At 46.7% G+C, this 144179-nt stretch overlaps 2 protein-coding genes across 4 annotated transcripts in view; one reads left to right on the top strand and one right to left on the bottom strand.

Annotated features, from left to right (window-relative positions):
- The first annotated feature begins 14583 nt into the window (after window positions 1-14583).
- On the top strand, window positions 14584-79972 carry LOC119962956 (BEN domain-containing protein 4). The gene is made up of 5 exons (XM_038791309.1): window positions 14584-15146; window positions 34702-35259; window positions 35997-36088; window positions 58497-58737; window positions 75046-79972. The coding sequence occupies exons 1-5, from the start codon at window positions 14672-14674 to the stop codon at window positions 75264-75266; spliced, it is 1587 nt and encodes a 528-aa protein (XP_038647237.1). The 5' UTR covers window positions 14584-14671; the 3' UTR covers window positions 75267-79972.
- Window positions 79973-100199: 20227 nt separating this feature from the next.
- The window catches only part of slc30a9 (solute carrier family 30 member 9), a 191296-nt gene continuing 147316 nt past the window's right edge, over window positions 100200-144179 (bottom strand). For all 3 annotated transcript variants that reach the window (XM_038791311.1, XM_038791312.1, XM_038791310.1), the window contains exons 15-19: window positions 135473-135580; window positions 132269-132434; window positions 124869-124998; window positions 118822-118935; window positions 100200-102464 (exon numbers count right to left, since the gene is read on the bottom strand). In XM_038791311.1, coding sequence (XP_038647239.1) covers window positions 102420-102464; window positions 118822-118935; window positions 124869-124998; window positions 132269-132434; window positions 135473-135580 — 563 coding nt within the window. In that variant the 3' untranslated portion in view covers window positions 100200-102419. The remainder of the gene's footprint in view (window positions 102465-118821; window positions 118936-124868; window positions 124999-132268; window positions 132435-135472; window positions 135581-144179) is intronic.

The raw sequence follows: 144179 nt of genomic DNA on the forward strand, positions 1-144179 counted from the left end.
CACTCGCTGAGACACAGACACTCGCTGAGACACAGATACCCACTGAGACACACATACCCACTGAGACACAGATACCCACTGAGACACAGATACCCACTGAGACACAGATACCCACTGAGACACACATACCCACTGAGACAGCAGAACAGATACCCACTGAGACACAGACACTCGTGAGGCACAGAGACACAGACACTCGCTGAGACACAGAGACTCACTGAGACACTGAGAGACAGACACTCGCTGAGACGCTGAGACACAGACACTCACTGAGACAGACACTCGCTGAGACACTGAGACACAGACACTCGCTGAGATACAGACTCGCTGAGACTCAGACACTCGCTGAGACTCAGACACTCGCTGAGACTCATAACACGCTGAGACTCAGACACTCGCTGAGACACAGACACTCGCTGAGACTCAGACACTCGCTGAGACTCAGACACTCGCTGAGACTCAGACACTCGCTGAGACTCAGACACTCGCTGAGACTCAGACACTCGCTGAGACTCAGACACTCGCTGAGACTCAGACACTCGCTGAGACTCAGACACTCGCTGAGACTCAGACACTCGCTGAGACTCAGACACACGCTGAGACTCAGACACTCGCTGAGACTCAGACACTCACTGAGACTCAGACACTCACTGAGACTCAGACACTCACTGAGATACACACACTCACTGAGACACTGAGACAGACACTCGCTGAGACACAGACACTCGCTGAGACACAGAGACACAGACACTCGCTGAGACACAGAGACTCACTGAGACACTGAGACACAGACACTCGCTGAGACACTGCGAGACAGACACTCGCTGAGACACAGACACTCGCTGAGACACAGAGACACAGACACTCGCTGAGACACTGCGAGACAGACACTCGCTGAGACACAGACACTCGCTGAGACACAGAGACACAGACACTCGCTGAGACACTGCGAGACAGACACTCGCTGAGACACAGAGACTCACTGAGACACAGAGACACAGACACTCACCGAGACACCGACACCCGCTGAGACACAGAGACACAGACACTCGCTGAGACACAGAGACACAGACACTCACCGAGACACCGACACCCGCTGAGACACAGAGACACAGGCACTCGCTGAGACAGACACTCGCAGAGACACTGAGACACAGACACTCGCTGAGATACAGACACTCGCTGAGACACAGACACTCGCTGAGACACAGAGACACAGACACTCACTGAGACAGACACTCGCTGAGACACAGAGACACAGACACTCGCTGAGATACAGACACTCGCTGAGACACAGACACTCGCTGAGACAGACACTGGCTGAGACACAGACACAGGCTGAGACACAGACACTGGCTGAGACACAGACACTGGCTGAGACACAGACACTCGCAGAGACACTGAGAGACACAGACACTCACTGAGACAGACACTCGCTGAGACACTGAGACACAGATACTCACTGAGACACAGACACTCACAGAGACACAGACACTCACAGAGACACAGACACTCACAGAGACACTAAGAGACACAGAAACTCGCTGAGACACAAGACACTCGCTGAGACACAGACACTCGCTGAGACACAGACACTCACAGAGATACAGACACTCGCTGAGACACTGAGAGACACAGACACTCGCTGAGACACAAGACACTCGCTGAGACACAGACACTCACAGAGACACAGACACTCGCAGAGACACAGACACTCGCAGAGACACAGACACTCGCAGAGACACAGACACTCACAGAGACACAGACACTCGCTGAGACACTAAGAGACACAGAAACACGCTGAGACACAGACACTCGCTGAGACACTGAGAGACACAGACACTCGCTGAGACACTAAGAGACACAGAAACTCGCTGAGACACAAGACACTCGCTGAGACACAGACACTCACAGAGACACAGACACTCACAGAGACACAGACACTCACAGAGACACAGACACTCACAGAGACACAGACACTCACAGAGACACTGAGAGACACAGACACTCGCTGAGACACTAAGAGACACAGAAACTCGCTGAGACACAAGACACTCGCTGAGACACAGACACTCGCAGAGACACAGACACTCGCAGAGACACAGACACTCGCAGAGACACAGACACTCGCAGAGACACAGACACTCACAGAGACACAGAGACACAGACACTAACCGAGACACCGACACCCGCTGAGACAGAGACACAGACACTCACCGAGACACAGACACTCACTGAGACACTGAGACACAGACACTCACAGAGACACAGACACTCACAGAGACAGAGAGACACAGACACTCACCGAGACACCGACACCCGCTGAGACACAGAGACACAGACACTCACAGAGACACAGACACTCACCGAGACACCGACACTCACTGAGACACTGAGACACAGACACTCGCTGAGATACAGACACTCGCTGAGACACAGAGACACAGACACTCGCTGAGACACAGAGACAGAGACACAGACACTCGCTGAGAGACAGAGACACAGACACTCGCTGAGACACAGAGACACAGACACTCACTGAGACACAGACACTCGCTGAGACACCAGACACTCGCTGAGAGACCAGACACTCGCTGAGACACAGACACTCGCTGAGACTCAGACACTCGCTGAGGCTCAGACACTCGCTGAGGCTCAGACACTCGCTGAGACTCAGACACTCGCTGAGACTCAGACACTCGCTGAGGCTCAGACACTCGCTGAGGCTCAGACACTCGCAGAGACACTGAGAGACACAGACACTCGCTGAGACACAGACACTCGCTGAGACACAGAGACACAGACACTCACTGAGACACAGACACTCGCTGAGACACTAAGAGACACAGAAACTCGCTGAGACACCAGACACTCGCTGAGTCACAGACACTCGCTGAGACTCAGACACTCGCTGAGACTCAGACACTCGCTGAGACTCAGACACTCGCTGAGACTCAGACACTCGCTGAGACTCAGACACTCGCTGAGACACCGACACTCGCTGAGACACAGAGACACAGACACTCGCTGAGACACAGAAACACAGTCACTCGCTGAGACACAGAGACTCACTGAGACACAGACACTCGCTGAGACACTGCGAGACAGACACTCGCTGAGACACTGCGAGACAGACACTCGCTGAGACACCGACACTCGCTGAGACACAGAGACACAGACACTCGCTGAGACACAGAGACACAGACACTCGCTGAGACACTGAGACACAGACACTCGCTGAGACACTGCGAGACAGACACTCGCTGAGACACCGACACTCGCTGAGACACAGAGACACAGACACTCGCTGAGACACAGAGACACAGACACTCGCTGAGACACAGACACTCACCGAGACACCGACACCCGCTGAGACACAGAGACACAGGCACTCGCTGAGACAGACACTCGCAGAGACACTGAGACACTGACACTCGCTGAGATACAGACACTCGCTGAGACACAGAGACACAGACACTCACTGAGACAGACACTCGCTGAGACACTGAGACACAGACACTCGCTGAGACACAGACACTGGCTGAGACACAGACACTGGCTGAGACACAGACACTGGCTGAGACACAGAGACTCACTGAGACACTGAGAGACAGACACTCGCTGAGACACCGACACTCGCTGAGACACAGAGACACAGACACTCGTAGAGACACAGACACTCGCTGAGACACAGAGACACAGACACTCGCTGAGACACTGAGACACAGACACTCACTGAGACAGACACTCGCTGAGACACTGCGAGACAGACACTCGCTGAGACACTGCGAGACAGACACTCGCTGAGACACCGACACTCGCTGAGACACAGAGACACAGACACTCGCTGAGACACAGAGACACAGACACTCGCTGAGACACTGAGACACAGACACTCGCTGAGACACTGCGAGACAGACACTCGCTGAGACACCGACACTCGCTGAGACACAGAGACACAGACACTCGCTGAGACACAGAGACACAGACACTCGCTGAGACACAGACACTCACCGAGACACCGACACCCGCTGAGACACAGAGACACAGGCACTCGCTGAGACAGACACTCGCAGAGACACTGAGACACTGACACTCGCTGAGATACAGACACTCGCTGAGACACAGAGACACAGACACTCACTGAGACAGACACTCGCTGAGACACTGAGACACAGACACTCGCTGAGACACAGACACTGGCTGAGACACAGACACTGGCTGAGACACAGAGACTCACTGAGACACTGAGAGACAGACACTCGCTGAGACACCGACACTCGCTGAGACACAGAGACACAGACACTCGTAGAGACACAGACACTCGCTGAGACACAGAGACACAGACACTCGCTGAGACACTGAGACACAGACACTCACTGAGACAGACACTCGCTGAGACACTGCGAGACAGACACTCGCTGAGACACTGCGAGACAGACACTCGCTGAGACACCGACACTCGCTGAGACACAGAGACACAGACACTCGCTGAGACACAGAGACACAGACACTCACTGAGACACAGACACTCGCTGAGACACTAAGAGACACAGAAACTCGCTGAGACACCAGACACTCGCTGAGTCACAGACACTCGCTGAGACTCAGACACTCGCTGAGACTCAGACACTCGCTGAGACTCAGACACTCGCTGAGACTCAGACACTCGCTGAGACACCGACACTCGCTGAGACACAGAGACACAGACACTCGCTGAGACACAGAAACACAGTCACTCGCTGAGACACAGAGACTCACTGAGACACAGACACTCGCTGAGACACTGCGAGACAGACACTCGCTGAGACACCGACACTCGCTGAGACACAGAGACACAGACACTCGCTGAGACACAGAGACACAGACACTCGCTGAGACACAGACACTCACCGAGACACCGACACCCGCTGAGACACAGAGACACAGGCACTCGCTGAGACAGACACTCGCAGAGACACTGAGACACTGACACTCGCTGAGATACAGACACTCGCTGAGACACAGAGACACAGACACTCACTGAGACAGACACTCGCTGAGACACTGAGACACAGACACTCGCTGAGACACAGACACTGGCTGAGACACAGACACTGGCTGAGACACAGACACTGGCTGAGACACAGAGACTCACTGAGACACAGAGACAGACACTCGCTGAGACACCAACACTCGCTGAGACACAGAGACACAGACACTCGTAGAGACACAGACACTCGCTGAGACACAGAGACACAGACACTCGCTGAGACACTGAGACACAGACACTCACTGAGACAGACACTCGCTGAGACACTGAGACACAGACACTCGCTGAGACACAGACACTGGCTGAGACACAGACACTGGCTGAGACACAGACACTGGCTGAGACACAGAGACTCACTGAGACACAGAGACAGACACTCGCTGAGACACCAACACTCGCTGAGACACAGAGACACAGACACTCGTAGAGACACAGACACTCGCTGAGACACAGAGACACAGACACTCACTGAGACAGACACTCGCTGAGACACTGAGACACAGACACTCGCTGAGACACAGACACTCGCTGAGATACAGACACTCGCTGAGATACAGATACTCGCTGAGACACAGAAACACAGACACTCACTGAGACAGAGATACTGGCTGAGACACAGACACTCGCTGAGACAGACACTCGCAGAGACACTGAGAGACACAGACACTCGCTGAGACACAGACACTCGCTGAGACACAGAGACACAGACACTCACTGAGACACAGACACTCGCTGAGACACTAAGAGACACAGAAACTCGCTGAGACACCAGACACTCGCTGAGTCACAGACACTCGCTGAGACTCAGACACTCGCTGAGACTCAGACACTCGCTGAGACTCAGACACTCGCTGAGACTCAGACACTCGCTGAGACTCAGACACTCGCTGAGATACACACACTCACTGAGACACAGAGACACAGACACTTGCTGAGACACAGAGACACAGACACTCACCGAGACACCGACACCCGCTGAGACACAGAGACACAGACACTCACCGAGACACCGACACCCGCTGAGACACAGAGACACAGGCACTCGCTGAGATACAGACACTCGCTGAGACACAGAGACACAGACACTCGCTGAGATACAGACACTCGCTGAGACACAGACACTCGCTGAGATACAGACACTGGCTGAGACACAGACACTCGCTGAGACACAGACACTCGCAGAGACACTGAGAGACACAGACACTCACAGATACAGAAACTCACAGAGACACAGACACTCGCTGAGACACAGACACTCGCTGAGACACTAAGAGACGCAGAAACGCGCTGAGACACTAAGAGACACAGAAACTCGCTGAGACACAAGACACTCGCTGAGACACAGACACTCGCAGAGACACAGACACTCGCAGAGACACAGACACTCGCAGAGACACAGACACTCGCTGAGACACAAGACACTCGCTGAGACACTGAGAGACACAGACACTTGCTGAGACACTAAGAGACACAGAAACTCGCTGAGACACAAGACACTCGCTGAGACACAGACACTCGCAGAGACACAGACACTCGCAGAGACACAGACACTCGCAGAGACACAGACACTCACTGAGATACACACACTCACTGAGACACTGAGACAGACACTCGCTGAGACACAGACACTCGCTGAGACACAGAGACACAGACACTCGCTGAGACACAGAGACTCACTGAGACACTGAGACACAGACACTCGCTGAGACACTGCGAGACAGACACTCGCTGAGACACCGACACTCGCTGAGACACAGAGACACAGACACTCGCTGAGACACATACACTCGCTGAGACACTGCGAGACAGACACTCGCTGAGACACAGAGACTCACTGAGACACAGAGACACAGACACTCACCGAGACACCGACACCCGCTGAGACACAGAGACACAGACACTCGCTGAGACACAGAGACACAGACACTCACCGAGACACCGACACCCGCTGAGACACAGAGACACAGGCACTCGCTGAGACAGACACTCGCAGAGACACTGAGACACAGACACTCGCTGAGATACAGACACTCGCTGAGACACAGACACTCGCTGAGACACAGAGACACAGACACTCACTGAGACAGACACTCGCTGAGACACTGAGACACAGACACTCGCTGAGATACAGACACTCGCTGAGACACAGACACTCGCTGAGACAGACACTGGCTGAGACACAGACACTGGCTGAGACACAGACACTGGCTGAGACACAGACACTCGCAGAGACACTGAGAGACACAGACACTCACTGAGACAGACACTCGCTGAGACACTGAGACACAGACACTCACTGAGACACAGACACTCACAGAGACACAGACACTCACAGAGACACAGACACTCACAGAGACACAGACACTCACAGAGACACTAAGAGACACAGAAACTCGCTGAGACACAAGACACTCGCTGAGACACAGACACTCGCTGAGACACAGACACTCACAGAGACACTGAGAGACACAGACACTCGCTGAGACACAAGACACTCGCTGAGACACAGACACTCACAGAGACACAGACACTCGCAGAGACACAGACACTCGCAGAGACACAGACACTCGCAGAGACACAGACACTCGCTGAGACACTAAGAGACACAGAAACTCGCTGAGACACAGACACTCGCTGAGACACTGAGAGACACAGACACTCGCTGAGACACTAAGAGACACAGAAACTCGCTGAGACACAAGACACTCGCTGAGACACAGACACTCACAGAGACACAGACACTCACAGAGACACAGACACTCACAGAGACACAGACACTCACAGAGACACTGAGAGACACAGACACTCGCTGAGACACTAAGAGACACAGAAACTCGCTGAGACACAAGACACTCGCTGAGACACAGACACTCGCTGAGACACAGACACTCGCTGAGACACAGACACTCGCAGAGACACAGACACTCACAGAGACACAGACACTAACCGAGACACCGACACCCGCTGAGACAGAGACACAGACACTCACCGAGACACAGACACTCACTGAGACACTGAGACACAGACACTCACAGAGACACAGACACTCACAGAGACACAGAGACACAGACACTCACCGAGACACCGACACCCGCTGAGACACAGAGACACAGACACTCACAGAGACACAGACACTCACCGAGACACCGACACTCACTGAGACACTGAGACACAGACACTCGCTGAGATACAGACACTCGCTGAGACACAGAGACACAGACACTCGCCGAGACACAGACACTCACTGAGACACTGAGACACAGACACTCGCTGAGATATAGACACTCGCTGAGACACAGACACTCGCTGAGACACAGAGACACAGACACTCGCTGAGACACAGAGACAGAGACACAGACACTCGCTGAGACACAGAGACACAGACACTCACTGAGACACAGACACTCGCTGAGACACCAGACACTCGCTGAGAGACCAGACACTCGCTGAGACACAGACACTCGCTGAGACTCAGACACTCGCTGAGGCTCAGACACTCGCTGAGGCTCAGACACTCGCAGAGACACTGAGAGACACAGACACTCGCTGAGACACAGACACTCGCTGAGACACAGAGACACAGACACTCACTGAGACACAGACACTCGCTGAGACACTAAGAGACACAGAAACTCGCTGAGACACCAGACACTCGCTGAGTCACAGACACTCGCTGAGACTCAGACACTCCCTGAGACTCAGACACTCGCTGAGACTCAGACACTCGCTGAGACTCAGACACTCGCTGAGACTCAGACACTCGCTGAGACTCAGACACTCGCTGAGACTCAGACACTCGCTGAGACACCGACACTCGCTGAGACACAGAGACACAGACACTCGCTGAGACACAGAAACACAGACACTCGCTGAGACACAGAGACTCACTGAGACACAGACACTCGCTGAGACACTGCGAGACAGACACTCGCTGAGACACCGACACTCGCTGAGACACAGAGACACAGACACTCGCTGAGACACAGAGACACAGACACTCGCTGAGACACAGACACTCACCGAGACACCGACACCCGCTGAGACACAGAGACACAGGCACTCGCTGAGACAGACACTCGCAGAGACACTGAGACACTGACACTCGCTGAGATACAGACACTCGCTGAGACACAGAGACACAGACACTCACTGAGACAGACACTCGCTGAGACACTGAGACACAGACACTCGCTGAGACACAGACACTGGCTGAGACACAGACACTGGCTGAGACACAGAGACTCACTGAGACACTGAGAGACAGACACTCGCTGAGACACCGACACTCGCTGAGACACAGAGACACAGACACTCGTAGAGACACAGACACTCGCTGAGACACAGAGACACAGACACTCGCTGAGACACTGAGACACAGACACTCACTGAGACAGACACTCGCTGAGACACTGAGACACAGACACTCGCTGAGACACAGACACTCGCTGAGACACAGAGACACAGACACTCACTGAGACAGACACTCGCTGAGACACTGAGACACAGACACTCGCTGAGACACAGACACTCGCTGAGACACAGACACTCGCTGAGATACAGACACTCGCTGAGATACAGATACTCGCTGAGACACAGAGACACAGACACTCACTGAGACAGAGATACTGGCTGAGACACAGACACTCGCTGAGACAGACACTCGCAGAGACACTGAGAGACACAGACACTCGCTGAGACACAGACACTCGCTGAGACACAGAGACACAGACACTCACTGAGACACAGACACTCGCTGAGACACTAAGAGACACAGAAACTCGCTGAGACACCAGACACTCGCTGAGTCTCAGACACTCGCTGAGACTCAGACACTCGCTGAGACTCAGACACTCGCTGAGACTCAGACACTCGCTGAGACTCAGACACTCGCTGAGACTCAGACACTCGCTGAGACTCAGACACTCGCTGAGATACACACACTCACTGAGACACAGAGACACAGACACTCGCTGAGACACAGAGACACAGACACTCACCGAGACACCGACACCCGCTGAGACACAGAGACACAGACACTCACCGAGACACCGACACCCGCTGAGACACAGAGACACAGGCACTCGCTGAGACAGACACTCGCAGAGACACTGAGACACAGACACTCGCTGAGATACAGACACTCGCTGAGACACAGACACTCGCTGAGACACAGAGACACAGACACTCGCTGAGATACAGACACTCGCTGAGACACAGACACTCGCTGAGATACAGACACTGGCTGAGTCACAGACACTCGCTGAGACACAGACACTCGCAGAGACACTGAGAGACACAGACACTCACAGATACAGAAACTCACAGAGACACAGACACTCGCTGAGACACAGACACTCGCTGAGACACTAAGAGACACAGAAACTCGCTGAGACACTAAGAGACACAGAAACTCGCTGAGACACAAGACACTCGCTGAGACACAGACACTCGCAGAGACACAGACACTCGCAGAGACACAGACACTCGCTGAGACACAAGACACTCGCTGAGACACTGAGAGACACAGACACTTGCTGAGACACTAAGAGACACAGAAACTCGCTGAGACACAAGACACTCGCTGAGACACAGACACTCGCAGAGACACAGACACTCGCAGAGACACAGACACTCGCAGAGACACAGACACTCACAGAGACACAGACACTCACAGAGACACAGAGACACAGACACTCACCGAGACACCGACACCCGCTGAGACACAGAGACACAGACACTCACAGAGACACAGAGACACAGACACTCACCGAGACACAGACACTCACTGAGACACTGAGACACAGACACTCGCAGAGACACAGACACTCACAGAGACACAGACACTCACAGAGACACAGAGACACAGACACTCACCGAGACACCGACACCCGCTGAGACACAGAGACACAGACACTCACAGAGACACAGAGACACAGAGACACAGACACTCACCGAGACACAGACACTCACTGAGACACTGAGACACAGACACTCGCTGAGATACAGACACTCGCTGAGACACAGACACTCGCTGAGACAGAGAGACACAGACACTCGCTGAGACACAGAGACACAGACACTTGCTGAGACACAGAGACACAGACACTCACTGAGACACAGACACTCGCTGAGACACAGACACTGGCTGAGACACAGACACTGGCTGAGACACAGACACTGGCTGAGACACAGACAGTGGCTGAGACACAGACACTCGCAGAGACACAGACACTCGCTGAGACACTGAGAGACACAGACACTCGCTGAGACACAGACACTCACAGGGACACAGACACTCACAGGGACACTGAGAGACACAGACACTCGCTGAGACACAGACACTCACAGAGACACAGACACTCGCTGAGACACTGAGAGACACAGACACTCGCTGAGACACAGAGACACAGAAACTCGCTGAGACACAAGACACTCGCTGAGACACAGACACTCGCTGAGACACAGACACTCGCTGAGACACAGACACTCGCTGAGACACAGATACTCACAGAGACACAGACACTCGCTGAGACACAGAGACACAGACACTCGCTGAGACACAAGACACTCACAGAGACACAGATACTCGCTGAGACACAGAGACACAGACACTCGCTGAGACAGACACTCGCTGAGACACAGAGACACAGACACTCGCTGAGACACAGAGACACAGACACTCGCTGAGACACAGAGACACAGATACTCGCTGAGACACAAGACACTCGCTGAGACACAGACACTCGCTGAGACACTAAGAGACACAGACACTCGCTGAGACACTAAGAGACACAGACACTCGCTGAGACACTAAGAGACACAGAAACTCGCTGAGACACAAGACACTCGCTGAGACACAGACACTCGCTGAGACACAGGCACTCACTGAGACTCAGACACTCGCTGAGACTCAGACACTCGCTGAGATACACACACTCACTGAGACACTGAGACAGACACTCGCTGAGACACTCACTGAGACACTGAGACAGACACTCGCTGAGACACAGACACTCACTGAGACACTGAGACAGGCACTCGCTGAGACACAGACACTCGCTGAGACACAGAGACACAGACACTCGCTGAGACACAGAGACACAGACATTCACTGAGACACAGACACTCGCTGAGACACAGACACTCGCTCAGACACTGAGAGACAGACACTCGCTGAGACACTGAGAGACACAGACACTCACTGAGACACAGACACTCACTGAGACACAAACACTCTGAGAGACAGAGACACAGACACTCGCTGAGACACAGACACTCTCTGAGACACAGAGACACAGACACTCGCTGAGACACAGAGAGACAGACACTCGCTGAGACACCGACACTCGCTGAGACACAGAGACACAGACACTCGCTGAGACACAGAGACACCGACACCCACTGAGACATAGAGACACAGACACTCGCTGAGACAGACAGTCGCTGAGTCACTGAGACACAGACACTCACTGAGACAGACACTCGCTGAGACACTGAGACACAGACACTCGCTGAGATACAGACACTCGCTGAGACACAGACACTCGCTGAGACACAGACACTCGCTGAGACACTGAGAGACACAGACACTCACTGAGACACAGACACTCACAGAGACACAGACACTCGCTGAGACACTGAGAGACACAGACACTCGCTGAGACACAGAGACACAGACACTCACTGAGACACAGACACTCGCTGAGACACAGACACTCGCTGAGACACTGAGACACCGACACTCACTGAGACACAGACACTCGCTGAGACACGGAGGCACAGACACTTACTGAGACAGACACTCGCTGAGACACTGAGACACAGACACTCGCTGAGACACAGTGAGACACAGACACTCACTGAGACACAGATACTCGCTGACACACAGAGAGACAGACACTCGCTGACACACAGATAGACAGACACTCGCTGAGACACTGAGAGACACAGACACTCGCTGAGACCCAGACACTCGCTGAGACACAGACACTCGCTGAGGCACAGACACTCACTGAGACACAGACACTCACTGAGAAACAGACCCTCACTGAGTCACAAACACTCGCTGAGAGACAGAGACACAGATACTCGCTGAGACACAGACACTCGCTGAGACACAGACACTCACTGAGACACAGACACACGCTGAGACACAGAGACTGACACACGCTGAGACACAGAGACTGACACACGCTGAGAGACTGAGACACACAGACACTCGCTGAGACACAGAGACACAGACACACGCTGCGACACAAAGAGACACAGCCTGTAACACTGAGAGATACACAGACACACCCTGAGACACAACCAGGGACACTGAGTTACAAACAGACACATGCTGAGAGCAGAGAGACACAGACACACCAACACTTGCTGACACACACCCACACTGAAACACACACACAAACACAAATCGAGACAGAGACATACACAGACACACACTGAGACAGAAAGAGACACATACACACACAGACACCGGCTGAGACACACAGACACCGGCTGAGACACACAGACACCGGCTGAGACACAGAAAGACAGACACTCGCTGCGGCACACACACACACCGCGGCACAATGAGCCAAAACAGAGACACACAGACACTCACTGAGTCACAGAGAGACATACGCTGAGGCACACACAGGCAGACGCTGGGACACAGAGAGACACATGCTGGGTATTTGCTCAGACAGAGAGACATAGAAAGATTCAAGCTGTGATACAGAGAGACACACGCTGAGGCACAGAGAGACGTCCTCAGACAGCACACCCACAGACAGAAGCTGTGACACTGAAAGACGACAGACGCCCGCTGAGTCACAGAGAGGGACCCAGACACCCGCTGAGACACAGAGAGACACACGGAGATATAGAGAGACAGACACACGCTGAGACACAGAGAGACACACGGAGATATAGAGAGACACAGACACACGCTGAGACACAGAGAGACACACGGAGATATAGAGAGACACAGACACACGCTGAGACACAGAGAGACACACGGAGATATAGAGAGACACAGACACACGCTGAGACACAGAGAGACACACGGAGATATAGAGAGACACAGACACACGCTGAGACACAGAGAGACACACGGAGATATAGAGAGACACAGACACACGCTGAGACACAGAGAGACACACGGAGATATAGAGAGACACAGACACTCGCTGAGACACAGAGAGACACACGGAGATATAGAGAGACACAGACACTCGCTGAGACACAGAGAGCTGCACACGGAGATATAGAGAGACACAGACACTCGCTGAGACACAGAGAGCTGCACACAGCTGAGACTGAGCCACATACAGAATGATAGAGATTTACAGACAGTCTGAGACACGGGCATACTGAGTAACACGCAGTGAGACAGACAGCGACATTTGGAGGCAGACACTGAAAGCAGGGCATTGACAGCAGCTCAGCTGGAAGCAGAAGTCCCGCCCTTGTATCTTTCTCATTGGGTTACTCCGGGGGCTACGCGTCACTCTGCCGGCATGTCTCCTGGGGATAGGTCAGTGCCCATGTCAATCAGCGGCGGCCTTTCCGACTGCAAACCCGGCCGAGTGGAAGCGTCAAACCAGAAGGGTAAGAAGGACCGCCCCCGCCCCCTCGCATAGGCGATCCGCAATGGAGGAGGAGATGAACCAGGCGGAGGACGAAGGACTGCGTTCGGGCACCGTCTCCAAACTGTGCAAACAGCGCAACCCCTACAGCGTCCTCAAACCATTCCCCGGCAAGAAGGTGATGAGCAGGAGGTTTGAGAGACCCACCATGGTGGAGATGCCGCAACTGGCCATTGGGACTGGAACGGGAGGAGGGGCTCATCACCATCATCCGCCGGTTAGCATCAACACCGAGCAGCAGCCAGAACAACAGCAGCATCACTTCCACCATCAGCACCAGCAACAGCAACAGCAGCATTATCCATACCAGAGTATCTCCAACAGCAGGGTAGCCCTGGGAGCAGCATCAACATCAACCTCTACCTTGGCTTCAGCATCTCAATCACACCTTGGAGCAGCGGCTCCAGACTATCCTGTCAGGTATAACAACATATCCACAACAAGCCAATCCGGAGCTGAAAACATCATTCTCAGCGCAGGTACAGTGTTGGTGTCCCTGATCACAGTGTTCATACCTTGTGTGAGATTCCATTCACTAAAAGCCAAAAGTTTCTCTTTTGAAGGCAGTATTTTGTTCTTGGCAAGTTTTCCCAAGAATTGGTAAACTCTTAAGTTACTACTTTGTTTTACAGCATGTACCTAGCTTGTTAAAGTACCATGGACACAACACAGGAAGGATTTTACTCCATATGCTGGTGAATCTGTATTAAGGTTCACACTCAGTTTAAATTATATTACATGTTGGCATGGTTTGAAGGTACATTTTCGCCGCCGTGTTCAGTGTCATTGTGATAGTTGGTGGCAAAACATAGATACAAAATGAAAGTGAATACAGAAAACTTGAAGTAAAAAGCAAAAATGCTGGGAATATGAAGCAAATGTGTCAGCTTCTGTAGGAAACGACAGGATAACATATGAGGTGGGGACATCCCTCCAGAATGGCAGTTAGTGCATTTGATTAATGTATTATTAATCACTGTCACTTTTTACTGTTCTTGGAGTTGATATTTATACTGCATATCATGGTGCAAATCCAACATTGCTACTCTACATGATGATATATTAAACTCTGAGATTTTGGTGAAATTCAAACACAGGGTTCACCTTTTCAACTAAATTAGCAAAACTGGTTCTGAATTGGGAATTCTTCATGAGAATTTGCTTGTCTTTTATTACATTTGTTCCTTTCAGTTATTGGCTGAAAGGTTGTAAATCTTGCATTGCCTTGCATTATGGAGCAGTGAATCCACATTATTACTGCTCAGTTAATAGTGAATACTGGAGATTAACAGCAGCTTGATCAGCATCTGAAAAGGAAAGGTAGCAACATGATTTGCACATAACCAATAATCCAGACTGACACAACTAGGGTGGAGGAATCCCTTTTGGATGAATCATGGCAAGTCAGGACATGGCGAGGAATATAAAGAGGGGACAGAAGGACAACGGGTAAAGAGTCAAAATCTAATCACTTCCACAAAAGAGATGTTCAAATTAAAAGTTTATTTGTCGACTTATTAATGAAAAAAACTTCATCTTATGTGAGAAATAAGAGGACTATCAGAGTGAGAGTAGGGCCGATCAGGGATAGTGGAGGGAACTTGTGCCTCAAGTCTGAAGAGATGGGGAAGGCCCGAAATGAATACTTTGCTTCAGTATTCACTAGAGAGAGGGACCTTGTTGCCCATGAGAACAGTGTGAACAAGGTTAATAGACTCAAACAGGTTGCTATTAAGAAGGAGGATGTGCTGGAAATTTTGAAAAGCTTCAGGATAGATAAGTCCCCTCAACCTGACGGGATATACCCAAGGTTACTACAGGAAGTGAAGGAGGAGATTGCTGCGCCGTTGGCGATGATCTTTGCGTCCTCACTCTCCAATGGAGTAGTCCCGGATGAATGGAGGGAGGCGAATGTTATTCCCCTATTCAAGAAAGGGTATAGGGAAATCCCTGGGAATTACAGACCCATCAGTCTTACATCTGTGGTGAGCAAAATATTGGAAAGGATTCTGAGATATAGGATTTATGATTATTTAGAAAAACATAGTTTGATTAAATATCGTCAGCATGGCTTTGTGAGGGGCGGGTCATGCCTCACAAGCCTCATTGAATTCTTTGAGGATGTGACGAGACACATTGATGAAGGTCGGGCAGTGGATGTGGTGTATATGGATTTCAGTAAGGCACTTGATAAGGTTCTTCATGGTAGGATCATTCAGAAAGTTAGGGGGCATGGGGTACGGGGAAATTTGGCTGTCTGGATACAGAATTGACTGGCCGAAAGAAGACAGCGAGTGGTAGTGGATGGAAAGTATTCCGCCTGGTCGTTGGTGACCAGTGGTGTCCCGCAAGGATCTGTTCTGGGACCTCTGCTCTTTGTGGTTTTTATAAATGACTTGGATGAGGAAGTGGAAGGGTGGGTTAGTAAGTTTGCCGATGACACAAAGGTTGGTGGAGTTGTAAATAGTGTTGAGGGTTGTTGCAGGTTACAACAGGACATTGACAGGATGCAGAGCTGGGCTGAGAAGTGGCAGATGGAGTTCAACCTTGATAAATGTGAAGTGATTCATTTTGGAAGGTTGAATTTGAATGCTGAATACAGGGTTAAAGGCTGAATTCTTGGAAGTGTGGAGGAACAAAGGGATCTTGGGGTCCACGTACGTAGATCCCTCAAAGTTGCCACCCAGGTTCATAGGTTTGTTAAGAAGGCGTATGGTGTGTTGGCTTTCATTAACAGGGGGATTGAGTTTAAGAGCTGTGAGGTTTTGTTGCAGCTCTAGTTAGACCACACTTGGAATATTGTGTCCAGTTCTGGTCACCTCATTATAGGAAGGATGTGGATGCTTTGGAGCGGGTACAGAGGAGATTTACCAGGATGCTGCCTGGACTGGAAGGCATGTCTTATGAAGAAAGGTTGAGGGAACTAGGGCTTTTCTCACTGGAGCAAAGAAGGCAGAGAGGTGACTTGATAGAGGTGTACAAGGTGATGAGAGGGATGGATAAGAGTGGATAGCCAGAGACTTTTCCCCAGGGTGGAAATGGCTGTTATGAGGGGACATCATTTTTAAGGTGATTGGAGGAAGGTATAGGGGAAATGTCAGAGGTCGGTTCTTTACACAGAGAGTGGTTGGTGCGTGGAATGCACTGTCAGCAGAGGTGGTGGAGTCAGAGTATTCGGGACATTTAAGCGACTCTTAGACAGGCACATGGACTGCAGTAAATTGAAGGGGTGTAGGTCAGGTTGATCTTGGATTAGGATAAATGGTCGGCACAACATCGTGGGCTGAAGTACAGTAATGTGCTGTACTGTTCTATGTTCAATTATCTCTCCAGCTCTGCCTTTAATCCACACACTCTTCCTTCCCTCCCGTTCAGCTGGCAGCCTCCTCACCTTTGAGCACGGAAGTTGTAAGTGCAAGTCCCATCCCAGGACTTGAACACAATATTCCAGTCTGCCACTACATTACACTACTGAGGGAGTGCTGCATTGTCATAGATGTGTGGTCTTTCAGATAAGACATTAAACTGAAGCCCTATGTTCCCTCTCAGGTGTATTTTAAAAGATTCCACGGTATATCGAAGAAGAGCAGGCAAGTTATCTCTTTCACCAGATTTCTGGTCCTAATATCTCGTATTGTGACTCGGTGCCAATTTTAGTTTCGTAACGCTATTGTAAAGAGCTTTGGGATGTTTTATTACAAAGGTGCTGGAAAACAACATGTTGTTGTTGTTGATGGTTTTTCACTGAACTATCTAGATTATTTCTCAAATTTGTTCCAAATTATGACTGGGCAATCAGCCTCATCATTTGTAATGGTGTGTAGTATGTTACCATGATTGAATTTGTTCCTCACAAACTGGTAAAGTTCACTTTTGACTGTCATCATACAAGATTGTGTCAGGGAGTTGAGGAATATTTTGTGAAGATATGTAATTGTGATTCCAAATGCTTTATCTTTTATTTCTTTGATTTTGCACTTTTTTCTTGTTACATGTAACACCACAATTACACCTTCAACCATGAATATTAGGCTGTTTCTGGTGTCCTTACCTCTATGATCGCTTTAACTGTACCCCTAATAGTACAATTTTAAAAAAATAATCATATATTGGGATAAAATGAGAAAGGCAATTAATCTCCAAGGCTGCATAATGGACATTTACTGAATTTGTACAAAATGAACAAAACCTAAGTTCTGCCAATTTGATTGCCAACTAGCCATGGGGCGATCACATTTGGTCAACATTAAAAACTCGTCTACATAAACCAAATTTTTAATAAATCCAACAATTGAAAATAATTTTGATTACTTTTGCTTATTTTTTGGCAGAACTGCATTAGGGGAAAAATGAACCCAATGGCATAAGGTAGCTGAACTTATATCAGTAGAATTTCAATTATTAAGCAAGAGTGCTCAAGTGAAATTATTACTTCAGTTGTGCTCAATTAAGTGTTAATTCAGTTAAAGTGCACAACTAGTAGAAGGTCCCATGGCTAGTGTCATTAGTACTCACTTAAAACTTTAGAAAAAAATAATTGTCAATGCATAATAGCTTTTCCAATCTTTTATTTTGAAAATGTACAGATGGTGATAATTTCTTCAGTTTACTCAATGTGCAGGAGATGGCAAGAATTAGGTGTCACAGTGCGTTAAATGTTCTCTTTCAGCATTTGTGGGCCACATTCAAAGTAAAGTTCAGAGAGTATTGTTCCGAATTCTTGGTTGCATCTTAGTTCCCAACTGAAATGGGTTCAGCCTCCATCTTGTAAAACCGAGTCCACGGTAAGCGTAAGCGAAGTTTCTTCAACCGTTCAGCAATTTTTCCATTTTAAATGAGATCATAATCTAAGTGCTGAATTAAAAATGGATGAATGTACTTTGTTTAAAAACAAAACAATGATAGTGAGAACAGGGTTACCATTTACCTAAAGAACCTGGGTTCAAATAAAATTCATGTTGATGGAATCATTGCATTTACGTCATAGGAGGAATCAATTCAACTTACCATTTCTGATCAAATGCCAGCTCTTCAACTAGAGCTTTCCACTATATTTCCATTTTTCTGTCCTTTCCCTGTGCCTTCTATATTCTCTGCTTTCAAATATTTTTCCAATTGCGTTTTACATTGATTATTTAATAATTACTTGCAATAAAGGATCCCATCGTCTCGTGTTCCTTTGTCTGTAAATATTTCTTCATTTTCCTTTGTTCTAACAATAACATTTCACCTCTGCTCCTTGTACTGACTCAGTGACCACTGGGAAACTGGCTTACTTTCCTAAAATCTTTCAGGATTTTAGTCTATTCTGTGCCTGTTACCTTTCATCATAATAGTAACCTCTCATTCCTGTTATCAGTGCTCTACCCCCGCCAAGTCCAATTTATCTTTCCTGCGATTCTTTGATCAAAACTGAACTCGATAGTCCTGGTAGGGTCCAAAAGGCACTCTACTACTGAATCATCACCTTTTCAGTCTTGTGTTCCAGATGAATTGAGATAAACATTAACATTCCATTTGCCTTTTTGATTACTTTTTTTTACTTATACAATAGTGTTTAGTGATTTATGTAGATGGACACCCAAATGTCTTTTCTCTGCCATAGCTCCTAAGATCTGAGCAGCAAGAAAATATTCCAATTTGTTTACTCAAGATCCAAAATGGATGACCTCATATTTCTCCACATTGAACTTTATGTGCCACAGTTTTGTCCACGCATCTTGTTTTGGAACCTTTCCTTCCATCAGCACAGCTTATTAGGCTTTATAATTTAATGTTAACTACACACTTAGAAATAAGACATTTTATTCCTTCATTCAAATCATGAATATATATGGTGAAATACTGAGATCCCAGAACAGACCTTTAGGGAACCTACTTGTCACATCTGACTCATCGAAAATTAACCCTGTATTCCTAATTTCTGTCTCCGACTAGTTATCAAATCTTGTCACAAGATTACCATTTACTTCAACATCATGCCAACCTGAAAAGTATCTAATTACCCAACCACTTTGCATATAGTGCGCTATCTTTGCAGCCAGGTTCTCTTTATTGCCATGTATCTAAAGTAGCACCTAATCACCTACCTTTATGCAAACCACATTTTCTTTATCAACACAACAAATAAGTTTCCCTCAACAAATAAGTTGAATTTATCAGACACGCCTTCCCTTTACAAATCAATGCTGATGGTTTCTGATTAATCAAAAATTGTCCAAGTGTGCATTGATTTTATCCTGAATTTGAACTTCACAAGTTGCTCACAACCAAGGCTTATAGAGCGGATTTCTCCGTAGTCCGATGCCAAAATCTGGATCGGCGATGGGACGGAGAATGGCTTCCGACACCAGATTCGGGGCAGGTGCCGGTTTGACGCTTGTTTGCGATGCTCTGTCCCCTCCAAATTGGTATCATCACGCCGCGCGCAGTCGTATGGCCTTTGGCGCTTTATCAATCAGCCCATCTTTATTGCTCCGCCCCCGATGAGCCAAGTTCCCGATGGCATGGGTGACGTATAGCCCCACCGGTTGGGAACCAGGCGTGCCGGCAACCGACATTGTCCAGTGCCGCCACATCCGTCCAGGATCCGTGCCGCTGGCCGAGGGACTTCTGCTAGGGCTGGGGGGAGTGGTGCAGGGTGGCCAGGAGGTGGGCTGTGGCATTGGGGTGGGCGGGTTAAGGTTTCAGCATGGCCGGCACCATGTTTTCCAGTGAGACTGGTGCAGCTCGCCAGCCCTGCACATGCGCGGCCTGAAACCCAGCGATTGTTCATCCGTTTTCCACGCAATCCATGGGTGTTCCACGCAGTGATGGTGCTAGCCCCTCGCTGGGACCAGAATCGTTGAGGGGTTTGTGCTGATTTTCCCGTCGTGAATTACTCGTGGATTCTCCGTTGGCACCGGCACTTAGCCTCAGGAATGGAGAATTGAATGGAAACGTTTCTAACCGTTGTACTGAGCAAGAATCACCGGGTGCTACCTGATGGCCAACCTGGCGAGACAGTCACCGGTATCTAGTGTCAATTAGGGCCAGTAATGACTGTCTTGCCAGCTAATTCACTTGGACCATGCTTGGCAGCTCACTGCCAACGAAGGGGTGCAGCACTTAAACCAATTCCGCAGAGCAAACCCCAGACATCACGCAGCCATGCCACCGCACAGACCCACTTCACGATTTTGGGATGGCAACTGTTGGACATGGTGGAGTCCACATGCGAGACCCTGTTCCCCCAAGGGGTTGGAGGGTCAGCCACAGTGCAGCCAGTGCCATCTGGGAGTCAGTGACAGCGGCCATCTTTGCAGGAAGTGTCACCAGGAGGACCGCATCCCAGTGCTGCAAGAAGCTAAACGATTTCCACTAGGCCTCGGCCAGTGGCGTGCAGAGGGGGAGGGGCGACGGTGCATTGGCCCCGGGAATCCATTGGATGGGGGCATCCAACCAGAGAAGCAAATATTTTTTTAAATTTTTTTTTAAAATTTAGATTACCCAATTATTTTTTTCAATTAAGGGGCAATTTAGCGTGGCCAATCCACCTACTCTGCACATTTTTTGGGTTGTGGGGGCGAAACCCACGCAGACACGGGGAGAATATGCAAACTCCACACGGACAGTGACCCAGAGCCGGGATCGAACCTGGGACCTCAGTTCCGTAAGGCAGTTGTGCTAACCACTAGGCCACCGTGCTGCCCCAGAGAAGGAAATAAGATAGTAATTTTAAAATTTCAGCGGTGATAAATCAATTTTTGGAGGCTCACCACACTGCAGAGGCAGTTGTTAGCCCTTTATTCCTTTAACATGGTGTACCCTTTCTGTCTAGCGAAAATGGTGCTTCTCCCCATCCCCCCACACGCATGCGCATGATGTACGTGGTGCAACCATCAAAAGCAACAAGCAGACGTGGCTGTTCGTTCCTGCGTTTCCTCGAGTCATAACTCGTCTTTTCTTCAGCTTTTTGTGCATCTAGATTAGTTCTTTTACCTACTCAGGTCAGTGAATAGCTCTAGAACGGGTGCAACTACGTTTTTTATAGGTTTTTTTGTGATATTTAATGAAATATTTACGTGGGATGTAGTAAGAGTGAAGCCTGGATGATCAGAGGACTGCTATGGCATTTAATCTCGGAATAGGAGACATTTATTCCTTAACATGCTAATATTCAAATACAGATACCACTAATTTGCAAGTCTATGATATAAATTGCACAAAATTATCAGTGGAGAATCAGTGTGAAATAATTTGATACGAAGGAACAAAGAAATGAAATATGGTTTATCCGTCTGCAACTGACCGATTGTTTACCATTTTCTTCCCATTTTCTCATGCGTCTTACATTTTTTGAGATAGAAAATGAAATGTTACGAGTATTTTGTGTACAACCGAGTGGAGCACAGAACAGGAAAAAAAAGAGGGCCAGAGTCGAAGAAGAGTCCCACCAAAGAGGGGCATTAGATGCATGGATAAAAAGAAGTAAAGAAGAAGTAGGAGAACCTGGAGAAGTAAAAGATGATGCGGGTGCAGAGAAGGATTTTTCTGATACGGATTCAGCTCAGTCAGAACATAATACTCTCTCTCCTCAGTCTCGTTGTCAGGATGATGATCCATGTGAAGAAAATGAAGAAGATTTTAGCATATATTTGCAAAGAAGCGATTTTGGCTGTTTGAAGAAACCGATTCCAGATCATTTGAAGATGACAATATTACAACATGGCCCTGAAAGATATCAGAATAAAAGTGGTCCATTTGCTGAGAAGGATGGGAGATCATTTTCCAAACAGTGGTTTGATAAAGTTTCCACAAACGGAGAAATTGTGGAGAGAAAATGATTGTTATACTCTCCATATCGGAAAGCATGCTACTGTTTTGTTTGCTTTTTGTTTTCAAAGGAGCATTTGTCGTCTGTGTCAAACTTTGGAAAGGAAGACAGTTTCTCCACTTGGAGAAAATTAAATGCAACAATACCTGACCATGAGAAAAGCCCTTCTCATAGAGCTCACATGAGGGAATACCTGAACCTCGTAGTTTGACTCCATCATTCAACTACGATAGATGCTGAACTTCAACAGCAAATGTCTGCTGAAAAGAAAAGATGGAAAGCTATAACTGAACGGATTGTCGAGGTTATATCCTTTCTGGCAAAACAGAATCTGGCCTATCGTGGACATCGAGGAGAAGGAATATCTGGGTTATCAGAGCCAGGGGAGACAGTCAGTGAAAATACAGGAAACTTTCTAGCAACAATCAGACTTCTGGCCAAATATGATGACATCTTAGCAAAACACTTGCAGAGAGGGAAAGAGAAACCAAAAAGTGTCACCTACTTGTCCAACAGAATTCAAATCAATCTTCTTGGTGAAACTGTCAAGAAAAATATAATTTCCGAAATTAAGGACACAAAATATTTTAGCATAATGCTGGATTCAACTCCAGATATTGCCCATGAAGATCAGGTTTCTGAAATTCTGCGTTACGTTCATATTGATGAAAACAGAAAAGTAGAAATAAAGGAGACATTTCTGGGATTTTTTCAAGTCAACAAGAAAGATGCAGTCAGCCTGGTAAATAAAATTCAGGAAAAATTGGAAGAAGACAAAATTTCCATGAATGACTGTCGTGGTCAAGCATATGATAACGCAGCAGTTATGGCTGGAGTGAGAGGAGGTGTTCAACAAAAAATTCTTGAAGTTAACCCAAAAGCTGTGTTTGTGAACTGCGAGAACCACAGCCTCAATTTGGCCTGTGTCCATGCAAGTGAGGTGCAACCTGTTGTTGTTACATTTTTTGGCATTCTAGAAAAACTCTACTTTTTTTTCTTCATCTACTTCTCGTTGTGAAGTGTTAAAAGCATTTGTCACTCGGACTGTGAAAAGACAGTGTGACACAAGATGGAGTTCCAGCCATGATGCTGTGCAAGTAATCCATGAAGAGTGTGACAACGTTATTGCAAGCCTTCAACACCTGCTGGAAGGAGAATGTTCAAGGGAAACTAAATCTGATGCAGGATCGCTACTGAACTCTATTTAACAGTTCCCGTTTATAGCTTTATTAAATTTTTGGTACTCAGTTTTATCATCAGTGGAGAAAGTCTCAAAACGTTTGCAGGATCCAAAAATGGGGTTCCATGAAGCTTCTTGTGATCTGAGAGGACTTATTCATATCTTGAATTTGAAGAATGATGAAATTATCCACAATGCAATAGATTAAGCCAATGAATATTGTGAAAATTGGGGAATACCAATTGCACGAACAAGGAGAAGAAGAATAATGCCTGGAGAGTCAGCAAGAGATAGTGGACTGACGGCACAAGAAGAAACGAATAGAGTAATGGTAGAGATTGTGAACAGATTAAAAACTGAAATTGGAGACCGCAGTGTCCGTCTTCAAAGACTCAGTGACCGATTTTCTTTTCTTCTGAATTTGAATTCAGTAGTGATTGAAGATGAACAAGAAAGAGAGAAATTAAAAAAGGAATGTTCAGACTTTGCAAATTATTATGACAATGATGTGGTTGCAATTCAGTTATATGACAAAATTATTGATTTTGTGATGCTCCTTCGAGCTGGAGGGAATAGAGTTCCCCCTGATCCTAAAGATGCTCTGGAGTCTTTACTGCAGTATGGAAGGGATGTCTTTCCGACGCTGTGTGTTTCATACAGATTACTGCTTACAATCGCATTTTCAGTCGCAAGCTGTGAAATGTCATTTTCAAAACTGAAATTAATAAAAACATATCTGAGGTCTTCTATGTCACAGGAGTGACTGACCAACCTGGCTTTAATAAGCATTGAAAAAGAATTTCTCACAGCTGATGTAAAAAGTGAAGTAGTTCAGGTGTTTTGTGACAGGAGGTATTATTTGGGGAAAAGAACTTAATAAATTTGATTGATTTATATTAAAATCGAATAAAGCATTTATTTCATGTTTCATCTGTGTTTATATATTCAAAATGTTTTCCTTTCTCATAATATTTCTCAGTATATTAGGCCTTATACTTGAGTCTTTGGGGCATACAGTCAAGATTTGCCCCGGGCATCACCAGACCTCTGCACGCCACTGGCCTCGGCCCCCTGGCACCGGTCCCGCTTGCCACCCCCGGCTGCCCCGTGCCCCGATGACGTGAGGTTGGCACCGCTACCACCCCACCCACCAGCACAATACTCCACCTGCGCATCAACACACCCTGACACCCACCAGCACACCCCACCCTTTGCTAGCAGCAGTGCCCAAGTCTGTCCCCGCCATGCACTCCCCCCTCCACCCCCTCAGCAGTAGGTGTTCTGCTGCATCCCAGGTCCCATATGGGTCCCAGTCAGATGTCAAACCTCTGGAACAGGTTAACTAGAGCTGATGCAGACGCAAGGGTGCGGCCGTGTGATTTAGAGGGGGATTGACACTCCAGTGAGTTCATAGCCGATCGGAAGACTCCCAAAGTCTACAGGTGCAGGAGATGGTGTCGGAAATGCGTGTCACCGAAGTCAACAACTGCAAGCGTGGCGACCGCAGTGGAGAGCATGGAGCACAACGTTAGCACCATGAGTGGTGGTGTCCAAGGTGTTGCTCAGTCACTGACGGTCATGGCTGAGGGCCTCTGCTGCATATCCTTGTCGCTGGGGAATGTGTCTCTGATGCAGGTGGACCTTTGCTGTGGTGCTGCGGAGCATGTCCCAGTTGCTGAGGAACATGTCCCAGATGCAGGTGGACATTGGCGAAGCACTGCTGAATGTGGTCCAGTCACAGAGGGACATTGCTGAGGGCATTGACACAATGGTGCAGACAATCGGGAGCCCTCAGGGCTGGCAGAGCCATATGACGCCGGGGCCTCTCCGGCTGCCCCTCCATCCAAAGGAGACCTCCAGGGCCCTATGGGCACCAACAAGGAGGAGGTAGTCCTGGAGGCCAACAGAGAGCCTCCCTACAGGGAGACAATGGCGGTCACCAGCTCTCCTGAGTCCCCCCTCCTAACGGTGAATTTCGGGATCAGTGGGCGGAACAGGGTGGCAGAGTGAGGCATATGCCACCGGTAGGCCTGCATGGTTCTCCGGCTTCAGGCCCTCTAGAGGAGGGCTGTCAGGGGTATCAAAGGCCACAGGGCATGGTAAGCAGCAGGCTGTTTCCACCTTTTGATGTGTATCCTACAGACACTCCTAGATGTAGTAGCAGAGCGTGCAGGGCTATACAGGTACAGGATCACTGAGAGGGCACTGGGGGTAAGGGGAGCAGCTAAGGATAGTTAGGGTCACAATTGTTCTCCATTAAAACACGTTACACCAGAGTCACGTGAAGTCTCTGATACATTATTCCACACTGCAGTTTGGCCCTTCCGTAAGGGGAGAGGGGATGAGAAGACCGATGGGCCACATCCTTTTGAGAAGTGGGCAAGAATGAGGGCTCTCTGAGCAGGCCAGACCCTCGCTTCCGCCTGTCCTCCATCCACCAGCTGCTCCCACGGGTCCTCCCCGGACTTGTCCTTCCGCCCCTCCTGGTCCGGCTTCTCCTCGTCACTCTATTCTGATGAGGCCGCATGTTCCTCCACCTCCAGCACCTCGCCCCTCTGCTGTTCCAGGTTGTGGAGGGCACAACAGGCCACCACAAAGTGGGCAACCCTCCAGGTGGTGTAGGACAGTGTACCACAAGGGTGATCGACCTCAGTGGATACCCCTTATCTCGCAATAGCCAACCGGTCACCCCCAAAGATGCCAGGGAGCTCCGACAGCCCCAGGATGTAGCTGTCGTGCATACTACTTGGGAAACATGCACACATGTGCAAGATCTTGAGGTGGTGGTCACACTCACGTTGAACATTCAGGAAGTGGCATCCCTTCCTGTTAATGAAGGGTGCTCCCACCCAAGCCCTGGAATGAACCCGAGGCGTAAAAGTTAGTGCATTGGCCTTGATGGCCAGAGGGAGTGAGTATCCTTGTCCTCCACATGGTGCCAAGTCTGTAAGGACATGGCACAGGTGCCACACCTCCCCTTGTTGAGGAGAATCCTCCTGTGGTAAATGCTGTCCAACGTCTCTTCAAACGACTTGCAACACCTGTACACCTTGTGCTGTCTCTGGCCTCCCTCTCTGGGTCCCTCCCTGGCCTGGGTCCTCAGGATGTGGCACGGGCTCCTGCACCTGGCTTGTTGCCTTGAGCCTCAGTCGACACTGCTGCCACCATCATCTCCAGGGTCTGGCCGCCTGGCCTGCCACCGCCACCGTGCTGGCAGTTGCAACGGGTCCACAATATTATCCATACTGTGATATCTGTGAGGAATTAGAGAAGGTGAGAGACTGACAATCGGCTATGGTTTCCACCCCAGAACCTCATATCCCCCAAGCTTCCCCCACCCTTATGCTTCCCACCTTCTCTCAGGGTGCCATCCAACGAGCCGGTTGTGCTGGGGGACCCCACCCTGCACAGGCATCCACGGCCACAGCTGGGGCCCCTGGGCATCGGACCCACACTGGGAACAAAACTTGGACAGGGCACAGGCCCCTTCCCAGATCCACACACCCACCCTCTGGACACGGGGATGTCCCCAGTGCTGAGGCCCAGCTTTTGTGTGTTTGATTGTTGGCTGCTGCCTCTGTGGCATTGATGCCTCCAGTTGTCAGGCAAAGTGTCCAAGCCTTACAGTCTGATTCCCCCACCCCACCGAGCACAGGAGTAGCAGCCCCGTGTCCCCGGGCTGATTGCCCAATTTCCAATTGCCACTGACCTCCTCCGATCCCCACAGCAGCCATTGTTAAATTCACGTTTTAAATCGGTGTGCTAAAGGGCACCCACGTGACCGATCACTGGAGAGCCGATTAGATCATGCGAGGCTGTTTGACAGGAGGTTAATGAAACAGAGATTTTGAATGACTTCTGTATGACGTTGGGAGCAGGTAAGACAGCACCCACTTTACCATATATGTGATTACTGGGATGCTAGGAAAATGGATTGACTGCATGTAATAAGTGTGATGCGAATATAGTTGATTGATTGTATGTAAATGAGAATACAACTAATTCCGCCCCTTGAATCTGTATATTAACCTGTATGAGCCTTAGCTCAAGTGAGAAAAGGTGCTGTCAAAGGCTGCGGAGTCTCAGACCTTGGGTGGGATTCTCCCCTACCCGGCGGGGCGGGATGTCCCGGCGCCGAGGAGTGGCATGAACCACTCCGGCATCGGGCCGCCCAAAGGTGCGGAATCCGGCCGGCGGGAAAGGGGCTTGGCACCGCGCCAACTGGTGCCGAAGGGCCTCCGCCAGCCGGTGCGAGTTGGCGCACGCGCGGGAGTGCCAGCATGTGCTGGCGTCATTCCCGCGCATGCGCAGAGGGCTTTGTTTCTGCACCAGCAATGGCGGACCGCTATAGCCGCCAGTGCGGAAGAATAGAGTGCCCTCACGGCACAGGCCCGCCCGTGGATCGGTGTGCCCTGATTACGGGCCAGATCACCATCGGGGAACCTCCCGGGGCCAGATCCCCCTGTGCTCCCCCAAGAACACCGGAGGCCGTCCGCGCTGCCAGGTCCCGCCGGTAAGGACCTACTCCAATTTACGCCGGCGGGACTGGCAAAAAACGGGCGGGACTTCGGCCAATCGCGGGCCGGAGAATTCGGGCGGCCCCAGGGCCCATTGAGTCGTGCCAGTCCCCGCCATTCTCCGCGGCGGGCGGTGCAATTCACGCCGGGGCGATTTTTGGAGGGCCAGAGAATTCGGAGGACGGCAGGGGGTCGGCGAATCCCGCCCCTTATCTCCCAGAATTCTGACATAAACTGTTTTTTAACATTTATATTCAGGCCTTTGTGTGAATATTTTCACCTCTAACAGGCCTTAATTGGTTTCTTACCACGTCATGGCAGAATCCGGATCACGCCAACAGGAGCCTGCCGGTTAGATCAGAAACGAATCAGTGCCCGGCCCGCTTCCTGATTTCCCCCTCTTCCCCAATCTAATTGGAAAATCATTGTGTTCACTCTAACCTCTCAATTTGTTGATAGAATCGCCAATTGTAACATGTTACCGTTACACCTTGTCAGAATGTGTTTAACTGGTACCTTAGCAATCTCTTATGCAAATATCTCCAAATGCTGGTTCATTGTTTGATCTGGACATTTTCCAACCAAACAATCTGAGTTAGATTCTTTTTGTGCCATTGAAATGAGCTAATTTCCAGTCTAACACCTTTACCTTTAACCCCTTTTTTCACAAGATCTATTTTCAATGTCAATCTAAATGCATTTATTGTCACTGTTTTCCAAGTATTTCATTTACTAATCCCGCTTCATTCCTGAGAACCATGATTCACATTGCATCCTTCTTGCTCAATGTGCAATGTACACATTGAAGAATAATCCTCAATGAATCCCATACCTTACTGTACCTTAGAATACGTCCAAATAATTAAAATGTGATGAAATGGTTGTCTGCGCTCTGTAGTGTGTGTAAGTCTGGCCTGATCTTCGATGACATGAGTCCTAATGGTCATGTATTCATTGCACAAGACTGTCCCTAATATGGCACCAACTGGCCCTAAATTAATCATCTTTCTCGGAGACAATGCAGGTTGTTTTCCATAGGAAAGAAAGCATTTCTCACTCTTGTGATTTGAGATGATATTGTATGGTTAGGGTGGGGGCACATTGTTGGAACAGAACAGAAGCGGTTTTACACCCAACTTTGTTAGACTTATTGACATCAGTATTGCTGATGTCAATACTGAGTTCCCTAAATTGAAAGTGTTAGATCAGTGGCATCCTTCATCTTGAAGATTATAAAAGTCACATAAAAAGAACCAAAACATTTTTTTTTATTGCTGCAATTCTGTACACATAATCAGCCTCTTGGGGCATAACATGCACATGTTCCTGAGTCCAAACCTTCTTAATGTACTTGCAGAGGGCAATGATGTTCAATTGAATTGTATTTTATATTTAGTTTGCGTCTCATTTTGGCTCTGCATGTGAATTCAGCAGTGCTTGCTTTGCAAACCGAAGGTAGATAATGTTGTTTTGAGAGGATGGTGATACTCTTCTGAGGTTACAGTTAAAGCCACAGTATTAGATAATGGCAAATGGTTTTGGTCCGTTTCTGTCACCATTTTGAAAACTGGCAAACAAACCATGTTGTGACGATGTTTAAGATGATTCCAAATGGTTGCAAGTTTAATATTATCTTATGAGAGTGTGACAATTTTATAAGGTTTTATTCGTCTCATCTGTATGCAAATCCAACCCCAGTCTCAGGCCTTTTGTATCATATCAATTTCAGCTGATGAAAGAATGTCAGACATGCCTGAATACTACCTTATGCATATTTATGAATCATCACATCAACGACAACCAATCAGTGCTGAACATTCCAAATGTTTAAAGCACAATAACTGTAGCCAGGACACTCTATGCAAAACTATCTGAAGTGTTGTGTATTTCGCAAAATAAATGGTCTTTTTTCAATCAGATACCACAGCTAAAGAAGAAAAATAATTAAATGTCCAAAAGGTTTATGGGAACATCTGCACTTTATTAAAAATGTGACAACGGTGAAATTGTTTTTTTGTGGGTAGGAGTATTACTGACAGAGAAATTTATTGTGTATCCTCTGTATACTTTGACATTATGTTGTACATTTAATGAACGCGCAACCCTAGTTACCCACGTCATTCTTTTGTGCCTGGCTGTGCAAAATCATAGCCACAATTGTTTACCTAGCGAAACTGACTGCACTTCGAAATAATTAATTTTATACGAAACACTTGGGGATGTCCTGAGGGATATGATAAAATGCTATTTAAATTCTTTCTTTCTAAAGTTTTTTCCCAATCACTTTTTTATGACGGTGGTGGCTCTTGTAATAAAAGTCAGCTAAGTGTAACAATGTTAAAAGCTGTTTAAAAGAAAATTAAAACCTTGCAGTACTGTCATATAAGGCTGAAGACAATAAAAAATTAAACTATTGCTCAGGGCTGGAAGCTAAATTGAGGTTAAAGACTAGAAACTTACTTGGTAGTATTGATAGAGAGCCGCCAGTATTAATATCAAGAATATTTAGCTATTTTCCTCAGCATAAAACAAGCAACATCTGTGCATGGTAATGCCTAAACTCTCATCATTTTTTTAACTAATTCCTGCAAATATTTTTGAGTTGCTTTCTGAAACCAGCAAGTTTCTAATACAATTGCAAACAGGAAATGATGATAGGACAAGATGGAGTAAAGATAAAACTGACTTGTTAAAGTGAAGCATTCTTGGACCAGAACTAAAAATGCATTGAGAATAACAATTACAGTGCTGCCTGATGTATTTTGGCTACTTTCCTCCAGTTAGGCTACTTGCATAATGTACGGTGAAGAATGTTTTCATTCTCTTTATTGCTAGCTGTATTTTGAAATAATTTTGTGTTTATTTCAGCTACATGTAAGGAAATGTCTGCAGCTTTCACTTTCATCCATGTTTGAGCATTTGCAACCAAATCAATGTTTAGAGATAGAACATAGAACAGTACAGCACAGAACAGGCCCTTCGGCCCTCGATGTTGTGCCGAGCAATGATCACCCTACTCAAACCCACGTATCCACCCTATACCCGTAACCCAACAACCCCCCCCCTTAACCTTACTTTGAAGGACACTACGGGCAATTTAGCATGGCCAATCTACCTAACCCGCACATCTTTGGACTGTGGGAGGAAACCGGAGCACCCGGAGGAAACCCACGCACACACGGGGAGGACGTGCAGACTCCACACAGACAGTGACCCAGCCGGGAATCGAACCTGGGATCCTGGAGCTGTGAAGCATTTATGCTGACCACCATGCTACCATGCTGCCCGAGATGCAACAGTTATGATCAAAGGTCCAAAAATGTTACGCTGTCTTATTCCTTTTCATGCAGACTCCCATCACTTTCTGTTTTTAATTCAAATTTACAGCTTCTGTAGCTTCTCTTTATTTGTAAAGTTTACATTTGAGTTTCAGCCACTGATTGCTGAGCAGAGCTTTTCCAAGGCTGGCAGTCCTCACGGTGACAATGAATCAAAGAGTACAAGTAAATACAACTCTAGATACTTCCTCCTTTTATCTTGTCCAGTTCCATTAAAGGGCACACTTATCTTCCAGATTCCCGCTCTGACAAAGGGTTAACATTCAGGGCATTCACATGTCTTTTATCTTTACAAAAAAGTTGGAGCCCGCCGTGTATTTGCAGCATTCATTCGTATTCATTGGTTCAAGAAGGCATTTTGCCAGCACCTTCTCAAGGGCAGCTTGGGATGGGCAATAATTGCTGGCCTAGCCAGCGATGCCCACATCCGTTGAAACAATTTTTAAAAATTCTCTTTAAATTTCTAAAGGTGTGCTTGTGGAAATTGGCTTGTGTCTGTAAGTTTACTTTCTGAATACAGCTGCAAGGCTTGTGCACCAGGAACTGGCTTTACTCTGACAAGAGGCCATCACTCAATCAGGAGCTAGTATCACTTGATCAGAAACTGGTGCCACTCCAACAGAGCCAAAATAACTCAATCTGGAGCTGGTGTCACTGACCCTTCACTGTCACTGGGTTAAAGTCCTGGAACTCCATCCCTAACAGCACTGTGGGTGTAGAGATGGGTAATGAATGCTGCACCAGCCAGCAAGGCCCACATCCCTTGAATGAATTAAAAAATATATTTTGCTGATGGTTTTGCGAATAAATGATATTTGCTGTGCCACAGCAGTGAAAACAACGTAGAGGATTATCATAGAATCATAGAACTTACAGTGCAGAAGGAGGCCATTAGACCCATCGAGTCTACATCAGCTCTTGAAAGAACACCCTACTTAAGCCTACACCTCCACTCTATCCCCATAACTCCAGCTAACCTAAGGGGCAATTTATCATGGCCAATCCACTTAACCTGCAAATCTTTGGACTGTGGGAGGAAACCGGAGCACCCGGAGGAAACCCACGCAGACACGGGAAGAATGTGCAAACTCCACACAGTCACCCAAGGCCGGAATTGAACCCGGGTCCCTGTAAGGGGCTGTAAGGCAGCAGTGCTAACCACCGTGCCACCCTTGGGCTTGTCAGTAAAATCCCAAATATGCTTATGATAGAGCTCTAAAATATTTTAAAACATCAATTTCTAATAGAAACGAAGCTCAGTGAGTGTTCCAAAATTAACTCTGACTAATATGACAGTTATTGACATTTCACGTGTTGCAGCAAAGTTGATCTGTGTTTGTCAGTTTCACTAGGGGAAGCAGGAATTATATTTACAAAACTTTGCAACTTGGGACGGTTAAATATCTATCTTTTCCATTAGTTGACGATGTTGAAGTCAGATTTAGATAGAAGGTTTTTAGACAAAAGGTACCCAGTAGCTTAGATGCCTATATAAGAGGCAATTTGTAGAAATAGATAATGTATAAACAATGCATGTGATTTTATAACCTAAGAATTACTAATATCAGAAAGGACACAAAATGGCTGTTGGCTGAGCTCACAATACTAAAGACACAAAATGGCTTTTAGCTGAACCACCCACATTCCTGGACAATCATTAGCTAGGTAACATTGCAAATTGGTATAAATAACATAATATAATTACAGACAGCAGAGTTAGTCAGGGAGACAGGAATGATTGATATCAAGGCATTGAATGGGAGATTCTAGGTAGGACTTCACCAGCGACTGATAGCAGCTCCACAGGACAAAAAGCATTATGTATCCTCGCCAGCCCAAGGTCAGATGCAGGCAGGAAAAATAACTTTAACAGTTAGTATGAGTGACTTCTTCTACCAATAAACCGTTTGATGCAAGGACCAGTAGCCCTGGGCGTTGAGTGATTTCTTTGAGATCCTCTCCGCTAACAATGATCAGCCATAGTACATCGGGAATTTTGAGAAACTCCTCGGGCTCTATGTTTGCCATTATAAATATTGGCTGTAATTGTAAATGTAATAAGTAACATCCAGCATTGGATGAAACTGATGCAATTTGCACTTTAGGTAATGTAGTTTTTATAAATTTTATGAGCAGAGTATTTTTTTTTTGCACAGCATAATGTGTGTTTCTGTTCCACCACAGAGAGTCGCTTAATACTTGATGCCTTTGCACAACAATGCAGTAGAGTTCTGACTCTCCTAAAGGACAATGGAAAACTTCTGGACACCAACCAACCTCAAATCGTTTCTTGTGTTAAAAAAGAGAGTGGATGTTATGATGAGCGCACAGGACAGTGCCAGCTAGTCAAAGGTGCCCCAATGCAGCCACGGTTATCAGACAATTCAGAGATGGAATTACAGAATGTGCAAAAGAGACATCAAACCTCGGCCTTGCTTCGTGTGTTCACTGATTCTCTTCAAAGTTACCTACTTGCTGGGGGACGGCCTTCACAGAGTACTGTAGGAATGAATGAGTGCAGTCATGTGACCGGAATGGATCCACTTTCCATATCTCCCACCCATACTTTGGGAGGGTGGACATCCCCAACAACATCAGAATCACATGTCCATCCATCATCCACATTCCCCGAGGAGGAGGAAGAGGAGGGCTACTGTCAGAGGTGCCAAGAGTTGGAACAGGAAGTAGTTTTACTCCAACAGGAAAATGAGGAGCTAAGGAAAACCTTGGATTGTATTCCAGGTGTGTGAAATCTAATATTATAACACTGTTCCCTCATACCCTAAATACGTGTGGTTAATTAAATTCATATTTACGCTGATTATTTTAGAGTCAGAATTAAAATTCTGGTCTTGGACAACTCTGCACGATATTCTTGACCCCAGCTTTAGATGATACATTCCCTAAAATTGCAAAGCATTACTTACAGAAGCAATTCTTAGAATCTTTAGCATAAAGTCCTATTGTGAGAGAAAATTTCAGGACTGTGGATGCAGGCACTATTGCATACATTAATGCTATGGAATATGAACCTACAGCAGTCAGCACACTTTCTAGCTATTTACATACTGTGACAGTAGTTGATCTTTGGAAGTACAAGAAACAGTAAGGATAGGAGTTAACATTAGTTTACATGACTTAGTATGGGATGGATTTCTCCTTCCCCTTCTATGTCATCAAGCAATGTTACTGCAAATGATGGCAAAACATTGCATTTGCTGATTGAATTCAGACAAGTCCAGCCAGTGCATACATACCCTCTGCAGTTTTATTCTTTGCTGAGGGTTTAATGTTTTTGGAATTCACAATGATTGAAGAGATTCTTATGGTTGCTGTACTATAATTATTGAAGTAAAAGACCCATAAAATGACTTTGATGAAAACGCTGGCTTCCTGAATGCTGAATAGTGACTCATTCTATTAAGATGCCCGTTATGATTGTGCTAGATGTTTATCTGAAATTATTTTCTTTCATGCAGTGCCCTGCCAGACTGTTCTTGATTATTATAAGACTGTACTCCAGCATCACAATCAACTAGTTCAACCAGTCTCAGAGGATCAACCATCAGAGGTACTTTTGCATGGAAGGGGTCCTTCATGATAAGTTATTTTTGTGCAAATTTGACATTGCTGCCTCGCATTGAGATTGCATCATTAGTATTTCCTTTCTGTTCATTTTAATTTCCTTTTCCCTCTGCATTGCATTAAGTTGGTGTAAGCTTTGGGTCTTTTACTATACCTTTTGTATGGAAACTGAAATTATGCTTATAAATATAGAAGTGGATTCTCCGGCCTCGCCCATTGCAGGAACCGTTGTGAGCGAGAATGAAAAATTTGGCGTTCCAGCCAAAACTCTATTCACTTTCAGCAGCACCGGAAAATCCCAGCCACGAACGAGGATGGAGAATTTCAGCCAATAATTCCCAGAAACATATTTAATGACCAATGAGGTGTATTATTTGACAGTAAGCGTTTGATTTTCTGAAGATTGCAGGATTGTAAAAATTGTTTGCTTGGTACAATATGGTGCGGATATGCATTAATTTATGTAATTTGTTTCACACTGTACTCAGCAGCAACTTACTTTAACAATAGTTATGAGAAACTCTTGTCAATCACACCCATACAGTTAGAACCAAAAGTCTCATTTTTTGATATGTGACATTGACATGAATTCTATGTTAAATAGCTGCAGGGTAGAGCAAAAATGCTAACCTGAAACATTTTACCTTAAAGATACTCATTCAGCTACACTGTATAATGTTTGATTTATGGGTTTATACAAACATACAAAATTTACAGGCAGGAGAAAGCAAGCTGGTCCATCCATCCTGCCCCATACTATGATGGCCGGAGTTTGTGTCATCTAAGGGTCTGGCATAGAAAGGGTTAATGTGGGACTGGGTACAGTATTGCCCATACTGTGATATAAGGGGACACATGACCAAAGGGCACTCTTGTACTTGACAGAGACGTGTGCAGAGGCAAGCATTTAGGCAGCTCCTAGCTTAGACTGTATACTTTGTACATGTCCATAGTTACGAGGGGTTAATGAACACTGTTAAACTATACAAGATACATAACCGCTTCGTGAGACCAATCAAACTGCACACAACATCTTACAACAGCTATCAGAGGCTCGCAGAGGCTGGATAAGACATTTAAAACCTGGAAGATTGAAAAAAACAGCATTCTGATCTGATATAGAGCACCAGAACTGAAGGTGCAGAAGGAGATCACCAGAGAAAAACTCCAAAGCAGGATTGGAAGCAGGTAGTAGAAATAAAACTCCCTTTTGCAGACAGAGACTCCATTGAATCCCATGGGCATCCAACTTCAATATCCAAAGAGTGCAGATTTGGGGTAAGCTAAAGAATTTAAATCCTTGACCAGAACAAGTTTTGTAAAAAAGTGGTTAAGTCAGCAGCAGTCATAACTGCCATTTTAGAATACACCGCAAACTGCCCGAGTCCCAAGGCATGGCGGCTGAGCTCGCTCCAATCAAAAATATGTATATTTTAAAAAAAATAATTGGCAGCTACAAAAAGGCAGGAATTGGCATTTCACAACCGGAAAATACTTAAATACTGTGGAGAAGACTCAGAAAGGTCGATCCTGGGAGTTGCTGCTGGAAAGTTTGAAAGACAGAAATAGCAAACGCCATTACTGCGGGAACCCGCCGAAACTGACAAGGATCTCACTGAGAAGAAGGAAATCTCATTAAGGAGCATACTGCAGCAGCCATCTCCCAACAGCCTTTAAAGCTATATACACTTTTAATTTTGGACGACTGCAGATCTGCCTGACCAGACTAGCTTGGTCTCACGCAAGGCCCCAGGCCAGTCACAAAACTGGAGATATTACAGAATAAGATTCCTTATGTACATGATTGCTTCAGGTTCAGTCAACAAGAAAGAAGCTGATCAGGTTAATACACTGCTTCATTCAGTACATCCAATAGCCAATGAGGTAATTGCTAGACATGGAAGCAGTTAATTATCAGCAAAGCTTGACAAAGTTTTAAGATCATTTAGCACATATATTAATTTCATCAATAACAAGATCCTTGAAAGAACAAAGTTTAACAAATGTGTTCAGCAGCCTGGAGAACTTACTGTCTCCTTTATTAATAAGCTGTACCGAATGGCTGAAGGCTATGGCTACAGTGACTACAGTGACTAGAAATTGGAGCTAATTGGGGACAGAGTGGTAGTCAGACTGGCAGATAGTGCCATCTCAGACATGCCTCAAGCTAAGGAAGATTTCACCCTTGAAAAGGCCATTTAGAATTCCAGGCAATCTGAAATCCGTTTACAGCACAGATCCATTTTAAAGGGGAAGGCAAGCAATGGTACAGAACATCCCCCACTGTCCAGCTGGTAAAACAGCAGAGGAACACTCCAGGCAAAGGGAAGCAATACCTTAACCAACCACTAGATGGTGAACAACAATGCCAGTGCTGTGGAGCCACGAGACCCCATGGGTGTGTCAAGTGTCCAGTTGTGTCAGCACTGTTTTTTTTAATAAAAATTTTATTGAGGTATTTTTGGTGTTATAACAACAACAAAATAAACAATGTACATAAAACCATAAACATAGTGAAAAAGCCGTCTCCCTTCCTTACAGGTCCCACCTTTATTAACCCCCTACTCTAAGCTAAACTAACCCCCCCCCCCCCTTCTGCTGACGATTCATTTTCCGCCAAGAAGTCGACGAACGGTTACCACCTCAGGGTGAATGCTAACAGTGACCCTCTCAAGGCGAACTTGATTTTCTCCAAACAGAGAAAGCTAGCCATGTCCGATAGCCAGGTCTCCGACTTCGGGGGCTTCGAGTCTCTCCAAGCTAATAGTTTCCGTCTCCGGGCTACCAGGGAAGCAGAGACCAGAACATCTGCCTCTTTCTCTTCCTGGATTCCTGGGTCTTCCAACACCCCGAAAATCACCACCTCTGGACTCAGCGCCAACCTTGTTTTTAAACACCGTGGACATGACATCTGCAAACCCCTGCCAAAATCCCCTAAGCTTTGGACATGCCCAGAACATGTGGATATGGTTCGCTGGTCCTCCCGCACATTTTGCACACCTGTCTTCCACCCCAAAGAATCTGCTCATCCAGGCCACTGTCATGTGAGCCCGATGAACGACCTTGAATTGTATCAGGCTGAGCCTGGCACATGTTGCGGACACGTTGACTCTACTCAACACGTCCGCCCATAGACCATCCTGTATCCTCCCAGCTCCTCCTCCCGCTTCAGCTCCTCGGTCTGCGTCTCCTCTGACCCCATAGGTTACTTGTAAATGTCAGAGATGCTCCCTTCTCCTACCCACCCTCTGGAAACTTCCCTGTCCTGAATCCCCCTTAGCAGTAGGGGCGGGAAGGTTGACACCTGTTTACGTAGGAGGTCCCGCACCTGCAGATACCTGAATTTGTTTCCCCTCGCCAACCCAAACTTCTCCTCCAGCGCCCTCATATTCGGAAAGCTCCCGCTATAAACATATCCCCCATCCTCTCAATGCTTGCTCTCTGCCACATCCGGAACCCGCCATCCATACTTCCCGGGGCAAACCGGTGATTATTACTGATTGGGGACCAGACCGAAGCTCCCTCTGCTCTCGCATGTCTCTTCCATTCCCCCCAGACTCTCAGGGCCGCCACCACAACGGGGCTGGTGGAGTACCATGCTGGCAGGAACGGCAGAGGTGCAGTTACCAACATCCCCAGACCGGTGCCCTTGCATGAAGCCGCCTTCATATGCTCCCATGCCGACCCCTCCCCCACCACACACTTCCTGATCATGGCTATATTCGCTGCCCAGTAATAGTTACTAAAGTTTGGCAGTGCTAGCCCGGCCTCTCTCCGACTCCGCTCAAGCATTAACTTCCTTACTCGCGGGGTCCTGCCCGCCCAAACAAAGCCAGAGATCACTTTGTTGACCCGTTTAAAAAAGGACCAAACAATAACGATGGGGAGACATTGAAACACGAACAGGAATCTCGGGAGGACGATCATCTTCACCGTCTGCATCCTCCCAGCCAGTGACAATGGAAGCGCGTCCCACCTCCGAAAATCGTCCTTCATTTGGTCTACTAGTCGGGCCAGATTTAATTTATGCAGCCGGTCCCATTCCCGCACCACTTGAATGCCAAGGTACCTATAGCTTCCCCCTACTAATCTAAATGGCAGCTCCCCCAATCACCTCTCCTGTCCCCTCGCCTGGACCGCAAAGCACAGTGTTTTAATTGCAACCGCATAGTACACGTCAGAAAGCTATGCAAAGCTAACACAATCAGACACACAGATGGTCACAAGATCATAGAATCATAGTACACCTACAGTGCAGAAGGCGGCCATTTGGCCCATTGAGTCTGCACCGACCCTCCGGAAGAGCACCCTACCGAGGCCCAATTCCCTACCCACCCAGCCCTATCCCCAGTAACCCCGTAACCTAACCTTCACATCCCCGGACACTAAGGGGAAATTTAGAATGGCCAATCCACCTAACCTAAGATAATTCATGAGCTGAGGTAACACGCCAAGAAGACACACAACATGCTTCTTGGGTGAAGCCAAATGTCAATGATATTCATTCTGGAACACGGCCATCTCAGTTAATGGTCATCTCATAAACTTTAAATTGGGCTTTGGAGCCAGTGTTATGGTTCTCTCAGACAAGGAACCATGGGTGGTGACTCAATATCTGATGCTACCCACAGCTGTATGGAGCAGGCGGTATCAACCTAACAGTGAAAGGTACTCTGAAGGTGACACTCGGGTACAAAGACATCCACAAACAAGAATGTTCCCTTTTAAGCTATAAAGCCTGCGTTGGCCTCAACCTCCTTCAGAAAATTGACAAGATTAACTAGCAAGGATCTGCTTCCAAATTTAAAAAGAAGTTCCCGAAACTCTTCACCAGATTGGGGTGTGTGATGATCGGAATACCTTGCCCCTTTAAGAGGCTTGTGATGATCGGAATACATTGCCCCTTTAAGAGGCTTGGAACCCTGGGGGACTCCGCCTCTGGCTACGCCCCCTGGGAAACAGTACTTAAGATGAGACTCCATTTTGCGAGCACACTTCTCATGGAGGCTGCCATTGTTCACTGCTGATTAAAGCCTTTGATTACTGACTTAACTTTCGTGTCGTAATTGAGAGTGCCTCAATTTAATAAGCAGTGCACATCAAGATGTACAGCGGTCTGAAACCAGAGAGACTCAACCTGGAAGGCAGGACGCCTGAAGCCTCTGAAATCTTTAAACATTGGCTCCGGTGTTTTGAGGATTATTTGGACTCCTCACCGTCTGATGTCGACAGCGCTCGCAAGCTGCGCTTCTTACATGGCCGGGTGAGCCACCGAATCTCTGCCATGATTGAAACCGCTACGACCTATGAGGCGGCGATCGAAATATTGAAGAAACGCTTCATAAAGACTACCAATGAGGTACATGCCAGGCATTTGCTCTCGACCTGCAGCCAGCGCTCCGGGGAAACGCTGGACGAGTTCGTGGAAAGACTCACCGCGCTCGCGAGGAACTGCGACCACAAAGCAGTGACGGCTGAAGAACACAGGGACTTACACATTCGCGACGCCCTTGTGTCTGGCATCAGGTCATCGTACATCCGGCAGCGGCTCCTAGAAGACGGGGCGAAGGATCTCCAAGGCATGGTAACGCTCGCCTCTTCTCTCGAAATGGCCCACCGTAACCTCCGTATGTACTCCGCGGACCTTACGAATCCCTCTCGATCCCCTCCAGACTCGGCCACGCTACAGGCCTGTGCCACGCAATGATCCACTCACTCCGGTGGTTCCCCATGCTATTTCTGTGGGCAAGGCCAGCACCCACGTCAGCGTTGTCCGGCCCGATCCGCGACCTGCAACGACTGCGGGAAGAAAGGGCACTTCGCGAAAGTCTGCCTGGCTGGGCCCAAAGGCCACAAACAAAAGTCTCACCGGGCCCAGAAATCAAGCTCCCGGCCTCACAGACCCCGCAACGCGGCTGCACTGCGGCCAGACACGCCCACTTCTGACGCGTCATCGACCTCGTGTGAGTCATGGGAGCGGCCATCTTGGCGGCGGCCATCTTCGAAACCCGACACGTGCGACCGGCGGCGGCGGCTATTTTGTGAGTCCGACTCTGACGGCCCGCACCTAGGAGCGATCACGCTTGAATAATCACGGCCGAAACACCTGCGAAACTCGATGACACGGGTGCAAATCAACGGCCAAGACACTCCCTGCCTGTTCGACTCCGGAGCACGGAGAGCTTTATCCACTCAGACACGGTAAGGCGCTGCTCCCTGCGCACCCATCCCGCCTCCCAAACTATCGGCCTCGCCTCAGGGTCCCATTTGGTTCAAATCACGGGGTATTGTGTCGCTGACCTCACAATTCAAGGCGCGAAATACTCCTGTTTTAAACTGTACATTTTTCCTCAACTCTGCGCCCCCCTGCTGCTTGGCCTCGACTTTCAGTGCAGCCACCGAAGCCTGACACTGAAGTTCGGCGGACCCCTGCCCACACTCACAGTCTGCAGCCTGGCGACACTCAAAGTTGCGCCACCCCGCCTCTTCGCGAACCTCACTCCCGACTGTAAGCCCATCGCCACCAAGAGTCGCCGGTACAGTTTCCAAGACTTGACTTTCATCAAGTCGGAGGTTCAGCGGCTACTAAAAGAGGGGGTCATAGAGGCCAGCAACAGCCCTTGGAGGGCCCAGGTATTAGTAGTCCGCTCCGGGGAAAAGCAACGCATGGTTGTGGATTATAGCCAGACAATAAACCGCTTCACACAACTCGATGCGTACCCACTTCCCCGAATAGCTGAAATGGTGACCCAAATTGCCCAGTATCGGGTATTCTCCACGGTTGACCTCAAATCGGCCTACCACCAACTCCCTATTCGCTCAGAGGACCGCCCCTACACGGCTTTTGAAGCAGCCGGTCAGCTGTTTCACTTCCTCAGGGTCCCCTTTGGTGTTACAAATGGAGTCTCCGTTTTCCAGAGGGCGATGGATCAAATGGTGGACCAGTACGGCTTACGGGCGACCTTCCCGTACTTGGACAACGTCACCATCTGCGGCCATGACCAGCAGGACCACGACGCAAACCTGAGGAAGTTCCTCCAGACTGCCCGAGCCCTCAACCTCACCTACAACAAAGAGAAATGCGTGTTCCACACAACCCGGCTCACCATCCTCGGCTACGTCGTGGAGAACGGGGTCCTAGGCCCGGACCCCGACCGCATGCGTCCCCTTAAGGAACTCCCCCTCCCCCGTAGCCTCAAGGCACTCAAACGGTGCTTGGGGCTTTTCTCCTATTACGCCCAGTGGGTCCCCAGATATGGGGACAAAGCCCGGCCACTCATTAAGACCACGGTTTTTCCTCTGACGGATGAGGCCCAGTCGGCTTTCAACCGTATCAAGGGCGGCATCATCAAGGCCGCCATGCACGCGGTGGGCGAAGCCATCCCCTTTCAAATAGAAAGCGATGCATCAGACGTCGCCCTGGCTGCTACCCTCAACCAAGCGGGCAGACCAGTAGCGTTCTTCTCCCGAACCCTCAACGCCTCGGAAATTCGACACTCTGCAGTCGAGAAGGAGGCACAAGCCATAGTGGAGGCCGTGCGACACTGGAGGCACTACCTAGCTGGTAGGAGGTTCACCCTCATCACCGACCAACGGTCGGTCGCCTTTATGTTCGATAACGCACAACGGGGCAAAATAAATAACGACAAGATTCTGAGGTGGAGGATAGAGCTCTCCACCTATACGCAAGATATTAAATATCGCCCGGGGAAGCTCAACGAGTCCCCAGATGCCCTGTCTCGCGGCACGTGCGCCAATGCGCAATTGGACCGCGTGAGAGCCATCCACGATGACCTCTGCCACCCGGGGGTCACCCGGCTTGCCCACTTCATCAAGTCCCGCAACCTGCCCTACTCCACAGGGGAGGTCAAGACCATGACTAAGGCCAGATCTGTGCAGAATGCAAACCGCAATTCTATCGACCAGACAAGGCCCGCCTGATAAAAGCCTCTGGGCCCTTTGAGCGACTAAGCGTGGACTTCAAAGGGCCTCTCCCGTCCAACAACCGCAACATCTATTTCCTCACCGTCATCGATGAATTCTTCCGCTTCCCTTTTGCTGTCCCCTGCCCCGATACTACCTCGGCCTCCGTGATCAAGGCACTGCGCTGCATCTTCGCTCTGTTTGGTTTCCCCGCTTATATCCACAGCGACCGGGGTACATCGTTCATGAGCGATGAGCTGCGTCGGTACCTGCTCAGCAAGGGCATCGCCTCGAGCAGGACGACGAGCTATAACCCGCGGGGAAACGGGCAAGTGGAGAGGGAGAACGCGACAATTTGGAAGGCTGTCCTCCTAGCCCTACGGCCAAGGAGTCTCCCTATCGCCCGCTGGCAGGAGGTCCTACCCGATGCCCTGCACTCCATTAGGTCGCTCCTCTGTACGGCCACGAACGAGACCCCTCACAATCGTTTGTTTGTCTTCCCCAGGAAGTCCACCTCTGGAGTCTCACTTCCACCCTGGCTGACGACTCCGGGTCCAGTCCTACTCCGGAGGCATGTGAGGAGCCATAAAACGGATGCAATAGTCGAGAGGGTCCACCTGCTGCACGCAAACCCTCGTTATGCCTACGTCGAGCACCCCGATGGCAGGCAGGATACTGTATCCCTGCGAGACCTGGCACCCGCTGGCTCTCCCACCGACCCCACCGACGCTCCCGGCCCTACACTGAACGCCGACTTCGACAGCGCTCCCTCCATAGCGCCCCCTGCCCCCCAGCCGACACCGACCACCCTAATCACTCCTGATACCCCCCCCTCTCCAAGGCGGACAAAGCTTCAGTCAACCGTGCTCCCGGATAGACCACCATCGGAACCGACCGCATCCATGGCGCCACCACCGGAGCGGCGAAAGTCAGCACGGACTATCAGACCACCACAAAGACTGAACTTATAATTTAAAAACACTTCATCCCCGACGGACTATGTTTTTTTTTAAACAGGGGGTGAATGTGATGATCGGAATACCTTGCCCCTTTAAGAGGCTTGTGATGATCGGAATACATTGCCCCTTTAAGAGGCTTGGAACCCTGGGGGACTCCGCCTCTGGCTACGCCCCCTGGGAAACAGTACTTAAGATGAGACTCCATTTTGCGAGCACACTTCTCATGGAGGCTGCCATTGTTCACTGCTTATTAAAGCCTTTGATTACTGACTTAACTTTCGTGTCGTAATTGAGAGTGCCTCAGGGTGACTGAGGACCACATACAGGATTGCACTGAGGGAGGATGCTAAGTTCACGTGCCTGTTCATGCCATGAGAAATACCTCATCCACTCATGAAGCAAGTGAGGCAACAGCTGAATGAGATGATAAAAAGGGTGTCATCTTCCCTGTCACTCAGCTAACTGAATGGAGTTCAGTGCCGGTTCCACTCCCAAAAACCCAACAGGTCCATCTATATCTGCAGTGACTTTACACAGTTCAATATGCTGTGATGAGAGAAGTCCACTGATGTCCTCAGTGGACAACAACCTGACCAAACTCCCTAAAAGCACAGTGTTTCCAAATTTCAATGCTAACTTTTGGCAACTAGCACTCGACGAAAAGTCCAAATTTCTGACCACATTCATCAACACCTTTGGCAGATTCTGCTTCAACAACTTGCCATTCTGGATAACTCTACAAAGGAAATCTTTCAATGCATGATGCCGGCCATTTTACAAAGATTGCATGGCAGCAAAGAACATGACAAAAGGCTCACAGCAGTCCTAAAATGCTTGCAGGAAGCAGGACTGGCATTTAAGACCTTTATTTGATTCTTGTGGCACATTGTCAACAACAAAGGCATTACAGCAATCCCAGAGATAACAAAAGCTATCAGTGAGTTTCCAACCCCATCTCAGATTCCTGGGTGTGGTGAACCGGTTGGCAAAATGTTTACCCAATCTGGCACAGGTCACGGAATCTGTGCAGCACCTTCTCAAAAAGGACAATGCATGATACTGAAACATGCTCTAAAATCGAGCATGTGCTGGCATCAACTGACATCCTGGCCCACATCCCAGCCCTCCACCATAGCAGTGGATGCTTTGTCCACAGGTCTCGGAGCAGTTTTACTTCAGGAACAACTGGATGGATGTTGCCGATATTAAACATCCATAGGACAGTCAGATGCAGACACCGTGATCAGTGTCGTCGATGTATGAGATGTTTGCGGGCTACATTATTGATCATTGAAACTGTCCATAAGCCACGGGTGTCACTGCTAGATGAGTAGGAGCTGGAAAAGATTCGCCCCAGAATTCAGAGATTCCGTCTACACCTTATGAAGTTCACATATGAGATGGTATATGTACAAGGACAAAATGTGGTGGACACACTTTGCAAGACAACAGTGGACCTTCCAAAGAAACATGATGTCAACCTGATTGAGGAGCTCGAATCATGCTCCAAATCATTTGAGGAGACACCTACGCGCTACCTCAGGGAAACCCCAGCCAATTCACTTGGAACAAATGTGTGATCCTTCAAAACGTACATGAGGGCATTATCAAATGTCGGGCATGGGCCCAATCCACCGTGCAGTGGCCAAGCATTTCATGAGCAATTGAGGACATGATAGTGAACTGTCAGATGTTTGTGCTGCACAATTGGGAGCAGAGGGATCGTCCTGACCCTACAAAGTTCTTAACCAGGCTGTGGGAGCAGTTAGACATTGATTTATTCATCTTTGTGGTGGACTACTTCTCCCAATGGGTTGAGGTGAAGAAAATGTACACGACAACCACAAAGGTGGTGGTGAGAATGTTGAAGGAGATGTTCGCAAACCATGTCCTCCCGGTCCAGTTAGTTGGATATCCACCATTCACAAACGAATACTTCACCCAATTTTCCAGCACCATATCAGCTGCCCAAGATACCCACAGTCTAACAGTGAGGCAGAAAAGCCCCCCTGAGGGAAAATGACGACTTCCCAACAGCACTGTCAACCTACAGGTCCAATCCAATCCAATGCTGCTTAACCCCATCTGAGCTTCTGCTGGACAGGAAACACCGCACCCAACTCCCAATCCTGCCAAATAAACTAACACCAGGGTTGGCAGCCACAAATTACCAACACAAGGGGCAGCACGGTAGCACTGTGGATAGCACAATCGCTTCACAGCTCCAGGGTCCCAGGTTCGATTCCGGCCTGGGTCACTGTCTGTGTGGAGTCTGCACATCCTCCCCATGTGTGCGTGGGTTTCCTCTGGGTGCTCCGGTTTCCTCCCACAGTCCAAAGATGTGCGGGTTAGGTGGATTGGCCATGCTAAATTGCCCATAGTGTCCTTAAAAGTAAGGTATGGGGGGGGGGGGGGGGGGGTTGTTGGGTTACGGGTATAGGGTGGATACGTAGGTTTGAGTAGGGTGATCATGGCTCGGCACAAAATCGAGGGCCGAAGGGCCTGTTCTGTGCTGTACTGTTCTATGTTCTATGTTCTACATCCAGGACAGACAGTAGTCCTATAGGCAGGAGCAGCTTCCACCTACAACAAAAAGTACAGCACCAGACACCTGCCACACTTTCATAAAGGACCTTGATAGCGAGGGTGTCATTGCCCAGAACGATGATGAGGAGCGACCGTCATACTTTGTCAGTGTTTTTGAAGCTACGGTCAGGGAGAACAGGGGGAAACTTCTCCTCATCCCTTGATCCTCCCACTATACATTGGAGAGAAATTGAAGAAGATGACCAAATGCCAGAATGACCACATCCAAAGCACCCTCCTATTCATCAAGGATTATACACTAACAGAGCCTATTACTCCTCCAAGTGTTGTAAAGACCAGATCTGGAAGAATTATAAAGCCTCCAAAACATCTGAATCAGTAAACGCAGAGACCTCAGGAAGGGGAGAAGTAGTAATTGAGGTCATGTAAATATGTTGGGTAAACAGGAATGCATTGTAAATATATTGGAGGGACTTCCGGTGATGGGGATGTGCTGAGAAGTCGCACATCAGGTGGCTTTCCTCACACAAACCTGAAAAATAGGCTCTTCTCACCCAAAATCCCCCATGAACACTAAGGGAAAACATCCCCACACCTCTACCAGCAACAATACGAGGGGAAATGCTAAACAGCAGTCATTCCAGAGGCTGCATGGAAACTAGGAGTGGAAAAAACCAGGAGAAACAAACGGCCAAGCCGGCTGAAGCACAAAGGGGCAAAGCTCTGGACTCGCCAGAGCGAGAGGGACCAGCCCACCGTGCAAGGAGACCCCCCCCCCCCCCACCCCACCCACCATCACCACACCAGTGGATGGTGGAGGATGTTTCTCTCAAGAGAATTGAGAGAACATCGGTGATGCGACCATCAATTCACACAAAACCAGGAGTAGAAGTAAGCTGTGGCTTTAATCAACTAGAACAGTGCCTGCCTGCGACTGATCTGTTAGTGGGAGCCGCCTACAGGGCGACTGCTCTTTATACCTCCCCTCAAGGGGTGGAGCCAGGGGCGGAGCCCACACAGGCCCCAGCATGCTATATTATAGGTAATACTATACAGTGATCCATAGGTGGAGCTACTTCCAGAGAGGAGGCTAATTTTACCGTCTCTTCCAGGTCTAAGGCACCTTTTTCGAGTAGGCTCTGTCCCACGTAGTTGGACCTGACTCCAGCCACGTACGTGTCCCGGATGGCGAGGTCTATATGTTGAGTGGCCGTAACGGCCTGGTAATTGCAGCTTCGTGCAGGGACTTTGAGGTCGCGTTGGTATACTTCCAGCGATTCTCCGGGACGCTGGCGGTGAGTGGTGAGGAGATGCCACACGTATACCTTGTTCACAGGCCTTACGTAGAGGTGCTCTAGCATTGCGAGGGCGTCTGCGTAGGTGGAGGCTTCCTCGAGTTGAACAGAGATTCGATGGCTCACCCGTGCATGGAGGAGGCTCAGCTTCTGTTCATTGGAGACAGAAAGCGCGGAGGAGGTGGCAAGGTAGGCCTAGAAACAGCGGAGCCAGTGCGAAAAAAATCTTTCGCCTCCGCGGCCTGCGGATCGAGTTCCAGTCAGTCAGGTTTGAGGGCCGATTCCATAGTGGCGTTGTAGTTGATTAAATTGATGCGACCATCAATTCACACGAAACCAGGGGCAGAAGTAAACTGTGGCTTTAATCAACTAGAACAGTGCCTTCCTGCGACTGATCTGTTAGTGGGAGACGCCTACAGGGCAACTGCTCTTTATACCTCCCCTCAAGGGGTGGAGCCAGGGACGGAGCCCACAAAGGCACCAACATACTACATTTTAGGTAATACCATACAATAGTCCATAGGTGGAGCCCATATGGGCACCAGCGTAATACAGATAAGCACATGGTGAATTGTTACAGCAATACATTCACCACAATGGGGAAGGGACAAAAAATTATATCCAAGCTGTGGTCAAGGGTGTGGTTGCAGAAGCTCTGGCGTCCATGCAGGTGGCCCTAGACAAGGTGGGAGAGGCGACTGGAAGCCCAGGAAAACACTATCAGAGTGCTGGAAAAAAGCCGCAACAGACCAGGGCGCATGGGTTGTCACCTGGAGAAAGAGGTGGCAAGACTGGGCGCGACACAGGGGTTCTTGAAGGGGAAAATCGACGGCCAGGAGAACCGATCGAGACGTCAAAATCTATGGATAGTGGGCCGGCCAGAGGCGATTGTAGGTAGGAACCCCATGGACTATGTGGCCCAAATGCTGGGCAACCTGGTGGGAAAGGATAGCTTCCCCAACCCATCAGAAATTGACAGAGCACACCGGTCCCAAAGCCCAGAGCCAGAGAACAGCCAAGGGCAATAATCGCCAAAATGCACTGGTACCAAGACCGGAAACGAATCCTGTGCTGGGCGAGACAAACTAAGAACTGTAACTGGGAAGGTCACCGGATTCTACCAGGACATTTGGGGCTGACCTGGTCAAACACCAGGGAATTCAAAGGGCCAAGGCTGTGCAGTGTAAAAGCGACAAAGTTTGGGATTCTGTACTGAGCCAAACTCTGAGTCACATTCCAAGGCAGGGACCACTTTCCCACGGCCCCTGCGGACATAGACAAGTTTATCTTGGCGAACAGACCCGAGAAACGACAGCAGGCAAAACGGTGAACGCTTTGCGCTGGATTGTACTGCCTCGTTCTGGGGACGAGGGAGGAAGGTAGAAGGTGAGAGGAATGGCAGATAGGAAGCACAGGGAACGGGCTATGGGAGGATGCACAACCAGCCCCGGGAGGGGGGTCACCACACTCGCAGGGAAGGTAGCACCAGGAAGCGTGCAGGAAAGAGAGGCAGCCGTGCATCTCCCACAAGGTGTAAAGCGCCTGGCAAAGGACGGGGTGGACCGTGTAAGAGGGTAACTAGAGAAAGGATTGACCCACTCGAAGACAAAAGAGGAATTTATGCGTGGAGTCAGAGGAAATGGATGAGATTCTTAATGAGTACTTTGCATCGGTATTCACCAAGGAGGATTCACATGACGGACACATGAGGATTCATATTCACATGACGGATGTTGAGGTTAGGGATGGATGTTTAAATACTCTAGGTCAAGTCGGCATAAGGAACGGGGAGGTTTTGGGTATTCTAAAAGGCACTAAGGTGGACAAGTCCCCAGGACCAGATGGGATCTAGCCCAGGTTACTGAGGGAAGCGAGGGACGAAATAGCTGGGGCCTTAACAGATATCTTTGCAGCATCCTTGAGCATGGGTGAGGTCCCGGAGGACTGGAGAATTGCTAATGTTGTCCCTTTGTTTAAGAAGGGTAGCCGGGGTAATCCAGGGAATTATAGACATGTGAGCTTGACGTCTGTGGTAGGCAAACTGTTGGAGAAGATACTGAGGGATAGGATCTATTCACATTTGGAAGAAAATAGACTTATCACTGATAGGCAGCATGGTTTTGTGCAGGGAAGGTCATGTATTACAAACCTAATAGAATTCTTTGAGAAAGTGACAAAGTTAATTGATGAGGGAAGGGCTGTATATGTCATATACATGGACTTCCGTAAGGCGTTTGATAAAGTTTCCCATGACAGGTTGATGGAAAAAGTGAAGTCGCATGGGGTTCAGGGTGTGGAGATGCCGGCGTTGGACTGGGTGAGCACAGTAAGAAGAATGAGGTCAACTGAGGAAGGAGCAGTGCTCCGAAAGCTCGTGTTTGAAAAAACCTGTTGCACTTTAACCTGGTGTTGTAAGACTTCTTACGGGGTTCAGGGTGCACTAGCTAGATGGATAAAGAACTGGTATGGAGGGTGCTAGCTATGAAGGAAGTTTGAGTAGATTAGGATTGTTTTTGTTGGAAAGACGGAGGTTGAGGGGAGACCTGATTGAGGTCTACAAAATGGAGAGGTATGGTAGGGTGGATAGCAACAAGCTTTTTCCACGAGTAGGGGTGTCAATTACAAGGGGTCACGATTTCAATGCGGGCATCTCAGGGTTCACTATCAAAAAGTGTTGCGAAAGCGTTACCGTAACAGAAGTCAGACTCTGAGTCATCACCATCCCCCGGTTGCCAAACTCGTGTCTGCCATTTTCGTGCCGTGGCCGCATGGGCCGTTGTGGGATCCGAATCGTCGTTCTTTGTTAATCGATACGGGTTATCGCGGTGCCAATGGGGAATTCTTGTTCATGAGGGGCGGTAGCTGCAAAGGGCAAATTTCTCTTGTAGGGCGGTGGCGGTGGCTCTGGCTGTGGCAGTGAAAGGGGGTATAGAGGGCCAAACATGTCTTGCTCATGGTTCCAGGGGATACCCTGGAGTGCGGGGTCTCACCCACATGACGTACTCACAGTTGGCGGCCATGTTGGGTGCCCCCTGGACAAAACGGAAACCCTGGACCACAGGAACCCGAACTCATTTGAGGAATTTCTTCAGCCAGAGGGTGGTGAATTTGTGGAATTCTTTGCCACAGAAGGCTGTGGAGGCCAAATCACCGAGTGTCTTTACGTCAGAGATAGATAGGTTCATGATTAATAAGGGGATCAGGGGTTATGGGGAGAAAGCACGAGAATGGCGTTGAGAAAATATGAGCCATGACTGAATGGCGGAATAGACTCGATGGGCCGAGTGGCCTAATTCTGCTCCTATGTCCTATGGTCATATGGCCATGGGGAGAACGGTGACCGTGGCCATGTTGGACGGCCCCCTAACGAAGGGATGCCCCGGAGTGCAGGGGCGTGCCTAACAGGTAAGTGTGAGTGATCCCGCCAGGTGGAGGAACAAAAACACCCATCAGGATAGTCACCTGGAACATCAGGGGACTTAATGGCCCATTGAAAAGATCCAGAGTCTTCGCCCACCTGAAAAGTTTGAAGGCTGACAGTCTTCCTGCAAGAGACGCACCTGAGGGAGAAGGGCCGACAGCGGGTAAGGAAGGGCTGGGTGGGACAGATATAACATTCTTGCCACGGGGCGAGGGCAAGGGGTGTAGACGTACTGTTAAATAAGAGGACGTTGTTTACTGCGACGAGGGTGGTTACAGACCCAGGGGGATGGTACGTCATGGTCAGCGGTGTCCTGGACTGGCCACTGGTAGTCCTGCTAAACGTGTACGCTCCCAACTGGGATGACACGAAGTTTATAAAAAAGACCATGGCGGAAACCCCCGACATAGATACACACCAACTGATCATAATTCTATGAAAAAAAACAGGCGTTCCAACAACAGTAAATAAAATGGCAATCAGAGCAGCACGGTGGCGCAGTGGGTTAGCACTGCTGCAGTCTGGGCAGTGTGACTGCTGGATGCAGATCAGAGGCAGCAGTCGGTGCTGCAGAGTACTGAGCCAGGCTGTTTAAAAAGCCTGTCTAGGTTTTCTGGGACTTCTTAATAATAATCTTTATCAGTGTCACAAGTAGGGCAACAGGGTGGCGCAGTGGTTAGCATTGCTGCCTCACAGCGCCGAGGTACCAGGTTCGATCCTGGCTCTGGGTCACTGTCCGTGTAGAGTTTGCACATTCTCCCCGTGTTTGCATGGGTTTTGCCCCCACAACCCAAAGATGTGCCGGGTAGGTGGGATGGCCACGCTAAATTGCCCCTTAATTGGAAAAAAATGAATTGGGTACTCTAAATTTATTTTTAAAAATTCCAATCAAACCAGCCAAATGGTCAGTTTGTATCAATAACAAATGCTTTAAGCACTTCCCATTTATTCTTTTGATCAAATACATATTGAGACATTAACAGAAAAACAAAATAATGAAACAAAAATGAAAATCGCTTATTGTCACAAGTAGGCTTCAAATGAAGTTACTCTGAAAATCCCCAAGTCGCCATATTCCGGCGCCTGTTCGGGGAGGCTGTTACGGGAATTGAACCGTGCTGCTGGCCTGCTTGGTCTGCTTTCAAAGCCAGCGATTTAGCCCTGTGCTAAACCAGCCCCTGGATAGATGCCAATAAAACAAAGTCAATTGTTCTCCCCGTATGTGTAAACTACCCCCACAGTTAATACTTTAATGAGTCTGAGCTCTGAGTCAAGCATGCAAAATGAGGCTGTGAGCTGGAATGGAGGGTTTGAGAGGCCATTGGCTGTGGGTGGCAGGGTATGAATTGGTATTGAATTGGCATGGGGCATGATGGTGGCACAGGGAGTGGATTGGGCAGGGGTGATGGGGTGTGAGAGAGCAGACCTAGAGGACTTAAAATACAACCAAACACCTGAGATTAAGTCCCAGAGAACCAAGGTGGGCCTTCCATCCTGCTCTCCTCACCACTCGTCCTGTAGCTACCTCTGATCTGCTTCCGGGGTCCACTCCATCTTGCACCTAGCCCCCTCATGGCAAAGATTGCATTCAGGGCACTTTCCACCAAAACAGGCACAGCAAGCTAGGAAATGTCCGACTCGAGCTATCCACCTTTGTAGCAGAAATCCGGCCCGACACCTCTGACAGTGGCAGATCTTTTCTTCCTGCTCTGGGAATGTAAAAGGTCGATTGCCATGAATGGAAAGCATTCCAGGATCCACCTAACTGATACATAAATGCAACACAGCTCGCGAGTATCCTCAATGTGATGTGTTTCTCTGTGATTCTCCTATACGTTAAATAAAATGTTTCTGAAGTTAAAAGATCGATAGGGTGATGTACCTTTACCTTTTGAATTCCTATCTAGTTGATATTATATATTAAGTAGAGAATATTAGCAGTAGTTGTGAGAAACTCTGGCCAATCTTACTTTGCTTTATGTGGTGATTGTATATCTGTGTAGATGCAATACAACTGAGCAAGCACTAGAGGGAGCACGGGAGAGTTATAAATACACACGAACAGGAAGTCAGGACACACTTCACAGGAACGGGAGCTGGTAGCGAGGCACAGACTGGCAGCACATGGTTTAAGCACTGAAGAGAGAACGAACTCACAATAAAGCATCTACTTCAACGTTAAGACTACGAGCGTTATTAAGACACAAGGAACAACACATGGTACCAGGCCTGGCTTCAGAATGTTTACTGTAAGATTACACAAGCTGCACACACACAAAGACCAAAATGGCAAGAAAGACGTTGGAAGACTTCACTGATTTACTGCAATTTGGACATCCGCCGCATCTGGAAAAAACCGGTAATTCAAGTAATAACTGGAAAAGCTTTAAACAATGTTCGAGATATGTATTGTAGCAAATGATATGAACGCAGTCTCTGACGCAACAAAAATAGCACTGCTACTTGCAACAGTGGTACAGAAAGCTAGAAAAATCGATAATTGCTTTAAATACTTGAAAGGTGAAGACAGCACCAAATTAGAAGTAATACTGAAAAAATGTGAAGATTACTGTAACATCAGTAACAATCCTGCTTTAAACCATTCAATGCCCAGAGACCAAATTGCACAGGGAATGAGTGATGCAAAACTCAAACAATCAAAACCAGAACGGAAAGGGTTAACTCTGAAAATCACGATTGAAAAGTCCAGATCGAAAGAAAAAAGTAACTTTAATGTCTTAAAAAGCAAAAACGCTGAAAAACACTGTAATATGGCGTCAGAGCACATTTCACAGTCTCCGGGGAACAAAAGACGAAAATCTGCATCTGCGCATGCGCAGGAAACCGAAGGCGCACATGCGCAGTGGACAAAAAAGCGCACAGTAAAGGAAGATCGATGTGCGCATGCCCAGTTCAAAGAAAAGATCACACCATTCGAAGATGATTCTGCGCATGTGCAGTGTACAAAAAACCGTAGAGTAAAGGAAGATCGATTTGCGAATGCGCAATCGATTCCTATGCATGACGTCACAAGCATTATGATGTCAGAGGTCCTGGACCACGCCCACTTAAAAGGGAAATGTCTGAAAATTGAAAAGAAGAAACTTAAAGCTGTAAAACCCAATTTTCTTACCTCAAAAGACAGAACAATGCCTCAACTTATACCAGCAGTGGAAGATAACTTTCACAACACCCGGAACAAGCAATCTGCACCACCCTAAGTGAAGAGAACAACAACAAATCCGAAACAAAAAAAGATGATTTGTTTTTCAAATAATACTACTCAGAAATGGCTGAGTTATTTGGATATGCTGATCACAGCATCAGCAAAACGGTTGCAAAGCTCAACACGACTCTACTCATGGTAGATAAATTCAATACCATGATGCCATGGCAGATCATCGAGACATTGGATAACAGCAATACCCAAGAAAAAGACGATGCCACACAAAGAGCACAGAACGACTCCGTTGAGAGAGCACAGATTGACTCCACAGAGAGAACACTGCACAACTCCACAGAGAGAGCGATGAAAGACTCCACAGAGGGAGCGACGCAAGCCTCCATGGTCAGCTCATTGACAGACTCAAAAATGGAAGCAAACAAACACTCCATTGCAAACGCCATGCATGAGCAAGACCATGAAGGTCAACCCACCATATCTGAGCAACCACAAGCAGACTGTGAAAGTCTACCAAGCTCACATAATCAACATGAAGACAAAGTAAGGCTACCAACTGTATGTGAAAACAGTGACAATGTGATCACAATCGACATACAGGATGTACAGGATCACAGCGAGACTGACAGAACTCAGCTCATCTGTACAGAAGCACTCAACAATCAGAGTAGGGATACCCAAGAGTCCAGAGAGACCACGTCAATTGCAATCTTGAAGATTTTTACTCCAGAAGAGGAGCACCAAGAGTCCAGAGAGACCACATCAATAGAAATCGTGAAGATTTTGACTCCAGAAGGGGAGCACCATGACCCACAAGAGAATGAAATCGTGAAGATTTTGACTCCAGAAGAGGAGCACCAAGAAAGCAAAGAAGTGGAATCAAATCCACCACAAATGACTGGTGTCACCAACATCAGTGCAACATCAGACCATTCTATAGACACAACGCTCAATGTAACAGATACCACAGAGGACACTCGCACCAACAACTGTGACAATTACGCAAATTATCCACATGGAACACTCATTGAGCGCAACAACAACAAAAACCGTAAGAAGCACTGCAGAAACAAGAACAACAACAGCAACAAAAACTACAAGCACAACAACAAAAACTACAAGAACAATAACAAAGACAACAAAAAGCACAACAAGAACAAAAACAAACAACAAGCACGACAAAAACAACAAGAACGACAACGAAAACAACAAAGACAGAAATAACAAAATCATCAACAAGAACAACAATGAAAACAACAAAGACAGATACGACAAAAACAGCAACAAGAATGACAACGAAAACAACAAAGACAGAAACAATAACAATGAAACAACGACCTGTACAAAATGGTACAACTCTGCACATGAAGGACAATGCCACACCACACTGCAAAACAATGACAAGACTGTAAACATGCCATGGCATGACAAAGAATCGCATGATTTCACATCTGCTCCATAACATGCAAGCACATCAGCTTTCAAGGCAGATGACACACTAAATCGATACCACAAGCACAGAAAAAAGTCCATGTCAGTCAACATCAGTGGTTCGACCATTCAAACACCTCGGGATGACTTGTTGGTTACTTAAAAACAAGAACACTGACAAAATTCACAACGGAGTTGCAATATCAATATCACCACGTCAACAACGAAAAAGAAAAAAAACTCAACAAACAAATTAATCAAGTTTGGACTCATAAATGTTTTTATTAAGATTGGACTCATAAATATTAATTGACTTTGTAAAATATCCAATATCATCATCACTTGTGCAGATACACATATCATAAGTAATCTAACTGTTTTGTACAATTTTCTTTAACACTGTACAGAAAATATGTAAAGAAAAAAGGGGGGATGTGGTGATTGTATATCTGTGTAGATGCAATACAGCTGAGCAAGCACTAGAGGGAGCATGGGAGAGTTATAAATACACACGAACAGGAAGTCAGGACACACTTCACAGAAACGGGAGCTGGTAGCAAGACACAAACTAGCAGCACAGATGTAACATGGTTCAAGCACTGAAGAGAGAACAAACTCACAATAAAGCATCTACTTCAACTTTAAGACTACGAGCGTTATTAAGACACAAGGAACTACACAATTAGCAGTAGTTATGAGAAACTCTGGCCAATCTTACTTTGATTTTCACATCCAATCAAACAGTTAGAACAACTGGAAGTGAGTAGGAAGATAGGAATCAAAGGAAAGGTTTCAAATAAAATCAAAAATTGGCGCCAGGGAACTCAGAGTTTCTTGTGCGAGATCTGATTTTGTGTTCCCAATTGGTGTGGTATGTGCAGGGAGTGCATGGAGGAAAATATAATTGCATATTATTTGTGATGCTTACTCCATTTTGATATCTGTTTTTCATTGCAGTGTAACTTCTGTTTGTCATGTCTATCAAATATGCTGTTTACAAGAATGGATATTGATACCTTATGATAGTTACTAAAGGGTCCAGAAATTAAAAAAAAAAAATTTAGAGTACCCAATTCTTCTTTTCCAATTAAGGGGCAATTTTAGTGTGGCCAATTGACCTACCCTGCACATCTTTTTGGTTTGTTGGGGTGAGACCCATGCAGACACGGGGAGAATGTGCAAATTCCACACTCACAGTGACCCGGGGCCAGGATCGATCCTTGTCCTCGGCACCGTGATACAGCAGTGCTAACCACTGCGCCATCGTGCCACCCGAGGGTGCAGCAATTCTGAATCTACTATTGATTCCCTGTGTTTACTACAGTCATTCTATGTTGGAACCAAATGCAGCGAATCTTTACTCTTAATACTTCTCAGGGAGCCATGTGAGGCGGATTTGTGCCCATTCTTTATGTTTCAAGGAACTGTAGCTGAATTCACTTGCGTTTTATTTGAAGAAAGTGGTGCTAGATATCCGAGCTCTGTCAGTGCACTAGTTGTTAAATATATAATTGCAGATGTTAAATGGGATGAACAAAATTGGAATCTGGACATCACATGCCGATTCATATTTAATCACATTCTTTTTGATTAAACTGTCTTCGTCATTTCAAATATTTGTCATCTTTAATTTTCAGGGAAACAAACAGTTGTTGAACAACTATCCGGTCTACATCACCAGTAAGCAGTGGGATGAAGCTGTTAATTCATCTAAAAAGGATGGCCGTCGTCTTCTCCGTTACCTCATCAGATTTGTGTTTACGACAGATGAACTGAAGTATTCCTGTGGACTGGGGAAAAGGAAACGGTCGATGCCACTGGGAGAACCTGGCCCTGAACGACGTCCTCTTGACCCAGTAAAAGTCACCTGTCTACGAGGTATAAATTAATGTTCTGTGTACGTAGGATAGTGTGTACATAGTTACAGGGTACTTGCCAAAAGAGAGGCAGTACAGTTGACTCAATAGAGGAGGGGTGGCTGTGGGTCAATTCTAAGTCAAAATCGATTCAAAGTAAAAAGGTTGAGTGGGTTCAAGTCCCATGCCAGAGACTTGAGCCCAGGTAAACTGATACATCATTGAAGTACTGAGAGATTGCTGCAAAGCTGGAGATGCTGCCTTCCAGAGATGTTAATCTAAGACTCTTCTTAGATGAATGTAAAAGATCCCATGATGCCATATTGATGAAGAGCAAGAGAGTTCTGTCCAATATTTATCCTTCAACCAACACCACTAAAAACACATTATCAAGTCTATTTTTCTATTACTCATTGGTTGTGGAGATCACTGAATTGGGCTAGCATTTATTCCTCATCACTAGTTGGGGTTATTGGGTTAAGGGGATGGGGTTGAGGAGGTGAGTGGGGTGCTCTTTCCAAAGTCCGGTGCAGACTTGATGGGCCGAATGGCCTCCTTCTGCACTGTAGAGTCTATGAATTGCCCTTGAGAACATGGTGATCCGCCCTCTTGAATACAACTGAGTGGCTTGCTCAGCTATTTCAGAGGACAGTTAGAGTTAACCATATTTCTGATAGTCTGGTATCACATAGAAGCCAGACTGGGTACTAGTGGCAGGTTTTTTTCCTAAAGGACATTAGTAGGCCTAATTGGTTTTAGAACAATCCAGTAGTTTCAACGTCACCGTTACAGATACTTAGCTATCCTAACTAAATGTAGGGCCTTGGGTCCTACTCGGTCAGGGGCTGCATTCTCTCATTCCTGCGGTAGCAGGTTTGGACGCAGGGCCTGGAGCAAAATAGAGAATCTCATGTCAGGGGGATTCTCCATGCAATCGCCCTGAGCGATCTTTCTGAGACAGGGTTTGTCAGCACTGGCTACCAGCCCAGCAGCAGGAGGTAGCTAACTGGGCTCAGTTAGTTGTTCAGTTGGGGGTAAATTGGTGTCGCCATCTGCATTGTTCTAGTGACAGACAGTCCTCCATGCCTCTGAGGCGGAAGCCCAGCAGGTGTCCAGAAGTATCATCCCAGCAGCAGGGAGTTGTTGGCAGCTGTCAGGATTGTGTGATCTGCAAAGCATCCTTCAATCTCCCCTTTACTGGACAGACCTGTCAGAGATGGTTTCTTAATTGGCCATCTTCAAGAAGATTGCGACTGACATTCCACCATGATCACTTGCAGGTTCCTATCCCAGAATTGAGGCTGCTATCAGGATTGTGAATAAACCAGGAAAATCCATCCCATACAGAGTGGACATCTCTTGATCTGTTGTGCATGAGCTGATTCAACTGAGCTAGTAGCTTGCAGACATGTAGTTAGCTTTCATGTCCCTCAGTGCTGGCCAGGGGTATTACAAGTATTTACTCCCATGAATTTTATTGGAAAGAACATGCACAAACATTGTGTGAGGACAAGATTGAGTTTGATTCTGATGCCACCTACAATAAATAACCTGGCAGTGCGAGCATGGGCTCAAATATGGAGACTTGTCACTTGCGCAAAACACTTGAGTGAAGAGTCTATTGCGACACTGTACATATGCAAGAATAGATGTCACTATGGAAAGAAAATAAGTGTACTAGCAAGGGGGTGACAGATTTCTTTTGAAACATTTACTGTCTTTAATTATCCTTAATTCTGTTAGTCAATCTTTGGCTTGGGGGATCCATTAGCCAAGTCCTGTTCTGTTGTTTCCTGTAGCATTAAGTCAATGTTGAGTTCAACACTGGATGAACATCTACTGATGGCATTTAGTCTTAGCAGTTTTCTGATCAGTCTGGCTCATGTGTGTGACCTGCTGTCAGTCAGGCTGGGCAACCTTTGATTAAAATTACAGAAATTGTAAAACAAAGCAGACAATGTCAGACAGCACCTGTCAGACAGCACCTGTGAAGAGAGCGGCTAAGTTGGAGTTTCAGCTGCAGACCCTTCTTGAGAACTAGAAGATATTACAGCATTTTTAAAGGAGCTGAAATAAAGGAAGGGGGAGAAAAAACAGATTTGTATGGCTGCACTTCTCCTGCCCAGCAGAGATGGGTTTGGAGGGGGCTTGAGAGCAAAATAAGAGAATCTCATGTCAGGATAATTCCCCACCATGGTTCCTCCTCCAAGTGATCTTACTCAAGACAGGGTCCAACCAACATTGGTGACCCACTCGACAGCAGTGAGTAAGCAATTATCAGGAATTAGGTGCCCACTGGAGGGAAGATTGGTGACGTCACCGGAGTCTTCCCTACATTGGATGGACCCAGCACTGTGATCGAAGCCCGGCAGATGCCTGGAGATGATCTCCTGGCAGCAGGCCAGGAGCTAATGAGACCTTCTTTAATTCTCCAACTTCCCCACTCATTCACCACCCCTACCAAGCTCCTCTCCTCCTGGCAACCCAACTGGAAGCAATTTTTAAAAAGTTTTATAACTCTTCAGTGAACACCTCCATCTTGAGGTGCCCACACATTCTTCTACCTACATTTACAGCACCCTCCTTGCCCAGTGGAGCTGCCAACTGGACATCACTGCAGGCCCTCTAATGGGGTCCGCCAGTTCCCTGGTCCATCCACTGTCTGTAATTGGATGGGCCGCCTGGAGGTGACATCTTAACTGGTTGCAAACTCTAATTGAGGTTGATGTCGGGTTCCTGTCCACACATGAGCAAAGAAATAGAACAGCCTGTAAAATTTCCTTACTTTAAAATAAGGGCTCTCTGTGACAATTTTCTAACCATTAGCTAATGATAAGCAAATGATCTGAGCAGGTTCTGTAAAATTGCTGTTGATTACTGTACATTACATTTTGGTGGAATTGAAAGTCAAAAATACAGGATTTGGAGACAGAGGAAAATTTTCCAGGGAAGTGCGGGCTGATATATATTGAGGCACAAAACACATTATTACTCTAATATTAGACTACATGCTTTGAACACTGACCTTTTATTTCAGTGTTTTTCAAACTTTTCTTCAGGACGCACTTGGGCCAACCGGCCGACCTTCAGGGCCACACCAGCCAACCTTCGCGGCCATGCTGGCCGACCTTCAGGGCCACACCAGCCAACCTTCGCGGCCATGCTGGCCGACCTTCAGGGCCCACACCAGCCAACCTTCGCGGCCATGCTGGCCGACCTTCAGGGCCACACCAGCCAACCTTCGCGGCCATGCTGGCCGACCTTCAGGGCCACACCAGCCAACCTTCGCGGCCATGCTGGCCGACCTTCAGGGCCACACCAGCCAACCTTCGCGACCATGTTGGCCGACCTTCGCGGCCATGCTGGCCGACCTTCAGGGCCACACCAGCCAACCTTCGCGGCCATGCTGGCCGACCTTCAGGGCCACACCAGCCAACCTTCGCGACCATGCTGGCCGACCTTCGCGACCATGCTGGCCGACCTTCAGGGCCACACCAGCCAACCTTCGCGGCCATGCTGGCCGACCTTCGCGACCATGCCACATTCATTTACTTTTAATGCAAAAGGACAGCCTGCTTGATCCTCACGATCTCACTCCAATCAGATTCACAGGATGGGAGAGCAATACACATATCAAGTGCAGATTTCAGCCAGTTCCTTTGTACCATCTTCATCTTTGTGAGAATGGAAAATCCAGCTTCGCATAGGAGGTTGTGAAGGGCAATAGCAACAAAATTCTTGACTTACTTAGCATTGGATATTCCTGGGAGATGCTACTCCAGAATGCTGAGAGCTTTTGAGGTGGGCTTTTGAGGTGTTTTATTGTGCTGTTACAGGCAAGGTACAGCAGCTTAGTCTTTTCGTTTGGAGTCAGCTGTAAGTTAATAACTGACTCTGGAGTCTCAAACTCAAAAGGGATTTTTCACCCGCCACTTCTCTTTCAAAATCTGAAACTTCTCTCATTTGACAGTACCTCCCTGCATATAACACATATAGGTGTTGCATCCTTATTTGCATTGGCACAATTGGCTGAACCATATCTTAAGCAACCATCTTTATACTGCTTTGTTTCCCAGTTAAGTTTCTTCTTTGTAGGTTGTTAACCAACTGCTCTGGAGCTTTGCATAGAACTCATGCTAGCACTGCTCTGCCCTGCCCTGGACTCTCAAGCATGCTGCTTGCTATCATAGAATTTACAGTGCAGGAGGTGGCCATTCGGCCCATCGGGTCTGCACCGGCTCTTGGAAAGAGCACCCTATCCAAGGTCAACACCTCCACCCTATCCCCATAACCCAGTAACCCCACCCAATACTAAGGGCAATTTGGACACTAAGGGCAATTTATCATGGCCAATCCACCTAACCTGCACATCTTTGGACTGTGGGAGGAAACCGGAGCACCCGGAGGAAATCCACGCACACACTGGGAGGATGTACAAACTCCATCTGACAGTGACCCAAGCCAGAATCGAACCTGGGACCCTGGAGCTGTGAAGCAATTGTGCTATCCACAATGCTACCGTGCTGTATAATCTCTACAGTGCAGAAGGAGGCCATTCGGCCCATCGAGTTAATACCAACCCTCAGCATGGAAATAATAATAAAGAAACTGCAGAGGTAAAAATGTGATTAATACATGAAATTATGTCAACAGCAGCAAAAAACTCTCCATTTTACTGGTTAAAAACATTGCCTATTTCTTGCAGTGCTAAAACATTCAGAATACTTTTGTAGAAAGATATGCAGGTTAGGCCCATTTCCCTGCCCTATTCCTGTAACCCCATAACCACACCTAACCTTTGGACAATAAGGGACAACTTAGAATGGCCAATCCACCTAACCTGCATATCTTTCTACAAAAGTATTCTGAATGTTTTAGCACTGCAAGAAATAGGCAATGTTTTTAACCAGTAAAATTGAGAGTTTTTTTGCTTCCAGACATCATTATCAGCTGAAGCTGATGTCTATTTTCACATCTGGCCTCATCCCATGGCATTCGAGCCCTGTCCAGCAGTTTTCCCCTTCCTTACTGTCCGAGTCTATCATGTCCTCTAGTAATGTGGTCTCCAGGGCCCTGGGGTATCCTACTGCCTCCTTGCGGAGAAAGTGCTTTACCTGGAGGTGTCTAAGTTCCTGTCCTGTTGGTAGTTCCAGCTTCTCCGTCAGTTCACCCAGTGTCACTAGTCTGTCCCCCATGTAAAAGTCCCTGACCATCAGCGTCTCCCCGTACTGTCTCCATTTTTTGAAGATGGTGCCTAGCATGGCTGGTGAGAACTTGTGGTTTCCTCAGATGGGGTCCATGGGGGACATCACGGTCAGACCGAAATGTTGCCTCATCTGATTCTACACCCATTGTGTGGCTCCCACCACTGGGCAGGATGTGTACTTCATCAGGGGGGATGGGAGTCTTGTCGTGGCGAGGGCCCAGAGGGTCATTCCCTTGCAGGAGAACTCCTCCATCCACACCCATTCCATGATGGATTCACGTATCCATCCCCTCACTCTCTCTGCCGCAGCTGCCCAGTGGTAATATTGTACGTTTGGTAAGGCCAGGCCACCCCTATCTTTTCTCCTTCGCAGTGTTGATTTGGGGACTCTCGGGTTCTTACCCACCCCATCCCTCCCCGGATGAGGATCTGAATAGGAAGAGAAACCTCGGCAGCACGTATATTTTGATCGTCTGCACCCTCCTCGCCAGGGAGAGGGGGAGCGAGTCTCACCTTGGCATGTCCTTTTTGACTTCCTTTGCCGGGTTGGTCAGATTCCACTTATGGATAGGTGTCCAGTCCCGGACTATTTGGATCCTCAGGTAGCAGAATTTGTTTTGGGCCAGTTTGAATGGGAGTCCCTCCAGGTCTGTCCCTCACCCTTTGCGTTCACTGGGAATGCCTCGCTCTTGCCCAGGTTACATGTTCCAAACACTTTCAGGATCCGCATGATTGCTTTCAGTCCCTTCTGCAATTCCGTGACGTAGAGGAGCAGGTCATCCGCATAGAGTGAGACTCTGTGCTCTCTGCCTCCCCTTTTGATGTCCTTCCAGCTATTCGAATCTCACAGAGCGATCGCCAGGGGTTCAATTGCGAGGGCAAAAAGGAGCGGGGACAGTGGAAACCATGCCTTGTTCCTCTGTGCAGCTGGAAGTATTCAGAGCTGGTGGTTTTGGTTCCAATGCTCACCTGCGGGGCGTTGTACAGGACTTTCACCTCGGAGGTTAATCCTGCTCCTCGCCCAAACCGTTCCAGTACCTTAAGTAGATACTTTCACTTACCTCTGTTGAAGACCTTTTCTGCGTCAAGGGAGATGATCATGTCAGGAGTTCTCTCCCGGGGGGGGCGGGGGGTGGTGTCATTATTACTTTCATCAGCTGTCTGATGTTTGTGGTGAGTTGACTACCCTTGATAAAGCGCGTCCGGTCTTCTGCGACCACCTCTGGTACGCAGTTCTCCAATCTCTTGGCCAGGACTTTCACAAGTATCTTCGCGTCCACATTCAGCAGTGAAATGGGTCTGTAAGAACCGCATTCTGTTGGGTCTTTGTCTTTTTTGGGTATCAACGATATCATGGCCTGTACTAGTGTAGGAGGCAGGGTGCCCCTTGCTAGCGAGTGTGCGCACATGTCCCTTAGATATGGAGCCAGGGCCGGTGCAAATCTTTTATAGAAGTGGGCGGCTTGGTAGCATTGTGGATAACACAATTGCTTCACAGCTACAGGGTCCCAGGTTCAATTCCAGCTTGGGTCACTGTCTGTGCGGAGTCTGAACATCCTACCCGTGTGTGCGTGGGTTTCCTCCGGGTGCTCCGGCTTCCTCCCACATTCCAAAGATGTGCAGGTTAGGTGGATTGGCCATGCTAAATTGCCCTTGGTGTCCAAAATTGCCCTTAGTGTTGGGTGGGGTTACGGGGATAGGGTGGAGGTGTTGACCTTGGGTAGGGTGCTCTTTCCAAGAGCCAGTGCAGACTCGATGGGCCGAATGGCCTCCTTCTGCACTGTAAATTCTATGATAATTCTATGATAAAATTCTATGAAGTCCGCCGAGAACCGATCTGGTACCGGCGCCTTCCCCACCTGCATGGAGCTGATGCTCTCCATCGTTTCTCCCAGATCTATTGGTGCTTCCAGTTCCCCCCCCACCACACAATGGCATATCCATTCCATCGAGGAACTGTATCATGCCCGCAACCCCATCGGGGGGCTCGGAGGTGTATAACCCTCGTTAGAAGGTCTCGAATGCCCAATTGACCTTTTTGGTTCCATTACCAGTCTGCCTCTGCTATCCTTTACCCGAGCTATTTCATCGTGGCTGCCTACTTTCTCAGCTGGTGAGCCAGTAGGCGGCCAGCCTTATCTCCGTGTTCGTATAAGGTCCCCCATATCTGGTGGAGTTGGCGTACTGCTTTCCTAGTGGATAGCAGGTTAAAGTCCATTTGTAGCTTTTTCCTCTCCACCAGCAGCTCTGCGGTCGGGGATTCGGAGTACTTTCTGTCGACCTCCAAGATGGAGTCAAGCAGCTGTTGACTGGCCGCCCTCTCTTCCTTGTCTCTGCGCGCCTTGTAGGCTATAATTTCCCCTCTGAACTCAGCCTATAGTGTCTCCCAAAACAGATGAGACTTTAGTGCCTCCACTTTCTTCCCCAGGTCATCGATTGTGCGCTGGAGGGAGGCCAACGCCTCCGTCACACCTTCTTCATCGCCACCTGGATCTCTGTTCTAGTTGCCTCCTTCATGGCAACCAGCTTCTTTTTTAGGAAGCTTCTCCACCCTGGTGGGGAGGGAGAAATTGTTGCTTATGTCGACGCCGGTGCTTGGGTCGCCGGTCTTCCCTGCTCTTGGGCAGCCGGCGGTTTCCACCTCGCCTCGTGGGTCCACTGGCTCATCCGCCCGCTGGCCGTGTCCCTTTCCACCACTTCTGCCCTCTGGTATGCCCCTCAAGCTACTGTTTGCCGGCATCCTCTTCACCACTGTGTAGCCTTCTCTTTGGGAGTTCTTTCTGTTTGCTTTGCAGATCAAATTTCTCTGAAATTAACTTTTTTGGTCTGAGTTGGGAGGAAAGCCACCTGATCTGCATCCGCTCGGCCCATTACCGTCACTGGAAGTCACAAATTATTTTTTTTATTAATCTTCCAAATTTTCTTTCGCACCTGCATACATTGGTTCACGATGAACAAGTCTCAGAGGCACTAACTGTCCACCAGTATTTCACCCAGATAGGCCTACTTTGTGAGCGGGTCTAGACAGTGATGCTGTTTGATTGTGCTAGTCAGCGAAGCCAACACTGTCCAACACATACTTTCCAACCAAGGTGCTGAATGTTGGTCATAAATGGTAGGGCGATCTGATTTTGTCCCCCTCATTAACTCTCAGGGCAGTGAAGCCAATTGTAACACCCCTAAAATAGTTCATTGCCTGTAAACAATGTTTCGCTATCCCAGTAACACTCAGCTTCAAATTCACATCTAAACATTCTTAATTCACCAGATTTAACCCAAGCCCTTACACTCAGCCATCGTTACATCAACCTCTGTGTCTCGAAACTTGCTGCAGAGAATACAAACATCGAGCAAAATTATCCCAAATAATGAAGTTTAATTTTGGGTGGGACACACAGGGTGATTTCCACCGGGTGTTTAGGCGCAATCCAGCTCACAATTCACCTGCACTTAGTCAATTCTTTTGGAGCTTGGGAGATTCTCACTGGAATACCTAACACTTAGGGCACCATTCGACTAATTGGGAACAGAGTCGCATAGCTTTTGCGCAGGGTGGTGCCCATTCTAGTTGGCATTTCCACCAGGGCACCATGGCAGTGCCAGGCTGGAACCCAGGTTCTGCTGCCAGGGCATCACCCTGCACAAAGAGCATACAGATGGGGGGCCTCCGTTTTCCTGGGAGACCTCCATGAGTGGCGTTCTGTCTCCCCATTTGTGGGGACTAGTGCTGAACAATACTCACCCAAGGTCTCTGAGACGAAGGGGATGAATTCTAAAGTCTCGGGTACCTCGGGAATCTGCATATTAGAATGAGATTAACTGTAATATGCAGATTTACCAAAACGCGATCCTACCCACAATGGGCTGGTTTACATTGCAACATCTCGTGAGATAGCGTTGGATCTCACGAGGGATTGCGAATCGGGTAGATCCTGGGACCAGGATCTCCCAGCTTTTATTGGCCATGCTGCGCTGTGCGCATGTGTGCAGCATGGCCATTGGATCGCCTGCTTTGAATTTTTTTTGGAGTGGGGAACTTTTGACCCTGGAGGGGCAACCTCCCCATCATCATTAAACGTGCGCGTCACAAACACCCTCCCCCACCCCACCCCCACCCCCCAGGGATGAGGTGACCTGGCCCCACCCTATCCATCCGTCCAAAGATGTGCAGGTTAGGTGGATTGGCCACGATAAATTGCCCTTAGTGTCCAAAATTTCCCTTAGTGTTGGGTGGGGTTACTGGGTTATTGGGATAGGGTGGAGGTGTTGAACTTGGGTAGGGTGCTCTTTCCAAGAGCCGGTGCAGACTCGATGGGCCGAATGGCCTCCTTCTGCACTGTAAATTCTATGATCCTCGCTGGCATCAGAGCATTGCCCCCACCCTTCCCCCAATACCCTGCTGTGGGGTCGGTGAGGGCCCCCTCTATTAAGGTCATGCCTATAAGGCTACCCCCTCCTTTGAGGCCCCTCTCTTTCAGGCACCCCCTTTCAGGCATCCCCTTCACCCCCTCATCCTTCATGTCCCCTTTCACTCACCCCTTCATACCCACCCTTCATTCCCTCCCACCCGTCATACACCTTCAGGCCTCCCAAATTCAGGCCCCTCCTTTATGCACTCCCTTCAGATGCCCCTTCACTACCCTGAGGCTCTGCCCCTTGGCAGTGTCCCCTGGCACTGCCCCAGTTGTTTGTTTGGGCAGGTAAGGTAACAAGGATTAAGAAGACGGTGCTTCAGTGAGGGCAGCAGTCAGGGGGTCTGGCCCTTTCAAACCTGTTGTATTATTATTGGGCAGCGAATGCCAAGGAGGTGCGGGTTTGAGTAGAAAGCCGTAAACTTTGTGGGTGAAGATGGAGGCAGACTCTTGTAAAGGGTCAAGGCTGTGGGCACTGGCAACGGCACCGTTCGCATTCGATCCAGGGAAATATCCAGGGAGTCTGGCGGTGGTGGCCACGTTGAAGATATAGTAATGATAATCTTTATTGTCACAAGTAGGCTTATATTGACACTGCAATGACGTTACTGTGAAAAACCCCTTGGGAAGAATGTGCAGACTTCGCACAGACAGTAACCCTGCCGAGAATCAAACCTGGGATCCTGGCGCTGTGACGCAACAGTGCTGACCACTATGCTACCGTGCTGCCCTTATGGAGGCACCATATGGAGGCAAGTTCAGCAGCACTTTAGATTAGGGGCAGGGTCAAGGTTGGATGCTAGGTTTCGGGGATGGAAGGAATGTGGGGTGATGGAGATGGAGGATTTATTTCTAGAAGTGCGTTTCGCGAGTTTGGATGAATTGATGAAGAAGTTTGGCATTCTGTAGGAGGGAGGCCTTTAGGTATATGCAGGTTCAAGACTTTGCAAAGAAGGTTTCTCCAACATTTCTGATGGTGCCACCCTTGTTGTTTGAGGGGGTGTTGATAGTGATGGGGTTGGAGGGTGGGTCATATCAGAGATTTATGGAAGGATTCTGGAGGAGGATCGGGTGCCGTTGGAGGGGGTCAAAAGGGAGGAGTAGCTGGGATAGTGCTGGAGGATGGATTGTGGTGTGAGGTGCAGCGGAAGGCGAGCACCTCAATCTTGTGCACGAGGCTGGGGCTGATACAGCTAAAGGTATTTTTGGCACAAGCAGCCATCAGATTATTTATCCTAAATATTTGGATATCTATTTTATATGTAAATAAAGCCAACAAAAAGAAGACAGATCATTTAGTTTTTTTTTAAACTAAAATTGTTTGAGTTTGTGTGCAGGGACAGGAGAGGGTCATTTTCGGAGGAAGTTGTGTGCCTGTTTGCCTTTCATGTTGCGTTCACATGCTCTAGAAAGGACTTATGGTGCCAGGTGTATCTTGCTGTCTCAGCTCTATATCTACCAACATTTCTGCTGTGTCTGCTTCGTAAAGCATTAAACTCTGTGCGGAACCCTTTATTTAACATCCTGAATTATTGGGGCCATCAGATTTTTTTTTAAATCCACCGGCTGACTTTGTGCTGATATTACATCAGCTCAAATGCTTTTCCCCAGAGTAGTTTGTCTTCTTAACCGATCTTTGTGTTCAAATCTAGTGGCTACTGCCAGCAGCGTTTTATATAGAACTCAAACAACCATGTATTTTTCCTTCATTCTGCTGTACAATCTTGATAACCTTTGGTTTGCTGTGTCAGTCTATTGCATGCACCCACTATACTCTAAAACCAAAGCACATTTAATATTATACAGCAGTGTTGGGGAGAGCATTTGGTGCACAGCCTTGAGGTAACACCTATTTATTTCCTCCTCTTGAACCCATAAATGTAATCTGTGTCAGATCACAGGATCTCTCATGCCTAACCCGACTCTGCCATTAGCCTGCAGCTGAACCTCACAACTGCCCACCCGCCAGCCACAATTCTAGGCCACTATTCCCCTGACACTGATCACAATAAAACAAACCGAGGCATGATCATTTGCATTATAAAGGATTCTCTTGCTCACACCACTTTTACAGTGGTTCTTGGCCGAGGGTATTCATGACGGTCTTCTCAACCTCACCTCTCGCCTGAGCTGTGGTGATCCTCAGATTCAATCACCACCAGTCAGTTCTCCCTCCTCAAAGGGGAAAGCAGCTTATGATCATCTGAGACTGTGGCAATTTTACTTACTTTTTACTCTAGGTGTGGCCGGTTGCAACAGCACTCTTTCTTTTCATAAAAAATCAAAATCTTAGTGAACATCCTTAAAGGAAAGAAGGAAGCTGGATCTATATAGAGCCTGATCATGTCCTTGGGTTCCCCAACGCACTTTACAATCAGTAGATAACTTCTGAAGTTGTCACTGTTGTAAACGTGCCTGGTAGTGAGTTCGGTTTGGATCCACTCAGCAACTGAAATGAACAAGTAGCTTATCTGTGTTTTTTTATGTTGTTTGAATAAAGAATTTTGTCTAGGATATCAGGAGAATGCTTGTCCCTTCTTGATGATTCTTAATTTTGAAGTTCTCTTTTTTTCAAATTCCTCAATGGCTTGACCCCCCCCCCCCCCCCCCCCCCCCCCCCCCAATGTTTGTAAGCTCTACTATTGGTGGTCAGTTGCCTAGATCTGGAATACCCTCCCTAAACCTCTCTGCCTCACTGTTCTCCTTTAAGGCACTCCTTCATACCCAGGTCTTAGACAAAGCCTTTGGTCATCTGACCTAATATATACTTGCACTCCTTCATACCCAGGTCTTAGACAAAGCTTTTGGTCATCTGACCTAATATATACTTGCGTTTGCTCAGTGTTGTATTTTGTTTTATAATGCTCCTGTGACAGACCTCGGGACATTTCATTATATTAACGGTGCTATATGAATACAAGTTTTTGTTATATTAAAAAAGGCCCATAAGATATTTTATGTCTTCCCAAATAGCCAGACTGGATTCAGTTTAACATCTGATCCAAAATACAACAGTCAATGGTACTGCACCAACAGTCAAAATTATGCACTGAAGTGGGGCATAAACCTATGATTTTCTAACGCAAGAGTGAATAACCAGTGGGCCAAGGTTGGCAATTGGAAATAGTGATTGGGAGTTGCATTATTAGAATTTACGATCATAATTGATTCCATTTGCCGGGAGGTGACACAAATTTAATTTCCTACTATACTATGGTAACTATGGAATTAAACATTTGAATGTCTAACTGTTTCCTGCAAAGATTTAGACTGTTGCCAGAAAATGAGAAGCTATAAAAATAATTCCATATTACTGCCAGTACTCTCAGACAGTGTGTCAGAGGAAAAATAGTCTTGATCATTCTTGATAACACTGCTCAAAAAGTATATGGGATCAAGTAGGGGCATGGAATAAAACAACAAATGTTTATAGATCACATGGTTACACATCTGCTCGACTCTGGGCATCACACTTCAGAATGAGTGTCAAAGTCTTGAAGAGAAGGACCAGGAATGAAGAACTTCAATTATGTGGGAGGACTAGAGAAACTGAGGCACTCCTCAAAGCAGAGAAGACTAAAGGAAGGTTAGCTCGAAGTGGTCAATATAATGGCAAGTAGAGGAAGAAATAAGAAAAAAAAACTTGTTGGAAACCAGAGGACACAAACGTCAAACAATTGGCAACAAATATAGGGTAGATTTGAGGAGAAATGTTTCTACATAGCCAGCTGTTGCAGTATGTAATGTACTTCCTGGGAAGATGGTGGAACCAGATTCACTGATAACTTTTAAGAGTGAAGTGGACATTTAGTGCTGAATTTTTAGGCACCGATGGGGGTGAGCATGGAGACGGGCAGGCTCAGAATTTCTTGCTGCCACTGGTGTATCAGTTTGCTAGTGACATGGAGCCAATCAATCTACATAAAGCCCAATTAAAGCCTATTGTCAGAGGTTGACAGGAATTTTTCAGTCAGCCTTCCCCACTTGCCTCGTTTCATTTGCAGCCACCGGCTGCCTCATTGCTGAGGGAATTTTTTATTTAACATTTTTAAATTGGGGGAGAAGACACCCTTGTCTGTCACCTCTCTGAAAAGGCAGCCTGCAGCTTTTTCATTACCAGAGGGCATCCCATTCCAAGAAATAACTGATATTATTTACTACTGAAAATATTCTGTAGGCTACCAATTGGTGGGAAATATATAGAGGAAGAAAGAAAGACCAAACCTAATGGGGACCTTAATTTTCCTAATATAGAAATATAGGGTGAGATTTACGGGCCACATCTTGCCATAATCAGGTAGCAGATGATTGATCTCGGAAGAGGCCTCTTCCGGGATTCCCGACGGTCGTTACACCTCGTGAGATCTAAGGAGTTCTCGTGAGATGTTGCTATCCAGATCCCACTCACAATGGGCAGGACATAGACTTGCAGAGTTAAGTGAGCATAAAAGCTCACTTAACTCTGCCGATGTCGGATCTAACCGACTCCTGGGATCTACCAGCCTCACCGAGGGGACCCATCTGGGCGCTGTTTAGCACTAGGTGGAAATGGCACAATGTGGGGGGGGGTGTCTCCCAGGCGATTGGAGGCTTCTGGGGGCTGGTATCTGTGTGCAGTGGCATCCTGACACCACTTATGCCACCCGGACATCTTGGCACTGCCTGTCTGGCATCCTAGCAGTACCACCTGCGCACCCTGGCAGTGCAGCTTGGATGCCCAGGTTGCCAAGCTGGCAATGCCAAGGTGTCCAGGTGGCATTTTGTCCATGCTAGGGATTGGGCCTGGGGATGCCCTGCCCGTGTACAAGAATCCTCCAGCAGGTGAGTTGGAGTGTTGGGGGGACCAGGGTCGCCGTAGGCGGTGTTGAGAAATCGGGGCGCTATTTAAAAATAGCGTCCTGATCTCTTTCTGCACTGATGAGCTCCTCAGTGCAGGAAATGCGATTGAGTGTGGCTTTGGTGGGGCGTTTTCCATTGAGGCACCAAAAACCCCCAGAGTGACGTTGGATAGTGGGGTCGCTCCTGACGCTACAAGGGCCAGCAACGGCTGGGTCTAACCTCACCCAGAATGGACTCTTCTTTTTTTTTGCATTAGTTTGTGCCCTTGTAGTTCATCCGGCCCTTCACGTCTGCTCTGCTATTCAATATGGTTATGGCTGATCCTCATCTCAACACCATGCTCCCGCACTCTCCCCATGCACCTTGGCACTGTTAGAGTCTATAAATCTATCTAGTTCCTTCTTGAATATATTCAGTAACTTGGCCTCCACAGCCTCATGTTGTAGAGAATTCCGCAGGTTCACCACCATCTAAGTAAAGAAATTTCTCTTCATTTCGGTCCTAAATTGCCGATCCTGAAACTGTGACCCCCCAGCCAGAGGAAACAACATCCCTGCATTCAGTCTGTCCATCTCTGTCACAATTTTCAATTGGATCCCCTCTCATTCTTCTAAGTTCCAGTGAATACAGGCCCAGTTGACCCAATCTCTCCTCATATGCCGTACTTCCATCCAAGGAATCAGTTTGGTAAGCCTTCTCTACACTCCCTCTGTGACAAATATATCCTTGCTTATACAAGGCCAAAACTGCACCCAATACTCCAGGTGTTGCCTGACCAAGGCCCTGTACAACTGCAGTAATGCATCCTTGATCCTTTGCTCAAGTCCTCCCGCAATGAAGGCCAGCATAACATTTGCCTTGCAAGCTGCCTGCTCAACCTGCCTGCTTGCTTTCAGTAAAAGGATACCCAGGTCCCTTTGTACGTCAATATTTCCCAATCTGTCACCATTTAAATAATACACAGTCATTCTGTTTCTCCATCTGCAGTAGATAACTTCATATTCATTCATGTTACACTGCATCTACCATGTATTTGCCCACTCACTCAAATTCTCCAGGTCACCTTGAAGCATCTTAACATCCTGCTCACCTCTCACTTTCCTGCCAAGTTTTGTGTCATCAGCAACAGGAAAAGGTAGGGAGTGTGTCCAACTGAGTTGTTCTCACTGAGAACCAGCATGGACAAAATGGGCTGAAGGGTCTCTTCTGTCTTGTAATCATTATATGTGAGCCTACCTTATGGCATTCATTCAGGGGAAATCATTGCCTGGTGAATGTTTCCCCCCACAATGTGCACTTCTATCTCCATTTGACCCTGACATCCGGGTTCTGAAACCCATAGGGAAAAGTCCAGTCAGATTTGAAAAGGAGAAATTTGCAGGGCTATGCAATTGGAGCTAATTGGACAGATCCTTTAAATAGTCAACACATGCACTGCAAGCCAAATTGCCTCTTTATATGCAATATGATTCTACATATTTACAAAACTATTGCTAAATATTTAGGCTGCAGACATTACAATGAAATGCATAGATACTCGTTTTATGATTGGGAATTACTGTCCTGGAAATGAAATGAAAAACGAAAATCGCTTATTGTCACGAGTAGGCTTCAATGAAGTTACTGTGAAAAGCCCCTAATCGCCACATTCCGGCGCCTGGCCGGGGAGGCTGGTACAGGAATTGAACCGTGCTGCTGGCCTGCCTTGATCTGCTTTAAAAGCCAGCTTTTATAGCCCTGTGCTAAACCAGCCCCTGGACGTTAATATAGGAAGCTCCTTTAAATTAAAAGACAGTAGCTTGACGTTTTAACTAATTCGCAACATTTCTTTGCAATGTTTTTGGTCTCCTTAATTGCTTTGTGCCACTTGCAGAGTTCATTCGGATGCATTGCACCTCCAACCCAGATTGGTGGATGCCTTCAGAAGAACAAATTAACAAAGTGTTCAGTGATGCTGTTGGGCATGCTCGTCAAGGACGTGCTGTGGGAACTTTCCTTGGAGGCAATGGTGGATCCTATTATGAAGGCTTTGACCATCAAATGTCGCAAGACGAAATGTTTAACAAGGGCTGCCATGAAGGCTCTGGAGACTGAGAAACAACAGCGTCCATATATAACTGCCACATTGGTGTAAAAAATGAATGTATATTAATCTATGGTTGTATTGGTGTTGACACCAACTAGCAATGATGCAAATCAATTTCAAATTAGAACATTTAATTAAGATAACATTTCCTGCAGAAGATATACCAAAAGTGACCTCAGAGGTTAACCTGCTGTGACTGTGATTGATTTGGTTAATATCCATTTTCCTGAACACCTGAAGTGCTATTCCAGGCCTGGAACTGAGGAACTTTATTTAATCTGTCCAAGTTAAAACAAAGTAATGTCATGTTCACAATGCTTGGCCCAGGTAAGGCAAAAACAATCTTTGAATTAAAGTGACGTATTTTTCTAAAAGGATGAAAATCAATCCTATGAAACCATAAAATTAAAAATAGCACTAAGGTTCATCAGAGTCTAACCCTGGGCATCTAAGCTTAGCCAACTCCTGGGATAATAGAGAAGCTTCTGCAGTTATTGCCTGGAGCTGTCCTTTTACCTGTCCAACTGAATTATATTACTGACAATATCTGAAGAGATGTCAAAACAGGAGTTCAGCCCACAGTCTCAAAGGTACCTTAGATATACTAATATATAGTTTACTGAATCTGGAAATAGATCCTATTTACTATTGTATAAATTCAAATCTCACCACAGTTTCAGTTACAGACCTTAGTATGTAGCAGTTAACTGGTAGCACTTCAGAAATGTAGCACTCTCGTCAAGAGAATCAACAAGTAATATCATTGTCTTTTGTCAGTTGTATGGATTAATGGAGATACACTATGAGTGCAGGTAAGTATCATTCCCTACAAAAATGTTGATCTGCCAAGTATTGCAGACACAGGCGATGGTTATATTGCACTTTGCTTGAATACCTTCTGTTCACATATACAAGTGCATTAATGATGAATGTTGTTGTATTTGTATTACTTGTATTAAAAGTAATTTTATCAAGGAAATTAACTTTAAAAGGTAGATAGTAATTATTTTATCCCATGGGAGATGTTTCTTATATACTAACAGATTGACTACTACAGTGGCAAAGTACCCATGTTGTGACTATAAAAAGTCAGTTGCCCTTGCTGATCAGTATGACTTTAAAAATATCCTACAATTATCAATAAACTTTAATAAACCATTAGCTCATAACATTTAGCACATATAAAAGAAGCCTAAAGCAAATGGCCAGGAACTAAGAGGGGATGTCAGTCTGGCTGGAATAATTCATAGTTTAAAGTGAAAAGGAAACAAAATAAAGAACATGTTATGAAGATCAGAAATATTTTCCCAGATACTTTTCACAGTGACAATCAATAGAGTATATCACCTTGTGTATAATATATATATATGTATATATATTAAAAACTTGGTGATCTTTTTATCAACAACTGTGCTTTTTCTAACATGATATTGCTTTCCTGTAGAGCGGACACAACGAAAATATTTTCTGATGGGTGGTAAGTATTTCAGTTTGGTTAAAGATGTAGCACGTTTAGGCCTGTGCTGACAGTTCTGGCATGATGATAAACAGAAAGACAGCGAATGATGAAAATCTGTAATAAGAACAGAAACTGGAAAGATACTATAGGTTCACCTGTATGGGAAGGTGTAAGATAGGCCCATGGGTGGAATTTTCCAGCCTTTCGCCAGCAGGATTTTCCGGCCCCGTCAAAGTCAATTGACTTTGGAACGGTTTGCCACAAGTTACACCCCTGACCCCACTGCAGCAGTGCCGTAAAATCCTCCGTAAATGCTTTAGATGCAACACATCATCAGAACTGGTACCACAAAGTTGGAGAAGCCCCTTTATATGATGGACCAAAGTTTACCCAACAGGTAACGGTTTTGTTCAATTCTAATAAGTGTTTTCATAAAGAGGCAGCTAACCGATTTAATGATCCACTAATCCATTGTGAAATTCTGGAAAATTGTATAATATGCTTCACACTGTAAGATAGTTTCAAATCCATCCTGTCCTATGGATGATCTTATAGTGTCCAACAGGATAGCAGCTACTGATCAACGGTAGCACTAGTGTTTCTGAGTTGGAAGGCTGTGGGCTCAAGTCCAACTCCAGAGACTCGAGCACAAAACCTGGTTTGACACATCAGTGCAATACTGATAAAGTGCTGACCTTAAGAGATGCTCGTTTTCAGATGAAATGTTGAACTGATGCCCCATCTGCCCTCTCAAGAATTTAAAAGATCCCATAGCATTGTTTTGCAGAAGAGTAGGGAGATTCCCCTCAATGTTCTGTCCAACAATTGTCATACATCTAACATCACTAAATAAGGTTATTTGGTATTAATGTCATTGTTGTTTGTGGGACCTTGATGTGCATAAATTGATTGTAGTGTTTCCTACGTTATAGCAGCAATTACATTGCAAAATGACTTAACAGTTGTGTAAGGTGCTTTGGTACACCCTAAGGTTGTGAAAGGCGCTATCTAAATGTAAGTCTTTCTTTCTCCCAGACCTCCATTGCAGATGATTTATATATAAGCAACAATACTTTACTCCAGTTTATAATTTTAAATTCAGTTGACATCTCGGAGAATAACTGACATATTTCCTTTGTGTTACCGTCAGTTCCACTGAAATGCCTTCAGCCTGGCTGTACCAGTTCTGTGGACTAAATCAGCAATAAAACCTAACTGTACAACTTTAGTGTAGGTGGCATATCTCAAATTACTTAGCGTGTTCTTACCATTCACTCATTGGGAAAATCCACTCAGGAGCAAAGTTAAAATCTCTCAATTCTGATGCCCATCAAGGTGTTGTTCCCTGGATAATGGCAGTGGATTTCCAAGATGGCCTGTGATGATGGGCTTGGAGCAGCATCAGGACTGCCCCCCCCCCCCCCAAATTTCCATTGCGGATGAAGTCTCCCACAGGGGCGTGAACCTTGATTGGCTTCCCACACAATGGATTTGGACATGATTATGCAGCCATGATGGTATTTTGCCGTCAGAGGAGCAGCTCACCGCCATGTGCGGAGGCCATCATTTCTATGGGGATGGCCTCCCCGTGGCAAGCCTGGGGGAGAATGAGTCCATTCGAGATTGAGGCTCCAAGCTGCAAGGAGGGCGCTGCAAGCAGGAAAGCCTGCAGCAGTGGCCCAAACAATGCACAAGGACAGGTTTCCCCTCCTCTTTGAAGGATTAACAGCTTTGCCCCTAATAATTCTCATTTTAAATACATGCCTCCCATGCACCCATCCAAATCCCAACATTCCTCAGCAACACCCATCTTTCCCAGAGGAACTGCCAAGGCTGCAGGAGCTTTCAGCCCTCTGTTTGGGCAAGCTGCATCGAGAGCAGGCACTCCGTCCTTAACAAGGCAATACTGCCAGTAAGTGTGGGCTCGGAATCCCTATATTGTCCCAGCATCAGGGTCCAAAAGCTTCTGGAAAATTCGCTCTTTTGAGTGAATGTTTGAATAGCGAGCATTGGGAGGCTATCTGGCTATAATTTCAGTCAAGCCTGACAATCACCTATTACACTTTCTGCTTGAGTTCCTGCATAGTAATTATAGTTGAGAAACCTTGGTCAATTATGGCTCCAATCTAGTTCAAGGGAACCAATGCAAACTGTAGCACTTCCATTGAAATCCCAACAGAGATTAACTAATCCAACACGGATTGAAACCAGACTTCAGTACATCAGACAGTATGTATAAACATCAAATTGATTCACAGGTTTTCAGATGGGACTCTCACTCAAAGGTAGCATAGTTCTGAGAACAGGGGCAACAATGACTAACTCACATTCTATTTCATTAGGGCTCCCTGCTGGGAACATGGAATCAATGAATTTACTCAAAGAAATTAAATAAATAATTTCAATTCTTATTTTTAACAAGTGCTTCAATGTACAGTATTAACCTTATTCTGCTTCTGATATGTGATAGTTTATTTAATACCAATGCCAGGATACATTCTGACAAGCAGTTCTGTTAACTGTTAACAAATTGTTGAACCCCACATCCTTCCATGTCATCAAAACATGCTGCAAAAATAACCATGAAATAATATCACTCTTCATACCTCAGAGAGACAGATTTGTTCTTCAATCCAGTGTTCATGAGAAATATCATTCATGGGATAATTTCCCAGCATTGAGGTTGAGCACTTTTTCCCATGTTATTTGCGCTGTTAAAGTGACTGGTCAGTGCAGTGATAAGTAAACGTATATACTTGTTCTGTTAATTGTAAAGGATTAGTAATGTTAGCATTCTCACACAAGTGTACTTCTCTCTGTCTAGACTAAAGGTGTGCACTGATTTGGAACAGAGACTTTTGTTATATGTCGATTATCATTTTTTAATTTTGATAATGTATGTAAGTCCTAGTGTCGGTAGGTCCCAATGTAAGTTCTACTTTGTCTTGTTGGTTTAAACACCAGCAATGCATAATAAATAGCGTTCTTACAGGAACATTACTGTATTATCCCAATTTCTGCATTCCTTTTAATGTTTTAGAATCTTCCGGTTTTGTGGTTTGATAATTTTATTTTTAAGTGAACAGCAGGGGGAAGAAATTGTACACATTTGTGATTTTGTATGTAGCAATCTAATCAGTGGTGTGTGCGGGCGGGCAACATCTGCCTTATGAACAACTTTGATATCTCAAAAGACAGGCAAACGGAGTGACTTCATTCTGAAGTTTTCTCTAATAAAGACACTGAAAACAGAGAGTTGTGTTTTCTCTTATTTGCTGTTTCCACCAAAACATCTTTGACTTTAGTGCAACTTTTGCTATGTCTGCCTGAGTACAAACGGCTCAGGGAATTGGTAGAACAGATTGGCTCACCAGAATCCTTCAGTGCCAATGCTGACACAAAAGATACCACTTTAAAATCAATGCGAAACAGTCTTTTTAGACAATTAGACATTTTAAATATTACTCTTCGCAATATCATATTACAGGAATGGCCTTGGGAGTGGCAATTAACACTGGATTGCCACTCCTTGCCCAATTACTTACACTATTTAGAATTTCCCCCAAATTTGTCATTGTCAGGTTTTGACTGAAACCGGTGTGTATCTCTCCAGATGCACAGCCGAGTTCTCACTCCAGATTTTCTGGCACTCAGTGCACAGAGAATCAGGCGGCTTGGTTTGTGCCATCACACTGGCAGGGCGGGGGCCTGATGGAGTAGGTAAAGCCGGTTCCACAGAGATCGGGTGCCACCTTTAAAGGGCGCCCCAAACTGTGCTGAAATTAAACTTCCACCTCCTCCCCACAGACACAGAGGACCACTGCACAAGCATGGGGTGACCCTCACCACGCACGCATTGGGCTCCCCACCTCCTCACTTGGCAAACATCAGGACACTGCCACACCCTCCCCACCACACAAGCATCGGCGGGGCATGCCCCATCACAGACATCGCACCCCCCCCCCCCCCCCCCCCCCCCCCCCAAAACAGGCATCGGGTAACTCCCCCTCACAAGCATAGGGAACTTCCTCCCCCACCCTCCCAAGGCATCAGGGCACCCACCACACATAGAGGAACCTCGCCCAATGGAGCCCGCCAGAGGGCCTGCCCTGGCACTGCCAGGTTTGCACTGTCAGGATGCCAGGGCATGTCCCTCACCACCGGTGGCTATACTTACCTGTATACCCCCCCCTTCCTGCCACCATGCAGGGCACCCTCGGGCCTGATCCCCATCATGGGGAAAATGCCAGCTTGGCACCTTGGCACTGCCAGTTTCACCTGGGCCCCTTTGCAGTGCCAGGCTTGCACTCATCTGGCAGTGCCCAGGTAACACCAACTGTGCCAAGGTGCCAAACTGCCAGGCAGCAAGCACTTGGGGGTCTCCAATCCCCTGAAAGACCCCCATGAATGTTATTCCACCTGTTTCCCATTTGTGGAGACCACCACTGAATGACACTCGGCCAAGGTCTCCAAGGCAAAGAGGCTAGTTCCCAGTGCCTTGGGTAGATCGTGGATGTACATATTAGAGTGAGACTAGCTGTCTCGCTCTAATATGCAGAGTTGCTAAAAAGTGATCCACCCACAATGAGTGGGATTCACATTGTGATGCGATAGATCTCAAGGCGTGGCGAGCCAGTAAGATCCAGGAAAGGGGAATCACCGGCATCTACGACAGTGCCACACTGTATTCAGGCCATGAGCTTGTTGCGCACATTGAAATTGGCCAGTATGATGTTGTGGGCATCACAGAGACGTGGCTGCAAGCAGATCAGGGTTGGGATCTAAATATCCAAGGATATGTGTCCTATCGAAAGGACAAGGCAGAGGGGCAAAGGGGGTGGGGTTGCATTGTTAGTAAGGAATTAAGTTAAATCGATAGCAAGAAGCGATATAGAATCAGAATGCATAGGATCACATGCACAGAATGCATGTGGCAGTAGTCAGGATGTGGGGCAGAAAATAAAATTAGGAAAATCAGGTAGATAACGGATTGCAAGAAAAGGAATTTATGGAATGTCTATGAGGTGTTTTTTTTGGAGCAACTTGTGGTAGACTCCATTAGGGAACAGCAATTCTAGATTTGGTCATGTGGAATGAGGCAGACTTGATTAGGGAACTTAAGGCGAAGGAACCCTCAGAGAGCAGTAACCACAATATGATAGAATTTACCCTGCAGTTTGAGAGGGCGAAGCTGGAATCAGATGTGATGGTATTACAATTAAATAAAGGTAACTACAAAGACAGGGAGGAGCTGGCCAGAGTTGATTGGAAAGGGAGTCTCGCAGAGAAGACAGTGGAACAGCAATGGTAGGGGTTTTGGGGGTTATTTGGGAGACACACAAATTTCATCCCATGGAGGAGGAAACATGCTAATGGAAGGACAAGGCATCCATGGCTGATGGGGGATGTCAAGGGACAGCATAAAAGCAAAAGAAAAATCATACAAAATGGCGAGGGTTAGTGTGAAGCCAGAGGGTCGGGAAGCCTTTAAAAGCGAGCAGAGGACAACTAAAAAAGCAAAAAGGGGGGAGAAGATGAAATATGAATGCAAACTAGCTAGAAGTATAAAAGAAGAGGGGAGGAGTTTTTTTTTTCAATATATAAAAGGGTAAGAGAGGCGCAAATATAGACATTAGACCCACTGGTAAATGTGGCTGGAGAAGTAATATTAGGAAACAAAAGAAATGGCAGACGAACTGAATAGTTTACGTTGCTCAGTCTTCACGGTGGAAGACATCAGTGGGATGCCAGAGCTCCAGGAGAATCAGGGGGACAGGTGAATGAAGTAGCCTTCACTAAGGAGAAGGTTCTGGGGAAACTGAAAGGTCTAAAGGTGGGTAAATCATCTGGACCAGATGGACTACACCCCAGGGTTCTAAAAGGGATAGCTGAAGAGATTGTGGAGGCATTGGTGGTGATCTTGTCAGGAATCACTGGAGGTAGGAAGGGTCCAGAGGATTGGAAGTGGCCTAATTTAATCTCTGGCATGTGATGAAGGAAGAAAAAGCATCGGCCCTCTTCCCCCATATGTAGTTCTGGCTGGTCTGATAACCCGAAGACTATGGGACCTTCTCCGAATCTAGGAAGATTTAGAAAATTAAAACCACTGAATCAACTGTCTCACTGGACATTTATTTTAAGAGCCGGCACAGTGACACAGTGGTTAGCACTGCTGCCTCAGGGCACTGAGGACCCGGGTTTGATCCCAGCTCTGGGTCACTGTCCATGTGGAGTTTGCACATTCTCCCCATGTGTGCGTGGGTCTCACCCACACACCCCAAAGTTGTGCAGGCTGGGTGGATTGGCCACGCTAAATTGCCCCTTAATTGGAAAAAGAGCATTGGGTACACTAAATTTAAAAAATAATGTTTATTTTCAGACCCTTGAATGAAGTTTATCAGGACTCGGGCTCTTGCCAGCATGCAGCTCCAACAATTTACTCAATATCACTTCCCCAGTGACTAATTTTCTGAGTTCCTCCCGCCCTTCCATTTCCTGGTTCATACTGCTTCTGGGATATTACTTATATCCTCCATTCAATTGCCTTAAAGTAATCACAATTCAAAGGATCGGTCATGTTTACTAAAAGGGCTTAGTTAGAGGTGTGAAAGCAATAAAATGTTGACAATCCTCTTGTGTTGAAGACTATCTGACTGAGCGGTAATTAGTAGGGATGAAAGGGAAAATTCAAATTATGTTGCTGAAAAGATGACGACAAATATTTATAATTGACAATTTCGACTATTGCTGTGCCCACAATCAAAATACTTAAATCTTCTGAAATCCAAATAAATATTACCCAGTATCAATACTGTATATAGTTGTGCTGACATCTGTCCCTTTGTTTCTGAGCGGAATAGCTGTTGGAATCCTAAATAGCTAACTACTAGTTCTACTTCAAGACAGGACTAAGGTTTATCCCATTTGTAGGGTTGCTTAGCCAAAACCTGATTGAAAGATCACCAATTAAACCTTGTACCTCGATAAGTAGTTGGAACATTGAAGATAAATCAAAGTGAATTCTGGAGGGCTGTGGCGTATATTTGGGTTGATCCCAGGAGAAGTCAATGAACCTTCAAGGCAGAGTACAGTATAAAGGAACTCTTGGGAGGGGAAGTAAACAGTAGAACTAGATTTGTACTCAAGTAATTATCAACTGTGGTGTTAAATTAGCAGTGCTGGCTTTGTTTAAATATTTTTCTTATAGACAGCAGAGTTTATTTTGGTTAAATATTAAATAGTCTGGCGTAATTCTCTCAGTTAATCACTGGGGCTGCAATTCTGCACCAGTGTTCGCCATGAGTGAAAATGGTATAGTGGATCCAGGAAGGTCGGGAGCCTCATTTCAATAAATTTTAATATAATTGTCGGGCTTCCCCGCTGTATTGCCTCCCCAAATTTATAATTTTCCCACCATCACATCAAGATTTACAACTGTTTTTTAAAAACATGAAGCAGTTGAAGGGAACCCACTGGGTGCACACAGGTAAGTATAGCCCCCAAAGGGAGAGGAGCACGCCTAGGCAGTAACTTGACACTGCCCCTCGGCAGTGTCAACCAGGATAGTGCCAGGGGGCAGTCTCTCTGGGGGCTCCATTGGATGGGGTTCCATTGCGCCTGTGGTGGGGAAGTCCTTGTGTCCATGGAGGGGAGGGGGTTCCAGCAGGAGGGGACCCCCTGTGTCCATGGGGGAGAGGATTTCCTGTTTTGAAAAGGGTGCCCCAATCTCAGGATTCCCAGGTGCTGTTTTATTCTGCCCTGCCCTGCCAGCTGCACACTGGTTTGCCCACCCCAGCCAGCACTCGAGAATTCTTCCCTAGAAGTTTGAATTTCTCTTTAAATGTTAATTCTCCCGACCAGGATCTTAACAACTACCCTGCTTGTCACAACATCAAATAACTCTAATAACTTTGTCAAACACAATTTCTTGTTCACAAAACCATTTTGACTCTGCCTGATTGTATTATGATTTTCTAAATGTCTTGCTACTAGCTCCTTAACAATAGATTATAGAATTTTCCCAATGACAGGTTGTAGAGTATCTGGTCTACAGCTTTTTGCTTCCCATCCTCTCTTGAATAGGTGTTACACTTGCTCCTTTCCAATGACTGTGATCTTCCAAAATCTAAGGAATTTTGAAAGATTAAAACCAATGTACCCACTAGCTCTGCAGCCATATTCTTTAAGACTCTGGGGTGCAGCCCATTAGGTCCAGAGAACCTTCAGCCTTTAGTCACATTAATTTTCCTAGTACCTTTTCTCTAGTGACTGTGATTGTGTTAAGTTCCTCCCACCCAGTAAAACTGTGTCAGTAATGAACAGAATCTGTAATCTGACATGCAAAGCAACCTGCTCAGATATTGGCATTAAGATTCTCACATTATGAACATCTGGGCATGTGTGTTGTGCCAGACAAGATATTAAGGATGATTAGTTTGACAGCTTGCCAGAGGACAAGGTCGTAGGTGAGTTCTAGTGTAGGGGAGCCAAATGAAGACTTTAATGGGCTGGCATACAGCCTCCTCTCCATTGTCAATGAGCATGGAGGAGACCGGCTCTGGGGCATGCACAGAAATTGGCCTCCTCACAGATTCTGCTCCATCTCCCTGTCATCCTGCAGACCCAGGAGTTATTAACGAAAACTATGCTTACCTGAATGCTGAGTGTGGAGGTTGAAAAGTTTAACTCCTGATGGACCTCGGGCTTTTGTGCATACACTGACTAGGAGTGGACTGTACATATGCAGATCAGTATTTTTACGTTTGTTGAACCTAGCACACTTGTGCAACAGAAAAACAGCGTGAAAACCCAGGTCAAGTTAATGGGAGCAGAGTCCCAGGAAGGGAACAGGGAGAGGTCCAAAATGGTGAGAGGTCAGGGAGAGGTCCCAAAAGAAAAGTCACAGAGAGGAGACAGGAACAGTAAAAGGTCCCAGTTCAATTAAAGAAAATAAAGGAGCAAAGAAATAGGCTCTCAACAGGAAAAGATCTGTGGGGAGCAGACTGTAAAGTTTAAAGGCACTTTGTGATTCCATAAGACATGGGAGCAAAAGTAGGACATTCGGCCCATCGAGTCTGCTCCACCATTCAATGAGATAATGACTGATCTGATATAATCCTCAATTCTGTTTTCCTGCCTTATTCCTATGACCCTCCCTTCCTGATTAAAAATCTTTGTCTCAAACTTGAACATACCTGAACTGTTCAACCTCTACTGCTCTTTGCGATAAAGAATTCCAGATTCACTACCCTCTGAAAGAAGAAATTCCTCATCTCTGTCACAGATGATTCCGTGCTGCAGGCCATTGCAGGCATTGGGCTAGTGCGTGGTCGATTCCAGCCCCCACAGACACTGGAGTCCCATTACAAGTGAATTAGAATAAAATAATGACCAGCTAATCTACTATACCCCCCTTTTATCGTCCCAGCCTCTACCCAAATACACACAAGAGAGACACACACATGAGGGGGAGGGCTAGAAATAATAGAAATTAAAATATGAAATGAAAGATGCATGTCCTTTCTTCCGATGTTGAGGCCATTGCAGTAGGCTGTCCCTGCAGGAGGCTTAGGGATCAAAGAAACCAGTGGACAGCTAATGAGAATAGTAAGGCAGTAACATTCAGCCAGACCTCCCAGGCTGTAGGATTCCCTCTGGGGAGACACTTTTATTAACCTGGCCTTCACTTAAAGGATCTGCCTCATGCCTGTTAATTATTATTTGGTTCCAACTCCAGCAGCATGCCCAACAGCCTTACTGAGACAAGATCAGAGATCCCCACACAAGATTTTTAAAAGGGGTTTTAAACAACTGACCCTACCTAGAGCTAGTGGCTGGGCTGACTCTCCCTGCAGTTAAATCTGGCTGTTGAGAAAGAAAGATCTTTACTTTGGATCTTCAGAAAGAATGTAATAAGAACTAGGAACAGGAGTAGGCCATCTGGCCCCTCGAGCCTGCTCCACCATTCAATGAGATCATGGCTGATCTTTTGTGGACTCAGCTCCACTTTCCTGCCCGAACACCATAACCCTTAATCCCTTTATTCTTCAAAAAACGATCTATCTTTACCTTAAAAACATTTAATGAAGGAGCCTCAACTGCTTCGCTGGGCAAGGAATTCCATAGATTCACAACCCTTTGGGTGAAGAAGTTCCTCCTAAACTCAGTCCTAAATCTACTTCCCATTATTTTGAGGCTATGCCCCCTAGTTCTGCTTTCACCCACCAGTGGAAACAACCTGCCCACATCTATCCTATCTATTCCCTTCATAATTTTAAATGTTTCTATAAGATCCCCCCTCATCCTTCTAAATTCCAACGAGTACAGTCCCAGTTTACTCAACCTCTCCTCGTAATCCAACCCCTAGTGAATCTCCTCTGCACACCCTCCAGTGCCAGTATGTCCTTTCTCAAGTAAGGAGACCAAAACTGAACACAATACTCCAGGTGTGGCCTCACAAACACCTTATACAATTGCAGCATATCCTCCCTAGTCTTAAACTCCATCCCTCTCGCAATTAAGGATAAAATTCCATTTGCCCTCTAAATGACCAGTTGCACCTGTAAACCAACTTTCTGTGACTCATGCACTAGCACACCCAGGTCTCTCTGCACAGCAGCATGCTTTAATATTTCATCGTTTAAATAATAATCCTGTTTGCTGTTATTCCTATCAAAATGGACAACCTCACATTTGTCAACATTCTATTCCATCTGCCAGACCCTAGCCCATTCACTTAACCTATCCAAATCCCTCTGCAGGCATCCAGTATCCTCTGCACTTTTTGCTTTGGACACATTGCCCTTGGTCCCCAACTCCAAATCATCTAATGGGGTTGAACAGCCCAGTAAAAAGATCTATGGTGTTTGTGCACTTTAAGAGTTTGATTGCTGATGGGGTGTTTTTGCAGTAGACCTATTTGCAGGTCACATTTTGAAGAATCAGTCAAGGCTGTGGAAGGGCTGGATGGGGCAAGTATTTCAATCAGGGTTTGATAGAAGGGCCTGGGGAGCTGCGATTTTGGTCAATAAGAAAGTATTGTTCTTGGGGGCAGGAATCTTGGTGGATCCAAAGGGAAAGTGCATGATTGTTAGTGGGTTGTTGGTGAATAACCCTGTGGTTCTAGTTAATTTGTATGAACCAAACTGGGATGATACAGTTTTTGTCAACAGGTTTTTGGCTTCTATTCCCAATCTGGATTCGCACCAGCTGGTTCTGGGGGGAGAACTTTAACTGGGTACTGGACCCTCAACTGGACAGATCGAGACCTAAATCCTTGAACCTTCGGGGGTGGCAAAGGCACTATTAGCCTTCAAGGAACAGATACGGGGTGGGGGGCACACCCATGGAAATTTCCATCTCAGAGCGAAAATGGCTTTTTTTCTCTCTCAGGTGCATCAGGACAGCTCGCGGATTGATTTTTTTGGAGGTCTCTCCTTCCTGGGATGGTGGGGGGCAGAGCATTTAGCAACAGTAACTTTGGATTATGCTCCACATTTTGTGGATTTGGTGTTGGGGCCAGGCCCCACTTAGCACTTTGTGTGGAGACTGTGTGCGATGTTGCTGGCTGACAAAGGATTCGGTGAGAGGGTATCCTCGGCAACTCTCCTAATCTCCTTTCCTGCCTTCTTGTCTCAACTAGGCAGCACGGTAGCATTGTGGATAGCACAATGGCTTCACAGCTCCAGGGTCCCAGGTTCGATTCCGGCTTGGGTCACTGTCTGTGCGGAGTCTGCACATCCTCCCCGTGTGTGCGTGGGTTTCCTCCGGGTGCTCCGGTTTCCTCCCACAGTCCAAAGATGTGCAGGTTCGGTGGATTGGCCATGATAAATTGCCCTTAGTGTCCAAAATTGCCCTTAGTGTTGGGTTGGGTTACTGGGTTATTGGGATAGGGGGAGGTGTTGACCTTGGGTAGGGTGCTCTTTCCAAGAGCCGGTGCAGACTCGATGGGCCGAATGGCCTCCTTCTGCACTGTAAATTCTATGAAACAAGAACACTTCGCTTTTTCCGATATTCAATTTGTATCCCGAGAACCGGCCAAACTCCCCATGATGCTTCAGATGCTGCTCACAGGGTCCAAAATATACAGTAGCAAGTCGTCCGCATACAATGAGACCCTGTGCTCGATGCCCTACCCCCGTCCCGCTCAATCCCCATCAAGTATCTCGATGTCCTAAGCGCCATTGCCAGCGGCTCTATCACAATGGGGAGACCATGCACTCCTGCCTTGTCCTCCCATGCAGTCCAAAATGCTACGAGTTCGCTCAATTCATTCGCACACTCACCAGCAGCACCTTATATAGCAGCCAGACCTCATCTACAAACCCCTGTCCGAGCCCAAATCGCTCCAACATCTCCAAAAGTTACACCCACTCCATCCGATCAAACACCTTCTCCGTGTCCATCGCCATCACTACCTCCAACCCTTGCCCCTCCGAAGGCATCACTATTACATTGAGTAGCCTCCTCACATTCGCCGACAACTTCCTCCCCTTCACAAAACCGGTTTGATCTTAGTCTACACTCCGGGACACAGTCCTCAATTCGCAAAGACAACACCTTCGCCAACAACTTGACATCCACATTCAACAATGATATCGGGTGGTACGACACGCACTGCCCCAGGTCCTTATCTTTTTTTAAATCAGGGAGATGAAAGGCTATGACAATGTTGGAGTGGGGGGGGGGGGGGGGGGGGGTCGTCGGGGCGTTCCCCCTCTCCCTTGCTTCATTATACGCCCTCAGCAACATTGGTCCCACGTCCGCCGCAAACGTTTTATGGAACTCTACCGGGAACCCATCCTGCCCTTGTACCTTGCATCATCCCCATACTCTCCATCACTTCCCGCAGCCCAATTTTGGTCCCCAGTCCTTGAACCAGCCCTTTCTCTGCTTTGGGAAACTCTAGCCCATCCAGGAACTGTTGCAACCCCTCCTCCCCGGCTGGGAGCTCTGACTCATGGAACCTTTTATAAAATGCCTTGAACACCCCATTCACACCCTCAGGGCCCATCACCACTTGTCTTTATCATCCCTAACTTTGCCAATCTCCATCGCAGCCTCTTCTTTCTCAACTGATGGGCCAACATCCCACTCGCCTTCTCCCCGTACTCATACACTACCCCACCGCCTTCCCCATAGAAGCTAGCCAAATTCCATCTGGAGCTTCTGACTCTCCTTCAACAGCCCTGCCTGCAACGCTTTGGCGTATATCCTGCTCACCTTCAAAATCCCATCTACCAATCTAGCCTCTCCTCCCACTCAGTTTTCTCCCTATGTGCCCAGATTGATATAAACCCCCCTGACTACCACCTTGAGTGCCTCCCACAGCATGGTGCAGTGACCTGCCCCGTATCGTTTAGCTCCACATAGCCCCAAATGGCAGCCCGCACCCACTCACACACCTCCTCATCCGCCAACAATCCCACATCCAGCCTCCACTGCTGGCGCTGCCCCCACGTCCCATGAAAATCCACCCAATGCGGCATGTGGTCGGAAACCACAATCGCCGAATATTCCGAGTCGGCTAGCTCTGCCAGCAATGCCTTGTCCAGCACGGAAATGTCAATCCGGGAGAAGCATGAAAACTCCTTCGCCCTCGGCCTCCTGAACCTCCATGGGTTCACCCCCTTCCTTCCCCATGCCCTCAGCTCCTTCGCCATTGTCGACACCCTTGACGACTTGGGACTCGACTGGTCCATGATCTGATCTATAACCATATTAAAATACACCCCCATAATCAACCAATGCGAGCCCAGGTCCGTGATTTTCCCTAACACCCGCCTCATAAAATCAACATCATCCCAATTCAGAACATACAGGTTTACCAGAACCACCTGCATCCCGTCCAACTTTCCACTAACCATCACATATCTCCGCCCTGGATCGGCCACAATACTCCCCAACCCGAACGCAATTCGAATATTAACCAATACCGTCATCCCCCTTGTCTTCATATCCAGCCCCAAATGAAACAGCTCACCTATCCATCCCTTTCTCAGTCTTGTCTAGACCCCCAACTTCAGGTGAGTTAACTGCGAAAAAGCCTTCAAACTGCTCAAATGTATTAACTCATGCGACCGTTTAACCGACCCATTTAACCCCCTCACACCACGTGACCAGCCCGATCCAGAGGCTCCCCACCCTTTCCTTGTTTTGCCATATCCTTTTTTGAGCCTGCCCCTGTCCCGTGTCACGTGACCCTCTAGGCCTACCCTCGATGTTCACCGCACCAATCTCTTCCCAACTTTGCCACACCAGCCACACACACCAGCAAACACCCCCCCCCCACCTCCAAAACAATGAGCCAATCCCATTCCCACCCCTACGCCTTCCTCCTGGCAACCCCCCATATCACCCCTGCTAACTAGCCCACCCAGCTAGCATGGTGGCCCTCGCCCAAGATCTCGAACCGTCCTTCCTCCCTCTCCCGCCTCACATCAACCCAACCCTCCATTCCTAAAGAGTACCAAAAGTCACACTCACCATCCTTGCTCCCTAGTGAAAACCTGCCCCCAAAAACCCAACACCAATCGCTGTCAAGAACACACAAAACTCTTCCAAAGTTCAATGTCCTCACTCTCCTCCCAGTCCATTGTCCCTCATTAATTCCATCGCCTCCTCTGGCATGTCAAAAGAAAGCTCTCGCTTCTGGAATGCCACCCCAGGCGGGCTAAGGGAAACAAATTTAGGACTGAATCCTTTTTGAAGAGGGCAGCCTTAATCTGGTTACACTTGGTCCTCCTCTTTGCCAGATCCGCACCCAGGTCCTGTACACACATTGCTCGCACCCTTCCCTGGTACATTTCCTGGTCTGCCTTGCTTTCTGGATCGCCACTGCTCCACACGCTCGATCCCAGGTCTCAGCGGTTCCACTACCTTGGCTAGGTCTTCCAGGGCCTCTTTCCTCTACTGCCGAAACTTATCATTCAAGAACTCCATTAACTTTTCCATCGACCACTGGGCAGGCAGCATAGCCCCCTTTGCTTGTGGCGCTTCACTTCCTGGAGACTTGCCTGCTCCAGCAGCTCTTTTTTCCTTGCACGGCTCCTTGTCCGTGAATCCATCCACCAACCACACCAGAGGAGTACTACCTTCCCCAGGCACTCCTGTATCTTTTGTCCTCAAATACTTTGCCCTTTCGGAAGGGAAAAGACTGAAAAAATCCACCTTGAGCGGGAGCACCATATGCACAACCACTCACCCCGTGGTGCCACAGGAAGTCCTGTTCAAAGATCCTTGAAAGATTTGGGTTTGGGCCTAGATTTATACCATGGATCCATCTTTTATACAGAGCTCCCACCACGAGTATTCATTCGAATGTTCATTGAAATTTTGTATTGAAACATACAAGATCTGAGGGAGCTTAGCAGAGTTGGTGCTGAGAGGTTGTTTCTTACAGGTGGGAAAATCTTGAACTTCTTAAAAATTAATTTACGGGATGTGGGCTTCGCTGGTTAAACCAGCATTTATTGCCCATCCCTATTTGCCCTTCAGAAGGTGGTAGCGAATTGTCTTCTTGAACATCTGCAGTCCTTCAGGTTTATACATTCACTGTGCTGTTAGGAAGGGTAGTCCAGGATTTTGCCCCAGTGACAGTGAAGGAACGGCAATATATTTCCAAGTCAGGGTGATGAGTGACTTGGAGGGGAACCTCCAGATGGTGGAGTTCCCAGGTATCTGCTGCTCCCATCTTTCTAGGTGGTAGTGGTCATGGGTTTGGAAGGTGCTGCCTAAAGGTAACAAATTTAAGACTGAGGTGAGGAGAAATTTCTTCTCTCGGAGGGTCATTAATATTTGGAATTCCCCCCAGGAAGCACTGGAGGATGTGATCGAAGATGTTCAAGAAGTTTGACAGATTTTTGAGTAAGTAAAGAATTGAGGGTTATATGTGGGGGGGGGGGGGGGGGGGGGAGACAGGAAAGTGGAGGTCAGCCATCATCTTATTGATAGGTGGAACAGGCTAGAGGGGCCAAATAGCCTATTGTTACAAAATCTTATGTTACGTTTGCAGTCAATTGCGGTGGAAGTGGGATCATTTAATATTTGTTAAAGCAAATATATGTAGATTCTTGCTTGTCAAGGGAATCAAAGGGTATTGAGGTAACACAAATAAATGAGCCATGATCGTAATGAATGGTGGAGCAGACTCGACAGGCCAAATGGCCCACTTCAGCTCCTATTTCATCAGCTCGGTATAATTCCAGTTAAATAGAGGTATGAAGCAAGGTTGACCATTGTCCCCCTATTGTTTGCCTTGGCAATTGAGGCTCTGCCTATGGCATTGAGGTCATCAATGGGGTGGAGGGGAACAGAGAGGGGAGGAAGGGAACATAGGCTGTCCCTGTATGCAGGTGATCTGTTGTACATAACAGATACTCTCTCCAATGTAGAGGAGCTAAAGAATATATTTTTGGCTCCTTTGAGGTATAAATTGTATCTGCACCAAAGCAAATATTTTCCGGTGAACTCCCTGAAGGGTACCGACATGGGGATGCTGCCTTTTTGGTTGGCCAGGTCTACCTTTTGTTACTGGGAATCCAGTGGTCCTCAACTGGGCCTTGCTTTATGAGTCGTTTAAGTCTGAAGTGGGACGACCTCCCTCGGTGCTTGGCAGGCAGGGGCTAGTCGTCAAATGAATGTCCTTTAGTTTTTTATTTTTGTTTGTGTCTCCCAGTTTTCAAAGAATACAGCACAGGAACAGGCCCTTCAGCCCTCCAAGCCTATACCGGTTATGATACCAACCTTTGCCAAAACCCTCAGATCTTCCTTGTGCCGTATCCCTCTATACCCATCCCATCCATGTGTTTGTCAAGATGTCTTTTGAATGCCGTTAATGTATTTGATTCCACAACCTCCCCATGCAATGCGTTCCAGGCACTCACCACCCTCACCGTATAAAACTTGTCTTGCACATCTCCTCTACAACAGACCTTAAATCTATGCATCCTGGTGACTGACCCCTCCACCCTGGGTAAGAGTGCCCACCCATCCACGCCCCTCATAATCTTGTAGACCTCTATCAGGTCACCCCTCAACCTCCGTCTTTCTAATGAAAACAGTCAGAGTCTATTCAGCCTCTCCACATAGCTAACACCCTCCAGACCAGGCAACATCCTGGTAAACCTCCTCTGCACCCTCTCCAAAGTCTCCACATCCTTCTGGTAGTATGGCAACCAGAATTGTGCACAATATTCCAAGTGCGGCCGTACCAAGGTTCTATACACCTGTAGCATGACTTGCCAGTTTTTATACTCGTTGCCCTGTCCAATGAAGGCAAGCATTCTGTATGCTTTCTTGACTACCTTGTCCACTTGTGTTGCCACCTTCAAAGATCTGCAAGCCCAGATCTCTCTGATTTTCTATATTCCAAAGAATTTTACAATTTACGGTAATTTCCCCTCTATGTTAGACCTACCAAAATGCATTACCTTACACTTGTCCGGATTAAACTTCATTTGCCATTTCTCTGCCCAAGTCTCCAACCTATCCATGTCCTGCTGCATCTTCAGACAACAATCAACACTATCTGCCACTCCACCAACCCTGGTGTTATTCGCGAGCTTACTCATCAGACCGGCTACATTTTCCTCCAAATCGTTTATGTACACCCCAAACACCAAAGGCCCCAGCACAGATCCCTGTGGAACACCACTTGTCACAACCTTCCATTAAAAAAAAACAGCCTTCTACTGCTACCCTTTGCCTTCTGTGACCGAGCCAGTTCTGTATCCATCTTACCACCTCACCTCTGATCTCATGTGACTTCACCTTTTGTACCAGTCTGCTACGAGGCACCCTGTCAAAGACTTTATTGAAGTCCATGTAAATAACATCCACTGCCCCTCCCCACATCAACCATCTTTGTTAACTCCTCAAAAAACTCGATCATGGTAGTGAGGCATGAACTCCCCTTCACAAAACCATGCTGTCTATCGCTTATACAGTAGTCCCCCGTTATATCGCGCTCCGCAATACCACGGTTCGCGATATACCGCGGGGGGCTTGTGGACCCCAACTGTCAGTTGTGTCAATTTCAGCGGCCGGCTCATTTTGATCCGGAGAGGGAAGCTGCTCTCTCACTGAAACAATCAGCCGGCTGCTGAAATTGACACTGCCGGCTGCTCTCTCCCTCCAATCAGAAACATTAAAACTTAAAAGTTGGATTGGAGGGAGAGAGCAGCGGGCAGTGTCAATTTCAGCGGCCGGCTGATTGTTTCAGTGAGAGAGCAGCTTCCCTCTCCGGATCAAAGTGAGCCGGCCGCTGAAATTGACACTGCCGGCTGCTCTCTCCCTCCAATCAGTACCCCAGCAGCCACGGCCTGTACCCCAGCAGCCACGGCCTGTACCCCAGCAGCCACGGCCTGTACCCCAGCAGCCACAGTACCCCAGCAGCCACAGCCTGAAGCCCAGCAGCCACGGCCTGTACCCCAGGAGCCACAGCCTGAACCCCAGCTACAGAGGGGAGGGGCGATGTGAGACCATGCTGGTCTTGCAGAGGCCCGTATGACCTCCTCCTGTGTTCTCTGCTCTCTCCGTCCAATCAGCCGGCAGTGTCAATTTCAGCGGCCGGCTCACTTTGATCTGGAGGGAAGCTGCTCTCTCACTGAAACAATCAGCCGGCCGCTGAAATTGACACTGCCGGCTGCTCTCTCCCTCCAATCAGAAACATTAAAACTTAAAAGTTGGATTGGAGGGAGAGAGCAGCCGGCAGTGTCAATTTCAGCGGCCGGCTGATTGTTTCAGTGAGAGAGCAGCTTCTCTCTCCGGATCAAAGTGAGCCGGCCGCTGAAATTGACACTGTTTTAATTAGATCCACGATTGGGGTTTTAAATTTATTTTAAAATCTATGCTAGCGCTTCCCATTGTGAGTCTACGGGGGTCTGACCTCTCCCCCCGCTCCCCGTAGACTCTCAATGGGAAGCGCTAGCATAGATTTTAAAATAAATTTAAAACCCCCATCGTGGATATCCGCGGCTCGGTTGCAACGCGGGTGGCTGTCTTGGACCCCAACACCCGCGTTATAAAGGGGGACTACTGTAGAAGCATAGAATTTACAGTGCAGAAGGTGGCCATTCAGCCCATTGAGTCTGCACCAGCCCTTACAAAGAGCACCCTACTGAAGCCCACGTATCTATCCAATCCCCATAACCCAGTAACCCCCACTTAACATTTTTTGGACACTAAGCGCAATTTAGCATGGCCAATCTACCTAACCCGCACATCTTTGGACTGTGGGAGGAAACCGGAGCACCCAGAGGAAACCCCCGCAGACACAGGGAGAACGTACAGACTCTGCACAGACAGTGACCTAGCTGGGAATCAAACCCGGGACCCTGTACTGTGAAGCAACTGTGCTGACCATTATGCTACTGTGCTGCCCTATGAGTCCATTTGTTTCCAAATGAGTATAAATCCTGTCCTTGAGAATTCTCTCCAATAATTTACCGACGTGAGACCCATCAGCCTATAGTTGCCAGGATTATCCCTGCTACCTTTCTTAAACAGCGGTACCACATTAGCTATTCTCCAGACCTCTGGGATTTCATCTGCAGCCAATGAGGATATAAAAATACCAGTCAAGGACCCAGCAATTTCCTCCCTTGTTTCCCTCAGTATTCTGGAATAAATCCCATCTGGCCCAAGAGACGTATCTACCATAATAAATTTAAAAAACCCCAATACCTCAGCCGTTTCAATGTTAACATGAACCAGACTGTCCACACACCCTATCCAAGAATCATCTTCCACAAAGTCCCTTTCTTTAGTGAACATTGATGCAAAGTATTCATTCAGTACCCCGCCCATTTACTCTGGCTCAATATCGATTCCCCCTCCCCCCACTGTCCTTAAGTGGTCCAATCCTTTTCCTGGCCACCCTCTTGGTTTGAATAAAAATCTTTGGGATTCACCTTCCCAAATCTTTCTTTGCAAAGGTAAATAAATTTATTTCTTCCTTCATCAGGGTGGGCAAGAGCCCATGGATTGTAAGACATTTCTGCAGGAGAGGCAGTGTGGGGGGTGGGATTGCCTTGCGCTACCTTTAAAACATTTTTTACTATTGGGCTGTGAACATTGAGAAAGTACGGAGTGGCTTAAGGAATTAGATCCACATGGGGTGGATGGAGGAGTTTGGGGGCCTTGGCCAAGGCTTCACTTCCATTTGTCACTGCAAAATTTACACCAAGGCCAGTAGTCGTGGCGGCAACTCTGAGGATATGGAGAAAGTTTAGGCAAACATTTTAAGCTGGTTGCCATATCATGTTAGCCCCAATCATCGCTTTGTTCCCATTGCTTTGGATTCTTGTTCAGGTTGCAGGAGGTGTAGCCATCTGGGATGGCCATTTACAAAGGGAAACATGGCCACTTGCAAAGAATCACAGGAAATATGGCCAATGCAGGATCCAGACGAACTCAGAGCTTAAGTGTATATTGGCCACTAGATAACCAGACACTATCAAAACCTCCAGCCGATTTGCATTCTAATGGCCCATTTCCCAAGAACAAAAGACTTGTACTCAGATACAGATACTGACTCATCGGCGCCACTCCCTTCACCCAGAAAACCCAAACAGCCAAGGTCAATGACCGCTCAGGACATGCCCAGCCATCAAGGCACCCCCGCTAAAATCGAAGGCAGTAATTGAAGCCTGCCAAATTATTGAGTCCAAAACTAAGGACTACCTAAAAGAGCATGAAACCCCAGAAGGATAAAGAGAGACACTGCCATGTGTTCAGTCTCTTTTGGCCCCGGCTTGTGCCCAAAACCAATTGCAGCACCACGACCAGAAGCAAGTTCAAGACCAACAATCGCTACCAGCCAGATGAGCCCAGCAGAAACAAAGTCACTTCTTCAGACACAGCCACGCCAGATCCGAACAAAGGCCTTGTTCCTCTGCATAAAGCCGGGTGCCTTAAGTTAAGTACAGGTTGTTGTAGTGTTAGGTGTCATTTAGCATGTGGTGTTTTATGTTGCATGTCGAAGTAATTGTCGTGTGTAAATAAACTATCCTTGAACTAACTAACTGGTTGTTGGGTCTTTGATCGATATCCGGCGAAACCTTGTGATGGTATAATTTGATACCTGGCGACTCTGAAAAGCAATATCATCAATAATGGTCATATTAGTATCCAATTAAAAGGAGCAACGTTATCGGCGTCTCTGGTGCGAATTGGCAACATGGGGAGGGGTGGAGAAAGAGAAAGTGGGGACAGGGCTGTGTGGAGTTAGTCTCCTAACACAAGATCAACTCCACATGTGCTCGGCTCAGCTTTATTCAGTTTCGGGTGGTGCATAGGACATCTGCCTAGGGCACAGATGAGTGGGTTTTTCTGAGTGAGTTTTTCCCTGGGTATTGAGAATAAGTGCGAGCATTGTTCTTGGGGGTTGCAGAATAATACACACATTTTGGTCATGTCCTGTGTTAGTGAAAAGTTCTCAATAAAAACATTTTAAAAACTTAAATACAGCCAACTTATCTAACACTTGCATCCTGTGTTACTAAAGCAAGAGGAAGTTGAGATAGTGGAAAGAATTGCATGATCTTTCAATATTTCACCCAATAGAAGGGAGATGCCAGAAGATGGCAAAGTGTCACACACAAAACCCCTGTTCAAGAAAGCAGTTAAACATTAGTGGTGGTGAGGTTTTGGAAACAATAATCAAGGAATAAAATAACAGGCACTTATTACTTAAGGATTGCCAACAGGTTGTAAAAAGCAAATTGTGTTTGACTCATTGAATTTTTTGATATAGGGAATACAATAGATGTTCTCTATATGGATATAGAGAGTGTTTCACAAAGTACCACATTAAAACTTCGTGCACAAAACTGATGCCAACAGAATAGCAGTCAGTGCCAGCTTTGATTTAAAAAATTTGGCTTCAGGGCAGAAACAGCAAGTTGCAGTAAATGGTAGGCTTTGCGAATGGAGGATGGTAAGTGGCAGTGCAGGAAGCCATTCGGCACATCAAGTTTGCACTGACCATTCTAGGCCCCATCCCCGTAACCCCATGCCTTGACCATAGCCAACCCACCCAATCTGCATATTCCCTGGACGCCAAGGGAAAATTTAGCATGGTCAATGCTAACGTGCACATCTTTGGACTGTGGGAGGAAACCAGAGCACCCAGAGGAAACTCACACAGACACAGGAAGAATATACAAACTCTACACAGGTCGTACAAGACCAGAATCTAACCCCGGTACCTGTGAGACAGCAGTGTTAACCACTGTGCTGCCCATTTCCAAAGGTCAGTGTTAGGATTATGGTAGTTTTTGAAATATTAAGACAATAGAATACAGTAAAATTTCAACATTTGCCAATGATGCCAACTCACTGCAACGGGGCAGCACAGTGGCCATCACTGGTGGTTCACAGCCCCAGGGATCCGGGTTCACTTCCAACCTTGGGTGACTGTGTGGAGTTTGTACGTTCTCCCAGTGTCTGCGTGGATTTCCTCTGGGTGCTCTTGTTTCCTCCCACAGTCCAAACATGTAAAGGTTAGGTGGACTGGCCATGCTAAATTGTGTCTAAAATGTTAGGTGGGGTTAATAGATTACAGGGATAGGGTAGGGGCGTGAGTCGAACTAGAATAGGGTACTTTTCAGAATGTTGATGCAGACTTGATGGGTCGAATGGCCTCCTTCTGTAGTGTAAGGATTCTATGATTCCATAACATCAACAGGCTAGCAGATAGGTAGATGATGCTTAATACAGAGACATGTGAAGTGATACATTTTGGAAGTGGGTAAAGCAATACAGACTAAATGGCATCATTTTAAAGCGTGCGTAGGGATAGAGACCCCTGGGGTTCACATGCAACTAATTTTGATGGAAGCAGAACATATTAACAGAATAGTTAGCAAAGCATGTGGAATCATCAAAGTAAATGAATACAAAAACAAGAATGTTATGCTGAACCTTTAGTTATGGCCCAACCAGAGCTTTATAGAGTACTTTATCCAGTTCTGAACCTCATACTTTAAGATGTGTAAATCCTTGAAAGAGTGCAGATTTACCAGAATGGTTCAATGAATGAGGCATCTTAGCTACAATGTTTGGCTGGAGAAGCTGAGCTTAGTCTCCTTTTCTCCAAGGAGAACGAGGGAGGTTTTGATAGAGGTGGACAAAATTATGACAAGTTTAGATTTAAACAAGAAGAACGGATTGTACAATGACTCGGGAAACAGATTTAAGGGTCTGGATAAAAAATGCAGCGAGAATGTGAGGAGGAAGTTCTTTTTTTAAGCAGTGACTGGAACTCACTGCCTATGAGGGTGGTGGAGGAGGAGATGATGAATCATTTCAAAAGAACATTGAATGGATCTTTGAAGGAAGCAAACTTGCAGAGTAACAGGAATAGACTAGTGGATTAGGACAGATTGCTCTACAAAGTTCTGGCATAAATATGACACTTCACAATAGAGGACACTCAATTAGTTTCAGCCAAATTCTTTAAATAAAATGGTATTCAGACAAGTCTTTTTAGCTCATTATTTATTGTAACAATTTTCACTCAGGATCTTTGAATCCTACATCAAAACCCAATTTGGTAACGTGTATGAACGCACAATTTAAATAAGAACAAAGGGCTTGGAAGAATAAGCACATTTATCATAAAATAATCAAACTGCATTACTGTTTGAAAAGACAAAGGGCTCCATGAAATAAAATATTTCAAAAACAGGCATACTTTTAAAATATAGAATTGAAAACTCCACAATGACTCTAAAGGGAACTGCAAGAGAAGATACAAGATGTACAAGCCTGGATAAATAGATGCATTAAGACAACTGCAGGCAGCTTCTTACCCCCAAATATCCTTCAGTTTGGACCTTATTCCTCAAAAGGATGAGATAAATTAGCTGATTATTAAACTAGGCAATGAGTTACATTTTCCAGGATTCTAAACCCTGCATTTTCTAGAATCATCCAAATCTATTTACTAACTTTAAGGTACAATAATCTGAAGAATATGTATCCTTCTTCATTAAATAATTTGTATCACATGCCACAAAATAATTACCATTCAACAGAAGTCCATTATTTTTTGTATTACAATTCCCCTCAGCCAGTTGAAACCAGTTGAATTAAGAAAAATTAAATTAAAAAAAAAATATTTCAGCCTTTTCCCAAAAAGATAATGCTGGAAAAAAGCTGTTTTCTATACTCAAGGTGAGGGATACCATTATTGAAGAACTGAAGACTTCCAGATTAGGTTACAAGATACATTTTTAAAATTTATGCCCAAATAATGACCCGAATGTCCAATCTCAGAACAAGATTTGAAAAAGTATATATCTTTCCACAAGAGGTATCCTGAGGTTAATATTTCATTACAATTTGTGTCAAAATGCACACAATTTAAATTGGAGCATGAACCATTAGAAATTATCTAATTCTTAATTAGGACTCTTATCCAACAGAGAGAGGAGGCTTTTACTGTATCAACTGGGTCCCAGGAGAAAAAGGGTTTAGTGAACCACTGCACCATCCAGTTTCCTTATATATATCTTTTTAAATTAGGTTAAGGAAACGCAACACAAAAGGACACTATTTGAATACATTTATAGCAGCTTTGGTTTCAACAGCACCCTCTTCCACACTTTGTCAGGGAACACTCATTCTAGTGCATTCTAGTTATTCTTCTATATCATAAATTATATAAACCTAAGAATGCCTTACTTCATGGGATGAGCAGACAAATTACATAATTCAAATTGTGTTTTGCATATAAGCAGTAGTTATTTCTAATCTAAATACCTTTTGTTAACATGAAAAGTACATTTATTTTGATGGAAGGATGAAAAGACACCAGTATACAAAGGGCAATTTCCACTTCTTTCCATAAAGCACTGCTGTTGAACTTCCAACTACTGCTATAAAATACAGTTTGGTTCAAACATTATTCCACAAGCAACGGAAAGTCAGCTTCTGTGGGTTTTGAATTTTATACTAGCTGGATCATATAATTTAAGAAATGCTTAATCAAAATAAGAAAACATGATCTACTCCCATTTGATGGGAACACAAACATTTTAAACTTAATAAAAAAATCATTCTTCTCTTTCTAAAAAATCCTTCCAGTTTTCAAACTAAACCATACATGTACATTTTTGAAAAACTTGACTTCTTTTATAAATAACCATTAATTTTGGTTTGAATACTTATTGTACCAGTAAATTCAATGGACCCATAAATAAAAGGTTTTATTCGCAGTTAGGTTTCACCCTTTCTGCTAACATTTTGTCAAGGTTGAACAGAATGGTGTACAGTTTGAATCTGTGAAATTTGAGTACACAATTTACACAAGGTCAACAAAAACAACTAAATGTTTCAATAGAAAGTTATGCAATCACCGCATTTTGCAAATAAGCTGTTTATTCCCCCATTACAGCAGGCATTCTGATGAATAATATTCCATGAATTCACAATAGTTGTCTTGTTAATGAATACAAGAACAATTTCTTTAACCACATGGAAGTTATAACACAGTAGATCACTCTATAGCACTGCAACTCCATAGTTCGCCAATCTGATATAATTTACACTGTGTAATGTCTTAAAACAAGAATAATAATGTGATGTAAATAGCTTATAATAGCCACAATGGCCATTGCAGTAATGGCTACAGGTAATATTTATCTGTATTTGCATGTTCTTCATCAGACATTCCAACCATCTTCATATTCCATGTAAACTATAAAATTTCTAAATCCACATGACGCACATCTGGATATTTTAGCTGAAATAAAAACAGTATGCATCATCACCCACATTTGTTTTCTTTTAAAACATCACTTTCACAAAGGCAGAAAAAGTCCCACAATTCCCAGTTATAAGAGGATAGGAAGCCTAAAAGTTTGGCATATACTGTTTCATGTATTTGTAGGGGAGGGCAGTGGTGCTCCATGGCTGGTTACAGATTCTGCAATAACTTGAAAATTATTGATACTATATTTTAGCCATGTTGCCAAACCCATTCATTCAGATTTGCCTCCAAACACAGGGAACACTTGGTTAAGAGTGATTATCTTATTAAGGCTTAGATGAATAACGGAGAAGTATGGGTAGAGATAGTGGAATGGGGGCAGCACGGTAGCGCAGTGGGTTAACCCTGCAGCCTCACGGCGCCGAGGTCCCAGGTTCGATCCCGGCTCTGGGTCACTGTCCGTGTGGAGTTTGCACATTCTCCCCCACAACCCAAAAGATGTGCAGGCTAGGTGGATTGGTCACGCTAAATTGCGCCTTAATTGGAAAAAAATTGAATTGGCTACTCAAAATTTATTTTAAAAAAGAGATAGTGGAATGGATTGCCATAACTTTCTAGTTTTCCCTCGGTACAGAAGAGATGCCAGAAGATTGGAGAACAGTAAATATCACATCCATATTCAAGGATGCACGGACATTCCTAGTAACATGAGACAGTTAGTTTATCAGTGGTGGGTAGTATTTTAGAAAAAAAATGAGGAAGAAAAACAATTCAGCAGGCGCTTGGAGAGTTATGACACAAGGAGAGCCAGCAAAAAATTGTAAAATGCAGATCATGATCGACTAATCAAATTTAACTTTTGGGGAAATAACTGAGAAGGTGATGTCTATTAGTTCGAGTATTTGGCAAAATCATAAAACTCGCTGGTTAACAAAACATAGAATAGGCAGTCAGTGCCGATGAAAAAAACTGGAGGATACAAACTGCAAGTCGCAGTAAATCAGAATGGGGGATGGTCGACACTGCTGTTCCCCAAGATTCAATGCAAGGACCACTGCCTTTTTGATACATTTAAATAGCTTGGATATTGGAATTTAGAGTAAATTAAAAATTTGTCAATGATACCAAACAGTGAGGATGATCGAATAGATAGTCTAGCAAAATGGGCAGGCAAGTGGCAGATGGAATTTAGTACAAAGAAATGAGAGGCAATCCACTCTGGCAGAAGAGTTAGGAAAAACTCTGGCAGAAGGGTTGCGAAAAAGAAATGAAAATGAAAGCCGCCATAGACCCAGAGGATCATAGGGTGCTCTCCCCTTTTGAGAGAGGTGACTGGTGGTGATTCAACCAGAGGGTCACCACACCTCAGGCGAGGGGCAAGATCGAGAAGGCTTCATGGATAATCTCAGCCAGCTCAGGAACTGCTGTTGGTGACACACCACATCACAGACTATAGCTTTTGCCTTCAGTCATTTCTTGATTCATGTAGGAGGGAATAAAATTGGCTAAAGACTGACATTTGTGATGCTGGGGACCTCAGAAGTAGGCAAAGATGGATCATCCACTCCGTAGGTCTGGCTGAAGATGGTTGCAAACTGCTCAGCACTGTATTTTCACTAATGTGCAGGGCTCACCCATCATTTGAGGATAGAGATAATCATTTCCCGCTAATTGTCCACCATAATCCATGACAGGATGTGGCTGGACACAGAGCTTTGAAAGATCCATTGCTTATGTGATGGCTTAGTTCAGTCTATTGCATGCTGCCTTTGTTTTCAGCACACAAGTAGCCCTGTGTTGTAGCTTCACCATGTTGACATTTTTAGGCATACTTGGTGCTGCTCCTGGCATGCTGTCCTGTACTTTTAATGGAATCAGTCGAAACACTGGTTTGACAGTAATTGCAGAGCAAGGGATATGCCGAACGATTAGATTATAGATTATGATCAAATGCAATTCTGTTGCTCAGGACCCACAGCACCTCATGGATGCCCAAATTTCAGCTGCTAGATCCATTTTAGATGAGGAAGTGTGATTGCCTCAACATCAAGGTAGCATGTGACCAAGTGTGGCATCAAGAAGATTTGGCAAAAATGTAGGCAATAGGAAATGGAAAAATACTCCAATGGTTGGTGACATATCTGGCACAAAGGAGGATGCTTGTGGTTTTTGGAGGCCAATCATCCAAGTCCCATGGCACCATTGCAGGAGATCCTCAGGGTAGTTCCTGAAGCACAACCACCTTCAGCTACTTTATCAATAATCTTCCCTCAATCCTTAGGTCAGAAATGGGGAGATTCGATCATTCGACTTACGGGCGGTGAGCAGAGCGGTCGCACTAAAAGGGGGGCTCCCGCGGAGTGAAGAGGCCGGGGCGTTTATCTCCGCAGCGGGGAGAGCAGGGCAGGGAAACGATACGGCCGGCAGAGGATCCCCCCCCCCCCCCGCGGCACCAGAGCGCATGCCAGGAGCGGAGCGGCAGCGACCCGGTCGGAAGCGGGACCCAGCCTGCGGCAAGAAGGGAGCAGAGACCAAGCCACCACCCTCCCCCCACCACCGGGAGAGCGCGGGGTGCGACTAGCGGCGACCCAAACGGAGCAGCGGGGACAGCAGCGGGGATCGACCCGACCCAAACCCCCCCCCCCACCGGCAGCGACCACCACGAGGCAGGAACAAAGAGACTCTGAACCAGAAGCCTCTCTCTCTCTACCCTGGGTGAGTGAGGGGAAAGGAAGAAAAAGAGAAGAACTTTTACAAAAAGAAAACTGTTAAAGAGAGGGGAGGGGGGGGAAATATATACATACATATATATATATATATATATATATATATTTTTATTACTTTTTTTTAATTTTATTTAAAAAAAAATTTTTTCTCTCCTTGCACTCTCTTGTCCCATCCAAAACAAGCCCACCTAAGAAGAGTTGTATAAAAGGGGGGAAAAATAAAGTAGCAAAGGAAAGGAGGGAGGAGGGAAGAGACAAAGAATAAAGATAGGGTGCGGAAAAGGGGGGGGGGGGGGGGGAGAAAGAAAAACAAGGGAAGAAGAAAGGGAAGTGGGAGGGAAAAAATGCCAGAAGAGAGCCAGATCAGAGGGGGAAGGGTCACGAGATACAGACCGGGCAACGGGCGGGCGAGCGAAGCGGCGGAACGAAAGTATCGTCGCATCGAAAAGAGCTGGACCGACAGGTGCCCTCTCCCCCGGGGCCAGGGGGGAGCGGGAACTGGAAGGCACACTTTACCAAGGAGCTGAGGGAGCAGTTGCAGGTACTCAAGGCAGATGTGAAGGCAGAAATAGAGGCCGCAGTGCAGGCAGCAGTGGACAGGGTCATGTCAGGGGTGCAGCAGGTCCTGACCAGACTAGAGGAGAAGTTGGATACCCAAGGGGAGAAACTGGAAGCCCAGGAGGCGACCATTAAGGAGCTGGAGAAAGTAGCGACTGACTCGAGCGACCGGGTCACGGCCCTGGAGAAGTAGGTGGCGAGACTGGGCACAACACAGGGGAGATTGAAGGGCAGAGTAGACGACCAGGAAAACCGCTCAAGGAGGCAAAATGTCAGGATAGTGGGCCTGCCAGAGGGGAGCAAGGGTAGAAACCCCACAGCATACGTGGCTGAGATGCTGGGCAACTTAGTGGGGAAGAAAACTTTCCCCAACCCACCGGAAATGGACAGAGAAAATCGGTCGCTGCGCCCGAAGCCCAAGGCAGGGGAACAACCGAGAGCAGTCATAGCTAAACTGCACCGGTACCGGGATAGGGAGACAATCCTGCGCTGGGCCAAGGAAAATAGAGCTTGCAAATGGGAAGGGCATGCCATCCGAATCTATGAGGATCTTGGGGCAGATATAACTAGGAGACGGGCTGAGTTCAACAGAGCGAAAACAGCTCTCCACAGGAACAGAGTGCGTTTTGGTATGCTGCACCCAGCTAAACTCTGGGTCACATACCAAAACAGGGAATATTTCTTTACAGCCCCCGCTGAGGCGAATAGGTTCGTCGAGGAGCACGGGCTGGAAAACAACCAGGGGGGGGTAGGGACAAGGGGCCCCTGGCAGCGGGCAACGACACGCCGACGGGGGGGTGGGGAGGGGTGAGGCAATGCCAGCCCACCCACCCCGGCAGGAATATCCAGAAAAAAGAACAAACCACTGCCCGAGGGACCGCTCCAGGTGGGAGGCCAGGCCCCAGCACGAGGGAATGGGAGTATTGGGGAAGGGAGAGCAGGCGAGAGGGGTGCAGGGTAGGATGGGGGAAGGGCGGGCAGAAAACCGTAGAAGCCAGGCAGGGGAGAAGCGAGACAATAACCCCCAAGGGGAGAGCCACCGTACTAGCAGGAAAGCTAGCGCCGGGGGCACGCAACAAAGCAGGCCGCAGCGCACCCCCAACAGGGGGGAAGGCACCAGGCCGGGGGGGGGGGGGGGGGGGGGGGGGGGGGGAAACACCCATCAAAGTCGGGAGAGCAAATGGGGACAGGAATAGGGGATAGAGAGGCAAAGGAGGGGTATACGGGGAGGAGGGAAAAGGGAGAGACCGGGGGGGGGAAGAAAACAACCCATCAAAGTCGGGAGAGCAAATGGGGAAGGAGGGATAGAGAGGCAAAGGAGGGGTATACGGGGGAGGAGGGAAAGGGAGAGACCGGAGGGGGGGGGGGGGGGGGGGGGGGGGGGGGGGGGGGGGGGGGGGGGGGGGGGGTGGGAGAATGCAGGGACGAGGGACAAAAAGGCCAGAAAAGGAACAGGGCTACAAAGTGCCACAACCAAGGGCTCGAAACAAGGAACCGCTGCAAGCACCCACCCAGTACGGTCTGTGGGCGAAGGGGGCCCCCAGAGTGCAGGGGACTACCCGCGTGGCGGACAACAGTGGAGACGGCCATGGCGGTGCACCCGGACAAGGAGAAACCCCGGAGCGCAGAGACCCGACCGCATGGGGGGAGCAGTGACAGCGGCCATCCTGGACGGCCCCTAACAAAGGGAAACCCCGGGCAGGGCGCGTCCCCAATAAGCATGGTTAATCCCACAGGAACGAGGGGGCAGAAGCCCCCCCCAGGATAATCACCTGGAACGTAAGGGGACTTAACGGCCCAGTGAAGAGATCCAGAGTCCTTACCCACCTCAGAATATGAGGGCCGACATAGTTTTCCTCCAAGAGACGCACCTGAGGGAGCAGGACCAACTGCGGGTAAGAAAAGGTTGGGTGGACAAACCTACCATTCCTGTTATGGGAGAAGGGCCGGGGTGTGGCGATCCTGATCGGCAAAGGACAATGTTTAGGGCGAGAAAGACGGTACAGACCCAGGGGGCGGTATGTCATGGTCAGTGGGGCCCTGGATGGGGCACCGTAGTTCTAGTCAACGTGTACGCTCCCAACTGGGACTACACGAGTTTCATCAAAAAGACCATGGCAGAATCCCGGACGTAGCGACGCATCGACTAATCATGGGGGGCGGGGACGACTTCAACTGGTACAGGATCCAAAGACGGACAGATCAAACCCCAAAACGGGGAAAACCTCAAGCATGGCAAGGGAACTCATCAATTTATGAGCAGATTGGAGCAGTGGACCCCTGGAGTTCGCCCCCCGGGGAGAAAGAATTCTCCTTCTCCCCCATACACAACAGTGTTCACCAGAATGACTTCTTTGTGGTGGGGAAAAACGGTGCTTCCAGGGATAGACAAAATGGAATACTCCGCAATTGTGATATCAGACCACGCTCCACACTACATGGACATGCGGCTAGAGACGGGAAGGGCCCAGCGCCCCACATGGCGGTTGGACGGTGCCTTACTAGCTGGCAAGGCCCTCAGCGAAAGGATAGCGCGGCCATAGTAGAGTACACGGAGAACAACCAAACGGGGAGTCTCACCCTCCATGTTCTGGGAAGCACTTAAGGCCGTACTAAGACTTCCGGTAGCGGCAATGACCAGCTGAGCCGCACGTTCGGAGGCGCCCGAAAAAAACGGACTTCGGGGCTTTTTTTAAAGGCCCCCAACGGAGCTTGAGAGGCAAATCCCGACGGGGGAAAAGGCCAGGAGTCGCCCCAGAGGTCCCATGGTGCAGACCAGGAGCGGAGCAGGGAGAGAATCGGGAGGAAAAACTCTTGGAGAAAATCGGACCGAAGGACAAAATGGCGGCCGGCGAAAGTTTTGAAGACTGAAGAAGTGGGTCCAGGAGCAGCAGACGACTCTGCTGCGCTGCTTCCAGGATCTGAAAGTGGAGCTGCTGGAGTCCATCAAGGTAACCAACAGGGAACTGATGGAGACCAGACAGCCCAGGGGGCTGCGATCCGGGAGCTGCAGCAGCAGGCCGCCGAGAGGGGGACGAGGTCGTGGCCGTGGTGGGGAAGGTGGAGGTGCACGAGGCGCTCCATAAAAGATGGCAGGAGCGGTTCGAGGAGTTGGACAACCGGTCGAGGAGGAAGAATTTACGGATCCTGGGCCTCACGGGGGCTGGAGGGGTCGGACCTAGCGGCCTATGTGGTGATGATGCTGACGCTGATGGGGCTGGGTCCTTCCAGGGGCCCTGGAGTTGGAGGAGGCCCACAGAATTCTGGCTAGGAGGCCCAAGCCGAACGAGCCTCCGCGGGCGGTGTTGGTGAGGTTCCACCGGTTCGTGGATCGTGAGTGTGTGCTCCGGTGGGCCAAGAAGGAGCGGAGCAGCAAATGGAGAACACGGAGGTGCGGATCTTCCAGGACTGGAGTGCGGACGTGGCGAGGCGGAGGGCCGGTTCAACCGGACGAAGGCGGTGCTCCACACGGAAGGTGAAGTTTGGAATGCTGCAGCCAGCGCGTCTGTGGGTCACCTACAAGGATCGGCACCACTATTTTGAGTCCCCGGAGGAGGCGTGCAAGCCGAGAAACTGGACACAAACTGAGGGTCCCCCGGATGGGGATGCTGTAGAATACTGTATTTATTTATACTGTATGTGTATTTGCGGGGTTTAGGGTATGATGTGGGGTGGCCGTAGGGTGGGTGGGGTGATGCCAACGGGTGTTTTCTTTATGGGTTTTCCAGCAGGATTTGGATGGACGGGTTTGGACTGAGGGGTAAACGGGGTGTTTGGGGAGCTGGTGGGGGGGACTGACAATGGGAGTGGCCCTGGAGGAGGCGGGGCCCGGCAGGGCGAAAGCGCGGGCTTTCTGCGGGGTCCCCGCGCTGGGAGAGGGAGGGGGGGGGGTTGTTTTCCCGCGCAGGAGCGGGGGAGGGTGGACTGGTTGATGGGCACTATGGAGGAGGGGCAGTCCCACATTGGGAGGAGCCAAAAATAGGGCGGGAGCCGCCGGGGTCAGCAGAAGATAGCTGGCTCACGGGAGTGCTATAGAGGGGGGGGTGCGGCTAGGAGGGGTCCTAGCCTGGGGGGGGGGGGTTACCGGGTTGCTGCTGAAACGGTCAGGAAGGAGCTGGAGGATGCAGGGGGTGCTGGAGGGGGGGGGGGGGAGGTGCCGCCGTGGGAAATTGGCAGAGCGTGGGACACTGGCCGGGGTGGGCAAGGGATGGGGTATGGCTAATCGGCAGGGGAAGGGGGCAGGGAGCCCTTGGATCCGGCTGATAACCTGGAATGTGAGGGGCTGAATGGGCCGGTCAAAAGGGCCCGAGTAGTTGCGCACCTGAAGGGACTGAAGGCGGATGTGGCCATGCTCCAGGAGACACACCTGAGAGTGGTGGACCAGGTCCGGCTGAGAAAGGGGTGGGTGGCCAGGTATTCCACTCAGGGCTGGACGAGAAAAGTAAGGGGGTGGCGATCCTGGTGGGGAAGAAGGTGTCGTTGAGGCGTTGACTGACAGTGGCGGGAGGTATGTGATGGTGAGTGGCAAGCTGCAGGGGGAGCGGGTAGTGTTGGTGAATGTTTATGCCCCAATTGGGACGATGCGGGGTTTCATGCGGCGTATGCTGGGCCGCATTCCGGACCTGAAGGTGGGGGGCCTGATCCATGGGGGGAGACTTTAACACTGTGCTGGATCCCCCATTGGATCAATCCAAGTCCCGGACGGGTAGGAGGTCGGCGGTGGCTAAGGTGCTGAGGGGATTTATGGACTAGATGGGGGGGGTGGTCCCTTGGAGGTTTGCGAGGCCAAGGGCCAGGGAATACTCGTTTTTCTCCCATGTACATAAGGCCTACTCGAGGATTGACTTTGTTGTCCTGAGCAGGGGCTGGTGTCGAGTGGAGGAAGTGGAATACTCCGCCATTGCCATTTCGGATCATGCCCCGCACGGGATGGACCTCGGCTGGGGAAAGAGAGGACCAACGTCCGCTCTGGCGCATGGAGGTGGGGCTGCTGGCAGAGGATGTGGTGGCCGGGAGGGTCCGGGGGTGTATTGAGAGATACCTCGAGGCCAATGATAACGGGGAGGTTCGGGTGGGGACGGTCTGGGAGGCATTGAAGGCGGTGATGAGGGGGGAATTGATCTCATCCGAACCCATAGGGAGAGGGGGAGGCAAGAGGGAGAGGAGAGACTGATAGGGAGATGGTGCAGGTGGATAGGAGATATGCGGAGGCCCCAGAGGAGGGATTGCTGGGGGAGAGGCGTAGCCTTCAGGCCAGATTGATCTACTGACGACCAAAAAGGCGGGAAGCCCAGTGGAGGAAAGCACAGGGGGTGTGTAGAACACGGGGAGAAGGCGAGCAGGATGCTGCTGCACCAGCTCCGGAAGCGAGACGCGGCCAGGGAATTGGGGAGTGAGGGATAGCGCCGGGAAGGTGGTGCGGAGGGGGTAGAGGTCAATGGGGTCTTCAGGGACTTTTATGGGAACTGTACCGGTCTGAGCCCCCGGTGGAGGAGGGTGGAAGGGGGCGCTTCCTGGACAGGTTGCGTTTCCGAGGGTGGAAGAGGAGCGGTGGAGGGACTAGGGGCGCCGATCGAGTTGGAGGAGGTTGTCAAGAGATAGGGAGCATGCAGTCGGGGAAGGCGCCGGGGCCGGACGGGTTTCCGGCGGAATCGGATGGAGGCATGGGAGGGGGGGGCTTTGCCCCCCAACTATGTCGCGGGCGCTGATTTCCTTGATCCTGAAGCGGGACAAGGACCCTCTGCAGTGTGGATCATATAGGCCGATTTCGTTGCTGAACGCGATGCTAAGCTGCTGGCAAAGATCCTGTCACTAGAATAGGGGATTGTGTGCCGGGGGTCATACATGAGGACCAGACGGGGTTTGTGAAGGGAAGGCAGCTGAACACAAATGGGCGAAGACTCCCCAATGTCATTATGATGCCGGCGGTGGAAGGGGAGGCGGAGATAGTGGTGGCTTTGGACGCGGAGAAGGCCTTCGATAGGGTGGAGTGGAGAGTACTTGTGGGAGGTGTTGGAGAGGTTTGGGTTTGGGTTTATTCGGTGGGTGAGGCTGCTCTACGAGGCCCCGAAGGCAAGTGTAGCCACGAATAGGAGGAGGTCGGATTACTTTCGGCTGCATCGGGGGACGAGACAGGGGTGCCCCCTATCCCCCTTGCTCTTCGCGCTGGCAATTGAGCCCCTGGCCATGGCATTGAGGGAAGTCAGGGAACTGGAGGAGCATCGAGTGTCACTGTACGCGGACGACCTGCTGTTGTATGTGGCGGACCCGGTGGGGGGGGGATGTCGGAGGTGATGACGATCCTTGGGGAATTCGGGGGTTTCTCGGGGTATAAGCTGAACCTGGGCAAGAGCGAGGTGTTTGTGGTGCATCCGGGGGATCAAGAGGAGGGGATTGGTAGGCTCCCACTGAAGCAGGCAGGGAAGAGCTTCAGGTACCTAGGGGTCCAGGTGGCTGGGAGTTGGGGGGCCCTGCACAAGCTCAACCTCACAAGGTTGGTGGAGCAGATGGAGGAGGAGTTTAAGAGGTGGGATATGTTACCGCTGTCACTGGCGGGGAGGGTGCAGTCCGTCAAGGGGGTAGCAAAGACGGTGTCGAGGGTGGTGGGATCCAGGGTCGAGCCAGGCTGGGGACTCACAATTTTTGGGGTGGCAGTGGAGCCGGGAGTGCAGGAGGCGATAGAGGCCGGGGTCCCGGCCTTTGCGTCCCTAGTAGCCCGGCGGAGGATCTTGCTCCAGTGGAAGGATGCGAGGCCCCCAAGCATGGAGGCCTGGATCTCGGATATGGCAGGGTTCATTAAATTGGAGAGGGTGAAATTTGCCCTGAGGGGATCAGTACAAGGGTTTTTCAGGCTGGTGGCAGCCCTTTCTGGACTTCCTGGCGGAACGGTAGGGAAATAGGCCGACAGCAGCAGCAACCGGGGGGGGGGGGGGGAAGGGTGGGGGGGGGGGGGAGAACTGTACACATGGGTTTGTGGAGGGTGCTATCTCTCTCCCTTTTTTTTTCTCTTCTCTTTTCTCTGTCTTTTGGTTTCTGTTTTTTTTTTTTTTTTCCTTTTGTTTGAAGTTGCTCTTGCAGCTGGGGGGCATTGTTTACGGGGTGTTACCGCGGGTGTATGTTAATAGAGTTATGATGTTTATATTTTGTATTTTGTAAAAACTTCAATAAAAATTATTTATATAAAAAAAAGGCCGTACTAAGAGGGGAAATCATTGCCTTCGAAGCGCAAGGAGATAGGGAGGAAAGAGTGGCTAGGCAGAAGCTGGTCGACTCCATACTGGAGGTAGACCGTAAATACTCCGAGGCCCCAACCGTAGAGCTCCTGGCGGAGAGGAAAGAACTACAAAGGAACTTTGACCTGCTCTCCACCAGGAAAGCAGTGCACCAACTCCGCCAGGCGCGCGGGACCCTGTCCGAACACGGAGACAAAGCCAGCCACCTGTTGGCACACCAGCTGAGAAAGCAGGCAGCCACCAGAGAAATTGCGCAAATCAGGGGTACCGGAGGCACGTTGGAAACAGAACCAGAGAGGATTAACAAAACCTTCAAGGCCTTCTACCAAGAGCTGTACACCTCAGAGCCCCCAAAGGGGAAGGCTGGGATGAACCGGTTCCTTGATGGACTGGACATACCAGTTGTGGGAGAGGGCAGAAAACGGGACCTGGAAGCACCACTAGCACTGGGAGAGATCATGGACAGCATTAGCTCCATGCAGACAGGGAAGGCGCCGGGACCGGATGGATTCCCGGCGGACTTCTACAAAAAATTTGCGACAGCGCTGGCCCCGCAACTGCAGATGTTCACAGACTCGCTAGCTAGGGGCACACTGCCACCCACGTTAGCACAGGCCTCAATCTCGCTGATACCTAAGAAAGACAACGACCCAACGGAATGTGGGTCATACAGACCCATCTCTCTGCTGAATGCAGACGCCAAAATACTGGCCAAAAGGCTAGAAGACGGTGTACCCGAAGTGGTTGCAGAGGACCAGACGGGCTTCGTCAAGGTAGACAGTTTACCTCGAACATCAGTTGCCTGCTGAACGTGATAATGACCCCTCCGGGGAGAGAACACAAGAGGTGATCGTCTCCCTGGATGCAGAAAAGGCCCTTCGACAGTCGAATGGAAATACCTCAGAGGTACTGGAGCAGTACTGGCTTGGAACAGGGTTCACCGCTTGGGTAAAGCTCCTACACAACGCTCCCATGGTGAGCGTACGGACCAACAATACCAACTCCCAATCCAGCTGCACAGGGGCACCAGACAAGGATGCCCACTGTCCCCGCTGCTGTTCGCACTAGCAATCGAACCGCTAGCAATCGCGCCTCAGGGCAGCAAAAATTGGAGGGGGATCCGAAGGGGAGGCAGAGAGCACAGAGTCTCACTCTATGCAGATGACCTGCTCCTCTACATCTCGGACCCACAGAGCAGCATGGACGGAATCATTGCGCTCCTGAAAGAGTTTGGAGCCTTCTCGGGCTACAAACTCAACATGAGCAAAAGCGAGATCTTCCCAGTGCACCCGCAAAGGGGGGGGGAGGGGGGGGGGGGGGGGGGGGGGAGAGGAGGAGAAAGAGAGCACTAAAGGGGCTGCCATTCAAACAAGCCCAACACAAATTCCGCTACCTGGGGATCCAATAGCCCATGACTGGAAGGGATCCACAATGTAACCTCACCAGTCTGACGGAGGAAGTAAAAAAGGACCTGCAAAGATGGAACACACTCCCGCTCTCCCTCGCGGGGAGAGTCCAGACGATCAAAATGAACGTACTGCCCAGGTTCCTCTTCCTGTTTAGATCTATTCCGATCTACATCCCAAAGCCTTTTTCAAAGCGCTGGACAAACTAATCATGGCGTTCGTTATGGGGGGTAAAAATGCTAGGATCCAAGAAGGTCCTACAAAAAACAAAATCCAGGGGGAGGCTAGCCCTCCCAAACTTACAATTCTACCACTGGGCGGCAACAGCCGAGCGAGTAAGGGGATGGATCCAGGAGCCAGAGGCCGAGTGGGTGCGTGCGGAGGCGGCCTCCTGCATGGGGACCTCCTCCGGGCCCTCACCACGGCAGCACTCCATCCCCACCCAAAAACACTCCAGCAGCCCATTGGTGACAGCCACCCTCCAATCCTGGAACCAACTGCGGCAGCAATTTGGCCTGACCAAAATGTCGGACAAGGCTCCATCTGCAACAACCATAGGTTCACACCAGCACTGACCGACGCCAACTTCAAAAGATGGATGGCATGACGGAGGGACACTGACAGTCAGGGACCGATACACGGACGGCAGGATCGCAACCCTAGACGAACCCACAGAGAAATTTCGGCTAACCAGGGGAACGAGCTACGGTATCTGCAGCTCAAAAACTTCTTACGAAAGGAGACAAGGAGTACCCACAACCGCCACGACAGACACTACTGGAAGACCTACTGGACGCAAGTATCCTAGATAAAGGGAACTGTAGCGAAATGTATGGACCGACTGGTAGAAAGGGCCGACACCGTACTGGACGCAACAGAAGGAAATGGAGGACGGACCTGGGGATTGAGATAGGGTGGGGACTCTTGAGCGAAGCACTGCATAGGATCCTCACGGTAGCATGGTGGTTAGCATCAATGCTTCACAGCTCCAGGGTCCCAGGTTTGATTCCCGGCTGGGTCACTGTCTGTGTGGAGTCTGCACGTCCTCCCTGTGTGTGCGTGGGTTTCCTCCCGGGTGCTCTGGTTTCCTCCCACAGTCAAAGATGTGCGGTGTTAGGTGGATTTGGCCATGCTAAATTGCCCGTAGTGTAAGGTTAATGGGGGGATTGTTGGGTTACGGGTATACGGGTCACGTGGGTTTAAGTAGGGTGATCATTGCTCAGCACAAAGCATCGAGGGCGAAGGGCAGTTCTGTGCTGTACTGTTCTATGTTCTAGGGTCAACTCCACCTCCACGTGCGCAAGGCTCAGCCTGACGCAGCTAAAAGTGGTATCATAGAGCCCACTTAACAAGAAACCGTTTGAGTAGGTTCTTCCCGGAGGTGGAGGACAGATGTGAACGGTGCAAAGAGGCCCGGCCAACCACGCCCACATGTCTGGTCTTTGCCCCAGACTTGTGGAGTACTGGACAGCCTTCTTCGAGGCTATGTCCAAAGTGGTGGGGGTGAGGGTGGAGCCATGCCCAATAGTGGCGGTCTTCGGGTTTCAGACCAGCCAGATCTATTCCTGGGGAGGGTGGGCGGACGCCCTTGCCTTTGCGCTCCCTGAACACCCGCCGTAGAATCCTGTTTGGCTGGCGGTAGCAGCACCACCCAGAGCTGCCAGACTGGCTGTCCGACCTCTCGGAATCTCTCCAAATGGAGAAAATCAAATTCGCCATCCGAGGGTCAGACGACGGCTTCCACAGAACATGGGAGCCATTCATGCAATTGTTCCGGGACGTGTTTGTGGCCAACGAACAAGAGGAAGAATAGTCGGGTGGCCAAGAATCAGGGGAAAATGGACGGGAATCGGGGGAAGGTAGCCGGGGAAGGGCTACGGGTTCGTTATGGGGGTTTGTTCTCATGGTTTTATGCTTCTTTCTTGTTCTTGTTCATATATTGTTTTTGTATTGGAGGGGAGGGGTTACTGTTTTTCCCTGCTGTGATAAAATTTGTTGTTGAAAACTTGAATAAAAATGATTCCAAAAAAAAGGGAAGGACAAAGCCGTAAGCGACAGTCTGATGGCAAGCTAAGGCCCAAAACCAAATTGTAAATAAATGCCTACAAACATGTGCCTCGGTCATATTGGGGAATGTAAAATATGTATGCCTGTTAAAGGGGGTGGCCACAGTTGTTATTTTGAAGATGCTTGCCTGTAAATATGTGTTAATTTTTGCGTGGTTTTTTTCTAATAATTTAGGATACAAAATATGAAAACTCAATAAAAAAACATTTCCAAAAAAAAAAGAAATGGGGAGATTCGCTGATGGTTGTATAATGTTCAGTACCATCTACAACTCTTCAGATATTGAAAAGTCCGTGTCCTTATGCAGCAGGATCCGGACAACATTCAGGCTTGGGCTCGTAAGTGGCAAGTGACACTCGTGGCACACAAGTGTCAGGCAATGACCAACGCCAACAAGATAGCCAGATTCCATCTTCTCTTGATATTCAATGGCATTAGCATTGCTGAATCCCCCCACTATCAACATCCTGGGGGTTTCTATTTACCAGAAACTAAACTGGAAAAGCCATATTGTAGCTACAAGATCAGGTCAGAGCTGGGAATTCTGAGGCGAGTAAATTACCTCCTGGCTCCCCAAAGTTTGTCCATCATCTGCAGGCATAGGTCAGGAGTGTGATGGCATGTTCTCCACTTGCCTGGATGAGTGCAGCTCCAACAACATTCAGGACAGAGCCTGCATCCACCCACCATCTTAACCATTTATTCCTTCCACAGTGAAGCACAGTGGCATCAATATGTACCACACAAGATCCACATCAGCAACTCACCAATGCTCCTTTTACAGCAGCTTCAAGTCTACAGATGTTACCACCTAGACGGATAGGTGCAGATGTATGAGAATACCACCACCTGAAAGTTCCCCTTCAGATCACACACTGTTCGGACGTGGAATTATATTGCCGTTCCTTCACTGCCGTTGTATCAAAAGACTGGAACTCCTTTCCTAAAAGAACGGCGTACCTACACCACATGGATTGCAGTTGTTCAATAAGGTGGCTCATGTAGCCACCTGGGGTGGCCACGTCCCGACTCCAAAATGGATGCCCGCAAAGAGTACAGGGAAAATTGGCCAGCTACAAGGAAAACAAGCAGATGCAAGGTTTCCTGTGTATTAAGATTTGCAGAACCCAGACAGAACCGAAACCAATAGCCATCTACATACTAATGAGCGATCCCCAGAAACAATCAGAAACATTGAATCAATTGGGACCAAACCAGACTCCCCGGCGCCAGCGGGAGCTAGGACAAAGGCAGGCCAACGGACACATAGGGCCCGCCCAACGATCAGGGAACAACTCCAGTATTGGAGAAATCGATAAAAACGATTGGGACATGGTCCAATTAATTGGGACCAAGCCCGGGGTCCGCCCAAAAGGGCGCGAAACCCCTGGGACCTATAAGATAGCGTCCCCAAGTTCAGTTCGCTCTCTTGGCAGCTCTCAAAGAACTCTTGACTGTGGCTCATAGCGAGGAGACACCTGCCTAGCAGCTGCACCAACCAAGTAAGTCTCAAGTCAACGCACGCTACGAGATAGACGCTCCTAGCTACTATTCCGTACCAGTTTGAAGCCAGCAGAATCAGAACCGGACAAAGGCCATTGTTCCTCTGACCTGGTGGGCCATTCGAAAGCTAAGTATAGGCCTTTAGTAGCAGTGACAGTTTAGTAAGTAGAGTTTATGCATGAGTAGTGATTGACTGTGTATAATAAATGTGTATTGATTTGAAACTTACTAACTGGTGTATTGAGTTATTGATCAGCACTTGGCTTTGAACCTCGTGGTGGTATCAGAAAGATACCTGGCGACTCTAGAGCAAAGGTTATTAAAACAGCAATTAAAGAGAAAGCACATCGAGCAATACTCACCACCAGCTTCTCAAAGAGCAATTAGGGATGGACAACCAATTCTGGCTCTGCCAGTGATACACATCCCATGAAAGAATTTTGAAAAGTAGACAAATAAAAGGTGTTCCCATTAGCTAAAGGCACAAGGACTAAGGGACACATATTTAAGCTTTTGAATAAGCAATACAGAGGGATGTGAAAAACTTTTTCATGTAGCGGACGTGGAAATGACCTGAAACTTGCTGTCTATGAGGATGGTGGAAACAGAGATAATTAATCATTGCAAAGAAATTGGATAGACACTCGAGGGGAATAAACCTGCAGGGCTATAGAGTAGGACAATGGGACTGACTGAATTGTGCTAGAGAGCCAGCATCCGTTTGGTGGACTGAATTGCCTCTTGTGGCGCAATGGCTTTATTTCTTCATTAAATGCACAAAAGTAGCAATTTCCATGGTTTGTTCCATTTGTTCTTGCTCCACCACATATCTAGCAAATATGTACCAAAAAAATATGTAATCACTTTTAAATGTACACTTAGCTCAAACAGATAATACCTTGAGTGCCCGCTCTAGTCGGTCAACTTCAGCTCCCAGAGTGTCAATGATATTCTCTCCATGTTTCAGCATAAATGCTTCCAAGTCCTCTGGAGATTTTACCTGTTGAATTTCCTGCAGAATAAAGATTTAAGGTTCTGTATAAACTACCAGATTAATTCCATTAGATTAGCTTTCAAACGGTTACCAGCATCAAACATTGTTGGAATAGAGGTGAAAATAAAAGACTGCATTGCCATTGTTTACTGTTATCTCTTCAAAAATTTAAGTTAAGATTTTCTTTTTTGAAAGCCACACTATTTATTACATTTCTCCTTCTTAAATGTTCTTCTGTTCTTTCCTTTAAAAAGGATTCCATTTTTCCCACCGCCAATGTCAAGCTGATTTATAATCTGTGAGCATTTTCTGAACCCCTACTGAAACACACAAGGGGTAAAATCCTCTGAGTCACCGCAATAACCCCTTGGATTGCCATTCTGCTTCTATCTTAGTAATATGCAGCTCCACATTTCTGGACCAGACCGTCAAACAGGGCCTCTTCTGAAAGCGGAGCATCCTGACGCAAGTCTTTTATTGTAATACAGGGTCAAGCAAATATATCTTTGTACCTCCTGTACCATTCATCAAAATCATGGCTGATCTGATTGTAGCCCTGATGACTTCAACTCCTGCCAACCCTGGATATCATTTCACTCCCCTGTTGTTCAAGAACCTATCTACTTCCGGATTAGAAATATTCAATGACTCTGCCTCCAGCACTTTCTGGGGAAGAGTGTTCCACAGATTCACGACTTTCAGAAAAAAAACCTTTTCAACTGCATCTGAAATGGGAGACACTTATTTTAAAACTACATTCCCCAAGTACGAGGCTCTCTCAGAAGGGGAAAATCCTTTCAACATCCACCCTGTCAATTCCTCTCAGGATTTTCCATGTTTCAATAAGATCATTTCTCATTCATATGTACCTCAATGGATACATGTCCAACCTTCAACACAAAGTTCCAGCACTGATCCCTGTAGCATTCATTACATTCGGTTAACCTGAAAATGACCCATTTATGTCTAACCTTGGTCTCGTGAGCTAACTAATCCTCTATCCATGTTAATATTTTCTCCCCTATACCATGAACTCTTGTGTAGTAACCTTTGATGGGACCTTGTCAAACGTCTTCTGAGATCTAAGTACACCACACCCACAGGTTCCCTTTTATCAACGTTGCTTGTTACTTCCATAAATAACAATAAGAAATTAGTCAAACATGGATTTCCCTTTCCCAAAAACAAGTTGATTCTGCCTGACTGCAATGAGATATTCCTTGTGCCCTACTATAATCTCAATAATAGATTCCAGTATTCATCATTTTCCGATCTGATGGGATCTTTCCAGAATCAAGATAATTTGGGGAAAATTACAACCAATGCATCTCCAGGAAGCAAAGTACTGTACAACCCTTGTCAGCATCAACGGGGCCAAGGTGGAGATGGTTAGCAGTTTCAAATTCCGAGGGGTACACATCTCCAAAAATCTGCCCTGGTTCACCCACATCGACGCTACCACCAAGAAAGCACAACAGCGCCTATATTTCCTTAGGAAACTAAGGAAATTTGGCATGTCCACATAAACTCTTACCAACTTTTACAGATGCACCATAGAAAGCATCCTATCTGGCTGCATCACAGCCTGGTACGGCAACTGCTCGGCCCAAGACCGCAAGAAACTTCAGAGAGTCGTGAACACAGCTCAGTCCATCACACAAACCTGCCTCCCATCCATTGACTCCATCTACGCATCCCTCTGCCCGGGGAATGTGGACAGCATAATGAAAGACCCTCCCATCCGGCTTACTCACTTTCCCAACTTCTTCCATCGGGCAGGAGACACAAAAGTCTGAGAACACGCATGAACAGACTCAAAAACAGCTTCTTCCCTGCGGTTACCAGGCTCCTACAACCCTCTTATGGACTGACCTCATTAACGCTACACCCCTGTATGCTTCACCCGATGCCGGTGTTTATGTAGTTACATTGTGTACCTTGTGTTGCCCTATTATGTATTTTCTTATATTTCCTTTTCTTTTCATCTACTTAATGATCTGTTGAGCTGCTCACAGAAAACTACTTTTCACTGTACATCGGTACACGTGACAATAAACCAATCCAATCCAATCTACCATCTCAGCAGCCACTTTTTAAGATCCCAAGGTGAAGTTCATCAGGACTCGTCAGCTTTTAGTTCTTACTACCTTTTTCTTACTTCCTTTTCCCTGGTAGTTGGAACTGGTTCAAGTTCCTCCCTCCCCTTCAACTCTTTGATTAATTATTTCTGGGATGTTATTTATCTCCGCTACAGTGAAGAGTGACAAAATATCTGTTCAATCAGAATCTTGGGAGCCCATTCAGTCCATTGAGTCTGCACTGGCTCTTTGAACCAGCATTCTACCTCGTCCCTCTCCCCTGCCTTATCCTTGTTCAGATAGCAATCCAATTCCCTTTTGAATATCTCAATCAAACCTGGCTCCACCACCCTCTCAGGAAAGTAGTTCCAGACGCCACCCGAAAACATTTTTCCTTATCACATTCACTGTTTTTCCCAATTATTTTGAAATTATGCCCTCTAGTCCTAGATGTTCGAGTGGGAACAGATTTCCATTATTTACCGACCATCCCCCAAGTCTCTTCTCAGCCTTCTTTTCTCAAAAGGAGCAGTCCCAACCTCTCCAATCTATCTTCATAGTTACAGTTCTTTGTCCCTGGAATAATTCTTGTGAATGGCCTCTGTACTCTTTCCAATGCCTTCACACCGTTCCTCAGGTACGCAACCCAGAACTTGACACATTGGCCCAGATGAGGACGAACAGTGTCTTATAAAAGTTCAACACGTGACCTTTTTACTGTTGCAGACAATGCTCCTATTAATAAAGCCATATATATTATATGCTTTATTAACTGCGCTGATCATGGCTGATCCATCTACAATGACTTATGCACATATACATACAAGTCCACCTTCTCCTGTATCTCCCCTTTTGTTTCATACTCTCTCCATATTTTACCCGCCAAAATGAATCACCTCGGACTTCACCAAACTTAATCTACCACTCATGCCCATGTCCTTTCGAAGTTCAATACTATCATCACAGTTGACAATGTTTACAATCTTTATATCATCTGCAAATTTTGAAATCATGCCCTGAACATCACAGTCTAGGTCATTAATATCAGGAAGAGCAAAGGTTCTATCACAGGGGAACTCCACTACAAATCTTCCTCCAAATCTGAAAAATAACCATTTATCACTACTGTTTCCTGTCACTCAGCCAATTTCTTATTCAAGTGCCTTCTTTCCCTTTTATTCCATGAGCCAGAATTTTGCTCAATCTTACGTGGTACTGTATTAACTGTCTTTTAAAAATCCATATATACCACATCAACATACCCTTATTAACCTTCTCTGTTAACTCCTTAAAAAATTCCAGCAAGTTAAACATGGTTTTTCCTCAATAAATTCATGCTGACTTTCTTTCCTGTTAAGACCATGGGATGTAGCGGCAGAAGTAGGCCTTTTGGTCCATCGAGTCTTCTCCATCATTCAATTCCTGATCCTACACTTGTCTAAATGACTATTGATCTTGTCCCAAACTAAATTTCCAGACGTTTCCTTACCACTGAAGTCAATCTGACTGGTCTGAGCTGCCAGCTTTATCCTTGCACCTTTTTTGAACAAGGGTGTAACATTCACAATTCTCCAGTCATCTGGCACAATTCTTGTGTAAGGAAGACTGAAAGATCATCACTAGTGCCTCTGCAACTTCTACTCTCACTTCCCTCAGAACCCTTGGGTGCATCTCATCCAGTCTTGGCACCTTATCGAATTTAAGCAAAAATACCCCAGCACTTCATCCCTCTTAACTGTAAATTCTTCCAGCTTACCAGTTACCATCTCACCCAGCTCACCCTGGGTTGCATCATCTTCCTTTGTAAAAACAGATGTAAAGTACTTGTTTAATATCCCTGCTATTTCTCCTGCCTCCACATGCAAGTTCCCCTTTTGATCCCCAAACGGCCCTACTCTTTCTTTTACCTTTAATTATTGATATGCTTATAGAAGACATGGGTTTCTCTTTTATGCTAGCTTTTAGCCTTTTATGCTCTCTCCTTGCTTTACTTAGTTTTTGCACTTCCCCCAGTCCTTCTATATTTCGTCTAATTCTCCATTATATTTTCTACCTGACATCGATCATTGCCACAATTCTTCCTTTTCAGCTTCACCTCTATCCCTATCTTCCAAGGTGCTCCTGATTTATTTGTTCTACGTAGTGCCCAATTATTTTTTTTCAAATTAAGGGGCAATTTAGCGTGGCCAATTCACCTACCGTGCACATCTTTGGGTTGTGGGGGTGAAACCTACGTAGACATGGGGAGAATGTGCAAACTCTACATAGACAGTGACTCACTTGGGTCCTCAGTGCCGTAGACAGCAGTGCTAACCACTGTGCCACTGTATTGCCCTGCCTTCAAGCAAATATATATTGACATTGCTTGCAATATGTTTTCTTTGAATGTGGCCCATTGCCCAGCCACCATCTTTCTGGCATTCCACTCCTCGTAGGCTCAACCTGACCACTCCCCCATCTGAGGTCCGTTTTCCCCCCCTTGCCTCCAACATCGCCCCATCTCTGACCCCCCCCCCCTCCCCCCCACACCCCTATGCATTTTACCGTAGGAAGACTTATCTTCTTCCTGGCCTGTCAATTTAAATGTGACCTTTAACTTACCTGGTTTACAGCAGCTAGTGTTGTTAAAAAAGGGAGTGTGTCCTCCTTCAATCTGAGAGTTGGTCTGCGGTGCTGGACCTCAAAGACAACTGCACTTCCTGGAACTCGCCCAGCCTGAATCGGAAGTTTGAACGATACAGGCATGGAAGAAAATCCGTATAGGTATTGAGCACAGAGTGGCAATCCAACACTGATTGCCACTGAGGAGTTTATGGCCCAATAACAGTTTCTAACATTTTCCCGATGGCAAATGTTAAGCTACTCGCCTGTAGTTTCTTGCTTTTGGACGTCCTCCCTTTTTTGAATAAAAGCGTTCATTTGCTATTTCCCAATTTAATAGAACATTTCCCAAATCCAGGGAATTTTGGAAAATAACCACATACATCAACTATCTCATTAGCTATTTACGACCCTAGAATCAGGACCCAGGGACGTATCAGCTGCAGCTCCAACAATTTGCTCAATACCATTTACGGTGACTAATTTTTCTGAGTTTCTCCCTCCCTTTGAATTCTTGATTTATAGCTACTTCTGGGATGTTATTGGTATCCTCTATGGTAAGACTGTTCAATTTATCTGCCATCTCCTTATTTTTCATTAATTCTGTTTAATCTTCTGACTTGCCACCTACCCGTGCACAATTATATACCTTTTCTTTAAGTTAAATACCAACTTTAACATTTTTAGTCTTGGAGCTACTCTTCACTCCCTCAAACTGAATGTAAAATTTAATCATAATATGATCGCTGCTGCGTAGGAATGGCTTCTATCAGAGGTAATTAATTAATCCTACCTCATTGCATAATACCAGGTCTGGTGCAGCGCACTCTCTGGTTGGCTCCAGAACATGCTGTTCTGAGAAATGATCCTAAAAACTTTCTATGGACTGCCTTGGGAGTGAAAATCTTGTCTTATGCCTCATTGCATCAACTTATTCCAAAAGGCTGTGTTTTTGAAATTACATCAGGCCAACAAAGAATTGTATTTATAGTGTTTTAGGTTTCTCAGTAATATTTTGCAAATTTATATCCCATAATCATAACTGCAGCTAAATGTCATTAACATTTTGTTCATGGAAACTTCAAAATTTCAAGAGTAATTTCAAATATATATGATCCACAATAAATTGATAGCACAGCCTGTTGTATGTTATGGCATTTTACCAGATTAACTTCTCCCTTTCTAATCATTGAGCTATTCCAAATATTGCAACTTTATATGGACTTGTGCTTCCATCACGCAGTCAGTTCTTTTAGTGACAATGCCACATACGTGTAAGACCACCTCAATGTCTTGTTTCTCCAGGTAAGATCTTGTCACTATCCTTCCATCAAAATCGATTTCCGCTTTAAATCGCACTGTGTTCAGACCCATGTCGGTAGCCTTTACATCATGCACAGCTCTGATGAGAGTAAATGGGTCATTAATATTCAAAATAAATATTTTTGAGAATTCAGAGCTTCCAAGTGGAATAGGAGAAATAAATCAAAACAATACAAACGATTTAATACTGCATTTTGCCCAACAAGGGAAGTAATGTATTAGATCACAGTGTTAATGTGCATTTCTTTTCAATACTTTTGACACTAGCTGGACTGCAAGAGGAGGTCAGAGAATGCTGGTCTGGTAGCATCTGTAGGGAGAGAAAACAATTAACGTTTCAAGTCAGTTTGACTCGGAAATGGAGGGGGAAAATGTGTTGGATGTGTTGTACTATAGCTGGGTGAGATAGCAACAAAAATGTAGCAAAGAGCAAGAGAGGAGGGTTTTGCATTGCGAGAAAAAAAAAAGGTATGTGACACAAAAAAGGATCAAGGTGGAGGAGAAAATTCACGGTTTAAAGTTAATTCAAATATTGAGTCTTGAGGGCTATAATTAGCATTTTCAAAAGATGAGATGCTGTTCCACCAGCTTGCTGTGGGCTTCACTGGAGCATTGCAGCAGGCCAAGAATGGTCATGTGGGCATGAGAGCAAGATGCTGAGTTAAAATGGCAAGCACAGGAAGATAGGAGTCATGTTTGCGGGCGGAGGGAAGGTGTTCCACAAAGCTGTCACCCTGTCTGCATTTAAGTCTCCCCAGTGTAGAGGAGACCACATTGGAGCAGTAGACCAAATTGAAGGCGTAAGTGAAACGCTACCTAACCTGAGTGTTTAAGGCCTTAATTGGTGGAGAGGCAGGTGTTTCACCTTCTGCAATTGCCAGGGAAGGTGATGTTGGAAGGGGATGGAGAGTTTGATGTGATGGAGAAGTGGCAAGGGTGTCACGTAGGAAATGTTTTCCTACAGAATGCAACTTGGAGGAGGAAGAAGGGGAGAGAGGAGAGAAATGAGGGAAGGTGTCTATGAGGTGGCATCATGCTGAAGTTCGCAGAAATGGCGAAGGATGATCTTTGAATGGGGAGGTTGGTGAGGGACCGAATCTTGGTTCTGGGAGGAAAGAAAAGGGGCATGAAATATGTCGAAGTAAGCCGAGTACCCCGAAAACAATGGGGAGTGGAAGAGTTGCCATTTCAGAACAGATGCGACTGAGGTGGAGAAACTGGGAATGAGTGCAGTGTCCTTACAGGAAGCAGGATGAGCAGCTGTCGGAGATGGTGGGCTTATTATGAATATTGGTGGAGAGTCTATCACCAGAAATGGACAAGGAAGTGTCAGAGATGGACCATGTGAAGGTGAGAGGAGAGAGAAATTGGAGGCAAAAAATAAATAAATAATCATAAGTTTTCCAGTTCCAGACGAGAGCATGAAAGGGCACCAACGAAGTTGTCAATGTAACAGAAAGAGTTGTGGGAGCAGGCCTGGAATGAGAAGTGTTCCACAAATCATTTTCCTCAACCGAGATCCCTCTGCCACCACCCTATGTTTGATAGGCACTGGGCTCAAACTATTTTCCACACCTCTAAAATGGCCTCGCAAGCCAAACTGTTCTACCAAATCGGGACAAAGTCAATAAAAAGGAAATAAATTGGATGGATCACCTGGCATTGACTTTAAGCATTGGAAACGACAAAGCAAACCCAGCCCTGATGACTGCAAAGTCCTCCTTACTAACATCTGCAGGCACCCATCTGCTGAAAATGTTGGAGAGCTGTCCCACAGACTAATCAAGCAGAAGTCTGGCATGATCATACTCACAGAATCATGGCCTACAAATAACCTTCCAGACACAACTGTCACCATCCCTGGATACAACCTGATCCACTGGCACAATCCTGAGAGTCCTCAACATTTACACGGACCCCATGAAGTCTCAAGGCATCAGGTCAAGCATGGGCAAGGAAAACTCGTGCTGCACCACCACAGACCGAGTCCTAAAGGACATGGAGCTGCTAGACTGGGTCTGCGGTAGGCGGTGAGGAAACAAGAGGATAAAACATCCTCACCAATGTGTCTATCGCAGATGCATTTGTCCATCGCCGATGCATCTGTCCATGAGTGTATCAGTAGAATGATCACCACACAGTAGTTGTGGAGATCCTTCTTCACATGGAGTATACGCTTGTGTTGTATTGCACTATCCTGTGCTAATTAGGACACCTTCAAACAGATCTAGCAACTCCAGTCTGGGGAGCTATGAGGTACTGTGGGCCATCAACAGCAGAATTGTATTGAACCATAATCTTTATTGTCACAGCCTGGCATGTTCCTCCATTCTACCATACCACTAAGCCAGGGGATGAACTCTGGTTCAATAGTGTAGGAGGAGCAACACCAGGCATACCTAAACATGAGGTGTCAACCTGGTGAAGCTACAACACAGGATTATTTATGTGCCAAACAGCATTAGCAGCAAGTGATTGCCAGAGCTAAGCGATCTCACAACCAAGCTCTGCAAACTTGCCAAATCTAGTAGTGCGTGGACAATTAAACAGCTCACTGGAAAGGCTGCACAAATATCTCCATCCTCAACAATTCATCAGTGCAAAAGAAAAGGCTGAAGCATTCGCAACAATCATTAGCCAGAAGTGCTGAGTGGATAATTAATCTCTGCCTCATCCAAGGTACCCAGCATCACAGATGTCAGTCATCAGCCAATTCGATGCACCCACAATATCAAGAAACGGTTGAAGGCACTGGAGACAGCAAAGACTACGGGCCAAGTCAATATTCTGGCAATAGTACTGGAGACTTGTGTTCCGAATCTTGCCATGTCCCCAGCCATGCTGTTCCAGTACAGCTATAACAATGGCATCCACCCGGCAATGTAGAAAATCATCCAGGTATGCCCTGTACTCAAAATCAGGACAAATGCAATCTGGCCAAATACTGCCCCAACAGTCTACTCTCGATCATCAGTAAAGTGTGGAAGAGGTCATCAACAGCACTATCACACAGCTCTAGCTTAGCATTAACCTTCTCACTGACAGCAATAACCTGCTCACTGACACTCAGTTTGGGTTCTGCCAGGATCACTCAGCTCCTGAACTCATTGCAGCCTTGGTTCAAACATGGACAAAAGAGTTGAATTCCAGAGAGAAGGGAGGGTGACTGCACATAACATGAAAGCAGCATTTGACCGAGTGTGCCATCAAGGAGCTCTCTGGAGTTCATGGGAATCGGTCTGGAAACCCTCTTCTGGCTGGAGTCATACCTGACGTGAAGGAAGATAATTGTGGTGGTTGGAGGTCAATCATCTCAGTTCCAGGACACCACTGTATGAGTTCCTCAGGGTAGTGTCCCAAGCTCAACCACCTTCAGCTGGTTCATCAATGACCTTTGTTCCATCATAAGGACAGAAGTAGGAACGTTCGCTGATGATTGCACAATATTCAGCACCATTCGTCATTCTTCGAATACTGAAACAGACTATGGCCAAATGCAACAAGAGTTGGACAATATCCAGGCTTGGGCTGATGAGTAGCAAATAACATTTGTGTAACTCAAAAGCCAGACAATGACTTACTCCAACAAGAGTGAATCGAATTACCCACTATCAACCAGAAACTGAACTGGATAGGGTTACTATCAACCAGAAACTGAACTGGAGAGACAAATACTGTGGCTACAAGTGCATGTATCTTGTGGTGAGCAGCTTACCTCCTGAACCCTAAAGCTTGCCCACCATCTACAAGGCACAAGATGGGAGTGTGATGGAATGCTCTCCACTTGCCTGAAATGTGCACTTTCAACAACACTAAGAAGTTCAACACCATCCAGGACAAAAGCATCTCTTGATTAGCACCCTTCCATAAACATTAATTTCCTCCCTTCCATAAACATTAATTTCCTCCACCACCAATGCAAAGTAGCAAGTGTGCACCATCTACAAGATGAACTGTAGGAACTCACCACGACATCTTCAAAACCCATGACCGTTATGATCTAGAAGAATAAAGGCAGTTGTTGGAACTTCCCCTCCAAGTCCCTCACCATCCTGCCTTGGAAATACATCACCATCCCTTAACTGTCACTGGGTCAAAATCCTGTAACATTTTTCCTAACAGCACAGGGGTACCTATTCCACGCACAATGCAGTGGTTTATGAAGGCAGCTCACCACCACCTTAAGAGGGCAATTTGGGAATGGCAACAAATGGAATATAATAATCTTTGTTGTCACAAGTAGGCTTACATTAACACTGCAATGAAGTTACTGTGAAAAGCCCGTAGTCGCCACATTCTGGCACCTGTTCGAATACACTGAGAATTCAGAATGTCCAAATCACCTAACAGCACGTCTTTCGGGATTTGTGGGAGGAAACCGTAGCACCCGGAGGAAACTCACGCAGGCACGGGGAGAATGTGCAAAGACAGTGACCCAAGCTGGGAATCGAACTTGGGACCCTGGAGTTGTGAAGCAACCGTGCCGCCCACCCTGGCCTAGCCAGCGATACCCATATCCCATCATAAAGATTTACAGTACAAAAAGTGACCCTTAAGCCGATCATGTCTGCGCCAGCCATCAAGCACCTATCTATTCTAATCCTAATTCCCAACACTAGGTCAATAGCCGTGTCTGCTGGCATTTCAAGAGCTCATCTAAATGCACCGTAAATATTTTAAGGATTCCCACCTCCACCACCCTTATAGGCAGTGACTTCCAGATTCCTACCACCCACTGGGTGAAAAGGCTTTTCCTCAAATCCCTCTTAAATCTCCTGGCCCTTACTTTAAATCTATGCCCCCTGGTTATTAACCCCTCTACAAAAGGGCAGAAACAAGTCCAGAGAATCTTGGATGTCAAGGGATATACAGGATGAAATAAGGGGAAAAGAATGGAGGCTTACTGTAGATACAGGGGCTCAAAACAGTAGAAGCCATAGACTCGAAAAAAAATTAGGGAGCAAAGAGGGGGCATGAAAAAACACTGGTGGGCAAAATGAAGGAAAATCCCCAAGTGCTTTATAAGTATATTAAGGGCAAATAGGTAACCTGGGAAAGAGTAGGGCCCATTAGGGATCACAGTGGCACTGTGGACCAGAAGATGTAGGTGAGATTTTCACAGATGTCATGAAAATTGGTGATGTGGTAAATAACAATGAGGAAAGTCTATAGGACGGTATAGACAAGCTGGGCAGAACAGTGGCAAATGGAATTTCCTGGAATCCCTACAGTGCAGAAGAGAGCCATCTAGCCGATCGAGTCTGCACCAACCTTGCAAAAGACCACTTCCCTGTAACCCCAATTTACTTTTGGGACACTTGGGTCAATTTAATCTGACCAAGCCAGCTAACCTGCACATCTTTGGACTGTGGGAGGAAACCAGAGCACCTGGGGGAACCCAGGCAGACACGGGGAGAACATGCAAACTCCACATAGACAGTTACCCGAGGTCGGAATTGAAACTGGGTCCCTGGCGCTGTGATGCAGCAGTGCTAACCAATGTGCCACAGAAATTAAACTTGAAAAATATCAGGTGATGCATTTTGAGGGGACTAACAGGGAAAGGATGTACACAATAAAAGGTAGGATGCTAGGAAGTAGAGGACCAGAGGAACCGTGGGGTGCTTTGTCCATAGACTCCTGAAAGCAGGACAGGTGGTTAAGGCATATGGGATATTTGCATTTATTAGCCAAAGCACAGAATACAAGAGCAGGGAAGTTATGATGGAGCTGTATGAAATGCTCGTTCGGCCACTGCAAGAGTACTGAATGCAGTTCTGGTTGCCACACTACAGGAAGGACATGATTGCACTAGAGAGGATGTAGAGAGTGTCAGGTATGAAGAGAGGCTTGTTAGGCTGGGGCTGTTTCCATTACAACAGAGAAGGTGGAGGAGGGACCTGATCGAGGTTTATGCATCAGTGTTCACTATGGAAGATGATTTTAAAAATTTAGAGTCCCCTATCCATTTTTCCAATTAAGGGGCAATTTAGTGTGGCCAATCCACCTAGCCTGCACATCTTTGGGTTGTGGGGCGAAACCCACGCAAACACGGGGAAAATGTGCAAACTCCACACGGACAGTGACCCAGAGCTGGGATCGAACCTGGGACCTCGGCGCCGTGAGGCAGCAGTGCTACTCACTACGCCACTGTGCTGCCCCTCACTATGGAGAATGATAATGATGTAGATATAGAAATCAGAGAAAGAGATTGTCATATATAGTTGAACAAGGGGCAGCATGGTGGAGCAAGTGGATAGCACAGTTGCCTTACAATGCCGAGTTCCCAGGTTCAATCCCGGCTCTGGGTCACTGTCCATGTGGAGTTTGCACATTCTCCCCGTGTTTGCGTATGTTTCGCCCCCACAGCCCAAAAGATGTGCAGGGTAGGTGGATTGGCCACGCTAAATTGCCCCTTAATTGGAAACTCCAAATTTATATCAAAAAAATATATAGCTGAACAAATTAGCATGGGGGAGGGTGAAAAAAGGAGGTATTAGCAGCCTTAACAGGCTTAAAAAGTGATAAATTCCCACATCACCAATTTCCATGCCATCTGCAAACTCACTGATCACTTCTAGATCATCAAAGTACATTACTAACAGCAGGAACCCAACACCAATCCCTGGGATACAGCACACCTTTGACCATCGCCCTCTGCCTCCTGCCACTAAGCCAATTTTGGATCCATTTTGCCCTGGGTCCCATGAGCTTTCATCTTATTTCCAAGTCTCCCTTATCAAAAGCCTCACTGGAGTCCATGTAGACGACATCAACTCTATTGCCCACATCGAGACACCTAGTCACCCTCTTCACAAAATTCAATCAAATTTGTTAGACGTTGATCTCTTCCTGACAAAGCCATGTTGACCATCCTTCATTAATTCTTGCCTCGCCAAGTGGATATTAATTCTTGCCCTCAATTTTTACATTTGTAATTTTAGACATTTCTGCTCCTTTTTTTTAAACTATGTTCATCTTCCTTGCTTATCCATTTGAACCAGAACTTTCATTACGATGCCACTAAAAAACATCAGTAACGCGAAACAAAAATGGCAGATTGTGCTACAATTATCGGTAGAAAGGATAGTCTGGATATGGTGCATAGAGGGAAACTCATAAAAAGGATCAAAGAACCATAACAGAGTTTTTCCCTTTTTCTCATCTAGAACCTAAATGGATGAATATAGGAGAAACTCAAATCAGGCACTCAAGCAACATTGTGCACCCCAGAAGGAAATTTACTCCAAAACACATTACAGCTCACTTGAAGCACCACATTAAAAATATTATTTTTAAGCAGCCATTTAGGCTTTCCATATAGATGGCAGAGTAACCCAATTGGTTACCTTACTGAAGGGTCATTTTCCAGAAGTTCAGTAAGACTTTGTACATTTTCTAGCTCAATAGACCTCCCGATCAGAGCCTCAGTATTTGTGTGAATCAAGAATGCTGAAACTGCGCCCAATAGTGTTCCAATACCAAGGGAGCCAATGCTGTCATAATAGGGATTACCTGAGTAAAGAAGGACACACAGTGAGTAACTGCTTAAGCTGCTCAATTGTACCAGCATTAAAACACTTGCAATGTCTATATGGAAACATTTGAATTGTACATTTTCAGCAACTTTTTAAAGCAAATCAATAAACTCATGCTCTCCATTTTCTGTATTTGCTGGTAAAAACTCTGTTTATAGAAACAGGTTGTGCGGAGCTGCTTGGACAATTATAAAAAACATGGGACAATATATATTTATTCACAGATAAAAATTAATTGCGAAGCACCAACATGAAAGATACAGAAATGAATACAAAATACTGGAAATATTGAAGTCACGCAGCACCTATGGAGAAAGAAACAGATCATGGCCCATAACTTCCTCAGAGTGACTATCTCCAGATGATTGTCACTCTTGACGGACTTGCATCTTCCCTACTCAGGCTCAGTAAGACAGGAGTAGCAAAGCATGCCCCGACTACATCGGCATGGAGTAACTGGGGTGCAGAGGTAATAAACATCCCCTTTTTATAGCACTAGCTTCAGTGAGGTGGGGTGGGAGTTGAGTCCCATGCGAGGTTGGGTCTTTTTTTTTGACTAGTTACTCTGAAGTTAGAAGTTATTTTTTTTCCCTCTAACTCTTTCAGAGTAACTATTAGGGTAAAATTGAAAGAACCATCCGAAGTTATCAATTTAAATTGCTTCTGTTGGATAGTTCCCAGCCTAGCGCAATTGTCCAGAGGAAGTTAGCACTTCTGGCCAATTGCCGGGTAAACCCTTACCGTAGAACTTCCCAGAGGGATTCCTCAGCGCATCATTGGAGTACTCTCTAAATGCGACACTGGGAAACCAGGAAATTATGTGCCATTTGTCATAACCAATGGTCTTTCATCAGAATTGAAGGATGTTGAGATGCGACAGGTTTTAAATTAACATGGAGGGAGGAATAAAAGGGAAGGACTGTGTTAGGATGAAAGGTAAAAGAGAATAAATGACAAAAGGGATATGTGGAAAAGCAAAGAAACAAAAGAAAGATGGGTCTAGAGGAGCTGGATAGGACTACAGCAGAATCAGTACCAACACCTGTTGTCTTAAAAAAATAGTAGTAACGATTATTATCCAAAATTGGTTTCCATCTCCATAGATGCTACCTGATCTGCTGAGTATTTCCAGAATTTTCTTTTAGATTTGCAGTAATGATAGCTTGTTTTTTAAAAAAAGATACAGGTAATGAATTGTTCACAAATTAGCTATACTTTTTCCTCAGAGTCGGGATCTCCAGAGGATTGCCACTCTCGACGAACTTGCATCTTCTTCACTCAAAAAGTTATGTTTTTTGATCTACAGTGCAGAAGGAGGCCATTCTGCCCGTCGAATATGCACCAACCTCTGAAAGAACACACTACCTAGGCCCACACCCCTCCCTATCCCCGAAACCCCACCTAATCGTTTGGACATTAAGGGACAAATTACCATGGCCAATCCACAAAAAACGACAAATCTATGAGCTGTGGGAGGAAACTAGCACCCAGAGACACCCATGCAGACACTGGGAAAATGTGCAAAATCCCTACAGTCATCCAAGGTCGAAATTGAACCATGGTCCCTGGCGCTGTTAGGTAGCAGTGCGAGCTACTGTGTCACCCGAAAATAGTTTGTAGTCAGCAATTGAAGCACAAGATCAGACTATGAAAAATAATGCAGCCGTAAGAACTTATCATTCTACCCTCAACATTATTGATCACCAGGGTAACTTTCATTTTAAAATTATTCAATAAAAAAAACATATCTGAATTTACCATCCATCAAATTCTATATTGTTCCAGATCACTAAATGGACAACTGACATCATGCTTCCAGTGGGAATGCCCAGTTATCAAAAAACATTAATAAGGTACTGTTGTATCATTTAAGCAGTTGTTCTATACAATAGCAGCATGAGAATATAACATTTTTAAAAATAGGCTTGGTGTGACTTCACAATGAAATCTGGGACCGAGTTGTAACAAATGTCAACATTTTTTGCATGTAAATTGAAGTACAAGGTTACTTTGTTTCATTTCAATTCTTAAGATGACACTTTTGTGGAGTTAAATTTAAAGATACTGCAACAGCTTTAAAAAAAAACTTTTTGCCCAAATTTACAGGTGGCAGGTGGCAGGACAATGCTCAAAACCTACTTTTATTGACCATTCTCTCTTCTAATATCTGATATTGATAACACTACTGTGAAGCACTTAGGGCTATTTTACTATTTTAAAAACACAATATAAATTTGACAGAAAGGTCATTAAAAGCATTTGTTCAGTGCTTGCAGCTTTGGAAATAAATGTGTGTATAGTTAGCAGTGTGACTTGTAGGTCATAAAGGAAGAAAAGTCGTATCGGACTTGTGACATTACATTTGGCATACTCTGTTCAGTTTTATCCTTTCATTACTGGAAGATTGGACGTTCTTGCAGGGAGTCTAGATGAGGCCATGATGTTGATTGTCCATCCAGACTTCAATGTCGTGAGAATGGGATGAAGGAAATTGATTTAGGCGTCTTTAAATATTTCAGGGAAATTAGATTCAGAAAAGATCTTCTATTAAATAAATGTATTAATAGTCCTTCAATTATTTCAAGCTCAAGGGAAAAATTGAAGGAAACTGGTAAATTGAGACAACTCATATTTTTGGCTATAGAACTGTTGAGCAAATTACCAATAAAGCTGGTGAAAAGATCAAATAAAAGGGCTGGATGAATTCCTCTTGGCAAAATGGACATACATTATGAGAAGGAACCTAACAGATAGCTTTCAGAGTGCGCCAAGGGGAACCGACATAATCTTAATGTTGAGGATACAGAAAGATTATTTTATAACAACATATTACTGCATGGTTAAATGCAAATGTAATTACTACTGATATTTCCAAATCAATTAACGTAGCTCTTATGCTGGAGCGCACCTTGTTCACATACACAGAAAACAAGTCATACGTAATACCTAATATGAAAGAAAAATTAGAAATAAATGAATTGGTCATTAAGTGCTTATTTTAACATTATGTCTTACCAGTAAGAGAAGTTAGCCCCATACAACCAGCTGCTAACAACACTCCTAAGACAGCAGCTGCATCTTCCAACAGAACAACATTGGTGGTTGGATCGTGACCATGCATCACTAGGAAACAAATGTGGTTGCATGTCAATGGTCTGGAGGTACAATAAGCAAGTTTTAAAAGTTCAGATAAAATAAGAAGGCTTTATTGTAGTGCTATGAGCCAGGGTTCAGAGAACTCCAAAGTGTAGCATGGAGTTCACCTGACCCACAACTTTTAATAGATTGTGGTATGGGGAGCACATGGCCCACTCTACAGGTGTGTTACAGCAGAAATAGAAAAGTACTGTTTAAATCAAATCAATGTTTATTCTATGAGCGCAAGTTAACCTTTTTGAAGCATAGTGAACATCTAAGCAACCATCAATTCAAATAAAACCCCCAAAGAATACACTAAGTAATCCTTAATAACTTCCCAAACAACATCCAGAAGACAAAAGAAACACCTTTTAACTGAAGCACTTTAGGTTTACATTCACTACTGAGAACATTTATAATTCTGAATTGACCAAATGATCAAGAGATAATTTTTTCATGGCAGAGGGATCAACAATACACCTGCTGTCTGGCTTCAGCTCAAACACTGAAAACGAAACTGAAACACACACTGCAGCAAACAGCCCAAAACGAAAGTAAAAAGCCAACAGACAGCCCAGCTCCACCCACACTGACATCACTGATAAACACCCATTTCTTAAAAGGTACATTTCTTAAACACCCATTTCTTAAAGGTACTCTCACATGACACCTCCCCCAAGGAAAAAAACCCATCAACTTCAAGATGGTTTCATTTTTCACCTTTTCATCCTTAAGAAATGCACACAATAAATATACTTTTTAGTTTCAAAAAAACAACACACGCAAACAGGTATATAGTCCTTTTTTTTTGTTCGTCTTCCTCCAACTGAAATCCTTCTCGATTGACGGTCTCTTTGAACAAGAAGATCTCTGCACGATCCATCCATTGCTCTACACCTCGGCATTACTCTTTAAAATTAGATACTTTAGTTCAATCTGATCACAGAGTCCCTTGTAATTCTCCAACACAGGAGCATTGGTTATCACAGCTTTCAGGCAATCAAATGCCTGTTGAAAGTCCGCTGACCACTGAAATTTTCTACGTTTCTTCAGCAAGTCTATCAGTGGAGCAATCACGCTACAAAACTTTTGCACAAATGTTTCATCAAATCCACTCGTGCCAGGGAATCACATTATTTCACTTCGTCTTGAGGATATCGGAAACTCCTCAACAACTGTTGGTTTCACATCCCGTGTGACCATTTGACCCTGTCCGATTGTATGGCCAAGGAAAGTGACTTGGGCTTTTCCAAATTCACTTTGGCTAGGTTTATCACCAAACCCGCCTCCTGAAGTCGATCGAATAACTCCATCAGATGTTTCAAATGTTCTTTCCATGTCTGGCTGAAAATTACCAGATCATTGATGTATACAGCACAATTGGGTAATCCTGAAACAACTCTGTTAGTTAACCGTTGAAATGTGGCTGGGGCGTTTTTCATGCCAAATGGCATAACTTTGAATTGGTATATACTATCTGGAGTCACAAAAGCTGAAATCTCCTTCACCCTGTCAGATAAAGGTACCTGCCAGTAACCTTTAAATAAATCCAATTTGTAAATAAAAGCTGATTGTCCCACTTGCTCAATGCAATCCTCCAAACGTGGGATAGGGTAAGAGTCCGTTCTTGTAACTGCATTAACCTTTCTATAGTCCACACACAACCGTTGGGTACCGTCTGGTTTAGGTACCATCACTATGGGCGAGCTCCATTGGCTGCAACCCACTTCAATTATGCCATTTTTAAGCATACTCTCAATCTCTTTGTTAACCTGTGCCAATTTTAAAGGGTTAAGTCTGTATGGATGTTGTTTGACTGGAACAGCATTTCCCACATCGACATCATGTATAGCCATTTTAGTAGTTCCCAATTTATCTGCACAAACTTGCCCATGTGATATTAATAACTCTTTCAGGTCAGTTTGTTTTTCCTCTGGAAGGTAACTTAATAATTTATCACAATTTTCAAAAACATCCTCGTTTTCCAATTTAATTTGAGGTATGTCAAATTCACAGTCATCTGGATTTGGTTCGTCACTGAGTTAGAATCATTGAAAGGGCAGGAGAGAAAAAGGAGGAGGTTTTAAAGTACCTTTAAGCATATTCACTTGACACACTTGATGAGTCTTCCTTCTATCTGGTGTTTTTAACCACATAATTCACCTCACTTAATTTACTTTCAATCTGATAAGGTCCACAAAACCTTGCTTTTAAAGGTTCACCTACCAGTGGTAACAACACCAAAACTTTATCTCCACAGGCAAAACTATGACCTTTGGATTTCTTGTCCGCTACCAGTTTCATCACATGTTGTGCAACTTTTAAATGTTGTCCAGCCAATTCACCTGCTCTATTTAATCGTTTCCCAAAATTTGACACATAATCCAATAATGTAATTTCTGATTTCTCACTCACCAATTTTCATTAATCAATTTAAGTGATCCTCTTACCTCATGACCAAAAATTAGTTCAGAAGGACAATTTGGTTGCCTCATTAGGTGCATTCCTAATTGCAAACAGTATGAATAGAATTCCTTTATCCTAATCCTCTGAATAATCTTGCCAATAAGCCGTCAACATTGTCTTTAATGTCTGATGCCACCTTTCTGACGCTCCCTGTGATTCTGGATGGTACGCAGTTGATATAAATTGTTTTATTCCTAAGCTATCCATAACTTCTTTGAATAACCTCGAGGTAAAATTTGATCCTTGATCCAATTGTATTTCTGTGGGTAGTCCATTTCTAGTAAAGAATTTAAGTAATTCCTCCACAATCTTTTTAGCTGTAATATTACGTACTGGAAGGCCTCTAGAAACCTAGTAGACACATCCATTATAGTCAAAAGATATTGATTCCCACTTTTTGTTTTAGGAAGCGGCCCTACACAATCAATTAGGACCCTTGTAAAAGGTTCATCAAATGCTGGAATGGGTATTAAGAGTGCTGGTTTTATCACTGCTTGAGGTTTCCCTATCACTTGACATGTGTGACATGATCGACAAAATTTAACTACATCTTTATGTAGTCCAGGCCAATAAAAATGTTTTTGTATTTTAGCTCGAGTTTTCCTTATTCCCAAATGTCCTCCCACTGGTACCTCGTGTGCAACTCGCAACACCTCCTTTCTATACCCTACCGGCAATACTACTTGATGAACTTCTGCCCACTTTTCATCCGCCTGCATATGTACAGGTCTCCATTTTCTCATCAAGACATTACTTTTATGGTAATAACACTCTGGAATACACTCGGATTCCTCTTCTGTGTATGCTTTCTGATACATCCGTTTTATTTGTACATCTTTCTGTTGTAACTCCGCCAATATTCCTGAACTAAAAATATCCGCCTCATCCTCCATCTGTTCTTGGTTTTTTTTTCAACCATCTGATCAAAAATCGTTTCTGATAATTGCAATTCAACTTCATCTTCACTCTTTGATTTCTCCTCGTCTTAACCTGTGATATTGTGACTTTGTTACTACACAATCCGTAAAAATCCCAGGATATTTGTCCTTCAACACGTCAGTTGTCTGATTTTCCACTGGCTTATCAACCACAGTAGGCATCACTCCCACCTGTGATCCAGCTATATCATTACCCAAGATACACTGTATTCCTGGACAAGATAGTTTCTCTATTACTCCTACTACCACTTCACCACTCTTCAATGGACTTGCCAACCTTACCTTATATAATTGAACACTACTCCTCTCACCCTGAATTCCACATATTGCCACGCTTTTTGGCAACATTCTTCCCAAACTACATAACTCCTCATCTCTTACCATTAAAGATTGACTAGCTCCCGTATCTCTTAAAATTGAGACTTGTTTACCTGCTCCTCCTGATACACATGAATAAACTTTACCTACACAAGTAAATTCTTTAAAGAGATCTGGCACATTCTTATCAATCACCTTTTGATCAGGCTGTACAATCTTTTGTCCCTCCTACGCTTCACTTGGGCTTTCCTTTACCACTTTAACAAACCCCACTGTCTTATCCTGTTTTACCACATCAGCCTTCCCAGTCCTTTTCTTGAACCACCAACACTGACTTTACATGGCCTAGTTTATTACAGTGAAAACATTTGAAACTTTTCATTTCTTTTCCACCCTCCCTGATTTCTTTTTTAATCTGAGGTATACTCTCCCATCAGATCACCTTTACCGTTACCACTCGAGTATTCCAAATGTCCCCAGTTTCCATTCCTCACAGGCTGAAACTGATTTTGGAAACCAGCTTTGATTTATGAACTATTTCATAATCATCTGTCATTTCTGCTGCTAGCCTCGCAGTTTTAACCCTCTGCTCTTCAACGAGTTCTCACTACATCAGGAATTGAATTTTTAAACTCCTCCAAAAGCATCATTTCCGAGAGCTTCATACGTTTGATCTATTTTCAAAGCCCTTCTCCATCTATCAAAATTACTCTGTTTGAGCCTTTCAAACTCCATGTATGTTTGACCAAATTCTCTCTTTAAATTTCTAAACCTTTGTCTGTGGGCTTCAGGCACTAGTTCATATGCATCCAAAATGGATTTTTTCACCTCCTCATACGTCCCAGATACTTCCCCCGGTAGTGATGCAAACACTTCACTAGTGCTACCTATCAGCTTTGTTTGAATCAGTAATACCCACATGTCCTGTGGCCATTTCATTTGTTTAGCCACCTTCTCAAATTAAATGAAAAAGGCTTCCACCACCTACTCGTCAAACATTGGCAATGCTTGGACATATTTAAATAGATCCCCACCAAGCCTTCGAATTTGACACTCATTCTCACTCTCCTCATTACTATCATCAAACTGTACGTTTCCCTTTACATCTGCCAATTTTAACTGTCTGTCATGTTTCATGGCCATTTTCTGAAGTTCAAACTCTCTCTTACTCTTTATCTTTTTTCCTGATCTGTATCTCCTTTCTCATTCTTTTTCATCTCTATCTCTTTCGCATTCAAGCTGCTTTAATTCTCGCTCATGTTCCATTTGTTTAATGTGTAACTGAAATTTTGCCATTTCCAATGAGTCAAACTATATCTAAGGCAACTTTAAATCCTTAGCCACCACCATAATTCCCTCACCTTTTCGCATTTTGTCAGGCAACGTTAACTGCAATGTTTTTGCCAACTCTAACAGTCTGCTTTTAGTCTCTGTCCGTAAGGTACTGCGTGTGACCGTCTCCACCCCCAAAAACTTCAGAGCCTCTGAAAGAGCCATTGTCCACAACACTCCTTAATTAAACTAGAATACCACACCTGAAATGCAACCACAATATGCTCACCCATCATTGTCTTTAAGTTCACTAAGGCAATCCAACAGATAAGACTTTTATCCCCCTCGAGCCCCCAATTTGTTATGGGCCAGAGTTTAGGGAACCCCAGAGTGTATCATGGAGTTCATCTGACCTACAACTTTTAAGATTATGGTATGGGGAGCACACAGCCCACTGGTAGAGCAGAAATGGAAAAGTATTTTTTAAAGAAAAACAATGTTTATTCTATGAACTCAAGTTAACATTTTTAAAACAGTGAATATCTTTGCAGCCATTAATTCAAATACAACCCCCAAAGACTACAACACTAAGTAATCCATTAAGCTTTCCTTTTAACATCCATAAGACTTAAAACATCTTTCAACAGAAGCACATTAGGTTTACATTCACTAATGAGAACATTTATAATTCTGAATTCACCAAATGATCAAGAGATAGTCTTTTGATGGCAGTGAGAACAGCAGTACACCTGCTTGGTCTGGCTTCAGCTCCAACACTGAAACAAAACCAAGCACACCCTGCAGCAAACAGCCTAAAACGAAAGTAAAAAGCTGAGACAGCCCAGCTCCACCCACTTTGACATCATTGCAGTAGTAAACACCCATTTCCTAAAGGTACTCTCACATGACAATATCAAATCTGATTCTCTGGTGCAGCACCGAGGGAGCATTGTACTGTTGGAAGTGCTATCTCAGATGAGACATTTAACTAAGGCCCTATCTGCCTGCTTGGGTGGATGAAAAATGCCCTATGCTAGAATTCTGAAGAGCCATTCCTGGTGTTCTGATCAATCTGTATCCCTTAAATTAATAAATGGAAACAGATTAGCTGGTCATTATCTTCTTGTTGTCAGAGTGTAAGTTGGCTGCTGTGTTTCCTCTCACAAACACTATGCTTGAAAAAGAGTACTTCATTGGCAGCAAAGCACTGGAGATTGTAAAAGTGCCTAACAAATGCAAATATTTATTTATAACAGGGCTTATCAAAGACCAATTAAAATATTATATTTTCAAAAAAGCTTAAAGCAGTTGGTCAGATGGGACCTGCTCCTTCTGAATCCATGTTGAATATTTGCTTGAGATAGTCCTCAAACAAACTTACCCCGATAATCAATTCCTGAAAAAGAGATGCGACAAAGCTTTTTTCTTGCATTCATCAGGTCATTTCACTAAAATGCCAATACCATCGTAAGGGGGAAAACAAAAACAAATCATGCATGAGGGGGGAGTGCTGATCGGTCTCATTGGTATAAGTGTTGTCATGACAATGCACCAGTTGGTGGTGGTGACCTGCCAAGCATTGTTTCAAATTTAAGCCAGACAGCTTGACCCCAGTTGGTAACGGCATTGCTCTGAGGAATGAATCAGCGAATGACTGTTACTTATTTTGTTTAGCTGAAACAAGCACGATGCGTGTACATGTTCTTTCTGCCTGCAAAGAACAGGGCCTTGTGTCTTAACATTTGCAGCTTCTTGCACATGCAAATATACCATAATGCGAGTCCTAGTGAATCTTAAATCAGGTGAGTCACCTGATGAAGAAGCTGTGCTCTGAAAGCTAGTGACTCCAAACAAACCTGTTGGACTTTAACCTGGTGTTGCAAGATTTCTTACTGTACTTAAATCATGTACAATAACGCATTTGTTTTATGCCTTGCCCCCAAAAAAGAACATAAAAATGAAACAACACAAACCTAAATTTAGTATTTGTAGTGTATATATTGAGTGTATAATGTCTGCAAGGTCATGTATTGATGGAGGTAGGCACGTTTTTAATATTTATGCAGTAATCTACGAAAATAATTGATATAGAAAATCTACAATGACAGATTATTAACACGTGAAATTCACTGAATGGGTTACAAAGAGTGCTCTTTGGGCTGGTTTAGCACACGGCTAAATCGCTGGCTTTGAAAGCAGACCAAGGCAGGCCAGCCTTCCCGAACAGGCGCTGGAATGTGGCGACCAGGGGCTTTTCACAGTAACTTCATTTGAATCCTACTTGTGACAATAAGCGATTTTCATTTCATTTAATTTCTTTGAATAATTTCATAATTTGCCATAACACTACAGCAGCTTCTATTTTACTCAACTTTTCCTTCACTTTCTGATCCCCATGAAAACACATTCAAAGTTTGAAAAGAAAATCCAATTAAGGGCAATTTAGCATGGCCAATCTACCTACCCTGCATATCTTTGGGTTGCGGATAGCGATGAGGACTGTCAGAGGATACAGCAGGATTTAGATCGTTTGGAGACCTGGGCGGAGAGAGCGCAGATAGAGTTTCATCTGGACAAATGTGAGGTAATGCATTTTGGTAGGTCTAATGCAGGTAGGGAATATACAGTGAATGGTAGAACCCTCGAGAGTATTGACAGTCAGAGATCTAGGTATACAGGTCCACAGGTCACTGAAAGAGGCAACACAGGTAGAGAAGGTAGTCAAGAAGGCATAGGGCATGATTGCCTTCATTGGCTGGGGCATTGAGTATAAAAATTGGCAAGTCATGTTGCAGCTGTATAGAACCTTAATTAGGCCACACTTGGGAGCAGAGTGTTCAATTCTGGTCGCCACCACCAGAACCAGAAGGATGTGGAGGCTTTAGAGAGGGTGCAGAAGAAATTTACCAAGATGCTGACTGGTATGGAGGGCTTTAGCTATGAGAAGAGATTGAATAAACTCGATTTGTTCTCACTGGAACGACGGAGGTTGAGGGGCGACCTGATAGAGGTCTACAAAATTATGAGTGGCATAGACAGAGTGGATAGTCAGAGGCTTTTTCCCAGGGCAGAGGGGTCAATTACTAGGGGGGCATAGCTTTAAGGTGCAAGGGGCAAGGTTTAGAGGAGCTGTAAGAGGCAAGTTTTTTTTTTATATACAGAGGGTGACTGGAACTCGCTGCCGGAGGTGGTGGTGGAAGCAGGGACGATAGTGATGTTTAAGGGGCATCTTGACAAATACAAGAATAGGATGGGAATAGAGGGATATGGACCCCACAAGTGTAGAAAATTTTAGTTTAGAAGGGCAGCATGGTCGGTGCAGGCTTGGAGGGCCGAAGGGCCTATTCCTGTGCTGCACTTTTCTTTGTTCTTTGTGGGGGTGAGACCCACATAGACATGGGGAGAATGTGAAACTCCAAAGAGAGTGACCCAGGACTGGGATCGAACATGGGTCCACGGTGCCATGAGGTTGCAGTGCTAACCACGGTGCTACCCCAATTAAAGTTTAGAGAATACACTTGCATATATATGGCACACAAGCTAGCCATTTGTTACCAGATTTCTCTGGTGCTTTAGGGCCTGAGACCACT

The sequence above is a fragment of the Scyliorhinus canicula genome, chromosome 3 (assembly GCF_902713615.1).
Source record: "Scyliorhinus canicula chromosome 3, sScyCan1.1, whole genome shotgun sequence".
Lineage (NCBI taxonomy): Eukaryota > Metazoa > Chordata > Chondrichthyes > Carcharhiniformes > Scyliorhinidae > Scyliorhinus > Scyliorhinus canicula.

What these genes read in the sequence shown, in the direction of transcription:
- LOC119962956 (XM_038791309.1), top strand. Translation starts at nt 14,672, where the DNA reads ATGGAGGAGGAGATGAACCAGGCGGAGGACGAAGGACTGCGTTCGGGC. An exon ending in AAACATCATTCTCAGCGCAG is followed by an intron (nt 15,147 to 34,701) that starts GTACAGTGTTGG and finishes GTTCCACCACAG; the next exon opens with AGAGTCGCTTAATACTTGAT. An exon ending in CAGAGGATCAACCATCAGAG is followed by an intron (nt 36,089 to 58,496) that starts GTACTTTTGCAT and finishes TTTAATTTTCAG; the next exon opens with GGAAACAAACAGTTGTTGAA.